Below are 129,810 nucleotides of genomic sequence, written 5' to 3' on the forward strand. Positions count from 1 at the left end.
TTCCCCCATTCATGCTCTGTCTCTCTCTCTCAAAAATGAATAAACATAAAAAAAAATTAAAAAAAAAATGCTTCAAATAATTTCATGTCCGAAAACTCGTTCGTGATGCTCATGTTAAGAACATTTGTTTTCCCACCTCACTCTTCTTTCTCATCTGGGTCCCTAAATGCATATCAGTAGGCAAAACAATACCAACTTTAGGGTGAAGGGGCATGATGATCCTGTTCGCTGGAACTGACTTGAAATCTACACTTTTGTTTAAGGGCTTCTGTAGTACAGTTCTGGGCTGTGTTTTACATGTATATTCATACTATTATGAAACACTTATTATTTGGGGGCAAAGACTAAGATAAAGAAAGTCCTTTTCCTTTTCCACATTTCTGATATGGTTTGCTGAATTTGTGAAATTGGCACTTTCTTCAGCTTAGAAAATTTGGTGGCGTATTGCATAAATAATATTTTCCCAATCTCTCCTGTATACTCTTTGAAACTTTCACATCCTACTTATTTATCAGCTGTTTTAGCTACTAAATTCTGTAACTTCTTTTTTTCATTATACATAGCATACTGATTTCTCTTTTCATCTATAATTTATTATAGAAATTTTTTATGAAGCATTTTTAGTAACAATGCTTTGCAAACCTCTTGGCCACTGGAGACCTGATGATGGAAGACTGTAAATGTTGTGAGGCTGGTGAGCCGTCTGTGATTGTTTACCACTAACTGCATCTCTCGCACACTGTAGGAATTGAATAAATACGTGTTGGAAGAATGAGTGAATTTAAAAGACCATGATAACAAATTATGTACAATATTGCAATTGCCATTGAATAGAAGTTGATTACAATAGTTCTTAGTAAACTTCAGTGTTACTGAATATATCCTTTACCCTTGCAAGGAAGTCAAGCAGATCATGGAAATACCCTCAATGTCTTACACAAATTTTCATCACTCAGCCATAGATTTTATTCTCTCAGAGAAGCCAATGGATTCTTCTTTGGGGGATATTTATTCTCTATAGCACAATTATAACATACTTACAGTCTTCAAGCCAAATCATATTTAAATATATATATTAAAATATATATATATATGGATAGACTGTAATTTGTAGACTTAGAGCAAGAGAAACCATAACTAATGATCAGTCATGAAGGCCTGCAGCACTAAGACTAAGCGGCAAACCTAGGGAATTCATATTGACGAATCTACACGTGCTTGTAAGGTGGTATGCAGATTATATTAGTGATCATCATTATAAAAAACATAAGGTGTTTAAATAAATTATTTATTTTAAATAATTAACACATTAGGGTTTATCAAAATTTTGAACTAGTGTAAATTATTACGCTGGAAGGAGATATGGATTAAATTTAAAAGGATACTTGAGTGAAATTTTGGCATGTAAGTATGCATGCATAAATTTAAATTATGGTACATTTATTATATTAGAGATGGAGGCACAGAGGAATAAAACAATATAGTGAAGAAGGCAGATACCAAAACCAATTACTATGATAGTTGTAACCACTGATATAATCACTATGTGAACATGAGTCCTTTGGGAGAAGAAAACAGAACAACTACTTGCCTGAGGGAATGAGGAAAGGCCATGGATGAGATACATCTCAACTGGCCATGAATTATGAGTGGGAATTTGCCAAGAGGAGGAGGTGGGGTAGGGTATTCAGGGTACAATGTTCTGAAAGCATGTTGTGTGTTCAGAGAACGAGGAGAAAGTCTGTGTGCTTGCCTCAAAACCGTGGAGAAGGGAGGCAAGATGGGTAGAGAAATAACTTGCACCTGGTTTACAAGAGACTTAATGCTCTGTATGAAAGATTTTAAATTTTATACCACAGGTAATGGTAAGTCAAGGTCTTAGGTAGAAAAATGAAATGGTCTGACTTGTTCTGGGTAAAGAATATTAACTGTTGGGAGCAGCATATGGATAATTGCCCCAAATGAGGAGAGATCAGCAGGAGGAAGTTATATAGGAGGAAGAAATAATCCTCCAACTGAAAGATTTTAAGAAACTGAACTAAGGCAATGGAAAACAATGATATTACTGAGACATTGGTGAAAACAAATTAATAGGTAATGGAGATTGATTGAACATATATAGCCAGGAAAAGGGGGTGTGTTTGAGGATTCTTAAAATTTGAGCTTAAGCAAGGGTCGCCTGGGTGGCTTGGTTGGTTAAGTATCCAATTCTTGATTTTGGCTCAGGCCATGATCTCCCAGTTTGTGAACTGACAGTTCAGGGATGCTTGGGATTCTTTCTCTCCCTCTCTCCCTGCCCTTCTCCTGCTCATGAACACACTCTCTCTCAAAGTAATAAACATTTTTAAAAAATGAGCTTAAGCAAAGACAGAACGTGACAATGCTCATTAAATACAGAGTAAAGTAAAATCTTGGATTGGGAGTAACTTGTTCTGTGAGTGTTCCACAAGATGAGCATTTCTAATAAATTAGCAGTGTCATGCAATATGAGCAGTACACGATGCCAAATATCACGTGACCACAACTGAGCCAATGGTCTCTCTCTTACTCCCTCTCTGAGGGATTGTGGGTGATCGTCTTCCATGCTCGGATGCTCAGTATCAGGCCACCATGTTTGGCAGAAATCAGTGATTTTTCAGAATGTTGGAAGGTGTGCACAACTGGAACTAGTGTATATTTTTTGTCACTTCAAAGCACCTATGGACAATCCTTTGCTTTTCAATACAAGACGAAGCTTAGGAATGCTTTGCTTCATTCTAGGTCAGGGTGCCTGTAGATATAGACCCTTTCCTCTACTGTCTTATTGCCAGTTACCTTAAATACAGTATATGACAAGAATTTATAAATACTGTACTATAGTCAACATCTGTGCTAGTGTATACAATGGCCCTCATGCAGAAAAAGGTTGAAAAGAAAGGTGATAAGAAGAAGGAGATGATTACGGTGGAAGTTAAGAAGGAAATAATCAGGAATTACGAATGAGGTATGTGAGTGGCCAAAATTGCAAGATTTTATGTTTACATTTGCATCTCTTCTGTAGAGGAGAAGGAGAAAAAGGCAGAGAAATCCCTCACTTCAAATGAGATTAGTGAGATGTGTAAAATGTGAGAGTGCAAAATTTTGTAGAAAAGCACCACCCCAAAAAGGCTGTAGAAGTACAAGTGATGAATTTGTTTAACGACAATGCAATGTCACATTTGCGTGAAATCCTCAAAAGGAGACAAAAGCAAGCGTCATTGGATAGGTTCCTTGTTAAAGTTGCACAGAAAGAAAAAGATCCCATTGAGCCAATAGACAGCAGTGATTCCATTAGTGATAGTGAAAGTCGTCCTACACAATAACCCTCCTCTCTCGTCTCCCTCTAGCTGCAAAAGTTTTCAAAGGGAAGTGCAGGTTAATGTGTTTATTTTTTTAATATTTTGTGTTTTATTTATTATTTTGTATTACATTACAGTATTGTAATCATTTTTATATGAACATTTTTGGGTTGTGCAACAAGTCATCTGAGTTTCCATTATTTCTTATGGGGAAATTGCCTTTGATATACAAGTGCTTTGGATTGCAAGCATGTTTCCAGCATGAATTATGCTCGCAAACCAAGGTTTTACTGTACTGGGAAAGATCAGGATTAACAGGATGAGTAAGTAATTCTATTTTAGACATGTTGATATGGGATGATTGTGAGTTATATTGATATTTCCAGAACCAGTGTCCCTCCCTCCTTCCCTCTATCCATTCCTCCCTCCCTTCCTTACTTCCCTCCTTTCTTTTTCAACTTCCCCCCTTCTCTTCCCTACTTCTGTTTCTTCAATATAAATGTGACAGTTGAAGCCATAACATTGATCAGGATCACCCAGAGAGAGCGAGTATGATTGGAGAAAGTAAACAAGGGCAACCAGTAAATTACTTGCGTTTAAGAGATGGTTAGAAGAAGATAGTAAAGGTGACAGAGAAAAAAATGATCATAAAAGTAGGTAGGGGAAAAAAAATCAAAGATGTCTTAGAAGATGAAGAGGAGAGTGTAGCAAATTCTGCAGAGACTGAGGAGTAAGAGGATATTGATGCCCCTGATAAGAGCAGTAAAAATTTTAATTCATTCATTCATTCAATAAGCATTTTTCAAAGATCTTCCAGTGTGGTTGTGCTTGGGACACAAATGGTATATATCACAACATACATTGCAGTGAAATAAGGAAACTTTTACACTATCAATAATTTTTCCAAAAAAGTATTCCATTAAGAGTAGACCATTATGGGGGTGCCTGGGTGGCTCAGTCAGTTAAGTGTACGACTTTGGCTCGGGTCGTGGTCTCGCAGTCCGTGAGTTTGAGCCCTGCATAGGGCTCTGTCCTGACAGCTCAGAACCTGGAGCCAGCTTTGGATTCTGTATCTCCCTCTTTCTACCCCTGCCCCACTCACACTCTGACTCTCTCAAAAATAAATAAACATTTAAAAAAAATAGCAGACAATCATGGTTACTCTTTGGCTTTACATTGCAATCTTCTCTCTAGCAATGGTAATTCTATCAAAAAAATATTTCATTATATGGCATCTATCACCAACTGGTTTATAACGTCTTTTTCATGAATCAAAGACATGAGTGAAATGGGGATTTCAATCAAAATGGTTACTATGGTTTCAACTAAATATTGGTTACTTGAAATGAAAATCCAATAGAAAATTCTCCCAATCATCCCCACCAAACACTCATTATCAGTAGCCACCATCATTATCTAAAATTACTGGGTAAAATGGAAATTGTGAAAGTGAACTTTTTAATTTATTATTTAGAAACACAAACCTTCTCCACATTTTTAACTATTAATCTTTAAAATGAATGACACATCCAGTTGTTAACAGCATGAAAGTCTGGATCCAGATATAATCCTTTACTTTCCCACTTATAGCCTCAGAGGTCTTAAGACAAATGTCTTAATTTCTTTTCAATTCCATAGTAAGCAAACCAGGAATTATAATACCTGCCTTACACAGTTAGGAATGAAAAGGAAATGAACTAATATGTAAGAAATAGCCAGGAAGAGTTTGGCAGGTGGAATTTTGATAAATAACAATTATTAATATAACAAAGTATCTAGCAAAACTTGTAATACATAGTAGCTGTTTAACAAACCTAATCCTAAAACTACATTCATTGAAATGTCTTCCATTTCTTAGTAGCCCACTAGGCATTATAAATATCTTAACTACTTTAATTTATACAAAATCCCGAAAATTATTATTTTTGCCTTCTTGCTGAGGAGCAAAAGAAACATAGGAATTTGAGCAACTTGGATAAGGTAGAACATAACAGAACTAACATTTGCACATTGGCCTTTCTAACTCAGAATCCTGTGCAACTAGACATTACATGACCCAGCCTGCTCTCCTTCAAAACTTCTCCTCACCATTTCCTCCATCTTCTGATTTGATTTTTTTTTCATTTCCCATAAATTATTACCAGCCATTCAGAAAAGCAAAGCAACTGATTTTCTGAAACTCCTTAGGTATATACTTGTTCCCAAGTTCAGTAACTTGGGAGCCTCAGTTTACAAGTTCACATAGGGCTACTATAATATAAAATCCCTTTAGGGGTATCAATAATTTTTATTAGATTTATTAAAATTGTATGCATTTATCAGTCCAAAATATTTTCACCAAAACTAAAATTTTCTCCCTTCCTGATAGACACACTGAGTTTTTTCTCTCTTTGTTTTACTTAAAGCCATGACTCTAAACCACTGATGTCATGGACAAGAAAATGGGAAACATGAAATGATAGTTAAAGAAGTAGTTAGTAACGTAAGTTTCAGAGCTATGTCACTTTTTTTTTTTTTTTTTTGCTTTTCACATGATAGAGAACAATATCAAAGTAACCATGTGATTGGCTGTTATCATTTACTACCTAATAAGGGTTCATCCTTCCTTCTACACTTGAAAATATTAGAGATGGTAATGGTTCTAACACTTCCTCAGCTGCTGCTTCTCTGAACTAGAATACATCTTGGAATGTTTTAGAGATCTTGGATACTAATGAAAGCTTTCATTTATTTTGATTAAAAAAAAGAAACTAAGAGATCTTTTTCTTTTCTGTATTTCAATCACTCTCCCTGCCATTTCTTTTGTCAGTAGAAAAAAATAATGTTTAACAGTGGAATGATCCAGGCCTTATCCTCTGAGAAATCTAAGTGCCTTGTTATTTGGAATTCTCAAATTCTAAATGCCTGCAGCCAAATTTGGCAGGACTTATTTAAATTTACTAAGCTTATTTGTTTGCTGATTATCTCACATATTTAGCAGTGTTGCTCCACCATAAGCTCTGACAACTGCCTGTCATCCTGGGCATATTGTTTGAATGTCCACCTTTCCTTTTACCTAACAGACATTAATGCTGGTCCCCCATACTTTTTATCATTTTGGTTCCCTCTGTGCTCAAACATTACCTTTTAAAATGGAAGCTAAGCTTGAATTGAATGGTTGTGTAAGCAAAGAAATTATGTACACTCCCTGGGTCCAGGAGGATGGAATGATGTTAGAATTCTGAGCTGGACATCAATTTCTAGAACATAGCATGCAGAGAATACCACATGCATTGATTCACAGTCACCTTATCATTTTTTTTTTCCTTTCAACTCTTGTCTGTGGATCTATTTCTTCCTTCTGCTAGGAAGGGTTGCTGAATGTATAATAGAATCCATTAACACAAATATAACCCAGGAGCTAATGTTAATTAAAAATCCACAGTCACAAGGAGGAGAGGCTATATGATGAGAGGTTTATCACCATACATATTTTAAATACTTTTGCCTGAGAAGAAATAGACATACTCAAGAGGAAATTAAACTCCGGAGGCAACTATTCTAATTTGGAGCAAGACTAACTGAATTATAAAAGCAAAATCAACCTTCAGAATTTAAATCTATTCTAGATGGAAAGATCCCTTCACTATTTATCATTTCAACAGCAACACAATTGTATTTGAAAATATCCTATCTTGGACAGGTTTCTGAAAAGTGACCTGAGGATGTATAAAAGAAATAGAAGGATTTGTCTATTGTTACAGTGAATCATTCTTCACTTGGGAAGTGAGACTTCACATGCATGGCACACTTAGGGACCCTGAGTTTTGAGGGATGTACACTTGAAAATGTCAAAACTAGACACATTTATTCTGGTTTGGTTTCTTGAATACAGCATCCTGACTGCTTGCAAATTTCTTTCCTTAAGGTAAAAGTGTGTTCATCTTTGATAATGGTGTTGATGTTTTCTTTTGATTTATATCATTATGTGTAGAGACCAACTGTTCAAGACATAAATCTTTATACAATGGATTTGCTGTGCTCTGTTAGCAAAAACAACAACAACAACAAAACCACAAACATTTGAGCATTTCTTTTTAATGGGTATCCATGTCAAGTTCTTCTGAATGATTACTTGCCAACATCCATATGATTTTTTTTAAACTTGTTTTATTTTTTATTTTTTTAAATTTACATCCAAATTAATTAGCATATAGTGCAAGAATGATTCCAGGAGTAGATTCCTTAGTGCCCCTACCCATTTAGCCCATCCCCCCTCCCACAACCCCTCCAGTAACCCTCAGTTTGTTCCCCATATTTATGACTCTCTTCTGTTTTGTCCCCCTCCCTGTTTTTATATTATTTTTGTTTCCCTTCCCTTATGTTCATCTGTTTTGTCTCTTAAAGTCCTCATATGAGTGAAGTCATATGATTTTTGTCTTTCTCTGACTGACTAATTTCACTTAGCATAATACCCTCCAGTTCCATCCAAGTAGTTGCAAATGGCAAGATTTCAGTCTTTTCGATTGCCGAGTAATACTCCATTGTATGTATATGTGTATATGTGTATATATATATATATATATATATATATATATATATATATACCACATCTTCTTTATCCATTCATCCATCGATGGACATTTAGGTTCTTTCCATACTTTGGCTATTGTTGATAGTGCTGCTATAAACATGGGGGTGCATGTGTCCCTTCAAAACAGCACACCTGTATCCCTTGGATAAATGCCTAATAGTGCAATTTCTGGGCTGTAGGGTAGTTCTATTTTTAGTTTTTTGAGGAAATTCCATAGTGTTTTCCAGAGTGGCTGCACCAGCTTGCATTTCCAAACATCCATATGATTTTTAAAAACAACTCTAGGCTTTGATTTTAAGAGCCACCCATTTTTTCTTCCAAGCAATGCTATTGCAGTCACTTACAAAGCGTGGTCCCTGGGCCAGCTGCATCATCATCACCTGGGAACCTGTTCTAAAAGCAAGTTCTCAGGTCCCCCCAGACTGGCTGAATCATTCTCTGGGGATGGGACTCCATAATCAGTGTTTTAACAAGCTCTACAGAGAATTCTGATGCACACTCAACTTTGAGAACCACTGTTCTTCTAAACTATGGCTTTTCACTACTTGTGTATCTTTCACTCCTTTGGCAGTATGGTGAAGCCTGTGGATCTTTTGTCAGAATAATATTTTTAAATATCCAAAATAAAATACACAGTTTACCAAGGAAATAGGTTATATTACAATTCTTTTATCCAAATATTAAAAACAAATTTGTTATACAATTATACATGTACTTCTTTATTAAATGCATTTACCTAATGAGTAAGTCTAATAATGATCACAGTTTTAAAATATTGGTGATCAAAAATGTTATTTCCAGACTTCTGCAACAATCATGATTTGATATAATGATATCCATATCTATGATTTATATTGGTGACGAAGTCATAGTTATGGCTAATACTGTTGTGGTTTTGTCCTATATTCATAAAGGAAGGATATATTGAATTTCAGCCTGAAGTTAATGAAAATACAAGCATGAACTTTCTGTGCATCTAAATTCATGGATCTCCTGAATTCTATCCACAACCCCCTAGGAGAAAAGAAGCCTTATAAGATGGGTGATTTGCAGTGTATCCAAAAAAAATGCTTATTTTGTCATATAATAAATATGATACATTGTAAAACAACATAGGAGACAGGATATGAATCAAATGTGTTCTGGAAGCCATAGAATAAATTGTTCTCCCCCAGGGCACCTCGTGGTCTAACACCTGTGACAGTGAAAGCATAGCTGATCTAATAGTTTACTGGAAATTACCAACAGTGCTACATATTTTCCTGCTTAATCATACAAAACCTTTGTATTCATTATAATTTAAAATTTTTTTCCACACACCCTGCCAATCTTTACCTGTCACTTTATGTATTAATTGACACCTCCCATGATTCCTTAGAACCTCTTAGAAACAGTGAATTTTCAACTCTTTGTGTTTTCACTGCTAGCCCCTTTGAGGAAATGGATATTCAAAGATCACATAAACAAGTCAAGGTCATGGAGCACAGTTCAGGGCCTTAACTTCCACTTAGTTCCACATTTCTGGTTCTGCATTCTGGCCTCGCTGGCATAGCTGCGGAGAGGCAGGGAGCCAATGAGACCTGGCCTGCCCACCATTTGAGATAGCTGAATGGTGGTATCCATTGAATAAAAAGAACAAAAAAGGATCCTTTCTATTTTATCCACTGATGACAGACTACTCAAACAGGAAATAATCAGAGTATAAAAGGATAAATCTACTTTCATCAGGAGACAGAAGAGACAATAGACTGTCAAGAAAGGAACATGCTGTTATTTTGTAGATGGGACATTGTACAATAGGAATTTGTGCCAATCCCTTATTTCAGAAGCCATTATTTCAAAGTCTTGTCTTTGCCTTTTAGCTCCTTTTATTTGACAAATTCTCCCCCTTACCCTGATTATTAAAGGGCAATAAAAGGTCTTCTGATGGGCTTTCCTATAAATTATTTTCTTCTATGTTGTTTCTTATTGGTATGAATAGCTTGGTACTGTTTCTAGTATCAAATATTGACACCTATTTCTAGTCTTAACTTTATAATATGGAAACAGAGACACATTAACATACATTTTCAAATGCTCAGTTTAATTATCTGAGGATTACATTTGCCCTCAAATATAGTTTTTAATAGATGAAGGAAAAGGAATGAATATTTATTGAGTGCCTACCATGTCCCAAGCTCTCAATGTAGAAGAGCCAGTGTAAAACAGGGAAAGGGGGTAACACACCTGGGCAGGTAGAATAGAGGAAAAGAAAGTAGAAGAACATAAACATCTGCAAATGTGACAGCAATTCGGGAAGCCAGAGGCTGGCTGTGAGAAGGCACAAAGCAAACTATCAGGTAGGAAGAATTCAGGAGCATCTTAGTGGGGTAGAAATATCTGCAAAATATCAGTAGCAGCAGGAATTGACCAAAGTATTTTAGTGGTAGACAGTGCTGAGTTTTCTCCTTCAGCTTTTGTGATGGGTAGAGAAATGTCTGTTGGCAGCTGCAGATAGAAAATTTAAGAAAGATGGAAGACAGGGCAAGTCTGTCTACTGTGAAACAGAACTGACTGCATTTTTTATAGGACAAAGGAGGGGGGGACAGTGTTTTCTGTTAGTTTCTATTTATCATACATAACCTTTATATTTGGAGAGTTGAATAAAAGCAAAGAGGAGAAAACCAGATAGAGCTTCTGTGCAGGAGAGAGTGTGAGGATGCTTCAGTGAGGGGTTTCTTCATGAGAACCACTGTCTCCAGAGAAAGAACAACTGCCCCAAAACTCTGATGCATAAGGCCATGTTTGGGAGGACAGTAGATATTTATTATTAGGTTAATTCCAGGAAATAAATAACTTAAATGTTCTTTAGAACAACAGTGAAGCTGGTTTTAAAAATCTATCAGTGAAAAAAGCTGTGACTTCTCTTTTTTTTAATGCTTACTTATTTATCATGAGAGAGAGAGAGAGAGAGAGTGAGAGAGAGAGAGAGGAAGCAGGGGAGGGAAGAGAGAGAGAGAGAGGGAGAGAGAGAAAATCCCAAGCAGGCTCTGCAGTGTCAATGCAGAGCCTTATGCAGAGCTTGATCCCAGGAACCATGAGATCATGACCTGAACCAAAATCAAAAGTCAGATGCTCAACCAACTAAGCCACCCAGGTGCCCCAAAGCTTATGACTTCTGAAGGAATCCTATTGAAATTACACTTAGCAAATAAAAGGTAAAGATTGCTAGTTACTTTCAGGAATGGCCCATGCTTGACAGGACCATGAGGTATAATATTTGATCAATAGAGTTGTTAGAATAACACTAGTAACGCTAGTTGTTTTCATGGTTATTGCCAAGAATTATTGAATTGTGAATTATTGAAAATGGCAGATAATTGTGGGCTTTGGTATACATAATAAAAGCATGAAATAGATCTTTGGGGGAAAAAAAGAAAAAAGTCTTAACCATTTAATAAGTACTTTTCAGTTGGGGTCAGGGAAGGTTTAGAGTAGAAGTGAATTAGGGAACATATAATTCATTATCCAAACCAAGAGATGTTTATCTAGGAAAATGTCTCAGACTCTTCCTTAATATCTGTGGAGCCTGAGACAATTTTACAAATTGGAAGTCCATATATTTGACATATTTCAAGTATACAAAGGAAGCCACAAAAGTACTCAGTAGCTTTCTCTTTCTATTTTTACAAATAAATTTTCAAAACACCCAAGAAGATTAGTTTCAAATTAGATGTCATAATTCTCAGAATCCTTGGAGTTTTGTATGAGGACATGCTGATATTGGGTGAGCTGGCCCCAGGCCTTAGAAGGCTCTTTCTGTCCATCCCCAGCCCCTCCTAACACTGGCAGGGCCTCTCATGCAGATGTAAATTCACCCTTCAGCCTGCATACTGAGTCTATTCACTTCTCAGTATAAACAATGATCCTAGGGCCACTCCTTGAGATGAGAGATGGGCACAGAGGAGGTATGGTCCATCATCAGAAAGGGGAATGCAGCCAAAAGACTTGTATAGTTCCCGGGTATGAGCATAAGCCATTTGGGCTGGAAGCTCTGGGGTCCCAAGATGCCCAGGACATGGTTAGAAGGGGAGAGTTAAGCTCCAGGTAGACATGTTTTCTTGCCTCAGATAACCCCCTTTCACATGGAAATAAGACCAGAGTTGGGGTCTCTAAAGTGCCAGGACAAGAACAGAGCCCCTTTCTCATGAATCTAAGGCCAGTCTTGCAAATGCTAAACTGAAATAGATACCAGGACAACAAGCAACAAACCTAGATGCTTCAGAAAACTGGAATATATGGTTAGCCTAAATTTATGGAGCATATGCCAGAATGTAAATTGCAGTCTGGAAAAGTGTCCTGGGTGTGTAGACCTGGATCAAACAGGTGTTCTGTAGAAAGTGCTCTGTGTGGGGCACCCAGGTGACTCAGTCGGTAAAACATCTGACTTTGTTTTTGTTAATTTTCTAATGTTTATTTATTTTTGAGACAGAGAAAGAGACAGAGCATGAGGGTGGGAGGGGCAGAGAGAGAGGGAGACAAGGAATCTGAAGCAGGCTCCAGGCTCTGAGTTGTCAGCCCAGAGCCTGACATGGGACTCAAATTCATGAACTCTGAGATCATGACCTGTGCAGAAGTCGGACGCTCAACCTTCTGAGCCACCCAGGCGCCCCTAAGCATCTGACTTTTGATTTTGGCTCAGGTCATGATCTCACAGTTCATGAGTTCAGGCCCCACATCGGGCTCTGTATTGACAGTGGGGAGCCTGCTTGGGATTCTCTGTCTCCCTCTCTCTCTGCCCCTCCCCTGATCTCTCTCTTTCTGTCTCAAAATAAATAAATAAACATTAAAAAAAGTAGCTCTTTGTATATTATTGGAGATGAAAAGCATTCTTACCAAAACTTTGTAGGAGTAAATAACACTAAAACTAAAAGACAGACACAGCTGGGCAAGCTTCTTGGACACAAAATCAAAAGGAGAAAAATGACTCTGGCTGCATTTGTGACATGAGCATGAAGAAATAAAAGGCTAAAGTGACCTAAATGAACTTTAAGGAGGAAGAAGTTTGTGAGGAAACTGGATGATATCCTATGAAGAAAGCAGATCAAGAAGACAGCCATCAACAACTTTCTGGAACTAGACTTAGGCAATAAGATAACTTTTACAGAAGTCCTATTTCAGAAAAGGAAGCATTATCTGATTTACAGGCCAAGTGTAAATTTGAGTTTTGTTGTTGTATTTTGTTTCCTTTATTATGAGGTAATGAGTAGTATACAGACCTTGTGATGAAATAAAGGAGTGTTATGCATTGAATGTTTGTGTCCCCCCCCCAGATTAATATTGAAGCTCTAACCCCCAATGGTTGAAGATTGGACCTCCAAAGAAGTAATTAAGGTTAAATGAGGTCATAAAAGTGGGGCCCCGATTTAATATGATTAGTATTCCTATAAGAAGAAAGATATATTGCTCTCTCATTTTCTCTCCACTTGCCCAAAAAAGTCTCATAAGTGCATAGCAAGATGGCAGCTGTCTACAAGCCTCAAGAAGAGGCTTCAGGATGAAACTTTGATCTTGGTACCTTGCTGGCACTATGATCTTGGACTTCTCAACCTGTAGAACTGTGGGAAATAAATTTCTGTTGATTAAGCCACTCTGTCTGTTGTATTTTTTATTATGGAGCCTGAGCAGACTAAGACATGAAATAAACAATAACAGACTGGGGATTAGATATATTAATGTGTTTCCAGAAAATTTTTGACAATAATGGGATAGAATATAATATATAGCCTGAGCTAAGATAAAGAGGTCAAGGAAGGGGTGCCTGGCTGGCTCAGTTGTTAGAGCATACAACTCTTGATCTTGGGGTCATGAGTTCAAGCCTCCACTAGGTGTGGAGCCTACTTTAAAAAATAAATAAAATAAATGTTTTTTAAATTAAAGAGATCAAAGGAAAGTTGAAAAGACATTTTTTTAAAAAAACATTTATTTTCAAGAGACAGACACAGTGCGAGGGGGCAGGTGCAGAGAGAGAGGGAGACAGAATCCGAAGTAGGCTCCAGGCTCTGAGCTGTCCGTGCAGAGCCCGACACGGGACTCAAACCCACCAACAGTGAGATCATGACCTGAGCTGAAGTTGGACGCTCAACTGATTGAGCCACCCAGGCTCCCCAAAAAGGACAAAGTGAAATAGAAAAAATTAAGAAACTTCTTAAAATAAAATTACATGATAAAAATATTTGGGAATTCAGCAAGCCAGAGAAATGCCTTCCAGTTGAGGTCTGAAGGAAAAGAATGTAGATGGAATTTAGAAATGATAGAATATCCATTCAACTTTGTTGTAAGTGTGGGCTAAGGGGTGTTCCTTGGGGTTTTAGTACTCCTAGATTTTCCAGAGGGATGGTTCAACATCCCTGAATCTAATATCAGTGAAATTCTAGGCTTTTACTTGTAGCTTGAAAGAGACAACTGGCATCTTCACTTCTTTCCCAGTCAAAGATTAACAAGGATGGTTTTTTTCTACAGACATCTGTACTTGCCAGGTGATGGTTTCAACACATTTGCCTTTTTATTTTTTTTTAAATTTTTTTTTCAACGTTTATTTATTTTTGGGACAGAGAGAGACAGAGCATGAACGGGGGAGGGGCAGAGAGAGAGGGAGACACAGAATCGGAAACAGGCTCCAGGCTCTGAGCCATCAGCCCAGAGCCCGACATGGGGCTCGAACTCACGGACCGTGAGATCGTGACCTGGCTGAAGTCAGATGCTCAACCGACTGCGCCACCCAGGCGCCCCACATTTGCCTTTTTAAAGACAAGACAGCAACCATACCAGTTATGTAACTTGTTAATAAGCCCATTTCTTACATTTGGTATTCCAGGGATGGCATGTTTGTAAAGAATAGAGAGTAAGACAGAATGAATTCATGATTTTCTGGGTGATAATGTCATTTTACTCCCTGTTTGGATTATCATTTTTGGCTCTGTCTCCAGCAAAATATTAAAAAGAGTGACCTAGACACTTCTTCTCCCCCATTCTCTCTTTTTATCATGTGATATTACCACTGTTTTAACTGTTAGGGTACAAAATATGTCAAGGCTTATCTCCTCTCCCCCCCCCCCCCCCCACACACACACTTGTTTAGAGCTTTCATGACTATTTATGAAATTTAGAATCATCATGTCTGGTCTCAAAATAATTAACTACCATTATTTTTATTTGGATCATATATACTTACAATGTAGTTTTTAGGGGAAAATTGACATATTTATGGTGATCTTCCTCTTCAAGAACATCATGTATTTTTCCGTGAACTGATTGATGTCTTCAATTGTGATTGTTCGTAGTATTGAAATGTATTTCACTCATTTCTTATTTAAGTTGTTCCTATTTATTTTACCTTCTCTTGATGCTGTTACAAATTTGCTCCTTTTTACCCTACTGGGGCGTCTATCTGGTTGTTATATGTGTATATGGGAAATATGTATCTGTGCACATTTACTTTGTGTGTTGTTATATTTCTGAATTCTCCTACTGCTTAGAATAGCATTCAAGGGGTATCCATAGCTATCATCTCCCCCCCGCTTTTTTACTTTAAGTGTATTTATTTGTTTTGAGAGCAAGAGAGAGGGAGAGAAAGAGGCTGTGCACATAAGCTTGGGAGGAACATAGAGAGAAGGAGAGAGTGAGAATCCCAAGCAGGCTCTACACTGTCAGCACAGAGCCTGACGCAGGTCTCAATCCCACAAAACGTGGGATCATGACCTGAGCTGAAATCAAGAGTCAGAGACTTAACCGAATGAGCCACCCAGACACCCTCATCTCTCTTTATATATATGTATATATGTACATACATACAAGTATTTATTGTACTTATTGCATGTGCAACATATTGCTTTCTCATTATATAGGCAAGATATATGTTAGAGTCATTGAAGTGTCTTTTCTAGTACTTTCTCGTACATCCTTTTAGGTTATCTTTACCTTTCATTATTTTGAGCTATTTTACAGATTTGTTAGTTGCATAAAATTGATAATGATGTACATTTATTCTCGATTATAGAAATACATACTAGTTATTCAATAGAACGTAACTGATTATTGCCGTAAGAATAGAGCATCTATTTATAAATTCATTTCAACATATCTTATATTCTTCTATATACGTGATACTTGAATTTTTCCATGAATTGTGATATATTGTTCCGTCAATAATGAAAGAACTAACCAAAATCTGTGACACGTTTTCATTTTATATTTGGGAGTCATGATTATTCCCCCTTTTAAAATTATCCCTAAATAGTTATTTTCCTTCTCTTTCTTTCCTCTGTTCAATACAAAACTACACAATGGAACATAATGGAGAAAGGAGAGAAATTCCTGTACATTTTCCTCTTTCTGGGCATCCTTTCCCTTCTTTCAGCCTAGAAAGGAATTTGAATACTTATTTAGAATTTTATTTCTTTAGAGTTTTCTAGCTTGAAAAACAAATTCACAATTTTTTTCAAATTCATAATATTTAAAAAATTGGTTTATGGGATGTTTTACTGGTTTATTGTAGATTTTAAAGAGGGCAAAAGAGATATAGTCATTGATTTTAGTAGTATTCCACTGACTGCTGTAAACAGTTATGTGTATAAATTATTCAACACTTCAGTACACATGCGTGAAAATCAACTTTAACTCATAACTTTAATATTTTCATACAATCAAAAAATAGAGATGTACATTAAGTGGACATAATATGACTTATTTTAATTGATCAAAATATCTTGTTTGTGACTTACAGATAAAAGAAGTGGTGGTTTCTATTAGCAGGTTAAAACCAAAAGACAATGAAGTTCACACTTAAAAAAATTATTAAGCCAATAAATACAGCACTACACCTACCACTAATACTATGTACACACTGCGTTACATTTGAGCAAACACCAAATTCCAGAATGGATATTTTATGAATGAATTCACTGGAAAATAGCTTTAGAAAATGAAAAAGGACAAACTAGAATTTTTTAATTAAAATCTGACTTACACAAGTACTTACAGAAAAGTAGCAGATCTGTATTCTGAAAGGTAGAAATTCCCCAAATTAGTGTTTAGCTGCCCCAAAAATTTGGCTTTAAAAAGTATTTATTTTATCTTTTCTTTATAAGTAAGATATAAAGGAGATCCTAGTTATCACTTCAGCTTTAGAGAAGTCTAATATTTGAAAATATTACTCATAAGAAAATATGGCTACAAAACTGAGTAATTATTGGATGCCTTCATCTAAAACCTGTGCACTAAACAATTGTGAGCCATAAAAGAAATCTGATCTAAATTTAATATGATAAAAAAACAGAATAAAAGAAACACTGGAAAATGACAGTTAAATTTTACTGTAATGCTCATGGAGAATTTGACAGAATTTTCTACTGTCATTTATGGTTGAGACTTGACAGTTTGTCTGGAAGAATGTGGAAATGTGTGAGCAGTATGAAGCAAAGGATTTGAATCTTTGAAGAATAAGTAGCTAAACAGTGAGTTTATTTAAAGGAATTTTTGTATTATTTAGACAGTGGCAAGTCTAGAACAGCCTGCATTCCTTTCTGTGACAGCTTGCTGTAAAATCCATAAATTTAGAAACAAACGACAAAATCTTTGCATGTGTACAGATGAATTATAAATATATTGACCAAGCCATTTAATCTCTTAGTTCTTACTAATTTAGATAATTTTCCTGGACAATTACAAATGACGTCGGAACTCACAAATCTATCGACAGTTAAGAAAGAATCTATGATTACTCAGTCATTAGTTTAATCCATTTTAAGCAAATTGACACACTAGAAAAGCACATACACATAGTAACTTGTCCTCCTCAAATTGAATTTTACTAATTGAAGGCATTTTTGTTTTTCAGAAATTTCAGTGGAAAATAACATTAGGGGAACAACTGAATCCCATTTAAATGTCACTTTAATTCATTAGCAAGGCTTTCTTCCATCTTAATTTAATTACTCCCTAAATGTTCTGACAATTCTTCTTCACTGATGTATTCAAGTCTTTCACTGATTTCTGGTATCATATTATCATAGTAGCTCTAGTAAAGCATTGTATATCATATATATGTATATATATTCTATTCCTCTAATTTTTTAAAAAGTCTGAACACTCCCAAAGCCATAAATGTTTATGCAGTAAGTGTCAGAAAAGTAATATTTTTAATAGTGTGAAAACCATAAGAATGGCAGATTGGCATTTTTTACTATTGGAATCCATTAACGTTACTGGATTAGAATGCAAGTTCATCGTCAAAATAAAAGGAGAAATATGTCAAACTTACCTATTATTAAGGTATGAAAGCATCACCTAAGCTAATATAATAAAACAATGGCTTGATTTTTTTAAATAAATATTTTATATCTTATCATAGATATTTCTGTTCTCTTGGTTCTCAAACAAACTTCTGATGCTGGCATCTGGTTGTCTTTAAAATATTTACCAAATATAGAATTCCAGACTCTATTTTATTATAAAATCAGCCCAGACACAGTATCAGATATTAACATGCATACATTGTTACATTATGTATTTGTTTTTTTAAAAACTTACCTAGGTTGTACACATTTGATTTCAGACTATAAAATAGAATAACAGAGTATTTACAAGCTTGTTTTTCATAACAAATTTTTTTTACAAACTTCCAAGAAAATAAGAAATCCTTCACTGATTTCCTTCATGTAAAATAATTGCCTGTTTGTCTACACAGTAGAAATGGAAGGGGCAAAGTTTCTATTTACAGATACAGGGAAACTGATTCCCTCCCACTTGTGTAGTAAGATAGGAAAGTAGCTGACAAGGATGCTTTGTAATATCAACCAAGATATCCCCCTGATGATGCCAAAGTAGGATTGTATATCTGACATACTATTCATCAAACGTCAAAAACAGATATGACATTGGATATAACTGTGATGTATCAGCCAATGAGTAGCCAATAGCAATTCTACTCTATTGCTTTTCTTGGGGAGAAGTGGTTAAGCCAACAGAAATAATTACCTCTTTATGTAGTCCATTTGAAAGGGTAAATACAAAAAGGGTTAGAATACCTACTTGGTTAAAAAAAAAATCAACTGCACCAATGAATATGGGATGAAGATTTTTAAAACAAACAAATGAAAAGTTAATTTTCCCTCTAAGTCTATAGGCCTCAGCTAGGCCTGTTTAGCCAACAAGAGTAGAATCACGCCCGATGCGTATATGAACTTTACAGTCTTATTCACATGTGAATTCGTGCAGTGGTGTACTAGAGCTGACACATGCCAGCCTACAAGAGTTGACTGTCCTCATCTTTTCCCAGTTTCACATTCAGTGATGTCAGATTGGTAGACCGAAATTAGCCCTGGTGGGAATACACCATAGAAACTGGAAAAACATTACAAATCAAGGGGTTTTTTCCCCTCCCAAAGGGCTAGTTGTTAAACATTTAACAATATACTACTGAATTGATGTGAGGCGTTTCTTTGTGGTATTCAAGAAATTCATTTTATATTGAAGTCTTCTGGTTGTAAAGTCATGGATCCAAGTCCTTGAGTTAGGAGTGACCCAAAATAGTTAAACAGCATTCCCTCTATTATCAATCATACAACTTTTCTGGTTTTAAGACAACATTTTCAATATCGTGGATGCTTTTTCCATTTAAGTGTTCACTGGGACAGTCATGACTGTATCCTGTACCATCACTGATTGTGGACACTGTGTAAGACGCACTGCGAAGAGCATCTGGATGGGAGAAGCTGTTTCCAAATTGGATTTTATATTGATTCCAGTTTCTTTTCAGAATTGCTTGAACCTATCAATCAAAAAGAAACAAAAAGGACAAGAGCAATCCATTATCTGAAATAAAGATACTGTATTTAAAAGTACATAAAATAATATATGTAAAACTTTAGAAAAACCAAAAGCATTGATGTTAATTAGTGCATAATATTGTTTTTTTTTTTTAAATTAAAACATTAAATTGGAAACATTAGGGAATTTACAGTTAGGAAATTCGTTGCCTTGCTCTTTATTTTAGATTCCCTCGATATTTTTTTCATGCCTTATCTTTGAAGCTTTAATAATGCATATGAATGTATTATGGTCAAACAAGTAGTTAATCCAGACCCCCTTTTGTAAGATTGTGTGTGTAACATTTACTTTTATATCAGTATCTTAAATAATAGAATGAGAAGATAATTAATAAGAGTATAAAAGAAGAGAGGAAGTATAAAAGAAAAAGAAGTTAGGGAAACGGAATATAAATCATCATCATCATCATTAACAGCAGCAGCAACTAGTTTTTACGGAGTGATTAACACATGCCAGGTATTGTGCTACATTCTGGAAAAAAAAGATCAGGGTTTTTGTCCTCCTGAGGCTTACTAGCCGGAGGGAAGAAAGCATTCAACAGGTAATGACAAATGAGATGAGCCTGTGAAAACGTTTAGGAATGTTACCACTCCACTTTTTTTGTTTTTGGATCTCCCTCTGCCTGGATGAATTTGATGTCACCTGGCTTCCTTCTTCTCTAAAGCTAGAGATCAGGACTTGTAGGCCATATATAGTGACCTCGGTTTGAATCGAACATGAGACACAAAGGTGATTTTCTTTATACTGAGTCAGTGAGTGGAAATGAGAATATTCAAATACATCTCCAGTTTGGCAACCTGGCTGTTTCCAGGTGTCTGATGATTGGGCACACTGGTGTGGGACTCTGCTCCTAGGTTACGAGTGTATTAGCCACATCCCTGTGACCTAATCCAGATCTGTCCAAAACATATGTATAGCTTTGAACTGTCTTCCCCACACTATCTACTGCTCTTTGACCCTTTGCTTCCTCACAGGGAATTTGAGCATCACTAAAAGCAACTTTCCAGTCATCCATGTACTAGAAACATACTCATGCAATAATTGTTTAACTTTCTGCTAATATATAAAATTCCCCAACTTTTCATTCACTGTAATCATGTGTAAGAATTAATATTAAACTTTAAAATAGGATGGCTTAGTTAAGTCTCATTGTTTTATATAATAGATCAAGAAAACTTCTCCAAATTATGAACAATCTATTACTAATAGCTATTCCCAGGAGATCTTTTAATGAGAGAACTCAGTGGGATACTTCAAAGTCCTTTGAGTCTCCTGTTCTCTGTCACTTAAAATGGACATAAAGTTTTACTGTCTCACTTTATGTTTTAGCATGTAGAAAAACAGAAGACACAAATAGAAAGTCAAACTGTTTCTTTTTTTTTAGTTTATTTATTTGAGAGAGAAAGAGAGAGATAGAGCATGAGCCGGGGGTGGGGGGTGCAGAGAGAGAGGGAGAGACTGAATCCTAAACAGGCTCAGCAGTGTCAGCACAAAACTTGATGTGAAGCTTGAACTCATGAACCATGAAAATCATGACCTGAGCCAAAAACAAGAATTGGCTGCTTAACTGACTGAGCCACCCAGGGACTCCCTAAAGTCAATGGGTTTCTTTAGTTAGAATTCCAAATGAGTTACTAAAATTTCGGGTAGCTCTATTGTAGAATTTAAAAATTATGTAATTAGAAATGCAATAAACTGGTTTTAAAAATTGTATTTTATGAAATTCACAACCTCGGGACTTTCCAGTTTATTTCTTTATATATATTCTTCAGGACTTTCAAGTTTATTTCTTTATATATATTAACTATGTCGGAAAGGAATAATTTATATTCTTACACAAATAAAGAAATAAAAGCCTTTATGGGACAATGAATATATTTATCTTGCAAAAAAAATCATATTTTGTTTCCCTCATGGTTTAGTAATGTCTTTCTTAATTCTCCAAATAGCATATTTAAATTAAAGCAATTTAAATAGGGGCACCTGCGTGGGTCAGTATCTGTCACCTTTTGGTTAAGCATCCAACTTGTGGGTTCGAGATCTGTGTTGGGCTCTGTGCTAACACCTCAGAGCCTGGAGCCTGCTTATGATTCTTTGTCTCCCTCTCTCTCTGCCCCTCTCCTGCTTGCACTCTGTCTGTCTCTCAAAAATAAATAACACTTAAAAAATAAAGTAATTTTAAATAATATCTGCATACATAATGTCTTCAAGAGCATAAGCAAACAACAGATGAAAATGGTTTTAGAATGTGCCTTTTAAATATTCAAAGATTTACAACAAAAATGACGTTGGGCAGATTATCTAGATATTCCTGATGGGAATTGGTTTTGATCCTTATTTTATGCTAAATTCATTTCTCTTCCCTTTGCTACTAAATGATGGATTGACTGAATACCTTTCCTATATAGTTTCTGTTTGAAAAGAAATGGAATGTAGCTATATACAAAAGATTCTACATAAATGTTGGGAAGAAGTTGACAAGAAGAAATATCATAGCTGTGAATGTATAACTTTTTTAAAAATGAAAGCTTAAATTAAATTCCAACAGCAAAGATGCCTTTTGAAATATCTGTTTGCTCTTGAAATATCTGCTTTGCAACTAAATCATCTTCCTTGCAACTAAATCATCAGAAAAGCCATGAAAGGTCAATTTCCTGAACTGTGGGGACATTTTTACTGAAGTTAAAAAATGAACCTAATTAAAGACCTATGGGCCTTGTAGACATCCTTTTGTTTATATTATTCTCTATAAGGACTTAAGTTTTTCATCTGCTTCCTCTAGTATATATCACATCTATTCAACAGAACATTAAAGTGACCACTCTTAGTACACTTTTAATGAAAAAATTATGATGGGAAGAGATAACAAGGAAAATTGACATTGGAAAGGAAGGTGTTACAGATATGAAAATGTTTTTTATTGCCTTACACATGAGTATTATATAAATAGTAAATCCCACTGTTTAGAATATAACCTTACAACATTATATGCCCATTAGCGCTTCATAAGGAAGCTATAACTCCTTATCCTAAATCAATTAAAAAATATTTAATACAGCTTCATATAAAAATGCTACCTAGTTTTCATTACAGAATGTAGGTTTGATTATTATCAATAAATCTTTTTGTTCACTTTATAAAAATACTCTCAGGTATTGTTTGATTTACTCCTGAGGCAAGGGAAGACCCTTCTAATGACAAGAGCTCTAGTTTGTGCTAACAGTGCACATTTTATCTGAGTGGGCTAGAGATGAGATGAATGTGGCCTGATAATTTGTCAAGCCACCATTATTTAGTGAGAAATGCAAATAGGAATATTTTGGATAAAAAAATACATAAAATTGTTACTTAAAAAAAAAAAGAAAGAAAAGAAAAAGATAAAGACTAAGCTAAAAGGAAGCTATTTGACCTCCCGTGGAAAGCAAGAAGGAGATTTAAGCCGGAGCAAGTGATTTTAAGAAGTACATGACATAGTTGGAACAACACAAAATGAATTTGGCAGCTGTGTCTTCATGTTATGAGAGTGGGAAAAACTAAGAGGCAAAAGGACAAAAAAGGAGGGATTATAGTATTTCCTAAGATGAAAAATGAGTCATCCGCAAATAGAGACTGCATCTTGAGAGATGAAGAAAAGTGGACAGATATTGGAGATGTTGTAAAGAACCAAAGGATTTGGCAACAACTAGGCACAAAGATTTTGTATTATTGTAATTTTGTGCTGCCAAAATTTTCTCAATTTTAGGACATGGCAGAAGATCAAGGTCTCTGTCTCTTTTGCTTACACAGAGAGAGTGCAACAAGATTGTTAGGCATTAGTTTAGATATTCCCTGAGCAACCTTTCCAAATAAAAAGGCCAATTTGAGATTGATTCCAAAATGATTAATGCTCCTACTTGTACATATATTTTTGAAAATAAATGACTTGAAAGATCTAATAAGGAATCTATAATGTACTGATAATCTGTTGAGGGTGGGGCATGGTGATAAAATTTTAGATTCCTAGCCTACACTAATCTTTGTGAGACTTGTGTAAGGAACTTGCTTTTTTTTTTTTTTTTTAACTCCTTTAATAAAGTAGACACCAAGACTCAAGAAGGTTCAGAATATTGCCCAAATTATTACATCCAGGAACAAAGTAGCATCTTGGGGGTTTAAATGCATTGCTGTGTCTGTGCTTTTATTCTACATTGCTTCCTATCACAAAATATTCTACTAGTGATTATGTTTTGTACACTTAAAAATTACCCTTTAGAATAATATGTCATGTCTCTGCAGATGCAGAGGTGTATTGTTCATATTCCATGCATGTTCTTTGGCCTGTTGTCTATTTCTTTCTCATCTACCTTTAATTGTAAAATCCTATATTGGCAGAAAATAGGATTGTCTAATTCAGTTTATGCAGTCATAAATTTATAGAGGTACATAATCAATGCTATTTGAATTATATTATCAAAACAAATGATTTCTCTATTTTTCCTAATTTCATATTCTGTCTATGCTTCTCATCTACTTCAGAAAGAGTCACCATTGTCTACTATATAGCAGAAGCATCATGGAAGCACCACTTAAAGATATGAAATATAGCCTCCCATGTTTGAGAGTTCTACACTCCAATATAAATAATTAAGTGAAATAAAAATTTTTAAAAATCAATTTGATAAAATCAAACATGAAATTTCATTATTTGCTGAGAAAGAAATAAATTCTTATTAAGCAAAGAAAACCAATATTTTATAGATTTTCATGACATGTACATGATTTCCGATGTTGATTTATTTGTAGGAATAGTTCTTATAAAGTTATACCAACTGGTTGACATGTTTCCCATCTGAAGCTTTGTGATAAGCTTCACAGTTACCAAGTATTTGAGTCTCACTCGGTGGCTCTCTAGATTTCTAATTTTGCTGAGTTTTCCAATCCTCTAACAGATTAAAACTTGTCCGGTAGATTAAAAACAGATAAAGAGCTAAATCAATATAGCTCAAACCACTGAGCCATAACACTATTCATATGCATAAGAAACATGGTACCAGTTTGTAAAACACCTGAAACTTTCCACTTAGGGAAGCCTAGGATAAAAATGTTGAAATATCCAAGAGCATGTTGCCATGTTACAAATTAGAGCATTCTCTTTTCCGAAGTTTTCTAACTTACTGCATGTCCTCCCTGTATAACTGAAAGTTTAATTTTTTTTTCAAATCTTTTTGTAACCACAGGAAAACTATTTTCAAAGACCACATTGTGAGCTAGGAAAAACAAAAAAAGAGAGAAAGGGGGGAAATGAAAATGAGTCAATTCTATTTCATATTACAGTGTATGTTTTATGAGGGTGTGGATTGCCTAGCACTGGACCTAGGACAAAGGCCAGACTTAAAAAGGATTCGTTCAAATGGTAGGTGAAAGACTAGATAAATCAAAGTAAATGATAGACTCTTTTAAAGTGAGGCTGATTTTGCCCTACTCTTGAACTCCAGTATGACCCAAGCTTTTGGGTAGAAGAGTTACATCCATGAAAAGAGATCCTGTGGTTCTTTTTCCTGATCAAAATGGAATTTGAAGTAGTTGTTCCTAGGGAATGTGTGATTCTCTCTCTGTCTTTTTAAGGAAAAGATACATTGCAAATATAAAATGATAAAAGGAATAAAAACAATCACCATACCTCTCCATTAAAGAAGCAGAAAATTGTAGAAACCAAAAGACCCTGTAAAAGAAAAATAGAATTTTCTGACTCCAGATGGAAAAGATACATTATTTGTAACCAACTTGCTATGTACGCAGTTAAGACTAAAACCAAAGCCACATGCAATTTAATACCAAATTTCACAAGCTGCCTTCCTGATTCAAGAGCACCATACCTGATAATGCATAAGGATGTGCATGATGTAATCATATATCTCCTCTGCAATCCTTCCTTCAGGTCTCCACGGAAGCAGCACAAATTCAATGCCAAGTAATGGCACCAGGATAAGTGTAGCTCTGACAGCTTTCATGTAGAGATTGGATTCCGCTTGGTGAGTAACTTTTAACTTGGTGATGAGAACACGTACAATGTTTAATAGAAAAAAAAGATTCACCTAAAAAAATAAAATGACATCATGAAAATTATTTCATATTTAATATTAAGAAGCATTTTTGAAGGATCTTTGAATTTATAAATCTTAGATTCTTTTATTTATTTTTTAATGTTTATTTATTTTTATTTATTTTTAAAAAAAAATTTTTTTTTCAACGTTTATTTATTTTTGGGACAGAGAGAGACAGAGCATGAACGGGGGAGGGGCAGAGAGAGAGGGAGACACAGAATCTGAAACAGGCTCCAGGCTCTGAGCCATCAGCCCAGAGCCTGACACGGGGCTCGAACTCACGGACTGCGAGATCGTGACCTGGCTGAAGTCGGACGCTTTACCGACTGCGCCACCCAGGCGCCCCTTAATGTTTATTTTTGAGAGAGAGACAGAGACAGAGTGCAAGCAGGGGAGAGGCAGAGAGAGAGGGAAACACAAAATCTGCAGACGCTAGGCTCTAAGCTGTCAGCACAGAACCTGACGTTGGGCTTGAACTCATAAACCATGAGACCATGACCTGAGACCAAGTCAGATGCTTAACTGACTGAGCCACCCAGGAGCCCCAATCTTAGATTATTTTCAACGTACAAGAATATGTTCTACTACATAGAATATATGTCCAATATATTAACTTGTATTTCTACAATTGTGATTTATTAACTTAACAAGCACATCAACTTTAATGGACCTAGGCTTTAGAAAAATAAAATTACGGCAGAATTAGTGTAGAACACCTTCAGTTAAGAAATATATGAGTGTTTTTATCAATTCATTTTCTTATGTAATTTTTTAAAATTTCACTGTGGTCCAAAAACTAAATCTTTTCAACATTTTTAGCTCAAAGGAAAGAATTGTTTATGACAAATGCTAATTTTTTAAAGTGTCTCCTCTGTATCACTGTCCATACTGGAACTTTCCAAATACATATTCTACCATAAAATAACCATTTTCATCTTTTTGGTTCCTTCTTCCTGTGTTTCTTTTTGTAGCAATAATCCTCATAACTCCCCAGTATAGTATTCTAAGCTTCTTTATCATTCTGAGGAGGCTGGTCACACACTAAATCAGCTGATGTTCAACCCAGATAATCCTAGAGATAAAATAATTTTGGCATCCCACATGGACTTTTGTTAATTTCTTTCTGTAATTACATATTTGCTGTGTGTTAACAACTTTCCCCAAGATAAAACATTCTTTTTGAAAGGGAGACATAAAACATCAAAATATAGCATGGATAACTAAGTTACTCAGGCAATGGACAGAGTTCTACTTTAATATCTCTCTCTCTTTTGCTCTCTCTCTCTCTCTCTCTCTCAGGTTGAATACCACTTTCTTATCTTCATTTAAGTCAAAATCTTTTACACTTGACTATTTTTCTCTGTGCCCATATTTATGCCTTCCATAGGATTAATGGCATTAACTCCAGAAGAGCCCCTCAGGACTCTTATGCTATTATGCTATGTTCTCTTTCCTTTTTCTTCACCCTGACTTCTAGTATCTGTGCTTTAATAATCTAAAACTTTTAAGCTACATACATACATACTTTATGTCTGCATATTTTAATAAATTGGAATAGTAATTATAGCATCTCATTTAATACAGAAAACAGTGAACAAATGCTTTTGCTGATTTAAGGCATGTGTTATGAAAATAACTGGGCATAAAAATATCCTACTACTATTCTTAGAGAATCTAATGGAACATATGCTCCAAAGATATACAGCTCACTACAATCCTGATGGAAACACATCTATGAAAAGTAACATGAGTTATAGACACAGGAATATCTCTGCTGAAGACAAAAGCAGAATAAGCCATTTCAACAGGTGTAAGAAGGAAACCTGACAAATCAACACATCAGCTGTTATTCCACCCTTCTTATTATATTCCCTTCCTAAATACTCATTGCTGTTTAAAAGTGTTGATGAAATGGAAATCACTACCAGTCCTTAGAAGAAAATATAATAATGCCCTTTATCTGCTTATAAATTTAGAATATAAAATATTTTATAATCCTTACAGAGAAAATCATAAATTATAAAATCAGTAGAAATGCTGCAATTTAGGTGTCCATTAAATGAAAATTTCTAACTGCAAACTGCTTCTCCAAAATGGCAAATCTAATTTAAAATGTGAAACGGGAAACTAGAAAGTCACCCTACTTTATTTTCTGCAAATACTCCCATTTATTTTGAATAAGAATAGAACAAGAATTTTACATTTCAGACGAACCAGGTCTAAATCTCATGTATCTTAGCGCAAAACTAGTTAAGGTAAAGAAAATAAACTTGTTTTTACTCCAATATGCATAAAGATCACATAGCTGGTAGGCACAACAGGACATTTTCATATCACAGTACCACCCTGGGAAACAGGGTGCATCAGCACTGTGTAGCTGTTGGAGGATTCCTACAAGCCATTCCGATAGTAGAACAGCCAGCAATCACTTAACTATGTACTGAACGGACTTAAATATCTCTCACTAAACACAAATTAAATGTATCCCCTCTCAGCTTCCCTTTGGCAGGATCTCAAAAGTGCTGTAGCCACTTGAATTCCACCCAGCTCAAGGGGAAATGTGACAGGGGAAGTCTGAGTGGAAAGAAACCGATTGAGGTTGAAATATTTTATTTATAAAAAATGTACTTAAGCATGTGACCATATAAACAATTGCTAAGTCCCCTCCCAAGACCTTGGAATTGGCCAGAACCAGTGAGGAGCCCTTGAAATTAAACAGACAGAACAATTTATCCTGGTAGAAAAATAGGCTCCTGCTGTTTTGTTAAGCCAAGAAAATGGAAAAAGTTTTATGCAAATAATGTGGATTTTCACTTCTTTTCCTACAGAGTAGATGGGTTATATTTCTATGTGATATTCTACCCTAGCTGTACCATCTACTCTTCCCTCCCAAAATTGATGTGGAGAGGCTTTTCTAAGGATTTTGTTAGTTACGATTACATTTTTCATTTGCTAAGGTTCCTTTACTTATTTCCTGAACCTCCCTGATTTAAGCATTTGAATTAATACCCCTTTGCAGAATAGTCAGATCTCTTGTAATAAATTTTGCCTTATGTTCTGTAAGCTCCTGGGTGGCCCCAAAACGTGTCTTATTTCTTCTAACTCTCCTCAGAACAGAATCAGAGTATTATGTAGAAGTTACAAGAAACGTTTTAAAGCATTTTCTTTGGACAGTTTTTTGTTTTGTTTTTTTTGTCTTTTTTTTTTTTTTTTTTTGTATTGTAGGCACTGGGTTAGCAGGATGCATCTCATATAATTCTTACAATAACCTATGAGGTATCCATTCTTATTATTCCCTAATCATGGAAGAGACAACAAATGCACTGAGAGGTTAAATACAAAACAAAACAAAACAAAGCAGAACTTGCCCTGAGATACCCAGCCAGATGTGGTAGAACTAGGTTTCGGTGCAGGCTCTTTCAAAGAATACTAGGCTATCTCAAGGTACAACTTAAACTTTTTTTTTTTTTTCAACGTTTATTTATTTTTGGGACAGAGAGAGACAGAGCATGAATGGGGGAGGGGCAGAGAGAGAGGGAGACACAGAATCGGAAACAGGCTCCAGGCTCTGAGCCACCAGCCCAGAGCCCGACGCGGGGCTCGAACTCACGGACAGCGAGATCGTGACCTGGCTGAAGTCGGATGCTTAACCGACTGCGCCACCCAGGCGCCCCTCAAGGTACAACTTAAACACAGTGTGTCGTGCATGTCACCAGTAGGTGCAGGGCAGAAGGGAAGGAAATGTTTCTGCCTATGAAATTCTCACTAGAGTCTACATTACAGTATATTAAAATTTCCATAAATGATATAATAAATTCCATGTGTTAATTTTTGAACTGGCTGTCTTATGTGGCCAGGCACAAGTCAGAGGTTTGACATTTGTGCTTTATACATGCCAGGCTAAGTACTGTATATGTATTACCTCATTTAGCTCTTTGTTAAAAGGATTTAAAAATCAGTACTATAATATTCTTTATTTTACCAGTGAAGGACTTGAGACACAATGTAATTAGTTTAATTGCCTGGGGTCATACAGCCAGTCAGAGGTGGAAAAGGAGTTCAAGCCCAGGCCTTCAGCCTCCAGAAGTTTCCCTCTTAATTGTGACTTGTTTTCGACAATGGCTTGAACAGTGTTCAAACATAAAAATATACTAACCTACAGCTAGCAAATATAGTAAAATAATAGAAGAATATTTGTCTAAAACAAAGCATTTGAAAACAAGGTTTAGGAAGCTCTGAATTTTGGCTGAGAAACATACCACCGTTATCTTTTTATATATAATTGAGTATCAGTTGTAATTACCATCTCAGAGAGTGTAATTACATTCTGGTCTCTAATGCTATATGAAAAAAAAGTATGTTAATCTGGATTAATGTATTTCCCTATTGAAACAATGTAATAAGAGCATTGAATGTGACTTCTGTTTCATTGTAACCACACTTAAAAATGTCCAATTGATGTATTCATATTAAGTGATGATCATTATAATAATAAAACAATAGTTTAACCAATACTCTCTTTTTCCAAATTAAAGTCTTTTCTCTATGGGACTATTACTGTTACTACCAACATAGGTGCGTGGGTTTTTCCCATTTGCCATTCCTACTCACATCATCTATACCCTCTGCCCTTCTTTTCTGCTCTGTGCCCTAGGAAACTCAGAGGCACCTCTAAAGATTGCATCATCGTTCAAGCTTTCTTGCTCTCTGATATTTGCTGCACTTAGCCAAAGGGAAGAACCAAGAAATCAGGGCATAGGAAAAGAGAAGTTTCAGTATTTCTTCCTCCTTCTTCTTCCCTACCAGGCTGTGGTTTTGGCAGTGGCTGTGTTCTTCCACTCAAATCGAGACCTCGTGTTGGGCCACTCCTCCCAGCACTGGTCTAAATCCAGTAACACTGTTCTGACCCCTCTTGGGGTCTAGCCCCATTAACAGCTTCCCACTGCCAGTCCTGGGTGCCTGGCCATCCCTTAGGAATTAGCTCCTGTTCTGTCCCTGCCTTCACTTCAAATACAACACCTTTATTACACTGTCTTCAATTAAACACTGTGAACATGTCATTATTTCCCTCAGGATCTTGAAAGATATCATAGGCCAAATGATTCAGGAAATAAAGTTGAAATATGAACATCATGAAAAAAGGAAAATTTTAATTACATACCAGTAGAGCAGCACAAATTGGACCATGGATAATATAGAGGAGATGGGTATCAGAACTGATCCAGCAGCTTGGGGAAAAAACAGGAAAATTATGTTGAAGACTTTCATTTTACTTAGTTCCAATAGAAATCAGAAAGAGAGATTATCTTACTTGTCATTGTAATATAAGCTTCTTGCAACAGCATGTATACAAGCAGGGATCAGTGGAAATCCTGTAAATATCAAATGAAAAGAAAATAAACAAGAAACTTTCTCTGTAGATGGAATTTCTAAAATGTGTCATAAAATATGAAACTCCGAGGTACTCTCGGAACAAACATAACTGGTCACTATATGTTTATTGAATAAATATTATGAAGTATTTGTTATTTATATATTCAGGTGTGTGTGTGTGTGGTTTCTTCTAATAGAAGTCATTTTGGATCCGTGGACTTCAGAGCCTAAGTCCATAATTTTACTGCCTAAGCCCCAAGACTTAGAAGAATTCAATAGATTTTCTTTTTCTAAGTTACTTCTTTACTTATTTTGAGAGAAAGAGTGCAAGTGGGGGAAAGGTAGACAGAGAGAATCCCAAGCAGGCTCCTTGAACAGTCAGCTCAGAGCCTGACATGGGACTCTAACCCAAAAACCATGAGATCATGACAGGATCCGAAAACAAGAATCAGATGCTCAACTGACTAAGCCACCAAGGAGCCCCAAGAATTCATATATATTTTCTATGATATGGAATTGGCCAATACTTAGTAGATAGTCAGATGTGGGAAGAAGTTGAGACTGATCAGGTGAAGAAAAAGAGAAAGATGATATATATATATATCAGATATTTGTATGTTTTTACCATTCTAAATCAGATTTTTCCAAAATAAAATGAAAAAATGTTTTATAAAGGTAACCTTACTAAATATACTGAATATACTAAAGAGTGTGTGTGTGTGTGTGTGTGTGTGTGTGTGTGTGTGTACATACCTCCATCTATCAGTGTCTATTTGTTGTCTGGCCGGATAGATAGGCAGATTGATATAGGGAAGTATAATTTCAGTTATGTTTCTGGAAACTAGCCCAATTGAATTCATTTTAAACATTATATATTTTGCATTAGTCTACTTATTTTTAAAAATATGCTAGGGGGCACCTGGGTGGCTCAGTCAGTTAAGTGTCTATCTCTTGTTTTTGGTTCAGGACATGACCTTATGGTTTGTGAGTTCAAGACCTGTGGCAGGATCTGTACTGAAAGCACAGAGCCTGCTTGGGAGTCTCTCTCTCCATCTCTCTCTGCCTCCTCCCTGCTTGCACTCTCTCTCTCTTTCAGGATAAATAAATAAAATAAATGTGATTTTAAAAAAATAAATGAAAATATGCTAGAAGCACAAATCAAGAAACAGGCTCTTAATTACAGAGAACAAACCAATGATTACCAAAGGGGAGGTGGGTTTAAGTAGGTGATGGGGATTAAGGAGTGCACTTTTCATGATGAACACTGGGTGATATATGGAATTGTTGACTCACGATATTGTACACCTGAAACTAATATAACACTGTATGTTAACTAACCGGAATTAAAAAAAAAAACCTAAAAATAAGAAGAAAAAGATAAGAAAATATGCTAAAAGTGTATCATTATTTGCTTTGTGAATGATACCATGTCAGGAGATTGTGTGGAAAAATAGATCTTTTGTGTGCCTTTATTCAATAACTGGTCCCTCTACCCTTACAATAAAATGATATTTTTTAAAAAACAAACTTTTTCAGAGTGGAACTTCAAAGCTGGTTAAGCCCAATGCCCTCATTTTGCACGTAGGAATAAGGAGATTCAGAATAATACAAAGACTAGATCCCTAATTCTTGATTCCAATTCTGTTGTGTTAGCCACTGCTTATTCAGCCAAGATACACATTGGAATACTAAATAGAAAAAAAAACAACAACATTGTATTATTGACCTTTTGACTACTGAAAACAATGAGTCAGTGGTACTTTTAAAATATTTCAACTTACAGCAATAATCAAAGGTTAGTTGCCTGATGTTGTTTAAGAATGATTAATAATAAGGAAAATTGTATTTCAAAGGAACTCTGCATCTTCCAAGAGCTTTCTTAAAAGGTGAGGCAGCACATACCTATAATGGCACTTACCCCAGCCAAGCAAATAATACCACATCAAGTGCTGCTTTTCCGCAAACACAGCCACCACAATGAGTGTGTGTAGGTAAATGCCTTCACAAAGCATCCAAAAGTAGTTACAGCCCATCAGGTAAAGATGAATGAACTGAGATACTTTACAACTAATCTGTGAGAAAAAAAGAAAGAAGAAAGCAATCAGTATTTATGAATTCACATGTAAAGCAATAGTCTAGTTTAACTTAGTTATACAGAAATATGGAATTTTCTCTCCTCTACACAAAATCTTATGCGCTAATGATTAAGACTGTAAAATGCCAGTCTTCATCCTGATCTAATTGTGCCTCAAAAGTTTTTAGCCACGGACTCTAAAGATATATAATGATATACATCCCAAGAAATGTGTAAATTCCAAATTTATTACATTTAGTGGATGTGTATTTTCCAAATGCGCTTTTTCGTGAAAAGTGCCCAACAATTCAAAGTCTTGCATATAACTGCTATCAATGCAACTACTTAGTGAATAATAATCTAGTGAGCCATATTTTATCTTATTCATAAATGAGGTTGAGGATTTCACGTAAGTAAAAAGAAGAAAAAAAATATGATTTCCTTCCTCTTCTCCCGAGATCTCCACTTTCTCTTCTCTATTCTTAGGGATAGGAAGAGGAAGGTTCAAATACAGGGTAAATATGAAGAAGGAAGAGATATATTTTACTCTCTTAGAAAGGAGAATAAATTTAAAGCTCTCCCAGAAATATACGGCCAATCACTCTCATGAGCTCCTAATTATCTGTTCAATAAATATTTAGTGGCAATTATCATTATTTTTGATATAAATATTTTTTTCACTAAAAAGAAAGCTGGAAGTGAAATACATGGAAAATAAATACTTTGTTAACATAGAATAGTAATCATAACATTTGCATATTAGGTAGCTTAAAGTATTTTTTATATATTGTTTTATTTAATCTTTAATGCTGTGTGGCACAATTTATCACTAGGCACATATCTCACGGATAGAAAACTGAGAGAAGTTAAGTGATTTGCTAATATTCATATAATATCAACCCAGGTTACACCTTGAACACAAGTCTTTTTTTTTTTTTTTTCAACATTTATTTATTTTTGTGACAGAGAGAGACAGAGCATGAACGGGGAAGGGGCAGAGAGAGAGGGAGACACAGAATCGGAAACAGGCTCCAGGCTCCGAGCCATCAGCCCAGAGCCCGACGCGGGGCTCGAACTCACGGACCTCGAGATCGTGACCTGGCTGAAGTCGGACGCTTAACCGACTGCGCCACCCAGGCGCCCCTGAACACAAGTCTTATAATTCTAATTTTGTTTTCATGATTATACACAATGCTTTCTACCTGAAGGACATTGATAAAACTTCGTCTCCCATTAAATACATTGGCAGAATGCATAACATTAAATTTTAAATAAAGTATCTTGATGTCAAACACAACATTATATTAACAGAGTCTTCTCAAAGGTAATAATGAGTTATTCAATTATATTCTATAGAAATAATGGACTTCAGCTTCAAATTTTTTACCTGTTACAGTTTTTAGATATGCACATCTAATTGGGCTTCCTACTACTAACTTCCCTTAAAAATAATCTATCAGCCACCATGATAAAAAGACTTAAAACATGCTTCACAAACATATTTTTATGAAGGGCATTGCTGATATAAACAATAAATTTTCCAAGAATACATGAAGAACGACTATATTATAGCTTGCAATTTGCACATTAAATACAATATCCTCATATCTAAATGTAAGATTTATCATCTCTTGCTCTGCAGCTTCTTGACAAAACTCCTAATCTCTTTGCTCTAGAGAAATTCACTCTTAAATGATAGCCCAGTAGCCAGTTTTTTTTTATATTGTTAATTATATCCCAGTGTGTTTCCTCACCCAGTGATGTTAGAGTGAAACATATACGAGATGAAGCAATCCGGATACATATGTGCAAACAATGCAGGGTATCTTAGCATTTTGGAAATTACCCCAATACAGACATAAAACACATAGGAGAGTATTGTTTATTGACCCATTGAGTGAAAATTCCTTCCCTTCCCTGATTTCAGTAACTAGATAACTTAATCTTTAAAAAAACATTTTACATATCCACTCCTCCACAAATCCATATCCAAAACTGTAGTATGGACTCTACAAACATTACAAAAGCAGATGATTTTAAATACTTGAATATATGTTTGTTATTTTTGGAGATACTTTGATTTAAATATAGCTCACATGTACATACAGTTTACATAAAATGTGTGCATTTGTATAAGTAAACTTGCGTTTATGTTTTAAAATATGGCTTTTATATTATGACAGTCTCTGTGCTTATTTTTGTGTATCTTTTGATACTCACCCTAAAAATTGTGTTTCCAGAAACAGACCCTTAAATACAGAGAACAAGCTATTGTTACCAGAGATGGAAAGTAGGAGAGCCGGGAGATGGGCAAAATGGGTGAAGGGAATTGGGAGGCACAGGCTTCCATCCTATGGAATGAATAAGTCATGGGAATAAAAGGTATAGCATAGAAAATATAGTCAATGGTATTGTTATAGTGATGTACAGCGACAGGTGAGAGCTACACTTGTGGTGAGAAAAGCATATAGTGTTGTTGAATCACTATGTTATACACCTAAAACTAATGTAACATTGTGTGGAAACTGTACTTCAATAAAAATTTTTTAAAGAAAAAAATTGTACTTCCAAAGGCGTTATAGAGAAACAATTTATAAATATTTGCCTAGATAATGAAGACTTAGTAGAGTCCTTTAAATATTTAATGTAAAGAAGTTTAATGTATAAGTCATTTTCCTCTAGTTTTATCAACTATTTAAAGTCAGCCTGATCCCAAATGTAGGATAGGAATTTTTCTATTACCATGTCTTGTTTTTTCTAACTACACAATTATTTGCTTTGATTAATTTTTAAAATTCAACTGAGTAGATGTTATGTGGTCATAAATTCTTATGTCCCACTAGCAGCAGGACCCTAAGCATAAAATGAGGTAAATTATATATATATACATATATATATATATATATATATGTATATATATATAGTTTATATATGATATGTATATGTATCATATATAAATAATTTAAGCATAGAAATGTATTCTTCCTTTTGATAGTCACCTTTTATAACCTGGGAAATATTGAGATGTATTTACCTTTGTAGATTGGTTTTATATATATATATATATATATATATATATATATATATATATATATATATTCTCCATATGCCAGACCCTATTTTCTGTGTGTATACACACACACACACATATGTATTTATACACACTTACATTTTTCAGGACACCCCCCCACCCACACACCCACCACCGTTCACATTTCTTTCCCTCTAACCTTTGAACCTAAGGATACAATCTCATTTTACTTACAGGATTTGTGGCCACTAAAGCCTGGTTGTTGGCCACTGCAGTGAGATGAATGATTGTTACAACAGAGTTACAAACAAAGGAGAAAAACAGATTTTTGTGCAAGGTAATCCTTTGGCAACTTAGGCTCCTAAAAGGCAAGAGAAATCACATATTTTATTTTTTTTAATAATAGTTCAAATGAGATACATTCACAGTTCATAGCAGCTGCTCCAAATATGGAAGAATTCTTTTTTCTCCCCAAGATTCACTCAATAAAATCTTAATTAGGGAAAACCTATAATGCTTTAAAACAGAGACAAATGAGTTGCTTCAGTATGGGGAGACACACATAGGAACAGGAAGTTTGCCTATACAGGACCTCTACATAAATTTCTTCTATTAATCTCTTACCATGGTTAATATTTTAATTTATTCTGAAAAATGTAGAAACTGAGATTCAGTGAGGTTAGATAATGGATTAAAAAATCCTACAACTAATTAATTTGAAAACTTTGGGTCTGTCAGATTCTCACACAGATAATGCTCTTTTCGCTATACCACATAGGTTTTCCTGTTTATATAGCCTGTTTATGATTGTGGTTGTCCTGTTTATAGAGCCTCTGTGTGGTGGTAGTGAGTATGCATACCAAGCATGAGAAAGATAACACTGTATTCAGAATAGATAAACTGATAAAAATATAGACTTAGCAATCAATGAGATTGTTCAGCTCTACTGAATTTTTTTCTAATTGGCCCAGTCATATGTGAGATATGAAAATATTACCACCTTTTACTGGAGGTCCTCCTATGTAAAACAAAATTAAATAAATTTTAGGAAAAGTCATTATTAATGACAGGAAATACTATTCCTCAGATTGAATCCACATCTACCTTACCAGATTGTCCACATATGACTGAATTACTTATGCTCAAAGACCAACTCACGTTCTTTCTTCTTCAAGAAGCCTTTATTTGAGGGTTTATTATGGGTAACGTTTTAAACTACTAGAAAGGAATCCTTTTGAAACTGAATAACTATATCAAAACTAAACACAAATGTAGGAAGATATGAGGAAGGATTTCATTACAGGAATTAATATGGTCAATTTAGATAATCTATCCTATAGAATACAAACTAATGACTTCTACTTTGGAAACTTTAAGAAGATTTTAACCTAATTTTATCACTATATCACCTTATCCTAAGTAAACTGTGTGCCCAGGATACTATAGTTAGGGTGGGATGCCAAGGTTTTCTATATTTAAAAATGCAAAGTTTAAGCTATATTGTCTCTGAAATTTCTTCCAGCTATAGATCTGTGACTTTATATATAGCTTTAGTATTTTAAAGGGTCTAGAAGTGAATTCAATCCAAATCCGTATTCACTTACATGCCTTCCACAGAAGTGGGTGCTATGAGGGAGGCAATGAAAAGTCTTCATGAATGAGATGGCTCTTAAGTCAATCATTGAGCATAAGACAGTTATATGCGACAAGTATGTGAAATCCAGCTGGAACCCTTCAGAATAGAAACAGCTGAGACCTGCTAGTGTTCTCATATTCGAGAGTCCTTGATTTGACTTTGCAGTGCGTGAGGTAGGGAGGTGTAGACAGGGACCAAAAAACAGAGCATAGATGATATTCTATAGAAAGAAGAATCTCCAAAAGTTTTTTTTTTTCAACGTTTATTTATTTTTGGGACAGAGAGAGACAGAGCATGAACGGGGGAGGGGCAGAGAGAGAGGGAGACACAGAATCGGAAACAGGCTCCAGGCTCTGAGCCGTCAGCCCAGAGCCTGACGTGGGGCTCGAACTCACGGGCCGTGAGATCGTGACCTGGCTGAAGTCGGACGCTTAACTGACTGCGCCACCCAGGCGCCCCACCAAAAGTTTTTTTTTAACAGAGAAGTGGCATGACTGCTGTTACTATTTAAGTAAAGTCAACATTGATACAAAGATGGCTCTCTTTTGATAAAATACCACAGCAGTGACAAGTGTTTTATGTTCGCTGAGAGTGAAGAAAATTAATGAGTGTGAGAAAAGACCTAGTAAAGAATATTCTTTTCAGGATCATTTATATTATGTATAGTTTATTTATGTATTTATTTTTATTTTTATTTTGTAATTGATCACTCATCTATGATGAGCATTATGAACATGTAAAATATGTCCACATGGTCTTATTTTAAAATGCCTTCCTTGAGTTTATTCTGTGTCTGTGCAGTGCCAATTATTTTTAGAGAAAAACTGCTCACCCATGCAAATATACACTTTTTTTTTTCATAACAGAATTTGAATAACTCAGCTACCATCATGGGAAAAATAAAATAAAATGTTTTCCTTAGCTGGGCTATTTTGCCCCTTTCTGCTGAACGCACTTATATTTGGGTCCATTGGTTAAGACATATATATAAACACAAAATTTCATAGTTTTCAAATTATGGCCTAGGAATACTAGTATTCCTAGTATTTTCTAGGAAGGTTTGCTTAGACAGAAAATAAGAAATGTTTGTGAAGAGTAAGTTGGAATGAAGGAAAACAAACACTAAAGAAGGCTTTTAAAAATGACATTCGTAATAGAAGAGCCAAAAGATAAGCTAAGGGACATAAAATGCACAGCATTTATATTATGACTATTGAGATTCGTAATATTCACATGTGCAAAGATTAAAAATAAATAAAATGGAATGCTAACTAATTAGCTGAAAGTAATTTAAACTTTCTTTGTGTACACTTAAGCTTCCTTTTTTCCTCTATGATAGTATCTCTGTTCCTTTCAGAATTCCCTCCTTTCTGATGACTCTGCTCCTACCTCAATCTCGTTTGAAAGTTAAGGACGTAAAAACGAGCTGCCTGCATCTATTCTCTTCTAAAGATGTAGCTATTTTGAGTCTAGTAGCAAAAACAAACAAAAAGAACAGCTTCTTAGTCTCTTACTCTGTGATAAAGAGAGACACTGCATTTCTTTCTTTAGAACACAAATAAAGCCATATAATGGGTAAAAGTTTGAAATAATAGAATGAACTCCTATTATAAATAAAATATTTAATATAAAAACCAAATACTTAAGAGGATACATGAAATCATTTCAGTACAGAGACATAAAGCTTATTTTGAGTGTTTTACAAAATCGTCTAAATAACATGGGCAACATAGATAATCCACCCTATAGAATTCAAGCCAAATACTTTGTTTTATGAACCCTGATATCCAGTTTAGCTGTCCATATTGTTGTCTTAAACTGAACCAATGCAAAATAAATTCACTTTGTGTTGTGTAAATATGTCCAACTATCTGTAATATTAGCCTATAGCTATTGCTTTAGTGTCTTCCATTTCTTCCTCCAGGTTCTGTGCAACTTAAATGCAGACAGATGCTGTCCCACACATGCTTTCTATCAAGGCCTAGTGGTAAAAATGCTCAAATGTTTCTTGTGCTGCATATTGTTTTTCTCTAAACATAGTCATTAACACATGTAAGTACATCAGTACAAATAAAATCAATTGGTAAATGAAAACCAAAATACATCCTTGATAAACACATTGTTTTCTTTAAATAAAACTCTAAAAATATTCAGGTATTTTTTTTCAAATGCAACCAATTTCACCTACTGTAAATTTTAAAATGTACTTCTTTTACTCAAAATATTAAAACAGTTGTTTCATACACTTGGAGAATGTTTCACAAAACACTCTGCTTTGTTTTAATGTTATAGTATCCCTTTCTATCCTAGCATAGCCACAGAATAGAAAATGTGGTTTGTGGGTTTGGATTGTTTCCATTTCATATTCTTACATATGATTATTTTAGAGTATATTTTTTAATGTTTATTTATTTATTTTGAGAGAGACGGGGAGAGAGAGAGAGAGAGAGAGAGAGAGAGCTCAAGCAGGGGAGAGGCAGAGAGATGGGGGGAGAGAGAGAATCCCATGCAGGCTCTACGGTGTTAGCGATGAGACTGACAAGAGGCTTGATCTCACTAACCATGATTTCATGACCTGAGCCAAAATCGAGTTGGACGCTTAATTGACTGAGCCAGCCAGGCGCCCCAGAATCTATTTCAACGTGCAATTTGACAGAGTGTTAGAGGCAGTTGATGTAAGTGTGTCAACAAATCATCATACCTCATGTGTAATCTAACTAGGCCTCTCAGTTCTCTTTTGGAACAATTAGAAGCAGGTCGCATCAAGTCAGTACACATATTTCAGAGTGGGTTTTGAAACCTGGCCTGAGAATGAATCTGGACTGTATTATCTACTGATATTATGATTTAGGGCAAGTTATTTAAAAACTCTAATCCCTGGTTTCTGCATCTGTAATATAGGGATAACAATACTTCATAAGATTGAGTGAAAAGTGGAGTGAGATAAATCATGTCTAGTGTTTTTGGCATAATATCTCACCCATATTAAGTTAGCTGTTTTTTAACACAGCTGTCATATGGCTGATTTTATTCAAGTTCTCCAAGGTTGGTTTTCTCTCACAAACAATAAAATAGCATCAAGTTTTAGTAACCTAAAACTGCCCATGTTTTAAGTAGTACAATGAAACAAAAATTGCCATCTTTTTGTTACAAAGCAAAAGCATTTAGCATTAGAAAGATAATTTACATGTGATGAAGAGCAGGAGACCAAGCAACCTGAATTATCTCCCTAGGCATTTCATCCTTCCCAGAGTTGCCTCCAAATGATCGCTTTCATTATCATACAGGCCCCAAGTACTATGCTGTCCCATATTCAAAGTTCTGCCACACTATGAACAAAATATGTTGCCTTTGTTTCCCATTTGGTTTTGACCTAAGATAGAAATTTCCAAACTACTTTCACTCAATACTAATCCTGAGCAAAACTAGTAAGGGAAAGAGGAAATATAAACAATATAAGAATAGCCCAGTCTAAAAAGTACTGCTTTCTTATGCTAGTGTATCTAATTTAATTTCTTAATGCTCAGTTCTTTTCCGAAGAAAACATTAACCATGTATCTGAGAGGAAAGCCCAGGCTAATCTGAACATAGCTAAGAAACAGGCAGAAATCAATACATGTATTACAAGGGAAAGTCGGGGCACCTGGGTGACTCTGTTGGTTAAGCGTCCAGCTTTGGCTCAGGTCATGATCTCATGGTTTGTGAGTTCGAGCCCCGCATCGAGCTTTGTGCCCTAACAGTGTGGAGTCTGCTTGGGATTCACTCTCTCTTTCTCTCTCTCTGCCCTCCCCCTACTCTGTCTCTCTCTCAAAATAAATAAATAAACTTTTTTTTTTTTAAAAAAAGGAAAATCAGTGTGGTTATTTTTTATCTACTGAAGGGAACCTTGAGTTATTCACCTGGATAGGTATGACACAAAATACACATAACCTCTATCAATAGATCTCTTTGGAGGCTGCTTCTAATCCATTTAATCAGATTAGGAAGCGTACAAGCATGTTTCAACCAAAGTGCTCAACGAAAGTTCTTCTGGAGGGAAATGGTTGCTCTTCTCTATCATGCTCCCTTCTCCTTTGCCCCTGCCTTTCAAGGTTGCTCAGTTAAGATAACATATGAATATGGGCTGCCTAAGGAACAGATGTGCACATTTTGTGTGGCCAGAAGGCTTTCTCATGTGTGAGCTGCGCCATGCAAGAGTTCCTCCTGCTCTTCTAATGGGCAGGAAACCAAGAGAAGAAACAGGCTTTCTGAATGACTGTGATTCTTAAACTCCCCCAAAAGACCCTTTTAGAGATAAAATTCGCAATAATGGCAGCCACCATTTATTGAGCTTTTAGAATAGACACAGAGGTAAGTACTTCACTCTCATTATATTATGTAATAACCCCTTGAAATATCATTATCCTTTAATAAAATTGAAGTAAGTTGCTCCAGGTCACAATCCTATTAAGTGATCTGTTGAATTTGAATTTTGAATTTTGAAAAAATAATAAAGCTTCTGTCTCTTTCAGTATTCATTTAATCACTTATAACTATTTATTGATGCATAAGTAATATATTGTGTAATATTTCTAGGTATTGAAGAAACAGTTGTGAATAATATGGATGTCACTCAGGTGGAGGGTAAATTCACACATAAGTTACATCACGTGATTCCTGGTAGTGTTATATCCTTTTTAGAAATTAAAATAGGATTAAGAAATAGATAAAGACTGTGGCCAGAGTGAGGGGAGACACAAGATAGAAATGAAACAGGAGAAGAATATGGGAGAAAACCATTCCAAGGAGATTAAGAAGTTACTCTGAGTCAAAGTTCAAAAAAAAAAAATGAGCTTAGAGTTTTTAAGGGGCACAAAGGACAGGGTGAAAAAAGGCATAAGGCAAGACTCCACATTGTTTTTTTTTCTATTCTAAGATGAAGAAAATTAAAGAGTATAATTTACTAAATGATTTTTGATTCTGAAGCTCATACTCTTTTGTGTTACATTTCAATGTTCTATTAGCAAATGTTAGCAGCATACTGTTCAGTCATTTTTGGGTTTTGTTTTCCCTAACTACTAAAAAGATGCTATACTTTAAAGGGTTTACTTTGGCTTTCTTCTAATATATAGTCATATCCATGGGTACAGTCTAGGAAAATAAACTATGCCTGCAAGAATGGGAAACCAAATTGCAAAAAATATTATCAGTTTGGGGTTCTCTATCTCAAATCATTATTTATGTTCTCTATCTCAAATTGTTAACTTTTAACTCGTTCAAATGACTGTATCAAGCAGTGAATCATTCGTTTTCTTAAAATGATTTGTCATTCTATTTCCATGAAAATTTGTGATGCCTAAATAGTGCTTGTTTCAACTTACACAAGCAAAATCGATTAAATATACCTATAAAGAAGTTACATATTTATTAGAAATAATAACAGAAATATGTGATCTTTAACATTCAGTTATAACTCAAGTAATAAGTTTGCTGTTTACAATAAGTCCAAATTATTTAATTCAGTTAATTTACTTTAATTTCTATACCTGGGACTCTTCTCCATAAACCAGTAATAGCAATTATGTCATAGTGGAACTGGTTTTTGTTAGAGTAAATTTATTACTTCTTGTACTACTGTCTCCTTACTCAGCTCTGATACTCTAATGTGGAAATGCAATGCTTTTATTATTTAATTACAATGGGCATACTTAAAAAACTTTCCAACCAAGACTCACATTACTGAGTAGGAATGTTTTCACTTCTCACTGTGTTTAGTTTGAGGGAGATGGATTTCAGCACATTGATTGAAATTCACTAATTTGGAAATAGACTGCATATGACCTAATGAAATGTTACTTGAAATACTGCGGTTAATTAACCATTATTCAATGTTAAGCTGAAGGACACCTGGGAAACATGCAGCAGAATAAAATATGTCTCAGAACCATAGTGCCTAACAAACTTACATTGAATGAAATGTACCAAAAAGTTGAGAGAGCAAGGATGATTCTGGATAGGCACTGAGAAGTATGTTACTCAGGGACCACTTGATGACTGTTTCCGAACTCAGTCATTGTCAAACCTCTGACGGGGCAGGTTTGCCAGATTTTAAACAACTTATGTAAGTGAAAAGTTCTAATTTGCCAAGACAAATACATCAGGCTATGGTTTGTAGAGTAAGACTCTTTCTTCTCTATGTTCCTATGTAGAATTTCTTTAAATAGTTAGCTTTGTTTAAAACTGACTTGAAGATGGAATCATGAACAGTTTTCAGGAGAAAGTTTATAACTTAAAGAAGAAAATGATACTTTATCTAGTTTCAAGAGATAATATGAAGAAACTGGAAGTGAGATAAGTGTTCACAATATTGATTGAATATATTCAGATATGATCTAAGGAAAAAAAGGTGAGATCCGGATCACTTATCCTGAAGAGCATAAATATAAGCATTAAAGGATTATTTTATTAAGAAAGCTTTAGCCTATCGACTGGATAGATTTTTTGCTGCATTTTATTTAGGACCTTATCTCAACTACCTAGAAATGACATCATTGTCTATAGGGTTGCAAATGTGCAACTTGGCTTTGGAATTACTTGGAATCAATGTCTGAAATGTCAGCAAAATTAAGATGTCGAAAAAAAAAAAAAAGAACCACTTTTCCCCCCCTACAAGTCAGTGTTATATATGCTCTTTTATGTGCAAGAAGACAGAGCCCTTTATCTGGGTAAGAGCAAGATTTGCTATGCTCTCAAATTTTAAACATTAATTAAAATATAATTTATAACTAATTCTGGTAAATTTTATTTATTTATTTTATCTAAAGGGTTGTGCTTTGTTTTTCCAAGGATCATTATGAGTAAGAGTCATTGCCTCTCAGGGCTTGGCAAATCCCAAAGCTCTGTCTCTCTCTTCCCCTCCCTTTCGGTTCCCTTTCTTTTTATCTCTCACTCTCTTTCCTTTAATTGGCTCTAATATAAAACTGAAGTATATCTGGTAAATAGTGTTTCGTGTTCTCTGTTTCTAATTTAAAGCATGCCTGAGTGGTAGACTTTTTCTTTTCTTTCTGTAAATAAAAAATAACAAACAGAACCCTAAGTTGACTTTTTATTTGGTTCTTGGTTTTTATTAGGATGGGCCAGTACCTCTGAATTAACAAACAGAAAAAAAAAAAGTCACCTCTACCAAAGACTAGGCAGAAATGACTGTAGCAGGAGGAACTGAGTTAAGAAGCAGAAAAGAGATATTGATAGCTTGTTTTCATAACAATGATATATGTGAAACATCAACTCCTATAGGATGTTTCCAGGTTGGTGGTAAGAAAGCTAAATTTCCAGTGCTCTTGACTATTTGAACATGCTTAATTAACCATTCAATTCAGTATTTTCTGAGGTGTTTTTGACCTTTCTTCAACCTACTTACAAAGTATCCTATATTGTTTTACACAGATTCTTCTACTGATTAGAATTTTAAGGAATTTTAATTTCTTTGTCGATGGAGACAAAGAAGGCCAGACAAACTCAAGGGACTTGTTGAAGGTCACAGATAAGTCATGGGAAAGTCAGTCTTAGAAATAAGTTTCCAAGTCAGTTCATGCCTTTCATTTCTCAAAAATGTATTAAGTGCCTACTATGAGCAAGGTCTTGTGCTAACCCCTGGAATGGGTTTTAAAAAACGCAGAGATGATTTGTGCTCTCACAGAACTAACTTCATGATATTCTTTCCACTACTTGTTGCTCAGTGGATAGTTGTTTTTGACGGATAGTGGCTTTTACTGTTTTGAGGAATATATAGTAGAAGTGTCTTAAAATAAAAGTCTAGACATTCTTTAATATGGTTTCAAGTACTGAGTAAGCTAGATGGTATCTTGTGGGCATAAAGAGTTTACTTATTTTTGACTCACTTAAGTTTTTCTAATATGATTATACTAATATTTTACTTATAAAATTTTTCACTCGTTGTTTACTTATTTTTCTACATGAACATAACAATTTCTTTATAAATGTCATACATACAAAACTAAAAATTGTGTCCTTCGATTTTGTTTTTATTTTTTTTTTATTATTTTTTTTTTTAATTTTTTTTTTCAACGTTTATTTATTTTTGGGACAGAGAGACAGAGCATGAACGGGGGGAGGGGCAGAGAGAGAGGGAGACACAGAATCGGAAACAGGCTCCAGGCTCCGAGCCATCAGCCCAGAGACTGACGCGGGGCTCGAACTCACAGACCGCGAGATCGTGACCTGGCTGAAGTCGGACGCTTAACCGACTGCGCCACCCAGGCGCCCCTGATTTTGTTTTTAAAGTGCCCATATTGTTATAATAGGCCTATCAGGGCAAAAAATTTATATAAAAATCTTTTAATGGACTAATAAGAAAGAGTGATAACTATGCCAATAATAGTGTTTCCAAATTAGACACTCCACTTAGCACTGAACATATACTATGTCAGTCCTTATACCAAACCTGTGATATAGATACCTATAGAGTTTGCATTTTAAAGATATGAAATTGAGGATTACAGAAATGAAAGAACTTGCTACATTGCAGATGAGTGACAAAGGTGGGTTCTGAGACTAAAGGTGCCTGTTTAGAGAACATACTCTTATGCACTGTCGTGTAAGGAAGGATGCCGAGATATATAAAAAAGTATGTAGAATGCTACACCTGGGTCTTACTTGAGGGGGGTTTTCACATTTTATCTAAAGCCTAAGAATGTATAATTAAAAAAGAAAAATTAATTGGTACTTTTACTTCATTTTGTTTAAACTCTCCATTTTTAAAAGGTAATTAAAGTCAAATAAAATTACTAAGCCAAGTGGAAAGAACACAAATTGGGAGGAAGTCTGGATAACTTAATTAACTACTTAAAACCAGCTAATCTCTTCACTGATTGTTTACAGTTTTTACCTGTGGAAATTTCACCCATCATTTAACACTTATTTCAGTATTAAAGTGAGATTATTGCCTCAGGAATCTTCTGATTCTATGAGTCAGAATGAGTCTTTCCTTCCTCTGTCTTCCCATAGCTCTTTGAACCTCCACAGTAGCTTTTTTTTTTTTTTTTTCACTTTGGATTACTATCAGATAGGGATAATGTTATGGGGCACCTGCATAGCTTGGTTAAGTGACCAACTCTTTTTTTTTGTTGTTTAACATTTTTAGAAGTTTGTTTAATTATTTTTGAGGGAGACAGAGAGAGCAGGGGAGAGGCAGAGAGAGGAGAGAGAGAGAAACCCAAGCAGGCTCCATGGTGTCAGCACAGAGCCCAATATGGGGCTAGATCTCATGAGTCATGCGATTATGGCCTGAGCTGAAATCAAGAATTAGATGCTTGGGGCGCCTGGGTGGCGCAGTCGGTTGAGCGTCCGACTTCAGCCAGGTCACGATCTCGCGGTCCGTGGGTTCGAGCCCCGCGTCAGGCTCTGGGCTGATGGCTCAGAGCCTGGAGCCTGTTTCCGATTCTGTGTCTCCCTCTCTCTCTGCCCCTCCCCCGTTCATGCTCTGTCTCTCTCTGTCCCAAAAATAAATAAACGTTGAAAAAAAAAATTAAAAAAAAAAAAAAAAAAAAAAAAAAGAATTAGATGCTTAACCAAGTCACTCAGGTGCCCCAGGCAACCAACTTTTGATTTGGGCTCAGGTCTTGATCTCACGGTTGTGAGGTCAAGCCCTGTGTCAGGCTCCTCGAGGGTGTGGAGCCTGCTTGAGATTCTCTCTCTCCCTCTCTCTCTGCCCCTCCCCCGCTTGCATGTATGCTCTCTCAAAAAAAAATTTTTTTTAATTTGTTGAAAGAATAGAATAGATAAGGGTAATATTAGATGACTATATAGTTCAGTCTCTATGCCTACATGTTGGATACAGTCCAATGACACAGTTAGTACCTCTTTCTTACCATTTATTGAGAGATTGCTATAGGCCAGGTACCATGTAAGGTTTCTTTGCCCAGTATTTTAAACATTATGACTCATTACAAAAACAAACAAACAAACAAACAAACAAACAAACAAAACCCCTGACGCTTACTGAAAAGCAGAACCAGGCTAAATTCATACTATTAGTAAGTGCTGATAGCAAGATTTGAATATATCCCATATTTGTAATTACTGTATTACACTATCCATTAAAACTAACATAAACCTGAAATCAAGTACACATTTCTCATTTTCACACACCATTTAATATCTTTTTTAGTTCATTATAGAGAATGAACAGTTAGTTAATTGCAGTTTTTAAATAAACTTTTAGCATAAGCAATGTAATCGAAAATCTTAATTTTTCTTTAATGTAGAAGCCAACAACCAAATTCTGTATACTGTCAAGACACTCATTGGCTTTGACAAGGTTTTGCCTATGTAGCATGTTATATATCATTTATAAAAGAGTGACATTTTTAGCAAATAAGAGATACATGGATTTATTGCTTACAATACTCTTGATTAAAAAATCTGCTTTCTTTCTAAAAAAAATAAGGCCTATTTACATTGTAATATGAGGACAATATTTGGGGCAACAAAAAATTTCTGGCTTCTCTTTTAAAATGAAGTATGAATCTACAGATTGTATCTTTAAAGCTAAAGTACTTAGCATATATATACATAATTCCAGTTTAAGAAAATGTTTTTCCATACAGAAAATAAACTCTGAAGTTTTAAGTTTTAAGACTTCAAGTAAAAATGAAAATTACTCGTGAGTATTAGTTGAATAGTGTTTGCATTAAAAAACATTTTTTTTAATGTTTATTTATTTTTGAGAGAGAGAGAGAGAGAGAGAGAGAGAATGAGCAGGGGAGGGGCAGAGAGAGAGGGAGACACAGAATCTGAAGCAGGTTCCAGGCTCTGAGCTGTCAGCACAGAGCCCGACGCTGGGCTCAAATGCATGAACCATGAGGTCATGACCTGAGCCGAAGTTGGCCACTTAACGCCTCCAATAGTGTTTGCATTTTTAAATAAAACATACCTAAATATAGGGACGCCTGGGTGGCTCAGTCGGTTACGCATGGGACTTCGGCTCAGGTCATGATCTCACGTCTGGGAGTTGAGCCCCGCGTCGGGCTCTGTGCTAACAGCTCAGAGCCTGGAGCCTGCTTTGGATTCTGTGTCTCCTCCTCTCTCTGCCCCTCCCATGCTCATCCTCTGTCTCTATCTCTCAATAATAAATAAAGGTTAAAGATAATTTTCTTTTGAGAACCTAAATATAGATATAAAAATATTAAACCAGATTTTCTTTCAATTCCTAATCAATAATAAAGTTTTTCTGTATACATTGCTTTTAGTTTGCAAAATACTTTCACAAATGCTAACTTTCCTGACACTGAAATTATGTATTTTGATTTTAAAAGTATTAATTTTTTAATTCTAATCCTCTTTAGTAAGTTACTCCTCATTCATAGACTTGGGTTTGGAAGTAGCATTACAGATCATTAGGTCTAACCAAGTATGGGAATACCCCATTTCAAAATTCTGATTAGACTGACATCTAATTTCTGTCTGAGTGACAGGAAGGTCAATAGGTCAATTGGGGTTCATTATATTTTGTTTAGCTGTTAGAATTTTTTTTATAAATTGAGTCAAAATTTTTTTTGTTATTATATAAACTCTATTCCTAATTACAGTAATTGATATTCTTGAAGTCATCTATTGTGCCCCCAATTTTTGTCTTTTTCTGGCTTACCATTTTTGATATGTTGACTCCCTGATCAGTGAACATTATTTTCTTCAATTGCTTTACTATCCTAATAAGCCAATTCTTATAACACCCTCTTTCCTTTACAAAGTCAGTTCATAATGGACAGAGTAAATGACTGCTCTGATTAGAGATTTGGCATTGGATACTTTTCATTTATTGGGATAATTTGGCTTGTAGCATTGTTTTCACTTGGCAGTCCCACTGCTTCCTCATTAATTCACAGCAAGCATTTGGTCAACTAAATCATAGACTCACAAAAGCTTTGTCAATTTTGCATTTGACTTTATGGAATTAGTGGAGGAGTTTAGTTACATCCTTGCTAAATTCAAACTTGTTTGGGACCATAAGACTTGGTATTCTAGGAGTCCATTGTTCTCTTTTTGACTACAGATATTGGCATGCTATATAATTGTTATTCTTCTTAACTTCATGTCATTCAGATATTTAATGTGCTTGAATATTTTGGCTTATTATAAGCAAAATTAAAAAAAAAAAGATTATTTAATCTGAAGGATCTCTGTTGTATTAGTTTTAAATCTACAGAGATAGGTGGTCTCCTAAATGGTAATTAAAAATTTACTCCACATGCGCTGTATCTAGTCACAGTTTTAGAAATACTACAATAAGGAATTCGGGAAAATTTCACTGAGGAATTGATGTTCAAGTTCAGATCTGAAAGATGAATAAATTTAATTAGGCTGGGGTGGAAGGATAGGCAAGATATTCAACTATAGGATCCATTAATGATTTTGATTTTATATAAATTACAGCAGAAAGTTTAAGCTTTTTAAAGCAAAAGATGACAAAATCATATCTGTATTTGATCTAAGCTTTGAAAATATTCTGGCTTGCATTGTTTAGATTTGAATGAAGGTGGTAAAGGGGAACTTCCTGAGGCTAGTTAAGACAAGGTTGGTGGTGGTGGCAGCAGAGATAAACTAACTGGATCCATTGGAGGGCTGTTAGGAGGTGAAATCCAGAGTATGAGGAAGAATGATTAGGAAGAAAGTTGAGAAGGTGCCACAGATTGCCCCTAAGTCAACTAGATTGCTGGTGGTGGTAATCTTGAAGATGGGTCACTCTGGGAGAAAAACTGCTTTGAGTTAGGAGGAGGTATGTATTATGAATTTTTTTCAAGCATATTGATATTCAGATACTTTTGAGATGATGTATTTGAAGAGCCATAAAAAGATATATACTCTTTGACCAAAAAAATCCCAAGTCTCTGGGAATGTAGCCTAAAAAAATAGTGCCAAATATGGGAAAAGTTATGGCTTAAAATGTCTGTACAGTGTTTTTTATTAATAGGAAAAATTGGAAGTAATGTTACTATTTAAAACATGGGACAATTTAATAAACTTTTGTCAGCTTACACAATGGAATATTATTTAGCCAAGTAAATAACTAAATAATAAACTGAAGAGTTTTAAAAACTCTTTAGGGACATGGAAAGAATTATATAATGCTAAATTATAAAAATAGTTAAAATACTTTGCAATTAAAACTGTAAAAACAAATTAATATGAAATAAAACTACAAAAATCTAAGAAATTGCTCAATAGGATATTAAAATTACAGGTTTATATATTCTTGTCTTTAAGAATTAGTAAAATGCTTAATTTTTTTTATTTTTTAAAAAATGCAAATTTAAGTGCAAATCTTGTTTCTCAAGATTATAGTTTGTTTTAAAAATGCATATTTTGGGGGTCCCTGGGTGGCTCAGTCCCACCACTTCAGCTCAGATCATGATCTCATGGTTCATGAGTTCAAGCCCTGCATGGGGCTCTCTGCTATCAGTGCAAAGTCTTCTTCAGATCCTCTATCCTGCTCTCTCAGCCTGTTCTCCCTCTCTTTCTCAAAATCAGTAAACTTTAATAAAAAATTAAAAATTCATATTTTTAAGTTTATTTATTTATTTTTGAGAGAGAGAAAGAGTGCATGCACTTGTGTGAGGGCCAGAGGGAGAGGGAAAGAGAGAATCCCAAGCAGGCCCCATGCTCAGCACAGAGCCAACATGGGGCTCCAACTCACAAATGGCGAGATCATGACCTGAGCAGAAATCAAGAGTAGGACTCTTCACTGACTGAGCCACCAGAGCACCTCAAGTTTGTTTTTAATTAAGGAATGAATTCTTTTTCCTAAGGTTAAAAATATTTAACAGTCATACCTTTTTTCCCCAAGATTTGTAAAACAGTCTTAAACAGCTCTTATGATTCCTATTTTATGCCTTCAGGATAGAGGCTGACCTCCTTTATATTCAGTCATAGTTGTTAAGTTTTATGTTAAAAAAAAGAAACTTGGCTAATACTACTTTTTAAAAATTTTTTTAAAGTTTATTTATTTTTGAGAGGCAGAGACAGCGTGAGTGGAGGAGAGGCAGAGAGAGATGGAGAGAGAAAATTCCAAGCACACTCCATGAGGTCAGCACAGAGCCTGATGTGGAGCTTGAACTCATGAAACCATGAGGTCATAACCTGAGCTGAAACCAAGAGTCAGAGGCTTAACCAACTGAGCCACCCAGGTGCCCCTAGTTACATTAAAAATTTTTTTAATGCTTATTTATTTTTGAGAGAGAGAGAGAGAGAGAGAGAGAGATTGCAAGTGGGGGAGGGGCAGAGAGAGAGAAGGAGACACAGAATCCGAAGCAGGCTCCAGGCTCTGAGCTGTGAGCACAGAGCCCCATGTGGGCTCAAAATCACGAACTGCGAGATCATGACCTGAGCCGAAGTTGGGCGCTTAAGGGTCCACAGAGCCACCCAGGCGCCCCACCACTAGTTATATTTAAATTAATCCTTTCCATGTGTTGGTATGTTATGGTGTGGTAGATACGTAATTTTCGTGAACTAAAAATCTCTGAGTTCTAGGAGTACTGCATAAACTTGATGGCAATTAGCCGTATCATTTAGTTCCAAGAGCCAAGACAGTCAGATTTTAAAATGTAGTATTTTTAAATTGTAAAGATTTGCCTTTAGAATTAGAAACGATATGAACTATATTTTTGTGAAACTATTTAGTCATTTTATTATACTAAATGAGAATTTGAAATTTTAATTTTATTTTGTGTGTGTGTTTTTTTTTACATTTATTTATTTTTGAGAAACAGAGTGAGACAAAGTGTGCATGGGAGATGGGCAGAGAGAGAAGGAGACACAGAATCTGAAGCAGGCTCTGGGCTCTGAGCAAGTGGTGAGCACAGAGCCTGATGTGGGGCTTGAACCCATGAACTGTGAGATCATGACCTGTGCCAAAGTCGGATGCTCAACAGACTGAGGCACCCAGGCACCCCTATTTTGTGTTTTAAATTCACTAAATATTAACCGAGATTTATTACCATATTTTACCAATAAGTTTGTTAGCATCAGCAACATTGCTTCACTTTGTCAATTAGCATAAATTATATATCACTATGGACCAGAGGACTCTAAACATTATCACTTTGGAAAATGGTTTATTTTCTATTTTTAGAAGAGATATTTTTAATCTATTATACAATCATAACAAAGTTTTTCCTACTCCAAAGATAGTATTCATTTAAAAAATCTTGTGTAAGCTAAGAGTATATATGAGTAAAGACATGAAGTTTTAATAAGCTGTATGTAAGCATCTGATATGACATAACTAATTACAAATGCATTGAGAACTGGCAGTTGGTTTTCTCAAAAACCTTTTGGTAACTTGTTGCAAAATATAGTATAGTAAATATAATTCTTTAAGAAGTGTTTTCCATATTTTAGGATAAAAATTCCTTTCAACTGACTTTTAATTAATGCTTAATTAGCTTTATTCAGAGTGGAGTTTTTTAAAGTCAGTTTCTAATCGTGCCTAGATGATGTTATAAATTAAAAGTGCCATTAAAAAGTTTCCATGTGGATTCCTCAAAGTAACTAATCTTGAAGATTTTTAAAAAGGCGCAGGTTTCCAAAAATACCAGTACAGCTCTGATGCAATCTCTACATCCTGTGATTTTGAACCCATGAGAGACAGTGGTTGGTTGGTTTGTATATTCTTCGATGCACTCTGAATATTTGATGGACTGTGGGCCAAAAGCTGGTGCTCTGGTACATCCAGGGGCTTGATAATTTCCAGATTTGGATTATTGTGGTATGCTACTACTCTAGCTGATTCTGAAGCTGCTAATGCTCCAAGACAATTGTTGGAGGAGAAAGAGGAAGATAATGACAATGGTGATACAGCTACCATGAAATACAGCTACTCACTCTCCATACTGCATTCTATAATTACTTGTGGTGATCAAGTTATGAAAACCATTTTAACGCATAAAATACTGCATGCAAATTTTGATATTTACTTTCCTATCAATTAAAAAAATCATTTGTTGATTGTCTAAATCAAGAAATTGGAGTTGACTCTCCTTCCCCAAAAAAGAAGTAAATTTCAAGTAAAATTCAAACTGCAATCTACCTATATTAATGATGACCCCCCCAAAAAAAACAAGGAAAAATAACCGAACCATAATATATTTAGGTTATTATTATTAGATAATATGTATTATTCCCATTGCCACATTCCCATTGGTTTCTGTAATGTACCATGTATACTGACCCTAACATTGACCAGGAAGTTGAAAATTCAGTTAATAAGTTCTATAATATTTGATAGTTTCCAAAACAAATACAGATACATTTACATATTGATTTTGGCTCTCTTCTTTCCACATGACTTCATACTTAGGCTTCAGATATTTCATCAATCTCTGCTCTATACATTTTATAAAGTCAAGGTAAGATCAATATATTTCAGATTATTCTAAATGTTCAATTTATTTTAAACATTATAAATCATCTATTCCTATATTTTATCAGCACATGACATAAACATGCACAAGGCACTTCATTCACCAAAGACAATTGATAAATTAAAAAATATTTTACATGTACTTACTTGAAATAAAAGAATATGCCAAGTGAGATAAGCAGTGATGCAATAGATAATCCATGTCCAATTATAGTCAGGTAAAACAAATTCAGTGCAGTCTACAATTGGTATGAATAAAAAAACAATTAAGATTCCTATCAATACTATAATCCCACAATAGAACAAATTATATTTCTAAAAATATGTGTTCTACTCGCATTGCCATTTAGCTTACAAACCAATAGATACTTAAATACATCTGGAATAAAGAGTATCTGTGCAAATTTATCAAGTGACATCAACGTTTATAAATTGTATGTCCTCTTAATGTAGAAAATTAGAAATCATATATTAAACCTAGGAAGGAATAATTTTATTGATCTAGGTTTTGTAATACTTGAAAGTAGCATTTTATGTTTTGAAGGACATTGACAGTTTTTACTCTATCACTTTGTGAATGTTAAATGCTATTAATTATTTTTGTTTATTCTAGATAAGTCTTTCTTTCCTACTGGGTTTTTCTTTTTCCTTTAACAAATTTGAAGCCCCAAGACTAATCTCAATATAGCAATTATAGGAGCCTCTAATCTATACAAATATGTTTTTTCACATGGTTTCACTCTTCCTCTTTGTTTTTTTATTTTTCTGTATTCTATTTGTAACTTACCATTTTATTGTATATTTTTATACTTCTCTTTAAAATCTTCTCTGAATAAGCAAAGAACACATGATTTATAAGTATAGTGATAGCTGACATTTATCAAATGCTTACTATATACCCATGAGTTTTCTAAGAATTTTCCTTATATTAAGTCAATCCTTATGAAAACCTTGAGGCTAGGTTTATTGTTATCTTCATTTTATATACAAGGAAACTGAGGCAGAGAGAGGTTATAAGCTTGCCTGAGGTCATATGGCTGGTAAAGAATAGGAACAAGAAATCAGGACTCCGTTCCAATCACTGACAAACTGCCTGTATATTCACACCTGTGCAAATGTATTCAGGCACTTTCTATCAAAGCTTAATTATTGTGACAAACTGTGACTAACCTTGACTTTAATGTATTGTGTTAAAAGTGGGAATGTGAGTGAGTAACCTAGCAGCCAGTCAGGACAGCCTTCTGTTGAGGGACAGATAGAGTTGTGTACACCCTTTTGGACTTACTTTGTTTACTTGAGCACAATTCCTGAACTTAGTTCTAGAAATTCCAATACCAATGAATATGTTCCCTTTTCTTTCCCTTTTAAAATATGTTTTCTTTGGGAAATTTGAAACTCCAATACCAACACATTGACTTGTAAATACACTATTACCTAGCAGGATTGCTTCCTTTGTGTAATGACAGAATGAATAATTATTTCCACAAAGATTTTTCTCCATTGCTTATAAAAAGGCTTTACAACACAATGGAACACTAGCTAAATTTTCTCCAATACCCTATCAGTAACTAACTTTGTGAGTAGATCATGTAAATAACATTTGAGTTCATAATTATTCCATACCTTCACTTTCTCGTGTGTGTTAAGATTACACTGGGTATAATTTGTCCATGTCCTGTTGCTCTCTGGATGTCTAAACCAGTTTCCATCTTGGTCACAGATCTTTGTAACTTTTTCTTTAATTAAAAAGAAAAGAAGAAAACATTAATGCAATTAATTTAGAGTTTATTTAATGTCAAGTGGATCTGTATATAAATCTCTGTTTCTACCTGATGGATCAAAGTCCTGAAAGTAATCAGGGCAGTGCTGCATTGATTCGGTTCCTGCGGCAACATCATTCCAGCATAACCACCCATCCCAGGTTCTGTTACAGTAAATGCCTTAAGAGAAGAATAAAAATCAGTGATTAATAATCCCTTTAGTTATACATGAAGACATAAGTCTTACTGGTGGGCTAATACTGACATGAAATACATACTACCAACTGCAAATGAAGACCATATAAAATCCATAGCTGTTAAGTTTTTCACCAAGTCATTATTGGGTTTATTGCCAAATTAAATTTAGAAATATCCATAAAAGTGTACTGAAGAGTTTAGATTTAATTCCAGTTCTCAAAGGTGGCTATTCATTCAATAAATCAAGTGGTCTTTGATGGCTGTCCTTAACCATAAAGGTGGTAGTTACTTAGTGTCCCTATACTTAAAACTTTGTAAAAGTATGAGAAATTGGAAAATGTTGTGTTCTTAGGGCAAGGTTTTAGTATTTTCTGAGATAAACAAATGAACACCCTAACACTTCCTATTTCACAGTATTGACCCTAACAGATATTCAGGCCCCTCTACCAAATTGTAGCTCTTACTTCCCTTCCTTCACATTTCAAATGGAGTAGAATGTAAACATTCTCATATTTTCCTTTTAGTAAACTGAAGAGAAAGATCCTCTTACATGAGCAAATATAAGTTTTTTTTTTAAAAAGGGATGGAGAAATAAAATGACCAATAGTCCAATGTTATCACAGTCTATAATTAAAGAAAATAATTTTTCACCTAGTTGGGCAAGTACTCATAGATAGAAGCCCAAATGTTTCATGAGATGTTTATTATTTTTTAACAGATTTGTGCCACAATCCCAGACTCAATCTAATCTTCATCGAGGTAGAAAAAAATTCTACTGGCCTGAAAGTGTAAGTAATTCTATTAAATTATTAAGTAAGTAATTCTATTAAATTCTATTAAGAAATAACTCATTTCATCTCTGTTTTTTTCTCCTGTGGTTTTCACTTATTTAAATAGTCTACATTCATATATTACTAAATAAAATGCATTTTGTGACCTAACAGAGAAAAATTCCCTGATAGAAAGCATCTCAAACAGATCCTATCACCTGTCCAAAAGATCCCATCTAATTAATGATAACACTGGCAGTATGATAGATTACACGGGGCAGAATTTTTCACATGTGTTGTATGGCATTTGAGTGAGACACGAGTAGGTATTCCATTAAAAGAGTTTCTGTGGTCAAAAGATTTGGGAAGCATAAAGTTGAAATGAAGACAGTTCTTTCTTGCAAGACTTGCTAGAGTATTTAAAATTACAAAGTGCATTATGAAGCTCCAAGAGGAGGATTTATTACACGGTGATTCTAAAATTATTTTATCACAAAATTATTTTATTATGAAACACTCATAGAGATATTTCTATTGTTCAACAATGAGATTTGAAGACTACTTTTACATATATCTACACGATTTGGAAGGGGTTAATTCAATAATTTGAAACTTGAAACTTGGAGTTTAATGGAATAAAGTGGTAAGTCAGATAAGTTAACAGAATTTGTATGCAGTTTGTGTACTGGATAATTTAACCCCTAGTGACATAATATCAGATAGTTTGTCAGTGTCTGGTATATATCCAAGATATTTTTAACTGAATAAATATCTCGTTAAAAAAATGTTTGGATAGATCTATCTAAATACTTTTCCAAAGATTATCAAATTATATTGTTCCATTAGATTTTTCATTAAGAATTGTTCATTACAATTCTAAAAGTTCTAAAAGTTGACCAATGTGGGAAAATCACTTTTTTCTCTTTCTCACAAGCAAGTTCATTTTGTCAGCTACAAATACTAATAATAACCTACTGTCAACATTTCATTTATATAAGAAACATTATAATACCATCAAATATTTTTCCAAAAATGTAAAGATCTTTGTATCCACTGATAATTTAGAAATATCTAAAGTCTAGGGGCGCCTGGATGGCTCAGTCAGTGCGTCTGACTTCAGCTCAGGTCATGACCTCGCGGTTGAGTTCTAGCCCCAATCAGGGTCTGTGCTGACAGCTGAGAGCCTGGAGCCTGCTTTGGATTCTGCCTCCCTCTCTCTTTGCCCCTCCCCCGCTCATGCTCTGTCTCCCTCTGTCTCAAAAGTAAATATAAACATTAAAAAAATTAAAAAAAAAAGAAATATCTGAAGTCTTTACATTTTGCTATGTTTCATTGTGAGTTTCACATTTTACATTTTGAAGATATACCTGTGCCAGATAAAAATACAGGGCCTGGTTTTGGTCTTGATTTTTTATTTTGTTTTTGCTAAATCTAGCAACTCTAATTGTGCTACTCATCTTTGTATCTTCAGAATCCAGGCAAATATCTGGCACTTAGCAGGACTTCAATAATGTTATAAAAGTATCTAAAGAATATCTTAATAGAAACAGAAGCACTTAGACCAAATGTATTATACAAAGCACGTGTTATGCAAAAAAAATTATAATTTATTATGCAAGCTCCTATCAAGCAGCTTGTGAAAGAGAAATACAAATTACATTAGCTGAAGATCAAGTCACTGATTTAATTAAAGACACACATTTGATATTTTAAATATCTTTGTACCATAAAAAACATTACTAAAAATATTCCTGTTGCACATAGTTTGAATTAGAATTTTTTGAAAAGGAGCAAGATAAATTATGTCATAAATTTCTTCATAAGTAAGAATGCACATGTAACAGGAAAGCTAACTAACCCATTTTTAACAATGGACCTAAGAAACCCGTAAAGATATGATGGAGTAGTTTTCTTTTAAAAGGGTATCAAAGGCATTTAAAAATTAAATAGTCATGTTTACCTTCTGTTTGCTGAATAGGGTCTTGCATAATTTTTTGGTAACATTCATACTGAGCTGTCATGATTTTATTTCTAGTATAGACACCGAACTCAGTTAAGTCATCAATGTTCTCTTCTGATTCTGCTATGTCAAGAATCTAAGGGATTTAAAAAAAAATCAGAATTGTGAGAATGTCTGTCAGAGGCAGTCTGTCACAGTGGAAAAAGAGTAGCTGCAGTGATATGCTACATGGTTAACTGGTTCTGGGGGAAAAATCCCTGATTTGAACTGTTTGCTAATTTTCATGGTTTAAATGTCCCCACCATGTTTAATTTCAAGTGACCTGAAGTAGCTGTAAATGGCAGCTCTGGGAAACAGGCTACAGTCGGTTCTCAGAAGCCTGTAGGATCTGGCTCTAGGACGTGAGCTCTGGAATACAGACAGAGTTGTATTGAAAATCCACCTCTACTTTTTCACCTGCTCTGTGAATATGGGCAAGATATTTAAGTTCCCTAAAGCTCTGCTTTCTTATTGTAAAATGGAATAAAAAAAATTTTAATGGGATAAAATAGTATCAAGATAACAGAGGGGAATGGGGCGCTTGGGTGGCTCAGTCAGTTAAACGCTGACTCTCAATTTGGACTGAGGTCAAGATCTCATGGGTTCATGAGTTTGAGCCCCTCTATGGGCTCTGTACGGACAACATGGAGCCTTCTTGGGATTCTCTCCCTCTCTTTCTCTGCTCTGACACATGCATTCTCTCTTTCTCAAAATAAACTTAAAAAAAAAATAACGGGAAGTATTTGACACATGGTAAATATTCAAAACTGTTGGCCATTTTATTATCAGATTTTGATCATCAAAATATTGAGAAGTTCATTTATGTCATTGGTAAATAGAATTTTTACTGTATGTACATCAATAAACGTTTTGGACAAGGTATATATTTAAGATCTTCCAATTTAGTAGTACTATTTAAGTTTCACTTCCATTTTAATATCTGCATGACTTTTTGTTACTGTTTTGCAATACGAAGCCTGTATAACCTCCCTCAACCTTACTTCTTCTTCACTTTTGCATTATTTCCTTTAATTATCATTCATAAGCATTAATTTTCTACTCTTATTTTGTTCCCTTATACTTGATTCTCTGTTCTCTAGCCAGAATTCATATTTACCAAAGTCTAAGTAGTTACATTCCCTCAGTGTGTGGTACCACTCAAGCCTCACTATCACCTGAGCACCATTTAACATTTATTCTCTCGTTCTTTGATTAGTTTTAATTTCCTAATAAAGATTTGTGCAGCATTTGTGCTGCACAAGCAATAAATGTAAATTTACAGCATTAAGAAAATTAGTGTTTTTCTTCTGTTCTCAGGAAGTTTATAGAATTGCATAAAATCAATATCATTTTTATTCTTAAAAACACAGCTTTGCTCTATCTGAATGAATTCAAGAAAAATGGTCACAATTCCTTAAATTACAGTAATCAGATTGGTAATCTGATACAGAATTACCTGCAGGCAACCAGAGTTGGCCTGTGCAGTTCATTGGCACGCTCAGTGCAGGGAGGGAGCTGAAGAAACAGGAGTCCTGCTTCTTGAATTCTAGGCTATTTACCTAAGATAACATCTAAGAAGTGTAGGATTTGGACTGCTCCTAGACTGGAGAATGTTTTCAAATACAAATGCTGATAGGAATGTAGACTTGTTTTTTTTTTCCCCCCATTTAGGTTTTCTATATTTTTCTTGAGTTTCTTTGTTTAAATCCTCTTTTGGGGTTTGCTTGAAAACACCACAGGAAATTTATGTGCTGGCACAGAATCAGATGAGATTACATCTGTCGGTTTCTAATATATATAGCGAGATAAGAGTACAGTCCCTGTTTTAATGTGGGAGAGAGAAAAATGGGAACAAAATATTTCTGTAAATAAACATCCAATTGTGTGTGTAAGGAATATGGCCCCTCCGGTAGGGCAATAGGTTTGTAGTCATCCTTAGTCTACCCTCCACCTCCAGTCTCACCTTCCCCGCAGCCTTGTGCAAGGGCACACATGAGTGCTCACACTCACATATACAACTGCCCCAAATTTAGCATCAAAGCCCATCAGAAAACAGGCACTTCATACTCATTTGAATGAATGGATAAGGAAATTGATTGAAAACAGTGCATGGTTGGGGTGCCTGGGTGACTCAGTCGGTTAAGCATCTGACCTCAGCTCAGGTCATGATCTCATTGTTGGTGGGTTTGAGCCCATGTTGGGCTCAGAGCCTAGAGCCTGCTTCCTATTCTGTGTCCCCCTCTCACTCTGCCCCTCCCCCACTCATGCGCGCGCGCTCTCTCTCTCTCATTCAAAAATAAAACATTAAAAAATTAAAACATAAAACAGTGCATGGTTTCAGTTAATGTAAATCAATCAGTTGGCAGAATGGGAGAAAAACCAACAGGTTGGAATCTACTTTTAAACAGATCTAACACATACTCAACAGGTCTGGTTGAAAGTATTTTATTTAATATATATGACTGTAGTATAGAGCCATTTCATTTTTCTTTCAAACTCTGACGATTACCTTCCTCTGGTATCTTTTACATTTTTATCATGGACATTCCTCACTTTAACATCCCACTCCCACCTCACTGCCCAACCATCCTATAGTGCCTCCTAGTGAATTAAAGCCTAAAAGGATACACTGAAAGAAAATAAAGTATTGCTCTGTTGATTAAAAATGTACTTAATTTATGCATCAAATAACTGTATGTCATTTTGCTGTTATTAATGTTTATTAATTATAGGTTTATTGGAAGTCAAAATAAATAATCATAAATAGAGAGATATATTAGAGGAATTTATCCTTACCATAAAAAAAGGCAAGATAAACAGAAAATACAGGATACATTTTTTCTCCATCATTGAAGCCAAAATTAAATATGCTGTACAATATAAATCAAACTGCAAATAAAAATGAAAGAAATATAATTAATCAATATTTATAAAATAAATTTATATGGTACTCAGTGGTAATTTTTTAAAACCATATAATAAGTAACTTAAGTAATTAGAAAACATCTTACTTTTTTTGCTTTTACCAAAATTGGAATAAAATAATTAAAGTATCAAGACAAAGAATTTCACAAGAGCATAAAGGCACAAATTTTGATAGCATATTTTACCATAAAGCTCACTTTTATCTCCTATATATATTAACCTCATTTTTAATTTTCTGACTCTTCAATAATTTAAGGGGAAAAACTTTCCTCAGGCCAATTTCTTGAGAATCAACAACCATACATCACAAAAATGGCCTTATAATTTAATAGAAATTATTTTTCCTTTAATTGGGAACTAAAATATTCCTAAATTATGTATATTAAAATAAGGTTACAGGAAATGGACAATACTACATAAAGTATTTCTGTGAAATTTTTCTAATGGTAGATACAATCCTGAGCTAATGAAAATGGACTCTAAAACAACACCCCCTAACATCTTAATTCTTAGAGACAAACATTGCTGGGATTGCTTACTCACTGTAAGGTCCATGAGCAACCTACTTTGACAGTGCTTTTATGAGATAAAAATTATCATGATATAGTCATAATACAATATTTATTTAAGTGAATGTATCTGAAGTATTTATCAACAGAGATTTAAAAAATCCAATCGATAGATATTTGCCAGAAAGCTATGAACTAATACTTAATTTTGTTAAGAACCTTGTCATGATTTTTATTATAGGTCCAATGGTAAAGTAAGAATTATAAAAAGTTTTTCCACATATTAAATTATTATTTTTATTATCACATGCAACAAAAGCACACCAATTTCTAACAACTTGAATCTATGTCATTGCTTGCCCTTACCAATGACTCACGTAGACAGCTTTTCTTTTTAATTGTAGTAATCTTCCAAATAACGTTTCTCTTCTATCAGATATACTGGGTTTTTATTATTAGTTAATCTTCTTAAAAAAATAACTAAAAAATGAGGAGGCATTATATTAATTTTAGATATTTTAAAAAAATGTAACAAGGAAAACAATGAATAAAAGTTTTGTCAATATAGTAATTAATGAGTTGATATTTTAGTTTTTATTAAATTTTACCATGAGAAAATCTAATTTTCCAATACTTACATACACAATTGTCTCCAGACTCAAATCACATTTTCCCCCGGATCATATTTGATGTTGTCTTGAAGAATTTCTTAAATCCAGGGGTCATGACCTGAAATATTGATCGATGTAATAATTTAATATTATTTAATGAGTCTGTATAATTTCCATGAGAAATAGAAATTTTCAAAGAAAATACCTCTATTATAATGATATTTGTATTAAGCTATTCTAATTTTTTAAAATCTCTTTTGCTTACAATATACTTGAGTTTTGTCACAAATATTTGTTGTTTTCCATTATATGGAGAAACTATTAATTTCCAAATTAATTTCCATTCAAGTTAATTTCCATTCATCTAGGATGGTTAAGATACTAAACTTTTAAATTAAACCACAGTTTAATTTTCCTTTGAATAACTTTCTTTATCTAATAACTTCTTGGAATGTGTTATTAGTCTTAGTTACATATATCCATTTCCCTTGCTCGTATGTTTTTTTTTCAAAGCCAGAAACCATATCCGATTGATCCGTGTATCTTTGGTTAATTTATATTTCCTGTAAATGAATGAAAAAAATAAGCCAATAAACTACTTTAGGATTTTAAACTTGCAATCAAGGAAACTAATCATAACTATTAATTAACTGCTATTTCTTCTATTAGAAGGCTTTAGATAGTGTTGGAATCCATACTGACAATGAAAATCAGAAAAAAAAAAATGTTGCTCTATCAGCATTTTTACTTTCTTATGAAGAATGTCCCCAAAACTATTTATCTGTCAAGTTATGTGGTTGTTGAGATACTGAATAAACAGTAATTTACTGCTTTGTAAGTCTTTATAAAGATTAAGCCAAATTTAAAACATTGGTAGCTTACATTTCTCTGTAGTAAATATATATAAAACAGAAATATACAAATAAGAATGTAAAGAAATATTATTCTATTTGTAAATCAGGGTTTTTATGAAATAATGCTTTGATAACTTATACATGAGTTAGGATTAAATGAACTATAAAATGCATATAAGCTGGAAAATGGAAGGGGAAAGAGCTTCAAAAACACATTTGGAATTTTGCCAAACCCTAATATATGTGAAAAAACTTTTACACAACATGAGCAGTTATTTTTGTTGCTTATCTAATAGGCTTCAGAATCAGAGTTCTAAAGAGTATTTGAGTGAAATTCCTTTTAGGGTTCACTAGATAATTCTGGCACCGATAATTAAAGATTTTATTCAATTCATTAAATATTTACCAATGCAAATCATTCCACTTTTATAGTTTCCTTCCTCACCCTATTCTTAAATGATCTGGAACGTGTGCTACTAGTAACCAGGGGGTATTTTGCACTGTGTAAACTTGTAGCACTCCTAATCCAGCGGCCAGTCTGTGGCCTCTGGTTTTATCAAGGATGCAGCAGCAAGGTTGGGTGGCAGTTTTTCAAACAGGTGGACTCCTGTACGCTCCATAAAGTCTAACAATGCCCATTTTGTGTGGTGATCCAATTCATTTCAGTCATCTACCTGACAAAACCTATCAAATTTTCCTGCCAGCGGACACATGTGGGGAGCAGCTGTTATGAAGGAAAGATCACTTTCACCAAAAGTTCTGTAGATCCATAATGGAAGGATCATGACTGGGCATGCAGGTAGCACCCCTACAGATACAGTTGAAGGTCAGTTTAGACTGAGTCTCATGTTGGTAGATGTAATGGCATGATTGTCATCAGAAGTATGTTTAATTGTATTCTTCAGTTTAGCTCAATGGTTCTTTGCATGCTACCTCTACAACGTTCATTCAGCGAGCGGTTCTCTTTTCTATATTTAGCTTACTCCAAATTTACATTTGCTAAAATACATTTGATATTAACTGACCAGACCTTTTAAGCAAATCGTTGTAAATCTCTTTCAAATCTTGTTAAATTATTTACTGACAACTGAGTTGCACGTTGCCTTGTGAGATGTAGTAGCTCCCATTCAATTCTAAGGAGAAATGAAGTATGTAATTAAGGGTGCAGTTAAATGACTAAATCTGCTAGTGGGTTTTTCCAAGTGTCTTTAGGTTTGTGTAGTAGGAAAAGAACTTATTTAAAACTAAGAAAGCTCTAATTTGAACTCTTAAGTGGATTTGTGATCATAATGATCCTGCTAGTAGTTAACTGACATTCTCTTTAACTGCTAGCCTCACGGATCTTATCAGTACTATTTCATTTTCACTTCCCAAAATTAAACAAAGTGGAAGATTTGGTTCTACTACTAGAAACAAAATAATTCTTTAGTGTACACATGCAATAAAAAGATCTTCATTCCTCTTGCCAAAAAATCACCAACATAATGTAAAAATGATTTATTTCATCAGAGAAAAGAACATTAAGAAATGAAGAATGTTGTAAAACTTCAAAGAACTTTTGAAATATAGGTTCCTAGTCACTTAGGGCTTTATGTAATATCATCCTGGTTTCATTTCCTAAAATTACCATTGATCTGTACCACAAGACATTTTTCATGGATCTACATTTCCAAGTGCAAAACTTCTAACCAATCTTTTTTTGTTTACTTCAGTGTGAAATCATGTTTTATTCTACATAAAAAAATTATAAATCAGTGTGACTTAATCAATACTAAGTTATCACAAAAACCTAAATCGTCTAAATGCATAGTAGTGCCTTGCAAATCTACTTTTTATTTTCTCAATTTTTATATTCCTATATGCACATTTCATTAATTTATTTTCTTTATGACGATTTTTATTTTTAGTTGAGTTGCCTAACCCTGATACTAAAAGTATATGTTCACTTCAAGATTAAGAAAAAAACCCACAACTTTTAACTTCCAATCTTCCATTTCCAACGTATTTTGCATTTTTATGGGCCCTATGCCATTTTCTTTTTTTTCCACTTATTTATCCTGTCACTATAAAGTAGGCTAACAGAAGCATTTCCCACACCTATCTCATTTGCCATGAAGCATCCTGAACCTTTGTGTGAACAAAATAAGGCGTTTTCTATTTAGTATGTGTCTTTCCCATATGACATATTCAACAAGTTACATTTCTGAATCAAAATAGGGAATAAGCACTCTCCTTCAACCCCAGTATTCTATACTTGTATGGCAAATGGAAGTTTCTTTCTGTTGTTTTATTCAATGTAGAATAGATTGTGCCACTCGAGAAAAATGTCAGAGTACAAGAATCCTGGTTACCTTTTATTTTCTCCTCACTGTTTATTTCTGGGCAAAACCTAAGTCTTTCTGCTAGAATTATTTTTACAAATTACTCTCTTTACTTACGATCAAATATTTAAGAAAGAAATGACAATATAAGGTTTGAATTTCCTACCCCTATCCTGGCCTGTCCTTAACACTTTCAATAAATGAAGCAGTAAAAAAATTAAAACAGAAGGATTCTTTTTCCTAAACATCTGTTATTGATATAAGGAGGTCAAACTATATGGTTTGTAAAGAAAAATAATTTCACTTGGAGCTTCCATAATTTTTTAGACTATTGAATGAACAGGTAGCAAATCATTGATGTAGCATGAACCATTGTTCCTCCAATTGTGAGTTTATGGATGATTTGCATCAGAATCACTACTGGAACTTCTTGAACATGTCAGAATGTCTAGGCCCCACCATAGACCCAACGAATCAGTATCTTCTGGAGAAGAACTTGGGAATCTGCATTTTGTGTAAGCCTTCAAGGAAATTATTGGTCTATTAAATTTTGAGAAGCACAATGTTAATACATCATCCTCATTAGACCATTCTGAGACCTGAACACACCTACATTCCTCTGTCTCTAGGTCCTGCCAGACTATTTTTTTTAATGTTTTTATTTATTTTTGAGACAGAGGCAGAGCATGAGCAGGGGAGGGGCAGAAAGAGAGGGAGACACAGAATCTGAAGCAGGCTCCAGGCTCTGAGCTGTCAGCACAGAGCCCGATGCGGGGCTTGAACTCACGGACTGTGAGCAGAAGTCAGACGCTTAACCGACTGAGCCACCCAGGCGCCCCCCTGCCAGATTATTTTAAAAATAACTACTAAGAGGGTAACTGGCTGGCTCATTTGGGGGAGCATGCAACTCTTGATCTCAGAGTTGTGAGCTCAAGCCCTATGTTGGGTGTAGAGCTTACCAAACAAACAAACAAACAAAACAAAACAAAACAAAAAAACTTATCAAGTATAAATTAAGCAGAAATATTCTGCCATGTTCCAAGGCACAAGAAATGTCTCAGAACTCCCAGAGCAAATTACTTAAATATCTATTTTAAAATGTACACTGGGGGGGTGCCTGTGCTGCTCAGTCAGTTAAGCATCCCACTTCGGCTCAGGTCATCATCTCACCGCTTGTAAGTTCAAGCCCCACATCAGGCTCTGTGCTGACAGCTCAGAGCCTGGAGCCTGCTTTGGATTCTGTGTCTCCCTCTCTCTCTGCCCCTAACCCACTCACATTCTGTCTCTGTCTCTCTCAAAAATAAGTAAACATTAAAAAAAAATTTTTTTAATCTATACTAGGGGTGCCTCGGTGGCTCAGTCAGTTAAGCATCTGACTCTTGATTTCAGCTCAGGTCTCACAGTTTGTGGGATCAAGCCCTGCATTAGGGTCTGCATTGGCAGTGCGGAGCCTACTTGGGATTCTCTCCCTCTCTCTCTGCTCCTCCCCCGCTCACACTCTCTCTCAAATACATAGTCATTAAAAAATAAATAAATAAAAATAAATAAAATGCATCCTGTTATGTTGTAATTCTTTTGTGTGTGTGTCTGTTTGTGCCACTAGATTGTGTGCACGGTAAGAGTAGGACATGCATTATACATACCTCTATAATTCCCAAACCTAGCCATAAAAAGAATACATAGAAAGTGTGTTTTGGGTGCCTGGGTAGCTCAGTTGGTTACGTGTCCAACTCTTGATTTTGGCTCAGTTCATGATCTTACAGTTTGTGGGATTGAGCCCTCGTCAGGCTCTGCACTGATAGCATGGAACCTGGTTGGGATTCTGTCTCTATTCCTCTCTCTCTGCCCCTCCCTCACTCATCTCTAAATAAATAAATAAACTTAAAAAAATGGAAAAGAAAGTGTATTTTGAATGGATTGCTTACAAAATGAATTTAATTAAGTTGAAGAAACTGGTGTTAGAGAATGTTATTAGTCCTATGAAGCATATTATACTTTTCTGACACCTAAAAAAAAATCACTGTATGGATTCTACTGCAAGAAATTTGGATTCAGTTCACCTTGATTGGAGCCTAGGCATAAGCATTTTTTTCAAGTTTCTAAGGTGATTCCAGTATACAGCTAGAGTCGAGAACCAGTGGTACAGATAAAAGAATCCTGTGGTAGACAGAATAATGACCCCCCAAGTATTCCCATGCCCTAATCCCCAGAATCTGTCATTTTAAGGTTATGGACCTTAAACTAGGAAGATTATCCTAGATTACCATGAATTACTCTGCTACACTAATCATTTGAGCACTTCAAAGTAGAAGAGGAAGGTTGAATAGTCAGAGAGATGCAACAGATAAAAAGGAAGCAGAAGAGATATGACAGAGAGATGATGGCTTTGCCAGGGACCCACATACAAGGACTAGAAAGAGGCCTACAGGCCTGCAAAGAAATGGGGACCCCAGCTGTACAACCTGAATGAATCAGGAGGTAGATTCTCTCTCAGAACTTCCAGAAGAGAATTCCTTGATTTTGGCCTTATAAGACTTGAAATGAGAAACTAGCCAAGCCCACAGGACTCCTGACCTAGGGAGCTGTGAGATAATAAATGTATTTTGTTTTAAGCTACTAAATTTGTGGCAATATGTTACAGCCATAATAGAAAATCAACCGTAAATCCTTACCTGATCAAAACTTACATTTTCCTGTCAAATGTAAGTGGTAACTTTCTGCTTCACAACTGGCCAGTCATTCTTCCTAACTTTAGAATACATTTATCATAGTGCAAGGCAATCACATTAGCTATAGAATATTTCTTTCCAGCTGCTCCTAAATTGTTATGTGATTTTAAGAAAAGTATTTCAATTCTTTTCTGTTTGGTTTACCTAACTAGAAAAATGAGTACTTAATCTTTAGCTCCCTTTTTTTATATTGCATACTTATTTAAAAGATGTGTGCTGGAGTCAGAGAGACACAGCTTCAAACACTTCAAACATAGTTCTTACAACACTTCAACTCACTAACCCTATTTCCTGACAGGAAAAGTAGTATACAAAGAGTGGCTTAATCAATGTTGCCTAGAATTTTTATCATAACTCATCTTGTCAGATTGTTTTAAGTGTTAAATTACATGATACATGTAAAGAACTCATCTCATAATAAACACCCAATAAGAATTAGCTATTGTTATTATCTTTATTACTCTATAATTTTAATTAGTCATGCCAGTGTTAATCTCAACAGAATGAATGAGAGCATTCATATCTTAGTGAGTTGGCCAAAGACACACAGATGCTTAGGGTTGACCCCAGGCTAAGTACTCAGAATCTCCAACTCTAAATCAGGCCCTTTGCCCTGAACTATACTGACTTAGAGAATTGAGCCATTATTGGGATAATTAAGGTTTAAAAAGTGCAGGATACATTTCTGTGTTGCTTATTCAGTTATTTTGCCTAACCACCCAATTTTCATATTTCATTTCTGTTTTGTTTATCAAACACATTTATATTTTTCCTCACACAATTTCCTTCTTTTAATTCTTTTTCTTAGTGAAGTTGGGATATTTTACTTTTTAAAAAACTTACATTAGTAAATAGCTTTACAACTCAGACTTGCCATTTTGGTAAGGTAATTTTAAATTAAGAAATACTTGTAGACATTCAATTAGTCATCTTACCCTAATTAGTGAGCACCTACTCTCACCTAGTTGTGTAGGAAGATGGGAGTAAGTGAAGATTTCTCAATAAAAATATTTATGATGTTGGAGAATAGTAATCATATGCTGATTTTAGTGGTTTAGTTCATTACTTTTAAACACAGTCCACAGGACTCATTCATAAGGTTCTAAAGAGGGGTAATTTCACCAACATTTAAGACAGGAAGTTAGTCGGAAGTGCTCAGTCAATATGTTGTCATTCAATGAGCTTGAACAAGTTACATACCTTCCCAGATATCTCATTTGTAAAATGAAAGAGTAGGATAAAATAATTTGAGCCTTGGATAGGTTTTCAAATTTATGTAAAAGGCAAACATGGTTAGAATAGAGGAATGGTTTTGTTCAAACTAACCCAAATCCAAAATATCCTTGAAACTAAGTCATTCCTAACACTTTTTTTCTGGCTCAAGAAGGCTTTCTCTACGTATCCTCCTACTAAGTTGCCCAAAAGAGTTTGAGTTTGAATCTGAGACAGTGGAAAGTAGACCATTTGGCTACATAATTTTTTTTCTTTTGCTATATGAGAATTCAGGGAAAAAGATCTAAGCCAAAAATAAAAAAAAAAGTACATCTTGATTTCACCTCTACATATACTGCAACATTTTAGAGCTTCTTGCTTTAGAAAGGCCATTTGGGGCAAGTCTAGTTCTCTCTTCTCCACTGCAGAGAATCAAAATAGAAGAGCAAATATACTTCATAAGCCTCCTTGCCACACTTTTCGAAATGGGTTCTGATTAGTTCATCTAAGTCAAGCTACACTTATTGTCATCAACATTTTAATAGACTAAATGTTCCTGGGTTGGAAGCCAACAATTTATGAATTTGGGATACATTGGGTTTTTATCTCTTTTGCCTTTAACAGAAAATGATCTACATAAAAAAAAAAATTAAAGAGGCACGTGGGTGGCTCAGTTGGTTAAGTGTCCAACTTCAGCTTAGGTCATGATCTTACGGTCTGTGGGTTCGAGCCCCGACAGCTCAGAGCCTGGAGCCTGCTTCAGATTCTGTGACTCCCCTTCTCTCTGCCCCTCCCCTGCTCTCACTCTGTCTCTCTCTCTCTCAAAAATAAATAAACATTAAAAACATTTTCTTTTAAATTTAAAATTTACAGCACCAGAAATTACAGGGCATGTTAAGGAAGATTCAACAATGCATAAATTCAACAAGGTAATCAATGAAATAGTAAGAAAAATTATTACATTTAATTCATCAAAGTCTTATGAATGACCCTGTATATAAAAGCACATCCAATAGCCAATTTTAAAAAGTCAATAAAAACCTCCAGAAAGTCATTTATTTTTGAAGAGACTTCTGGGTTTTACTACAACTCTTAAATTCCACATGCTAAGAAAATATATATGATAAATATTGTCTTACTGACTAATGATACAGTTTTCCTTTTTTGAGGGAGATATTAAAAGAAATAAAAACAGCATCCAACTGATATTTAATAATTAGTCTAATGGACAATTGTGATAGGTAGAGGCAGTGGTTGTACTGGTTACAAGTGCTGATTTGAAAACCCAACTCATCGTCACACTTTCAAGTTAAACTTCTATAAGTATTTTTTTCATTTGCAAAAAAAACCCTTAACCAGAAGGCTGTTGTGAAAATAAAATGAGATAATGTACATAGACTTTTTATAACTCAGTAAAGTTAGATATTGTCATTACTATTATTATTATATCACAATAAAATTTGTAAAACATAAACAAGCTTATACATGTTTTAAGTTATTTGCTATAATTTCTATAGCATCATAACTGAAAATTAACCCAATATTTCAAAGGGTGGTCATATGCATCCCAAGTTCTTTTATCTTTTTCAGAAATAATATGTTTGGTTTTATTGTCATTTCAGTCAGTTTTGAAAATAACAAATAAAGTGAATGGTAACAAGTATATTCCCAATATGATGTTCATTTAGTTAACAACATATTTCCTAATATTGAACTTATATAAACTAAAAGTTTAACAAATTGTTTGTATACACTCTAATTAAATAGTCACAACTTAGAATATAACATGCTAATGCAATTAAAAACAAGATATAAAATCTCCCAACTTTGAGTTTAATTTGACTATAATAGCCCTACTGACACTGTATTGGAACCCCCCCCCAAAAAAAATATATAGATAGATAGATAGAGAGAGAGAGAGAGAGAGAGAGAGAGACATTATGCTTAGTTGCTTATCTAATGAACATTCCAGGTTGAATAGTTGAATAGCCATAAAGACAGATAAAATTGTGATTAAATTTGGGACTTAATTTTACACTCTGAAGTACATACTCATGGGAATAATTTTCCCATTGTGGGCATGATTAGCCATTTTCCGGTGATTTTGGTCACCTTCTTTTTATTTGAAAGAGGCAAGTGGCCAAATCTCAGTCCAATTAGTAAAAGGTGGGAGGGCGACTGAAAAAAAAAAGGCTTTGTACTTGGTGGAACACTCTCCCTCCAGGAGATCTAATATGGAAAGAATTGCTTGCTCAAAGAGTATAAAAACAAAACATATCTTTCCAGCTCTTTAGACTAAGAGTTTTATACCTATTTCCCTTTCACAAAGTCAGGAGTCAAATTCTATGTGAAAACATGTTTTCTTCCAAAGGCAATAAAATCAGAAAACGTGGAAATCTCTTGGAAATTTAAGTTAACATAGTAGCGCATCATCAGAGTTGCATTTTTGTCATTTGGGGCTTTCAATTTTTCTTAAAAAATCAAATTTATACAATACCTACTAGCATATCTCAACATTTGGGAAGCATAGGAACTCTGATGATCTGTTGATTCAGCACAACTCTCTTTTACCCCTGATAAAACGAACCCCTCTTTCCAGTAGAGAATCTCTTCCTTCTGGTTCAAGTGAGTCTGTCCTCCTGGTCACAGAGGTAGGAAGTCACTGAAATCTGTTCAGGTTAGCATCATCCTCTGGTTTTGGTGTGTTTAGGCATAGACATGTAGTCAAGCTACATCATCAGTATTCTCTCTGGGACTTTTCTCTTAATGTTATCAGGGAGATTTTCTCTTTTTGGAGGTTGCAAAGCAAGTAGGGCATGATTATTAGGCTATCCTAATGTATTCTTCCCACCATATGGAAAAAACCTTTTTTAAAAAAAAAATGAACCAATCAGCTGAAAGCTACAAATTAGTGGGGAATCTTACGACATTATTAGAGCCTTTGAATCTATCCATATCTGAAATCAGCTGTAATAGTGGACTTCCTCATCAAGGTAACCGGTAAGTTACATTTTATGACTAAACAGAATTGATCTGGAATTTTGTCTCCAAAATATTTGCAACCAAACATTTCTAACTAACATTTTGAGAAATGCTGGTGCAGTGGAAAGATTACTAAGAAGGTTCCATTTTGCATTTTGCCTAGCTTACAAAGCCTGAATATTCCCAGGTTAGTGAGCTTCCTAGGCCTCAGTTTCCTGACTGTAAAATAAGATGACCTAAAACTCTTCTCCATTCTGTAATCTAAATAACTATAGATTATTTTCCTTTTCACAAAACAGGACATTGTCATTCATTCCCAAAGCATAAACCAAGCCCAGCCAACAGGACTTCGGAAACTTTTCTCCCCAATAATATCCATGAAGTGATTTTTTTAAAAATCTGAAATAACTTAGCAGTACATACTCTTGGATAATCCACAACTAGTGTGTGCTTATGGCAAGATATTTATAGCTTGCTCAAAAAGTAAAAACAACTCTTACATTTGATACCATACATATGATACCAAAAGCACAAGAAACAAAAAAATAGATGGGGACTACATCAATATTAAAAACTTTCGTGATACAAATGATACCATCAAGAAAATGAAGCAAATCACAAAATAGGAGAAAATATTTGAAAATCACATATTTGATAAAGGATTTGTATCTGAAATATACAAAGAACTTTTATTTTCAATAATAAAAAGATGAATAACCCAACTAAAAAATGGGCAAAGGTTCTGAACAGATATTTTTCTACATAAGACATACAAATGGCGGTGCCTGGGTCGCTCAGTTGGTTAAGCATTTGACTCTTAATTTCAGCTCAGATCATTATCTCACGGTTTGTGAGGTCAAGCCCCGTATCAGGTGCTGTGCTGGCAGTGTGGAGTTAGCTATGATTCTGTCTCCCTCTCTCTCTGTCCTTCCCCCATTCATGTGCTCTCTCTCTCTCTCTCAAAATAAATAAACTTTAAAAACAAAAACAGAAAGAGACATACAATGACCAACAAACATACGAAAAAAAATACTCAACATCATTAGTTTTACAGAAGTGCAATTCAAAACCACAATGATACCACTTCATAGCCACTAAGATAGCTATAATAAAAAGACAATTACATGTAAAGGAAGGATGTGGAGAAATTGTAACTTTGCAGAAGAGTGTAAAATGATGCAGCCAGGTTGGAAAACAGTTTAACAGTTTCTAAAATGTTAAACATAGAATTACCATATTATCCAAAAATTCCACTCATATATATATCTGACAGAAATGAAAACATATGTCCCAAAATGCACCTGTATATGAATGTTCATAGCAATATCATTTTTGATCGTCAAAAAGTGCAAATAACTCAAATGTCTATCAATTGATGGATAAACAAAATGTTGTATATCCACACAATAGAATATTACCTAGCAACAAAAAGAAGGGAGTAGTAACACATGCTATAACACGGAGAAACCTTGTAAACATTACACTAAGTTAAAGAAGCCAATCACAAAAGACACATATTGTATGATTCCATTTATATGAAGCACAGGCAAATATATGGAGACAGAGATTAGTGGTTGCATGGGGCTAAGGGAGAGTGATGATGGGGACTGATTGCTAATGAGTACAGGGGTCCTTTTTGTGATTTGTCCATGTGATTTGTATGTTAATAAAGCTGTTCTTTAAAAAATTAAATGCAACACAAAACGCATGTGTATATAAGGGAAGATTTGTGCTGAGCGGAACATCTAATTTCCTCTCTCTCGCTCCTTTGTCAAGAGATAATGTTCACACTGTAAAATCAAACACACTGAACAAAAAACCTGCCTGATTTACAGAGCATGCATTAACTCTATTTTATATGTTAAGAACTGTTTTGATTTATAAGGAAGAGTACATTTTCCTTGAAATTTGCTTTCAGAAAGTACTTCTCAACTCATACACAAAAATATATTTCCTTTGAGAAAAAAAATTTAGTTTATAAAAAATAACCATTATACATAATTGAGGCAAAAGCTAAGTGATAAGCTTAGAAAATATTCATTAGGTTTAAATAGTATTTATAATTGTTTATCTCTTTTCTCCTGTCAGTAATTTCTTTTCTTTACATTTCTGCAGTCTTACTTTCTTACAGTCATGGAAATCTGACAGCTTATATACAAAAAGGCAGATAGTTTTATTCCACTTGTGACATATTTAAATTGTGTCATCACAACCAATAATAACAAAGAAACAACAAACAGGAATATTAGCAAGAAAGAGAAGAAAAATTAATGAACTTTAGTCCATTCTTAGAAATTAACCCAAGTTAAAAAGCTTGTATCTCAACTATTTCCCTTCTATGAGTAGGTAAAAGAGAAGTTTAGGAAGGATGGAAAAAAGAAAGGAAGAGAGGAAGGAAGAAAGAGGAAGGAGGGGAAGGGAGACAGAGGAAGGAAAGAGAAAAATCATTGGATGTGTCTCAGGTAAATGCACATTTTATTTAAAATTGATTACATTATCCATTATTTTTGTGAAGAAACAGAGTGTTGATAATACTGAAATCTGTTCCTTTATAAGATCTCTATTTCTTACAACCATGAAACAGTTCCGTGTTAATAATTTTTAATATATTCATTTACTTATTCATTCAAAGATTTATTTAGAACCTAGTATATTCCAAAGGCAATATTAAGTGCTGGGGATCCAGAAATGTTATAGTTTTTGCTCTTAGAGATGGTTAAAACCATACAAGAGAAGAAACTCATGTACAAATATGGATAATAAAGTGTTATAGGTATTCAATAAATATTTTTTAGTGTTTGGACAGATGGAATGACACATCTTACATGGGAGTGGCTAATGTGTGAGTGTGTGTACGCATGCACACACATGTGGAGAAAGTGAGAGAGACATAGAGAATATGACACTTCAGTGGAGTTTTAAAAAAAATCAGTAATTTGAAGCTCCAGGTGCTTGAAAGTGGTACATAAAGAGACGAGACTTTCCAGGGAGACAGGGAAACAGATTAGAGATGGTATTTTCCTGAGTTTTTATCTGATAATGTAGGCTAGAGATGCCTGCTGTGATTTGCTGCCGTGGCAGGCAGGACTACCTTGAGAAGCAGTGATAAGTCTGAGGCTAAACCTGGTGAGAGGCACTGATACATCAGCGATGTCTACCATGGGTACCAACTGAGAAGGAATAACATGTATTCCAAAGATCTGCTACCTCCAGTACAAAAAATAAATAATGATAGTAGGGGTCTTAAGCAATAGAGCACTGTGATAAGATTTTCATTTTAGCAAGCATGGAGCACCTGGGCGGCTCAGTCGGTTAGGCGTCCGACTTCGGCTCAGGTCATGATCTCCTGGTTCGTGGGTTCGAGCCCGGGATTAGGCTCTGTGCTGACAGCTCAGAGCCTGGAGCCTGCTTCAGATTCTGTGTCTTCCTCTCTCTCTGCCCCTCCTCTCCTCACATTCTGTCTCTCTCAAAAATAAATAAACATTAAAAAAAAATTTAGAAAGCAGGAGGATTAATTCAAAGAGGGCAACAAGGGCAGACATAGACAAATTGGAATACTGTGGTGACTTCTAAAGAGGGAAGGAAATAATCATAAAGGCTAGAATTAAGAATAATAATAATGGGGATGTAGAGGAATATTTAATTGTCAGATATATTAAAAATATTTAATCTGTGAGAATATGAGAATTTAGGGAGTGTAAAACACCTAAACAGATTTTCAGAATTCTAACATGAATATCTGAGTAAGTTCCAATCACTGATAATAGGGGATACAGCAGAGGAAAAGGGTTGGTGGGAATCTGAGTACAGATGAGACATTTTGAAGAACAAAGTGCCTGGGCCTTTGTCGAGATGGTTCTCAAAATGAGTAAGGGAGGGCCTTGAAAGAAAGTTCACACCCATAATCATATCATAGAATAGTAAACAATGAAATTTCATCCAGAAGGACTGTCACCATAGGAAGGGAAGAGACAGTGTATTCGAAGAGATGTGTATGCGAACTGAATTAGAGCACATTTCAAAACATCAGTGTTTAAGGAATTCAGCGTAAGAATGTGTGTTGATAGAGGGTAGAGATAGGGTTTCTTGGGACAAGGAACTGGAAAAACAGGGCATAGGTACAGAACAAGCAAGGGTTGTATGAGTGAAGGAAGGTAAAGGTGCAGACCTGTGAGGAAATGGAGGTTCTTTGGGGACTTAATAAGTGGAAATCTGGATATGCCATTTGGACATTTGCTAGGAACACTGTCCCATGATGCACTCTGTAAAGTGCTGTCATTTTGGACATACCCAACAAAGCTTATTTTTAATTATTTACCGGTGTGACTAAGTCTGGGTTGTAATTTAAAAATAGATTTTCCAGTGCAAAAGCAGTTGCACAGGAAGAAACTCCTTGCTGAATTAAGCTTTGCCTAAGTGAGAACTGCTGCTTAAGAATAACGCGTTCCCTGTGAAAAAAGATGGCAAATCCATTTCAGTGAGTCTAACCTTTACGGGGGTGCTATTATCAACTCAATGGTATGTTTTTTCCTGTTTCACAAACATGTTCCCAAAAGACTTTTAAAATAGCTTTCTTTCCTGCTAAATTGTTGTGTCAAGCACTTTTTCTGAATCTCAGCCTTAACTGGACCAGGATGTGTTAAAGAAAAAAATGCCCTGTCACGCTTGACATGGAGTAACAGGCCTTAATGACAATAGTAAAACATTTTCATAACCTGACTGCCCCCTCTCTCCCTGCATCTTAAGACAATGCATTTTCATGTAAATGCAAAATACACTGAAGAAACAAAAGAAGGGTTGATTTCCCAAAAAGTCAAGTATAAAATCTGTCCGCTACAGTAGGACTTTTTCCTAATAAAGAGAAAAAAAAATCACTATAGAAAATTAATAGTTTTTTAGTAAAAGTTAAAATAAAAGGAAAATAGGTTAATCATATGGAATGGTTCCCTAGGAACCTAGTAAGTTGATCTTTTTTTTTTCTTCTTCTTTTGGAGGAAAAGAAAAAATTCGTAACATCCTGAGGTCTGACTTGGTCACTTCAAAACGAATCTCATACATTGTTGAGGCCCATTTCTCAAATTGCAACTTGGATTGTAGTACTATGTGTGTTTGTCTTTCTAGTGAGGCGTATTTCCCCACCGGGAGTCTTTCTTACCAGTGATAACCCTGGCAATCTCAGAGAAAAAAAAAGTGATGATGAAAGTCAATAAAAGTTAAAAACAGTCTACTGGACAGACATCTGGATGGAGGCTATAGCTGGAAAACTCACGTGAGCCCTTCTGGGGCAAGAGTCAATACACCTATCTGAGCAGTAGGCTGCTTTAGGCAGCAGATAACAACATTTTTTTTTCTCTTAAATAACAGTAGGGGAATTGTATTGGGAAAAAAAAGACAGGAAAACAGAAAGGAAAATGCAGGGCATAGAGCACAGGTTTTTGGATCTCTGGTTTTGGATACTAGCTGCAGTATCTACTAATTAAGAATGTAGGCAGATACCTAAACTGCAACCTCTACCTGGGTTTCTGTAGCTTTCAGATGGGCATAATACAACATATCTTAAATACACTGTGGGGGTTACATGTAATAACTCACATAATCACCTATTACAATCTGGGACGTGATAAGTACTTAAGAAGTCATCTCTCTCTCCCCTGCAGCAGAAAGGGAATACCTTGGTTTGCTTTCATTGGTCCCTGTGATAAGATTTGTAATTTTGAGTAAAATTATATATGGATATTTAACAAACAATGCCAATTGTCAGCTTTCTTTACAGAAGGACTTTATCGGTCACCATACACATGGGATTACAATATTCAAGAGAGTGTGACAAAAGGCACCCTTTTGAAAAGCACTTGTCTTATCAGAACTGCCTTTGCTCTGTACATAACACTGCTGACCCTTGCTCTGTTAGTAGATGCCTTTTCTTTTATATATTAGGCCTTTGATCTAAAAATGGTAATAAACACCTGTGATTAAGTCTCTCACATCTTCTCTTTAGATCCCCAGGACAATACTATCAAAGAAGTAAAAGTCTTTCTTGATTTATCACAAACACATACCCTAAAAAGACCTGGTTTTGCATTATCAACTTTTGGTTCTTATTTGCTTCATCAATTCTTTGGTAAAGAAACCAGTGAAACTGAAGGTATCAGAGGCATTGTCTAGAAATAGCAGGAGGGTATTAGTTGGAAATAAAATGGGGCATATATAAACCATAAATGGTTCAAGGGGAAAGAAAGAAAAGTCTGCAGCAGCTCTTAATTAAGTTTATCTTGTTGTCCAAAATAATTAAAACTTAATAATAAATACATACATATATAATAAAAATAATTGAAATAATTAAATTGATAATTTGTTATTAATTAAGTAAAATATACTATTGTGTTTTAAAACATAATGTTGCCTTTTATTTTAATATAAAATAGTGCCAATATGGGGCTGTGATTCATTTGAGCTTTATCACTTCATTCTTATTGGGAAAGCTTGATTCTGGACCACCCACCACCATCCCCAGCAAAAAAACAAAAACAATAAAATGATTTTTAAAATACTTTCTTTTTCTGTAGAATTGCATAATTTTGATTTAGTTCTTATTATTTAATGAAAATTACTTGTAAGAAAATATGTACTTTTAAAAGTTGGGAATAAATTCTTCAGTGGAGATGTACAGAATATTCAATTTACAATGAAACTGAAATTTTCTGCTACATATCTTCATCATGAAGAAAATCTTAGGAGGATTCTGCCCCTGCATAAAAGGGGGTACCAGTTGGTACAAAAAAGGAGGGGAAAAAAAGAGGAAGTATAGGGGAACCTAATATGGTGGTTGGTTGGTTGGTTTCTATGGAGTTTTAACTGACCATTGTTTATAATGGTGTGGTTAGTACTTTTTTTTAATGTTTATTTTGAAAGGGAGAGAGCACATGTGCAAGTGGGGGAGGGGTAGAGATAGAGGGAGAGAGAGAATCCCAAGCAGGCTCCATGCTGTCAGTGCAGAGCTTCATGGGGCTTGATCTCACGAACCGCAAGATCATGACATGACCTGAAATCAAGAGTCGGATGCTTAACTGACTGAGTCATCCAGGCACTCCACTTGATGGTCTTTAAAAAATATATATAGATTATTGTACTACACAGAATTTAATTGAATCAAAATATCTAAAACAGTGATTTCCAAAGAAATATGATGTGAAACCCATAGGTAATTTAAATTTTCTGAAAGCCACTTTGAAAGAGAGAGAGAGAAAGAGAGAGAGAGAATCCCAAGCAGGCTCCAAGCTGTCAGTGCAGAGCCCTACTCCAGGCTCGACCTCACAGACCGTGTGATCAAGAACTGAGCCTAACTGAGTTGGATGCTCAACTGACTGAGCCACCCAGGTGCCCCTGCTATGGTTAATACTTAAAATAGGTAACCAAATAAGTCTTTAAAAAAAATGTGATTTGATCCTCTTCTGTTGTGGGTGTGTGAAAAAGAGAAAGAGAGAAAGAGAGGAAGCCAAAACTAGAAGATAAGACCCATTTTCCTGTTCTATTTCCTACTCAGGGAAGGAGTGATGGGAATCAACATCCTTAAAAACACATATTAACTAATCAACTGGAAAATTTTTTAGTCCATTGTGAGAAGAGTAGACTTTTGGAAAAAATAAACTATTTTACACAACAATACTAATAATTCTTTACGAAGGATCTAATTACTGTCTTTTCAGGGCTTAACTTTAACTGGGCCATCCTTAAGAAACTCTGAACTTACTTCCAGAGTCTCCCCCTCAAGTTATGCCTACACCACAGATAGCTTAATGCTCCTTTTTTACGCATCCTCTAATAGCACATTATCACACTCGACTTGGTGAGGTCTGATTTTTTTATCCTCCCCACTAAATGTGAGTGCTATTTGAGGTCATTGTCTTACTAATCTTTACGTCTCCGGGCATTGTCTGGAATGTCGTAACCTTCACTAAGCTTTTTAATGAATAAATAAATATTATCCATTACCAAATATGTGTGCATAGTTATAATCATTAGCATTGTTTTAATAATTTACAAAAACTGATCATAGTAAAATTCATGTGTCCATAGAAAGAATAAAAGAAAAGTTAAGATGGTTTGTTCCAGCCATTTTGTTTTTTGTTTGTTTGTTTTTAGTTTATTTATTTATTTTTTTTAGTAATCTCCATGCCCAAGAGGGAACTCTAACCCATGACCCAGAGATCAAGAGTTACAGGCTCCCCCAACTGAGCCAGCCAGGTGTCCCTGTCCCATCCGTTTGCAAAATAAAGAAAAGCACTATTAAATTAGTCAAAAAAGTGTTCTCTCATACTTCTGAAAAAAAAGTTTTTTAATTGGTAGGTAAATATATTATGACAATCAAAATGGAAACATTGTGAACATTTTCAAAGGAACTATTTTTTCTAATTCTTAAAAAAATTTTTTTGAACATTTATTTATTTTTGAGAGACAGAAGGAGACAGAGTGCAAGCATTGGAAGGGCAGAGAGGGAGACACAGAATCTGTAGCAGGCTCCAGGTTCCAAGCTGTCAGCACAGGGCGCGATGCAGGGCCGAACCCAAAAACCATGAGATCATGGCCTGAGCAGAAGTCGGACACTTAACCATCATCCAGGTGCCCCTCTTCTAATTCTCAAATGGTGTATATTCAAAAGTTTAGTAGTATGTTTTTGCCTATTAGCCCTGGAATTTTGCGATAGCATAGACTTTTATATGCTAAGAGAAAAAAATCCAAATTTAAAAATAAAAGAATGAGAGGTCTTTGAGTATAAGGGAGGGCTGAGATAGAGTGAGATATAAATATATACTGCTTGATATTAAAGGTTTTTTTTGGCAATAAGCATATATTTAAATAAAATGTTGCTTTAAAAAATTCAAATAGCATCTGGTTGAATGAGAGTAAACCCAGGGTTCTAATTTTTACCAAACCTGGGGATCACAGAGGAAACAGAGTGAGAGCTGGTTCTAGCAACAAACAGGTGTGACCTAAGGCTTCTTGTGTATAGTGCATTAAAGTTCCTAATATTCTCACCTCTATATGTTGTCTTGGTTTCTGCTACTAAACAAGCTCTACATAATTTGACCAAATCCATTTAACTTTGGTGGTGTCAGTTTTGTTTTGTTTGTAAAATAAGGGTATTGGACTAGAGTCTTAAATTCTTTTTTGTTCTTTAATTCTATTATTCTAAGGGGAAAATATTGTTATTATTATTTATGTGTTAATGCAAATACATTAAGTATCAAAGGCCAAACTAAAAAAAAAAAAAAGGAACTTTTCCCCATTGATTTATTTCAGGTATACATGCAACAAAATATTATGGTTGGTAAAATAATGCTATTTTGATATTTATTGATATACTTAGAAAACTTATTTTGAGATTTTGCTTATAGCTATAAGGAGTTTTTTTTCCTCTTTTCTTCTCAATGCCTTAGTTAATAAAGGAGTTATGTCAACAATCTTAAGCATTATTTAGAAAAAGGGAATCTAAAAATATACCCCAAAGATGTCTAATAATATGATGCTCATAAAATTATATTATGTATGGTATATCTTCCTTTCAAAAAGTCAGGATGATACAGAAGCCCAAAGGCCTACTGCAGAAATAAATAAATGAATTCATATACCTTTGAACTGGAGTCCTGCGCTCTGTACAAGTGAAAATTTAAAAACTCCCTTCTGCATCCAGTTTTTATATTTTTGCTCTTGTGCCTTTCCAGAACAACTTTTGGATTTTATTGCAATTCATCTACAAATTCTCTCATCTCAGAAAAGTTACCAAAAAACTTCAGTGAAAGAAATTAAGTATTTTAATCACTGTACAGTGGATGAAGCGATTATACTCCAGTGATAGCTAAAGAATAAGAATAGGTAGACCAAGAAAAAAGATAAGATTAAAAATGTAGTGTTTTCTTTAACATTTTTATTCTGATCTCTCATTCTCCATGCTTTACACAGTTCATAACTAAAACATTTCAGAGAGATACAGAATTTAATGTTTCCTAAATTTTTTCCTAAAAATTAAGTAGCAGTTACATTTTTAAAGAGTGTACAAATAAATTAATTCAGATCATATAAAATGTTTATAATTATTCTTGGTTAAAGATATAAAATCTATACCAAGTCTCTCCAAATCTGTAAAAGTCTCTCCAAGACTCTAACAGTCACTGTGAGCTCTTTGTAAAGGAATGTTTTACATATGAATGCCTTTAATTGACTTGGTTTCCCAAACAGTGAAGGATAATAGTCCTGGAACCCCTGGGAAAATGTTTTAAACATTAAGGTTTTTCCCCCTCTTCCACTGGATCAGCTTTTCAAACTCATTTGTTTTGATTCAGGATTTAATCTTAGTAGAAGGCCAGGATTTTCCTCTGGACCAATAAAGAAGATGTTATTGTGATCTAAGCAACTGTGACAGAGAGGGAGAGGGAAGGAGAAAAAGAGAGAGAGAGACTGAGAGATAGTCCAGAAGGGGGAAGAAATATGAGCCACAAAAAGTAACAAAAGATAGGGAGAAAAGGATGAACATCAAATGGGCATAGTATTTATATATCAGAGTTTCAAATTTCAGAGATTCAAACATTCCATTTTACTTGACATCATATATTATTTTTTATGATTATTGTCAGCTCTTATTTTTAAAATCTTATAAATTAATTGCTCTATTTGATCACTACTCTATAATTGTTATATTTTTACCAGTTAATTAAATCCTATCTGCCCCCTCCTGTAAGAGGAAAGCAAGAGGATTTTATAGGACTATAATATTATTTAACACACTGTCATTCATATACCAAAAGAACAAAAGTAGGTTTGAGGTAGACTGTTTCCAGCAAATGTGGAAATTACTCTTCTCTTCAACAATTCTGAAGTAGAAAAACTATGCAAAGTTGTTGTCATTGGCCTGATCTTGAAATAATCTTTCATTGAAGCTATAACTTGTGTACTGACACACACAAAATAATTTTGATTTATGTTTCAATAGATATAAAGTACCACAGAAGGCAACCCAGAGTTTGCTTTGTTCACATTTACATCTTGGGAGAAGTGAGAAAGATTATTTTTTGGAGTTAGTCATTGATTAAGTCTGTATTTTGTTGAGCTCTGATATAAATTTATACTATTTATTTATGTGACAGGCAAATTCTTTGATCCCTGTAACCTCAATATCTGCATACAATGGAGATAATGATAATACATCCAATTTGGGGTTAATATATTACATGAAAAATTAGTATGTAGTGAGCTAAGAACACTTTCTGGCATATTAGTAAGCACTTAATAAAAGTTCCTATTATGTATTATTATAAGGCAAATTTAATACTGGATATCAATAATTGTCACCCAGTAGGAGGAATGGAAAGCTAAATTGGGACATCAGCATAGTAAATATTTACTTATGCAAAAATTTCATTTTGGAGAGTAACAGTCTGTGTTCTATCCTGTGTTATTAGAGTGTGAGTTTGGGAAAGTTATATAACGGTAGCTGTCCCAGAAAGTCAATTAACATATTTTATCCAAGGAAGTTTTTTCGTTCTCCAATATTAGTTAACAATATTTCATTTATAAATATAAAAGTAACTTTAAATAATAAAGCTATAAATCGATGACAACATTTTAAACTCACTGTTCATATATTAATGTAGATAGCGTGTCATAATGACTCATTTAAAATCCACTTTCATTAAGAAAGGTCATAACTATTAGCTGCCAAATCTGTAGGAGACTGCAAATACAACCTTTCTTTTATCATGATATTATAAATACTACCTAAAATCAAAGTATATGTGAATCTTGGCTACAAATAGCATCTGACTGACAGCCTGTGCACTATATGCCATCTACTATCTTTATGGCAACTACACATTGAATACACAAAAGTTGAAAAAAACAACAACAACATGGAAACACTTTTATTCAACACAGATTTTTCCAGGACTGTAGAGGCATTCCAGTAAACATAGAACTGGATTCAGAAACAACCAGCGCCTACCCAAAAGACAAGAAGTTAACACACACATCAGCACCAAATTCTGAAGCTCATAGAACTGGGAGTTGTACTCATCAGGAAATTAGTAAGTGTGGGTGTTTTTTTTAAGGGAACCAGAGAAATGAGTCTATTCTTTTTGTACACCCCACACACATCTCCCCCCTCCCCATCCTCCACCCCTCCCACTGCCTGCCATTCATTCAGGAATCCCACTTCTCAGAAAATGAAATATATCTGTTTGTTGATGGATTGATTTGGTTAGGTGTAGATATTGGTGCTGTCTCAATAAATTCTTTGGTTAAGAGTGAATCTAACAAATCAAGTCCTATAGGGAAGGAAAGAAGTAACAAAGAGCCACTATAGAGACAACATACTTGTTTCTTCCTGGAGAAGAGGTTTTTATGAATTCTACTTGTCAAAGTGTAAGAGCTCCAGATAACAAGACATGTGATATAGGATATGAGACAATTGCACATTAGAAAAATCTAGATAAATGTTTACATAAATGCTCCCTGAATGTTGGGAATTTGGCTAAAATCAGTGCCTACAGGCTTGGCTTTAAATTCCTGACCTAAAAAGAGGAAAGGGATTTTGGCGAAACCCTAGAGAATAAAGAACAAGCTAAGGTCACCTCTTAAAATGTGTATGTCCACAAGCAGATCTATTTTCATGTAATGATCAGCAAACAAAAAAAAATTTTAAAAAGGGGCATAATTGAAAAACATTGAAGAACCAAGGAAAGAGAAATCTTTTTGAAGAATCTGAGGAAGAGTATAAATCCGAAAAGTAAGCATACTAATATATAGAAAAATTTTCATAAACTGCTGTGGCATTTAATAGTATCTCTGGTAGGAAACTAATAGTGTCTCTGGCATCAATTTGACATTGAGTCATAAAAGGGTTTCCAATTATAAATAGTTAATGAAATATTTGGCTGAAGAATTCGTTTTGAAGGGCTGATGTGTAAGAAGTTCATACATAACAATTTAAATTTGGGAGTCATTGGCGTATAGAAGACATGGATGATTACTTTTTACTTAGAGATTCTAAATTTTTAAAATAATTCTTATCTCTTCCACCTTCTTTGAGATAATTTCTTAGAAATTGTTGGTATAGGGGCGCCTGGGTGGCGCAGTCGGTTAAGCGTCCGACTTCAGCCAGGTCACGATCTCGCGGTCCGTGAGTTCGAGCCCCGCGTCGGGCTCTGGGCTGATGGCTCAGAGCCTGGAGCCTGTTTCCGATTCTGTGTCTCCTTCTCTCTCTGCCCCTCCCCCGTTCATGCTCTGTCTCTCCCCATCTCAAAAATAAATAAAACATTAAAAAAAATTAAAAAAAAAAAAAAAAAAAAAAGAAATTGTTGGTATTATGGACTACATTGTTTTTTTCCAAAAATTTATATGTTGAAGCCCTAATCCAAATGGTGACTATATTTGGAAATACGACCCTCAATTAAGGGGTAATTAAGGTTAAATGAGGTCATAAGTGGGGAACTGGAAGAGACACCAGGGATGCATACACACAGAGAAAAGGCCATGTGAGGACATGGTGAGAAGGTGGACATCTACAAGCCCAAAAGGGAGGCCTAAAGAGAAACCAAACCAGCCAACACCTTAATCTTGAACTTCCAACATCCAGAACTGTGAGAAAATTAATTTGTGAAGCCTCCCAGTCTGTTATTTTTTTATGGCAGCCCTAGAAGACTAATACAGTTAGGTTTTAGTTGGTTCTCAGAGCTTGAATCTAAAGTGAAACCTAGAGAAAAATTTCTAAGAGCTTTATAAATGGTATTATAAAAATTATCTCATTTTAAACACTTTCTGATTGATGAATAGGCCATTTCATTTATTCAAAATTTAGAATAAAGAAATATATTTTAATTTGCAAAAGAACAATTTGTGTTAAGAAAATACTATATGTGAGGTTAAATTAAAATGCATTAAAAAGGCCTTCCTTAGAATGTTTTAACTAGAGGCATAAATTTATCTCAAAAGGATCTGTGACATCTGCCTGAAGGCATTATAAAGATGAATATCATAATATTAAGCATTAAATATAGCAGTTTAGGGGCACCTGGGTTGCTTAGTGAGTTAAGTGTCTGACTCTTGATCTTGGCTCAGGTCATGATCTCATGGTTTATGAGTTCTAGCCCTACATCAGGCTCCATGCTGACAATGCAGAGCCTGCTTGGGATTCTCTCTGTCTCCCTCTCTCTCTCTCTGCCCCTCCCATGCTCGCTCGCTCTCTCTCTCTCTCTCTGTCTCCCTCTCTCTCTGTTTCAAAATAAATAAAATAAACTTAAAAAATTACAAAAAAATAAAAAATATAGTAGTTTGGAAAATGCTGTGATTAATAACTCTTAGTTCTAGAGTCACATGCTCATCTTTTTGGAAGCAGAGATAGGCTCATATGCCAACTCACCTTCTGTTTCCTCTACTGATCATTGAATCTTCAGTTGTGATTCCAAAATCTATAAAATGAAATAGATGCTAACATTTCTGAGACAGCTTTCAAAATAAGAACATTAAAAATCATTTTCATGGAGCAGTTGAGGTTAATCAAATCTGTTATTTCATGTTTTTAAAAGATCATATCTTTCTAGGGTAGTGAATATAAGACAGAAGTTTGTCTTTTGTATCAAGAATCAGTTCGATTAAAATAATCATCTAATGAACTAGTTACAGAAGATATCAAAGTTTTTTCATGAGATTATGACTTAATGTTCATAATGCATATCTTGGAAAAATGTCGTATTTATTGAACAACTATTTTCTCAAAATGTAATGATAACATTATAATGAAATTGGTTGAAAGTAGAGCTCAAATAGGCTAATGATCATAATTATAGTGCTTCTTCTTTTCAAAAACTTTTAAAAGAAAAGAAGTGGACTAGTACTGGAGAAGCAGCTGTCCCTGTGGTAAAGAGCATGATGCCTTTGCCAAGTTTCATGTGTTTGCCTACAAAGAACTACAAAGAGCTCGGCAGGGCAAAAAAATAAAAAATAAATAAATAAATCTATTCAAAGAATACGTTGAAACTAACTATGAATTCTTGTCAAGTACTTCCAGCAGGAAAATAATGAACAATATGAATTTACTTTTCAAGAGTGTATATATTTGAGTGGTATCTTGAGGAAAAGAAAAAAGAATTTTGAAATGTACAGGAGAGGGCTATAAGTGAATAGAAGTATGGGGGAAGGCTAGTGTTCAGATAAGAAATGAAGTAACATTTATAATATGTAATCTTAGATTATTTACACATAAGTATATCAATAATATGTGTTTAGGAGTATAAGTACACTTATACCAAATACGGAATGCTTTGCATGGGTTTTAAGAAACAATTGAGTTAAGGGTTTCAAAGCCATTTGAGTTTTCCTTGAACCACTAAATGCTGACTTGTGACTGTGGACTTACAAAAATTTACATGTTGTGTTCTTAGGTAGAAATATCTAAGCCATGAACAGATTAATCCTTAGGGTTATATAGAGCAGTAGCAAGACCTCCCATGTGGAAGAAGCTATGCTCATTTTTTCCTTTCTGAAAATAACTTTATTAGGAAATATCACACACTTGATTTATTGCCAGATGATTCACATGAAACCACAAGATACTTAAAGTCAAGTAGCTAATCCCATAGTTCACTTATTATTTCCATAAATCCAAACACTTTGAAACCCACTCTTGGTTCCATAGTATTGAAATATCTTAGTTACAAATAAGACTAAATAGAGAGTAAGACTACATAAACTCTTATTCTTGTGACTGAAAACTTGTTGGACCCCAAAAGCCTCTGGATATCAAGTCACGTTATCAATAACTCACAAATTTCTGATTTTGTCTGCACCTTAGAACACTGGACCTCCAGCATCCTGCAAAGTCTCAAGTGTCTCTTGAAATCCCTAAGGGGATGCTTTGCAAGCCAGTCTCTTTCATAGGACCAACCCACACCATTCTTTCCCTAGCACTCTGACTTTCTTTGTCTATTCTCTCTGCCCTTAGAATCATTTTCAGTGACCTTCATCTTGCCATGTCTTACTACTTCAATTTGACAATAATGTCACAAAGACTATAACCTAATCCTCACAAAGTCTTCACTTCTCAAGATGCCATAGTCCTTCTGTGTTCTATATAGAAATGGTAGAAAATGACCTCTAACTTTATCCTCTGCTGCTATTGCCACTTGGGCTCTAAGACAGCACAAGTCCTTTCCAGAGTTTTACTAATTTTCTCATGAAAATGTTGTCTGCATCTTCAGGTCCTTAGAATCTCCAAACCAATTCAAATGTCCAATAAAGTATAGGTGCCATGTGATACTCTGAGTCTTTATGTCTTCCTCATCATAGATTATGTCTCAGAAAACAAAACAAAACAACCTCCTGTTTCTTTCTTTAGCAACATTCAACATTCCTCAGTATATTTTCAAGCATAGGGATAACAGTGGAGGGTAGTAGGAAGTGGGTGAAAGAAGGGTGTTTGGACCAGGCATCTCATCCTGGTTCCTCTAATTAATAAAAGGAAAGCAGAAATTGTCAAGAATTCAATGAGGTAGCATTCAATAATCTATTACCAAAATGTCAAAACTAAATAGTAGAAAATAAATTACTATAAACCAAGGTTTAATCTGATGATATTAATAACTATTGAAATCAGGATTATAAAATAATTTACATAGTAATAGCTACCATTTATTGTTCACTGCATGCTAAACACTGTCTTAGGTACTATAAGCATACTATCATATTCAATTCTGAAGGTTACAAATTATGATATTCTCTGTCTTATTTTTTCCAGATAAGGAAATTAAAGCTCAAAGTAATCTCACTAATGAAGTGAGCAAGGATTCTAACCTGAGACTCTTACTCTTAAACATACACTGTTAACCAGAACTACCTCTGGAACCTGATATATTTCACTCCCCCTAATAGTCACTGGCTATATTGACATTTATTAGTACTATTTTAAAGCTTATATGAAGCACTTCTGCCCCTCCCACCCAACAAAACCATCACTAAAAGATCATGTTTGTGGAGCATTTTCTTACTAGGATAGTAAAATAAACAATCCTTAATATTCTTTTACATTTAACTTGGTTTCTTTGCTTGTATTAAGAGCTTTAGAGTATTCTTCAAGAAAAAAAATGGACCATATTAAATAATACTGTGCAACTTCTGCCTTTGAAATTATTAATTTTATGAGCAATCACATACAATTTGAGATCTTTCTGATACCAGGAAGTGCCTTTTTTTTTTTCAGAATTAGCAGTAAAGTATGTAACATGAGTTGGAAGATGATGTAGTAAGTATTTTTTGGATAAGCCATACATGTGTGACCAGTTGACAGTTTAGGAGAATTAATCATAGAAGATACTTTTAGCTCAGTATTTTATCTTGACGTTAATTATACACCCAGTAAGTACCCATGTTTTTGCACACAATTCTAGTGAAACACAGACTGTTGAAACAATTCAGAACAGAACACTGTCAGCCAAAACACTTAACTCAATGCCATTCACAACAATTAAAGTTAGAAGGACCTAATGGAGGGGCGCCTGGGTGGCGCAGTCGGTTAAGTGTCCGACTTCAGCCAGGTCACGATCTCGCGGTCCGTGGGTTTGAGCCCCGCGTCGGGCTCTGGGCTGATGGCTCAGAGCCTGGAGCCTGTTTCCGATTCTGTGTCTCCCTCTCTCTCTGCCCCTCCCCCGTTCATGCTCTGTCTCTGTCTCAAAAAATAAATAAACGTTAAAAAAAAAAAAATTAAAAAAAAAAAAATTAAAAAAAAAAAAAAAAAAAAAAAGAAGGACCTAATGGTTTCATTAATAATAATAGCCATAATAGTAACAAAAGCTGTTATTTGATGAGAACCAATTATATGCAGTTTTTGTTTATTATTTTGTTTAAATATCATCATTTCACAATATAAACAAGATCAGTTAGGTCCAAAAACCTTTAATTTATAGATGAGGACACTCAGGACCAGGGAAGTGAAATGTCTTGACCACATTAGCACAGCTGCTCAGAGGCAAAGAACAGACTAGAAACATGTCCCCTAACCCAAATTCCTATTTGTTACCCTATGCTGTCTCAGGAAAATCATCCTGGATATGCAAAACCCTGGGAACTGAGCTAACAGCATTTTCAAGATGAAATGTGAGCAACTAATTATATACACAAATGGTCATGTTCTCTTTATTACTGAGATTTCAGTTAAAAATTAGCATTTTTAGAAAATATATATTTCCATATGGGTTTAGGCAGATTTAAAAACCAAATGACTTAAACGAGTTACATTTAATGAACAGAATCTCTGCTTAGTTTTTTGTCCATTCCACCGATGTTTGAAGTCAGCTTGATGCCCTGGTAAGAGTCTGGTTTTACCTTCTGTGAAGAATATATTTTATCACAATCCCTTTTCATTATAAAAACTCACTGCCTAATGAGTTTCTTAAGGCCCTGGTGCTAAATATGTTGCCACATAAAGAGAGAAAAATACAATAAAATGGCCATTGAGAGACCTGGAAAAGACATAGTGGCCACAAAGTCTCTAGGCACATGTGTGTGTTAATTGAGTAGCATTTTCATCATGTCAGGTATGGAGAGCAGTTTCAGAAACTTGACAGGTCAAATTTTTTTCAACAGAGATATCAATCGCGCTACTTATTTGAACAGAGTTTGCATTAAAATTGCATGAGAGATCTTGAGGCAACAACTATCCTCAAGTTTACAGTACAGCAGCACATTATGTGACCCCAGTTAGAAAATAACTTGACAAATTCAATGGCCACTAGAGTGGTTATGAACCCCAAAGTTCAGATTTAACAGAATGTGAATGGAGGCATCGTGAAATGGATTTATCAAATCTAACAATATCCTAGAATAAATATCAGAGAATGCTTAGTGTCATGTTGACAATATAGAGACCATCCAGAAGAAGATGGAGAAAAATTAAGTTTTGTGAAAAATGGAGTGTTGCTTATAGATAACTTCTAAACGGCATGATTAGGTGGTTTGTAGTCATCGTATAGAATAGTCAATATAAGTATATTGAAGAGAAATGGGTCCTTATTTTGGTTGTGACACCAGATTACTATTTTCTTTCTTTTAACCAATCTTTTTATTTGCCTGCTTCTCTGTTTTTCATTTAAAAAATGTAGGGGTTGTATCAAAAAATTGTAAGGATACTTCTGGTCCTATAGAACAATAAAGCTAATATATTAGAGTAGTGAAAATAGGGCATTTTAAAGCTCTATGGCCAGAAATGGCACCAAAGACTTCCAAGTTATAGAAAGAATAGAAATTACAATTCACATTGTGATAGATAGGACTTATCCGAGAAAACATGGATATTCCTTGATTCACTAATAAAATTTTGCAAAGATAAATTTGATCTTCAAAGACAGGAATAGACAATAATAATAAAATGTAATAGAAGAATTTTCTCTGGCTACAGATATATAGACCTTTCCAAACCAGGCATTACAAAATGCAAACCCAAAAGGTAGTCTATGATTTTAATTTAATATATCTTGTGAGGGGTTCCTGGGTGGCTCAGTTGGTTACTTGTATATAATTTTCCACCAGATATTCTAACAAATGTTATGTAGCATCTGAGATGTTATAGAAGAATTCAGTATTATTTCTCCTTTGCAAAGAAAACACAAGACTTAATAGGATAATGTTGAGAAATATTTTTTAAGTGTTTATTTATTTATTTTGAGAGAAAGAAAGAGAAAGAGTGTCCCCTGTTAGTGCGGAGCCTGACATAGGGCTGTATCTCACGACCTGAGCCGAAATCAAGAGTTGGATGTTTAACTGACTGAGCCACCCAGGCGCTTCATGTTGAGGACTATTTTTATGACCTGGCAATAATCATAAATTATAAAGTCTGCTATGATTCAGAAAATTGATGCTTATGATGGGAAAATTAATTCTAAAGTATGTTGTGATTTTATGTGTATATGTGTATTAGTGCTCCCAGTGGTGTGGCAGCCTGTGTCAGGGCACTGTTTTCTGGATCATTTATTGCATGGCCAAAGAGGTTGGGAAAAATGGAGAGTAAATAAGGACTAATAAACTTCTTCTGGAAATAAGTAACTAAGATTAGCACACTCTATAAAGTGGAATCCCCAAATGATTTGAAGTTGGAATTTGTTACCAATTATATAGTAAATGTGAAAAACAACTTTACTCTATTTGTGTGATAATAAAAAAATAATAAATTCAGCACGGCATTTTTTTTTTCTTATCAGGAGGGACTCTCCTGCTGAAAGTCTCATTTAGCAATAGCCAAATTGGTTTTTAAAATGTGGAGCTGACCAATGAGGTAATTTTTTATAATTGGAATTGATAGTTATTGGTTACTTATTTTTCTGTTACTCTTTCAGGTCATGTAGACAAAACATTTGACAGAAATGTTGAATTTTCTTCTGGAGGTTTTGGTGTCATGTAAAACAGTTTAAAACAATAAAAATGGGTCTAAAGGCTGGTTGGAGTTAACTAATTGTCGCCAGGTCTATTTGCCAGGTTTATGAATCACAGCTTTAGTTTCCTTTAAATCCAGAGCCTGTTTCTAACAGTCTGTTTCTCATGGCAGGCAAACTTTAGATTCAGCATATTAAAAGGTACAATGATTTGTGTTGGTTTCCCTTTGTCTTATATCTACAGCAGTTTGAGAGAGCAAAGAACTTTTAGCCACAGCAGGAATTTCCTGTAAAATACAATAAATAACTGTACTTTCCTCATATGCCACATCCTTTTTTAATTCCTAGGTCCTAGGCATTTTCCCACTACTTTAGGTAGAAATTTGCTCACTTTTACAGGAAGCGATACATGTAAATGTTTTTCATTTTTTAAAGATGTATCATTAAATATAACATTAGCAGGACTTATACATTAATGGAACAAGCCACAAAATGTGGAGGACTTGCCCATCTGGCATTTACAAGTATACTGTGACTGATGGAGTAACATAAACAGAAAATGAGATAACCTCGGAAATATATAAATATGGACAGTTTAGGAAGCACTGGCTAAGAGCTAGCTCATTTATAACCTTGATAGGTATAAATGAAGTGGCCTAATCTGATTGATAATTTTACTTTGTCACCTTCAAGCTAGGGTTTGCACATTTCAGGAAGAGGAAAAGATTTTGTCAAAATTGATATATTCCATAAAAAGATAACTAATTTGCTTTGAAAGGAAGTTTAAGAAAGGCCTGGGAGATAGGATGGAAGACAAATGAAACAATAATAAAATAGCTTAGTGAAACAAACAAGGTTTTTGGTTGGCAGGGTATGGAGATGGCTTTCTTTTTTTTAACATGGGGTTTTCCTACATAGGGGAAATCCACACCCCATCCACTATTAGAATTCATCTGAAGTCTGATGGACTCTGGTTGCGATTTGGCCTGAAGGGCCTGATTCTTAATCATAAGTATGGGACTATCCCACTGAACAAGATTCGAATATCATAAAAATTCCTTCAATATGGGACTCTCTGTTCAACTGATTGCTGAGTCAATGCATCTTGGTAAAAGATTATGGAGTTTTCCTGCATCTAATGGCACCCTCTTATGTTTTTTGCAAAAATAATAAAAGTAAGCTATTTGTTAATGATCATAAATTGCAAATATAAATTATTACACAGAGAATTATAAGCCCCAGTTGTAAAGGAACTTTCTTAACCTCCTTATAATTTATTGTCCTTAACAACAAAAGAGAAACCTTTTTGGTATGTTTCAATGCATTGCTTACAGAGCCTTATATTTATTTGCTTACTAACAGCACCAACAGCTCATTTCTGTGTGATCTATAGTATCTAGTCACATTATCCCAGATTCAGTTAATCTTGTTGTAATTAAGCCAGAAAGAGAGAGAGAAAACTGATCATTGAGTGAGCAGGTGACATTTTAAGAACCATGGTGTTTTTCCTTTTCCTTTGACGTGTTTGCATGGCTACTATGCAAACCTCTCCTAATCTTTTCATAGGAACATTTTCAATGAAGTCTTCCCTGCTCAAAATCTTCTATGCAACAAAATATATACCTTTGTGAAATTTCCTGGGGCACCTGGGTGTCTCAGTGTGTTGAAGAACTGACTTGATTTTGGCTCAAGTTCTGATCCCAGGGTCATGAGATCAAGCCCTACATTGGGTGGGGACAGCTGCTTAAGATTCTCTCTCCCTCTCCCTCTGCCCCTCTCCCCCCTCCACACTCTTTCTCTCTAAAATAAAAACTAAAATTCCTGTTCAAATGACTGTCAATGAATGTTTTTAAAAATCCTACTTGATTGCATTACCATTACAATTTTTTTTTTAGAAATAATGACGATGTAGATATTATAGTAACTAACACTTTTTAAAGGTTTACTAAATTCCAAGTACTAAATACCTCTATCTCTACTTGTATCTATAAATTTATATACAGAGAAACCACTAAGTCTGGATACATAAATTATACATAATAAGTTATTTTCTAATTTATAATAGTTAAAAAAGTAATATTTAGGTTTTCAGACTTTATGATCACATTATTAAAAACATGTATAGTAGGTACTATGTTTTTCTTAGGTTTACCTGTGAGGAAACTGAGGTACAAGTAGGTTTATTAATTTTACCAAGTGATTAAAAAGTGGTTGACTCAGGATTTGAACCAGGTAGTTTGGCTCTAGAGTTGATACTCTAGATCAAATCATAGTAAATGTATTATAAATTTTGATACATGATTTTTAAACAAAAAAAGTAAAACTTTATTGTAAATACATCAATTAATGAGATGAAGAGAGGGGGGAGTTCATTTTGAAGGAGGCTTGGCAAAACCAATGTCTGCATTGTGCCTATCCTCATTTGTGGCCTACGGGATTGTTACACTTTGCAGAAATGCTTTGTAGTAAGACTCAGACAGGTGAAAGAATGCATGTGTGTGTAAAGAAGTTAAGACTATAAGAAAGGAGAGGTAAAAATGAAGAACTGGCCTAAAGCTTGGACATTCGGAATTTTGTAATGACAAGAATTAGGATGGGGTTCAAATGAAGGTTAAAGATCTAGAATTGATTTCTGTAAAACAAGCTATTTCTGCCTATCCCTTAGGGGTATCCATACCCCAGTTTGTAGATCACTAGTCTAAAGTGATATGTCTAATATGTAAGACATATTAAATGATGAAATGCAATTCTACCATAAATAAAACTGTATTGTGTTTGAGAACCATTATGCTGGGTACTGTGGTCAGAAAAATGATTAAGACTTAAACTGTAATTTAATGTAGAGCAAACGTGAAAAGGAACAAATGATAAGGAAACAAATTTTTTAAAATTTATAGTATTTATACTGCATATAGCATGATTCCTATACATTTCAACAACTTATTTTTTATCTATTAAATTAAATATTAGTAAGTATGAAAATTATCATAACATATTAAATAATGATTATTCTAGCAATGTCATCAGAAATCCTCTTAGGAAAATAACTGTGTTGTTTTTTTTTAATATATAAAATACATTAAAAATGACACTGGGGTGCCTGGCTGTCTCAGTCAGTGGAGCATGCAACTCTTAATCTCAGGATTGTGAGTTTGAGCCCCATAATGGGTGTAGAGATTCTTTAAAAAATAAATAAAATCTGGGGCGCCTCGGTGGCGCAGTCGGTTAAGCGTCTGACTTCAGCCAGGTCACGATCTCGCGGTCCGTGAGTTCGAGCCCCGCGTCAGGCTCTGGGCTGATGGCTCGGAGCCTGGAGCCTGTTTCCGATTCTGTGTCTCCCTCTCTCTCTGCCCCTCCCCCGTTCATGCTCTGTCTCTCTCTGTCCCAAAAATAAATAAACGTTGAAAAAAAAAATTAAAAAAAAAAATAAATAAATAAAATCTTAATAAATAAATAATAGTAAAAATAACAGTTGGAGTAGAGCAGGCACATGGCTATGAATGTTAGCAGATGCTCAAATAAGAAGAAATCTCCTTTTCACCAATCAGGATTAGAAAATGTAGTATTGATGGGGTGCCTGGGTGGCTCAGTTGGTTGAGCATCCGACTTCGGGTCAGGTCACGATCTCACAGCTCATGAGTTCAAGCCCCGCATCGGGCTGTGTGCTGACAGCTCGGAGCCTGGAGCCTGCCTCAGATTCTGTGTCTCCCTCTCTCTGTACCCCTCCCCCACGCGTGTTCTGTCTCTATCTCTCTCAAAAATAAATAAACATTAAAAAAAAAAAAAAAAAGAAAATGTAGTATTGTACCTCCTGGAAAGGAATCAGGCAAACGAGTGATGAACAGAAGGAATAAAGGCAGAGTGGATCCAAAAAGATGGAGAGAGGCAGGAAGTAGATATGATATTGAGAGGACAAGTGACATTTTAAAAATGGTGATGTCTACCATTTGATTTGAAGTTATTCGAAGTTTTCATTGCTAGCATAGCAACCTCTCCTGAATTTTTCATTATGAAAATCTGCAATGAAGTTTACTACGTTCTAAAGCAATTTATATGAACACAATTTTTTATGGAGATCAAAGGGCTATTTCAGGGACCAATACAAAATAGAACAACTTTAGGCACTAAAAGACAGTCTGGTTAAAAGTGAATTAACAAGGAGTTTTCAGAAAAGCATATTCATAAAGGACACCAAGGCACTTGATCCATAATAACACTGAATTTTGAGATGGGTGTTAGATTCATTCTCAATTTTGCATGTGATAACATAAATGACAAGTATATATATAGCAAAGGTTCCTCATCAGTTGGGCTGAATTCATTTTGTTGAGGGCACCTGAGCTGCTCAGTCATTAAGTGTCTGACTACGGCTCAGGTCACGATCTCACAGTTCATGGGTTCATGCCCCAACTTGGACTCTGCTGACAGCTCAGAGCCTGGAGCCTTTTTCAGATTCTGTGTCTTCCTCTCTCTCTCTCCCTCCCCCACACACACTCTGTCTATGTCTCTCAAAAAAAATAAACATTAAAAAAATTTAATTCATTTTGTTGAATTCGTAATTTTTATTTGAATCATTTTTCTTGGACACATGGCTCCATAATTACATAGCAAGATGAGAACAGGTATTTTGGGGAACATACTGTCTATTAGAAATCACATCTTTTGATTCTTTAAAAAATTACATTTAAAAATATATTTTGTATGTCTTAATACCTATTTTTATAATAGATCCTTAATCATATCTCTTAGAAAAATTATCTATATTTTGTTTATCTATATTTGGCTCTGAGCAACAGGATACTGTGCAATAAAACTTACAAAGGATGGTAAGACAGTCATGGATGGAGTTGATCTATTGAGCATAGTTCCAAAGACTGAAGATATAATTTTTCTGGAGTATTTTAATACAGTTTACAAACATTGAGTTTCAGATTTACCTTAATTTACTTCCTACTGTTCTAATCAAACTGACTCACTACTGATTCTCTGAACTATTTGCTGAAAAATAAGATTTTGTTAATTTTTTTAAATGTTTATTATAATTTTTTCAGTTTTTTTTATTGTTTATTTATTTATTTTTGAGAGAGAGAGAGTGCAAGAGGGGGAGCGGCAGAGAGAGAGGGAGACACAGAATCTGAAGCAGGCTCTGAGCTGTCAGCACAGAGCCCGATGCTGGACTCCAACTCACGGACTGTGAGATCATGACCTGAGCAGGTCAGACACTTAACCGACTGAGCCACCCTGGCACCCTAAACAGACGTTTGTTTTAATAGATGCAAAACTAAAATGTATGAAGATGTTTGTTTCCCAGATAATCTATAAATCAAGGTAATGAATATACAATCAAGGTAATGAATAATTCTGAAGTTTAACTGAACACGTAACAAGACAAATGGACCTTTGAATCCAAAATAATTTTAGTAGAATTTAGTAAATATAACAATGTAGTTAAGTTTCAAATCAGTAATAGAAAAGATTAACTATTTAATACAAAGTGTTGGTACAACTGTCCATCAATTTGGAGGAAAAAATTATATCTGAGATTCAGTGCCAGTTGGTTTAAGATTTCAATGTGAAAGTGGACTATTAAAGTGTTAGAAATTTAAAAGTTAATATTGTTGCTATGTTGGAGGCATAAAGAATTTTTAGGAAGATTATTAAATTTTAATGATAACCGGAAACAGATTCTTCTATTTCCTGAATTCAATCTAGCCAGAGATATTCTCCTTATTTTTTTCTCTTTCCCACCTCTTAACCACCTGTCATATTTCAGAGTATAATCAATGATTATCTAAATAAAGCAGGGCAAAAATATTCAAAGTTAGAAATGAGCTATTACAAATCACTTTATTTGTTATCAATAACTTCAGATAGTATTCTATCTCCAGTTCCTATCTTTAATTCAGAATAATTAGGGTCAGAGGTTCCAGAATCTCAGAGCTGAATGGACCTGAGAAGTTTTATAGTGTAACCTGTTCATTTTACAGATTTGGAAGGTAGGAGTTTAGGAGACTTTTTGCCTCGTATCCCACAGCCATGGTAGATGATCTAAGACCAAGAATTTTCAAAGTCTCACTTCTGTGCTGCTTTCATGAGGTTAAAATTAAATCATATATGAGTCAAACTAATATGATGGCAAACCGCAATTCTGATTCTCTGTTATATTTTTTAATCTCCCCAGAGACCATTATTCAGCCTCTTTCGTGCAGGAATTTAAACACACATTCACCTTGAAGTGTACTTGTTGGAAATAAAATTTTAAAAACTACAAAAGAGGCAATTGCTCACAAAGAATCTTACCAATACTCTGCAAGTCAGAGATCAATCTAATGAACAGAAAACAGTTTATATTTGTACCTTTCATTTTCAAGCCACTTCCAATCTATCTCCTTCACACTATCCAATACATGTTAAAATTTATAAGTTGGAAAGACAGAAAAATATTGTGTAATACTTTTAATTTTCACAAGAAGATGACTAGTACACACAGATGGTAGAGGTCAAGATCAGCTTTTGCCTAGTTAAGTGAATTTTCTTCCATTTTGTGCTCTTTCCTATATATCTTCATAATTGGGGCTTATAAAAATTGATCTGGCTCCACTTCACATAAAAAAGTTCAGGGAGAAAAATCCAGCTGTCAGATATAAGTAGGCATTTTGAGCATTCAAGCCTTGTTTTAAGGAACAGTGAGTCATATAAGATGTAATGTGCAGAGGAAGCTGACACATAAAAGGACAGAAAAACAATGATGAGTTCCCAAAGACATGCTGTGGGAAAAAGAATAATTATAGAGAGTCTATTTTTGGGTCCAGCAGAATTACTTCGGAATTTAAAAATCAGAAGAAGGAGTTATGTCACTTAGCTTTGAATTCAAGATAAAATTATTTAGAAGCCTTTTTCATTAATGTTCTTATAGTTTATCAGGATGAAACATGATTAATTGTTAAATACTTTGCAGTCTAAAAATAAGTTAGGACAGGAAAACCACTTTAATTTTGTCAGGAAGAGGGTTGTGAGGTGCAATAATAATTGCATAATAACAGTTCCATGTTATCTGACATGGAACTATAATGCTAAATATAAATAAGAAGACAAATCCGTCTACACCAGTAATCTTTCTGGAAGCATCAATGCCCCCTGAAACTTGTAATTAATGCCCAGGATTGAAATGGAAACTATTTGACCAGGGAGTTCAAAAAAATAGTCTCTAGAACAACTTAAATTTTTAAAACAGCTTACACCACTCCCCCATTTTCCTGTTCCCTTATTTATAAATGATATCTTCCTATGTTCCAATTACAGGAAAGTTTTACAATCATTTATAGGAATCTAACAGTGACTATGTCAATCACAAAAGAACGAACTTTACAGGCCAAAGTTAGTTCAAATGAGCAACCTAGCTCTATTATTTTATAACGTTAAACATAACTTGTTTTCTATGTACGTATATATAGAAACATATATATATATATATATATATATATATATATAGTTATAATATTAAAAGCTTAGCTGCAGACATTATGTGTGTGTGTATGTGTGTTTTTGTGTGTGATGTTTGTGGCAAATACTACCAGATCATTAATATTACTATATCTGCTGGACCCATTCAAATTAATTTAACATCCCTAGTTCTCTGGTCAAGGAAATAAGAACTTCAGGGCTAAATCCATACCTGATGATCCTGAGGAAATGACTTTATAAGTTTGACAGATGTCCATAAGTCTATCCTTACCAGTATTTTCTTAGACTACCTTTCAAAGTTTTCTTTTATTCAGAAGTTATTTGACATTAAGAATCATTCTGTGAAATATTTCTTACTATTATTAACATGTTCACATTATTCTCAACTCCACTGGAAATCCAACGTGTTACTTTCATTAGGGCCCGAATGTTCTTTGGAGTGTATGCAATACCTGAAGGTAGGGCCATCGAAAGATTTGACAGGTGGCATCACAAGTGGTTGATGTGTCATCGTAGAACCCTGGATGACAAGAGAACATTCCTGTGAATTTGTTAATATTATTAGTGAATAATGGGATTTTAGAGATTTTAACTTAAAGTTACATACTAGTGTGCTTCTTTTGTTAAGATCGTAAACCTTGTATTTCAAATGTTGAATTTTAATGGGAAGTTGGGAGGAGATGTATCAGGCACATTTAGGCTGCCTGGTTGCCACCATGTTAACCAAGAAGTAATCAAGAACTTTGTTCTTGGCACCTTATTTTTTAAGAATGGAGATTCTAAGAGGCACAAACATGGAGGATGGTCCCTGTTGTTCAAGATCGTAGCAGTATGAAGAGGTGGATGCTCTGGAATGTTCAGGAGAAAGGTTGTTCCCAGAAGACAGGATGACTCGATGAATGGTTCTGAGGACGGAATGACATAGCTGTTTCAAAGTATAGAAAGTAGGTCCATGTGATCGAAGTGGAATGAATGAAGGGCAAAGAGTGTCATAGACCTTGTCAAAGAGGGAGGCAGAGGCTAGATCATGACAGTACAACATTTAACTTTCTTTAAACATAGGACATTACCAACAAGTAAGATTCATCCACTGCTAAACAAAGAACGTATATGAATGGAGTTTACATGCATCTTTCCAAACTCAAACTAATGTTGAAGGCAAGATATAGCTATAATCGAGTTTATCCTGCTTTGCATTTGCATGGTATTTAGACTTAATAGAACTTCAAAGATGTCAAATTTGTGTTTGCAAATTATGTACCTCCAATGGTTCATATTGTGATTTGAGGGACTTTGACTGAACTTATGTTTATGGATCATCAATGTGTTGCTACTTTTTAAAATTTTTTTAATTTTTTTTAGTTTAGAGAGAGAGAGAGAGGAAGCACATGAGTGGGGGAGAGGGGCAGAGGCGGGGAGAGGCAGAGAGAGAAAGGGAGAAAGGGAGAGAGAGAAAATCTCAAGCAGGCTCCATGCTCAGCGTGGAGCCCTACATGGGGTTCCAATGCAGGATTCTGGGATCATGACCTGAGCTGAAATCAAGAGTCAGATGCTCAACCAACTGAGCCACCCAGACATCCTTATTTGTTGCTACTTCTAATGATAATCTTTGAATTATTGCCAAGGATTTCTATGAAGTCACAGGGATTTTTACATGAAAAGTCAAAAGTACTAAGAAAGCTATGTTAAAAGCAATCTCTGCAATCAAATCTTTCATGACTCAAAAAACATTTTTGTATTACTTTGTAAATGTTTACATCTTCACATATTTTAATAATGTATTATATATTATTATAAGGTGTGTAGTATATGTTCCAATTAGGATCATGATCTGGTCTGATTAAGGAGATGTGTATTTTTACACTAACAAACATTGCACATTTTTAGAATCTGGATTTTCTACAAGCTATTTTGGAAAAAATAAAAACTCTTGTCAGTCTCAGGCTTTACTGGCATATCTATGGAATTCAGAAGGTTCAAAGTTGAAGTTTACTTTGAGAATTTTCCCAACTTGCTATAAAGTAGCACATGAAATAGAAAGGACTACTGTTTTTTTTTTTTCTGCATGGTTCTAAAAATTTTATTTTTCATTCCAGGTGAAAATGCTATGAAAGAATCTTTTCACCCTTTTGGTGATTTGGGGTGAGTGAAAGAACAAATATGTCAGCAGTCACTTCTGGCTATCAGAAAATTTATTGATGTGGTAATTTTGATTAGTAAATGTGTTGTACTTATTAATAATAAATGTCAGCATAGTCTTACTTCCACTTTCCTCTGCATAATATCCATATCTGTAGTACCAAAGGTTAATTAATATCCAAGAAGAAAAGATACAAAGAGGGCACTTGAGTGGCTCAGTTGGTTGAGTGTCCGACTTCAGCTTAGGTCACGATCTCACAGTTGGGTTCATGGGTTCGAGCCCCACGTCAGGCTCCATGCTGACAGCTCAGAGCCTGGAGCCTGCTTCGGATGTTGTGTCTCCCTCTTTCTGTGCCCCTCCCCAACTCACGCTCTGTCTCTCTCCCTCTATCTCTCGAGAATAAATAAACATAATTTTTTTAAAAAAGGAAGAAAATGAAATCAAAATCAACTAAACCCTGAAAACACAGAAAAGAAATATAGCAAATAAGGCTAATAGATAAACCCTCTTTATATAATGTCATGATGAAACACAACAATTGAGCTAAAAAAATGCAAGCCTAAGTATGTTTAGTAAGAGGAAATTAGAACAGGGGAGAAATACATTGGTTAAATTCAGCTGATGGGCATAAGGGTAATCATCTCCAAAATGAAGGATTACGTGAAAGACAAAAATTCCAATGCCTTCTATAATGTTTTTATGTGTAAAAAATAATTTTACCACAGTAGAAAGAGAGACACTAATTCTTTCAAGATATTGTAGCTCCATAAATTATTTTAACTATTCAAAAGATTATAAAAAGCATACAGCACATGTCATTATACATTTGTCCAAAGTCGTGGAATGTTAAACACCAAGAGTGAACCCTAATGTAAAGTATGGATTTGGGGTGATCATGAAGTGTCGACTGTAGGTTCATCAACTGTAACAAGTATACTATGGTGCAGCATGTTGATAGGGAGGGTGTGCATGAGTGGAGGCAGGGGGTGTGGGTAATCTTTGTTCCTTCCATTAAGTTTTGTTGTGAACCTAAAACTGCTTTTAAAAAAATAAAGTCTACTAAAGAAAAAGTGCACATGCACCTGAATGGAATTACTCATTTTCTTCCTCTATTTTTAAAAGAGATTTTGATATATATTTTGATGGGGGTTTTTGAATAAAGGAAATGGGGAGTTAGATATAATTCTGCACATTATCAGTCTGTGTTCTTGTTCATGGTGAAAAATGTTATTCATATATTCCCAGTTTTAAAAGTTATAAAACACTTTTTCCTTTCCCTGGAGCAGCCAACCCAAAATAGACAGTCCTTCTCTTAAATAATTATAAGCAAAAGTGGCTTAACCATAATTCTGCAACATCAAGTCACTGCTACCCAATTAAAAACAAATGTTTCTGAGAAAAATTTTAATTCTTTTTACATACAAATTTGTTGTGATTCATAATCAGGACAATGCAAATTAAAACCACAATGAGATACTATGTTACTCCCACCAGACTGGCAAACATTTAAAAGCTTGACAGTAATACAAAGTGTTGGAAAGGATGTGGTGCAGTGGAAACTTCGTACACTGTTGATGAGAGTATAAATTGGTACAAGCACTTTGAATTGCTAAATTCCTGAAACCCCACTTGTAAATTATAATCCCTGAAGAAACTCAGACACATGTGTACCAGGAGATTCATAAAAAATACGTTCATTGCTTTATTGTTTACAATAGTAAAATGGTTGGAAGCAATCCAAATGTCTCAGCGGGAGAAAAGGGACATTCACTGTGGTACATTCATACAGTAGAACACTGCAACCGTGAAAAGAAAGAACCACAGCTACATAGATCCATTAATAGGGCTGCATCTCCAAAATGCTGAATGAAAGAAGCAATCTCTGAAGACTATATTCAGAGCAATTCCACTTTCACTTTTCATAAGCATTGCTTAGAAACACATATGTATGTGGTAAAGCCATAAAGTAAAGCAAAGGAATGATTAGTACAAGCTTTGGGTAATGGTTTACTGCTGGGGCTGTAAGTGTGACCTAATGGAGAGGAACATGACGGACAAGCTGGGTTCCAGGTATACAGGAATTTATTGATTTAAACAATATATTTGTGCTATACATAATCAGCTATATGTATAAGATTTTTTTTTAGTTATAAAACATTTTTGTAGAATAGTATGAAGAATATGATTTCTTTCTCTGTAATTATGCATTTTTTGTGGATTTATGTATCAGCATATCAAAATGCAATATATTTGGGATAGGTCAAGGCACTAGCTGGGAGAGCAGCTGTCTCACATAGTACTGATCCAATTTTTAAATTTTTTTAAGTTTATTTTACTTATTTTGTGAGAGAGACAGAGAGAGAGAGAGAGAGAGAGAGAGAGAGAGAGAGAGAATCCCAAGCAGGCTCTACATCATCAGCTCAGTGGCCTATGTAGGGCTCAAACTCACGAATTGTGAGATCATGACCTGAGCCAAATCAAGAGTTGGTCGCTTAAGCTACTGAGCCACCCAGGCACCCCAGTACTAATCCAATTTGAAAGTTTACTTCCTTTTGGCAAGATATTGTTAAGATTAGACCCCCTTGGAATATTTCACAGTTAAATCATAGTCAGTGCACAATTTAAACACATACTTTTACAAATATGATTTAGGCATATGAATTCTATTTGATTTTAGGTTACTTTCCAGATATGGAGGAAAATAAGGAACACCAATGATGAGCATCTCTTGAATTAATGTATATATGTGTGTGCATGTGTATTTATCCCCGAGTCCAATGAAAGAGGAAAGGGTCAGTAAAGTTGTATTTTGGATTATTACCTGGTTCTCAAGACTTTTAAGTTAAGATGGTTCAGACAGGGAAAATATACACCTAAATCACAAAACTAATAATTAGGAAAGCCAAAATTAAAAGAGAAGGTAATATATGTGTCTTGTTATTTATGTGTAATTCATGTGAATTAATGCTTGTTATTTCATTCAGAAAGAGAATTACTTGATTTAAAACATGGGTCATGTTCATGCTTTTATTTTGTTATTATAAATTTGAACTTAATTGTGTTTTTATACCTTAATTCTCATCATATCTGGAGTTCACTAAAGAGAAAACTGTTTTCAGGACACACAGGGATCATGTAAGCATCTCTTCTCTCTATAGGCTGAGCCATCTCAGCCTGATTTGGAAGGTTTAGAATGAGCCAAGGTTATATTTTACCAAACAGTTCTGCTGCTTTAAATGTGGTATGATGGATACAGCCCAACTTCTGGGCTGCCTTTTGAGAAGATGTCCTAGACAGACTAAGACTTGCCAGTAGGTCAGACTCTTATGTACCCTTAAAGTACAGTCATTGTCTTGAGCAGTTGGGTCCAAGCTTTAGAACACAATTATCATCCAGGAGGTGGTGTTTGCTTCTTACAACTTCTCATGAACACTCCTCACCTCTTATCAGAAGGAATAACTTCTAGGATTAACCCTCAATCCAATTTCCCAAACAAAAGGGCAGATAAAGTTTTCTTATCTGAACTGTTAGACCAAGCAGCTGAAAGGCATTTGCATACTAACTTTTTCTCCATGGCCTTGTATCCAAAGTGTCTCCACATCTTAATGTGTGCAGTTCAGTGCTGGATTTTTTATTTCCTAAACTTTCTGGCAAATAAAATGTATCTTAATGGACCAATTTATCTTCTTTTATTGCCTCTCTTTTATCCTCTCTCTTTTCCTACCTTTTTCCCTCCTGGTTTTTAGATCTAATTTATTTTACTTTCAAATCCCATCTCTCACTCCTTTTACTCACTGAGCAATAATTACTAAGTTAATTACATTCTACAGTCATATATATATTTATCCTGTAAATGAAAATTTTTCTGAATCTTCTCTTTTTTTCTGTTCTCCAGATTGGCCCTTCACTTCCTAACTTGTTCTCTTCATTTCTTGTTTCATCAACTTCTGGGTGAATCTCCAAACCCTTCATCTTGCCATTTACCAAAGACATTGTCACCAGACATGTAACAAAATGCAGTGTTCTGGATTTACTCCAAGGTGAGGACAGGTTAGAGGTGAGGTGAGGACAGTTAGAAAGGGGAATTCGTTAAAATAGGACTAATTAGGGAACTGTTAATAACATTTGTTTTGGACAACATCATGAACTACAAAACTGATTTAAGATTCCTTTATGCTTAGGCTCACAATGTATGTCTCTGGTGTTACTATCAATCTCCTGGAATAGAGATACTTAACACAGTCAAGGCGATCTAGCAGATAGAAAAGATTAACAATTACTAAAATATATATGAATATTAAGATATATATTCGAATCCACTATGCAGTGGAGAGCAAATTATGATATTTAGTGAAACTATTTTAAATCGACAGCAACTTTTTACATCAGGCAATTAGTCAAACCTCAAAACAGCCTTTTTCATCTTAAAGGTAGCATTATTAGAAAAGGCTCTCAACAATATGTGGTGTCTGCTGAATCTAGATGAGAAAGAACAAATATTTTGGCCCTGCTTCTTTCTGAATAAGACTACTGGGGGAAAAAAAAGACTACTGGGAATATCTATTTGTCATTGTAAGGACAGATACTAGCTTGAAAATGTATGATGTATGTCTGCTCACGGTAAGAAATTAGTCATTTGCACACTCTGGTTTTTGAAAGTATTTATTTATTTATTAACAATTTATTTTTATTTTGTCTACACCCAACTTGGTCTCAAACTTATAACCCTGAGATCAAGAGCCACATTCTCTACCAACTGGGCCAGCCAGGCTGCCCTGTACTCTAATTTAGTGCAAAGTACTTGAATTTAAAATTCTGTCAGGGCTTTTATTGATATAAAGTTTATTTTTAAGTGCCTTTTCCACCCTTTCATCAAGCTCATCTAGATTAAAAATTGTCACTCTGTTGGTCTGAGCTTTATTTTATTATTATTACTTTGTCTATTTTAAGCTGCATGGGACAAAGAAAATGTGTTGCAGAATATTGGTTTGCTATGCTATCTATAAACATACCAGAAATAAATTGAATGCTGGCTAGTCCTTAAAAAAATACAGTTTCTTTAAGGGCATTGTTATCACTTATATTTTGTAATAAACATTTTATTATAAGTACATTATTTGATAATGACCATATCCAACAGTGTCAGGAAGTTCAAAGAGTTAAAGCATAGGAAAGGATGGTTGAAAGGAGAAGCTATTTGACAATTTACTTTTATGTTTTGAGCAAGACTTCCTTTAAAATGGAGAGTTATTTAATCCAAATAGTCTTGTTGCTTGTGGTTTAAAGTTCAGTCAATGAGTTATTAGATAATATGTTGAAAGACAGTAAGATAACTACAACACATTTTATATACATATTTTCTCTGAATACTATGAGCATAATTTGAGAATCAGTCTTTCTCAAAGGAAAATTATCATTTTGATAGATGATATGAATATCTGGGCTCAGAAGAAAAAACCTAATTATGATATTTCTAGGTGAATGAATGACTAGCCCTCAGTTTTAAAAGAAAATAAAATTTACTATATGAATCTCAACACATGGAGAATCTACATTAGAAAAACAAGTGTTGTTATAATTTGTGAGTCGAGGCAATTCAGAAGATGTATTTTGTGAAAATCCATCATGATGCTCTCAAACAAATCATGTCTTAATTTAATGATAAATATGTATTTCACGTTATAAAATAGTCCTTTGGTTTTACATTTAGAAAATTTCAAAAACTATACAGTGATGAAAGGGCATTGACAGTTGGCATTCTTTTTAGAATTATCTCTAAATATTTGTAAATCAACACTTAAAAGCTTGATAAATTGTGGATTTTCAAGTGCATAACTCATCACTTATCAAACGGGGTATAGTTTTTGTAAATTAAACAGAATTTCTATTTTGCCATATGTATTTTTTTAAAAGATTGATTTGCTTTTCTCTCAATTCCACTGCTGCGTTTTTTTTCTCCTTCTATAGACATTTGAGTGTTATTGTCCAGAAAGGCAATAAGTAATGGAGTAAGACTTTTGTTGGGAGGCAACAGTTGGCAGGTCTGCCAGTTTCAACAAGAAATTCTGCCAAATTCAGCCATTGTTTGGCCATTTGGGGAAATGCTTCAACATTTTGTGCTAAAATACCAAGCAACCTTCTCATTTACCCTAGTTTGAAAGGTCACTCCTTGGAATTCAGTGAAACCTGAACACTAACTACGTTACAGAAAAGCATCTTTACTAATTTATTTCCCTTTACAAAGGCAGTGGAGGAATAAATATTAGGTTGACCTAAGAATAATAAAATGATAATTAGTTTCTGAGTATTTTCTCTTCGGCCATGGGTCATGTTTACAACACCTTCAAAATTTCAGCTCTAGAATCTATTGGATACTGCAGACAAAATCACGTAGAGTCTCTCTCTAGTTTTCTGTGGAGACTGATACAAAGAAACATATTCATTCATTAATCATTTGTTAAGAAATTTTTAAGCACCTACTTTGTATAGGCACTTACCTAGGTGCTTAGGATATAATAGTGGGGGAAAAAAAGCAGGAAGAAGTGCTTGTACCTGTAGAGCTTAGAGATAATGGATAGAAAATGGACAATAACACAGAAAATATGTAAATTGTAGTTGATGATTTGTTGCAATGTGATTGGTGTTCTAGGAAAAAGCTAGGACAAACAAAAATAAATGACAATGAGCAAAAGGGTTATGGTCATGTAGGTGTAGCTGTGTTTAAATAGGTTAGGTTCCAGAAAAAAGTTTGTATCTGAGCAAAGGCTATAGGGAAGTTTGTATCTGGCAAAGGCCAGCAATGGATTTCTGAGAAAAACGCATTCTATGTTCTTTAAAAGAAGCCCACAGATAATTTTTAATCTTGTTTCAGATAATGTGCTTGCATTCCTTTAATTTTATGCCAGTTGATATCAGAATTTACTTCTTTAATAAGAAATAAATTTGCCTGGAGATGAAGAAAGAAGAAATACTAAAGCCTGGAATCCAGGAACTATAGGCCCACCAGTAATAAAGATTAACATTTTCTTATTTATTTATTCATTTTGTTTTTATTCAGGTGCTGTAATGATGAGTATGTGATGAAGAGTAAAGGAGATATAATAAACTTAAAAAGTTACTTAGTTCATTCAAATGAGTACTCTTTCATTAATTGCTATTATAACCTTGTATCAATAATTATGATGCACAACGATCTTTGTTGTTTACTACAAATTTAATTCTAAAGAATTATTCAAGTTGGATTTGATAGGAAAGGCAGAAAATCTCACATATTATATTTACAGGTTGTGTCCCTTCCATGATTATAAAACTATGCAGTTATAACTGGGAGCAAAAACATAGGCCAGAATGGAGAACTATCCTTGAAGTCTACATGATTTTGAGTAATTAGGAGTGGAATGTTGTCTAAATGTAGAAATCTAACTTTTTTTTTTAAAGCAGATGCTATTTCAAGACCTACATTGTGGTTATACTTAATGAAACCCTCTGAGGACACAATGAGCTAGAATCTCCTATTTCTAAGTTCGAAACCCATTAACTAGATTTATTTAGCTTATTCAGGACTGTAGCTTCAGAAGCGCTATGTAACATGAAAAGTTTTGAACATGTAGTCCTTAATGGTAAGGATGATAATAGAAGTGATATAGTTGAGACTTTGTAACCTTAAATATGTAGTCTTTTATGACACTTGAGAATTTAGTGAATAATCAGCTTTCAGAGTTAATCTGAAAAATCACATAATTAGTGGGTTTTTAAAGGGTGTTTGAGTTATACAATGAATCAAACATAAACTCTTTGTTAACTTTGGTGTATTTATTTTGAAGGAAGTAGGCTGGAATCTGGTTCATTAAGTATGGACATGTATTAATTTTATGATCAAAAAGACTCAGTAAGAGTTTTCTAATAATTTCGAACTAATAACATGGAACACAGCACAGGAAATCCTTTTGGAAAATGTATAATTAAGGAAGTTAACTCATGTGAGGAATTCAATTAATAAAAATATTAAACAATATTTAAGAAAATCATTTTATGGACTTTACCCCTGTCAGTTTGTTCTAGACTTTAACGCTTGCTCATATCTCATTTGAAGCCCTTCCTGTTCAAATTAATGAAACCAATCATGCTTCAAAGCTTTATTCTTAAGAATATCTTTCTTTAACCACATACTTTCTCTCTTAAAAGTAAACAATTTCTGATACCCAACCATGATATCTGTAATTGATTTAGATGCAAGGAAATCTTTCTGTTAAAATATGAAAGTTCCAAATTACATTAGAAGCAGTTGAAAATAAGAGATTTCAGAATATCTTAGCCAAAGCACATACAATTGTGAGCTAAGTAGAATCCGTTAGACTGTTTTTTACTTCAGGTTTTTTTTTTTAATGTTTCCTCTGTAATCCAAGGTTTCCCAAATATAATAAATATGTACAGAAAATATCTGATTTATCAAGATTTGTCACTTTACAAAACATTCTAGCTCAGGCATTCAGTCCTGATCTTATGACAAGATGAAAAGTAGAGTGGTGGCCAGCAGTATAGATGAAGAGTTCATAGTTTAATCGGCACTGTTACACAGCACTGAGGTGGAGCTGATGTTGTCCAGAGCAGGGGTCCTGTCTTGCTTACCTTTAACATCTAGCATTGGGCCTGGCACGTTGTGGGTGTTTGCTAAACTGAGGATCATTCTGTTTAACCCTAGCACTCCTTAATAGCAAGAAGTCATATAACTTAAAATACAACTGTTCTCTGACAGTATTAAATTCTGATATGAACGGAAAGTTCCCCAGATAAAATATACTGCAAAGAGAACAGACTTTAATTTTATAAAAGGTTGAGCAATCTTGGAAGGTCTTATGTGAACCATATAGGGGAAAAACATGCTACCGTTGTGGCAGGAGGGGGTGGAATGTAGAAAACTTATATCCTTTTAGTCTCCCTCATTTATAATATAATTGCTTTAAATATTTCTTCTACCTACATTTAGAACCAAATCAAAAAAAAAAAAAAAAAAAAAAAAAAAAAAAAGAACCAAATCAGATTCTACCCCCTTCCAAAAAAACAAACAAACAAAAAGCCCTGAGTAACTGGAGAATTTCTATCTTGCTCATAGTTGGATGACTTAACATTTTTAAGACATTACTAATTTTTGATTCAACTAATAAATTCATTGTAATTCCAACTATCATTCCAGCAGAAAGTTTGAAGAGTTTCCATAATTTGAAAACCTAAATAATTTTTGGGAAAAAAAGAGCAAATATGGATGAATGCCCTTAACTGCTGGCAATGTTTAATTGTATGTGTTAACTTGGCCAGGCTATGGTGGCAGTTGTTGGATCAAAAATTAGCCTTGATGTTTCTGTAAAGTTATTTTGTAGATGTGATTGACATTTACCATCAATTGACTTTAAATAAAGGAGATTATCTAGATAATGTGTATGGGTCACATCCAATTGCTTGAAGGCTAAATAGCAAACATGAGGTTTTCTGAAGAAGAAAGAATTCTTCAAAATCTTTGTTTTTCAAGCAACTCTTGGCTACTGGAGGCTAAAGAGTAACTACTGGGCATTTGGTTTAGAGGAAGGTGAGGGTTAAGCAAGTATAGATGAAGGAACATAGTGGAAGGAAATGCATACAGAATGAAAGATGGGAAATTACCAATTGCAAATTCTACCTACTATGTACAGGCTTATCTCATTTTCTTGTGCTTCATTTTCTTGTGCTTCTCAGATATTGCATTTTTTATAAATTGATGGTTTGTGGTAACATTGCACGTACCAAGCTTATCAGTACCATTTGTCCAACAGCATTTGCTAACTTCCTGTCTCTATGTCACATTTTGGTAATTCAATATTTCAAATGTTTTCATTATTATTATTATATTGTTATGGTGATCTGGGATCAGTGTTCTTTCCTATTACCAATAGTAAGTGTTTTGTGCACCACTGACCATGCCCATACAAAATGATGAACTTAATAAGTGTGTGTATTCTCTCTGCTCCCCCTTCTCTCTCCCTTTCCATGGGCCTTCCTATTCCATGAGATATAACTATATTGAAATTAGGCCAATTAATAATCCTACAGTGGCCTCTAGGTGTTCAAATGAAAGGAAAAGTCACAAGTCTCTCACTTTAAATCAAAGGCTAGAATTGAATAAACTTAGGAAGATATGTTGAAAGCTGAGATAGGTCAAAAGCTAGGTTTCTTGCATCAGTTAGCCAAGTTGTAGATGCAAAGGAAAAGTTCCTGAAAGAAATTAAAAGTGCTACTCCATGGTACACACAAAGAGTGAGAAAGCTAGAGAGTCTTATTGGTGATGTGGAAAAAGTTTTAGTGGTCTGGACAGAAGATCAAACCAGCCACAACATTCCCTTAAGCCAAAGCCTAATCCAGAGCAAGATCCTAACTCTCTTTAATTGTATGATGGCTGCAAGAGGAGAAGAAGCTGAATAAGAAGTTTCAAACTAGTAGAGGTTGGTTCATGTGGTTTAAGGAAAGAAGCCATCTCTGTAATATAAAAGTGCAAGGTGAAGCAGCAACTGCTGATACAGAAACTGCATCAAATTATCTAGAAAATCTAGCTAAGATAATTAATGAAGGTGGTTACATGGAACAACAGATTATAAATGTAGACAAAACAGCCTCCTACAGGTAGATGTCATCTAGGACTTTCATAGCTAGAGAGGAAAAGTCAATGCCTGGCTTCAAAGCTTCAAAGAACAGACTGACTCTCTAGTTAAGGGCTAAGGCAACTGATGACTTTAAGTTGAAGCCAATGCTCGTTTACCATTCCAAAAAGCCTAGAGCCCTTAAGAATTATACTAAATCTACTGTGCCTGTGCTCTATAAAATAGAACAATAAAACTCGGATGATGGCACATCTGTTTACAACATCATTTACTGAATTTTTTAAGCCTACTGTTGAGAACTACTACTCAGAAAAAAATGATTCCTTTCTAAACGTTACTGCTCACTAACGATGCATCTGGTCACCCAAGACCTCTGATGGAGATGTACAATGAGATTAATATTGTTCTCATGCCTGCTAAGACAGCATCTATTCTGCAGCCCATGGATGAAGTAGTATTTTCAAGTCTCATTATTTAAGAAATACATTCCCTAAAGCTATAGCTGCCATGGATAGTGAGATGGATCTAGGCAAAGCAAACCAAAACCTTCTGGAAAGGATTCACCATTATAGATGTCATTAAGAGCATTCATGATTCATGGGAAGAGGTCAAAATATCAACATTCACAGGAGTTTGGGAGAAGTTGATTCCAACCCTCAAGGATGACTTTGAGGGAGTCAAGACTTCAGTGGAGGAGTGACTGCAGATGTAGTAGAAATAGCAAGAGGATTAGAAGTAGAGACTGAGGATGTGATGGAATTGCTCTAATCTTATAAAAATTTAACAGATGAGCTTTTTGTGGATGAGCAAAGAAAGTGGTTTCTTGAAATGGAATCTATTCTTGATGAAGATGCTGTGAAGATGTTGAAATGACAACAAAGGATTTAGAATAGCACATAAACTTAATTGATAAAGCAGCTGCAGGGTTTGAGAGTTGACTCCAATTTTGAAAGAAGTTCTACTATAGTACAATGCTATCAAACAGTATCTCATGCTACAGAGAAATCATTCGTGAGTCAGTGGATGCAGCAAACTTCATTGACTTATTTTAAGAAATTGCCACAGTCACTCAACCTTCAGCAACCACCACCCTGATTAGTCAACAGCCATCATCATCAAAGCAAGACCCTCCAGCAGCAGAAAGAGTATAACTCACTCAAGCCTCCAGATGATGTTTAGTATATTTTAGCAGTAAAGTATTTTTTAATTAAGGTATATGTGTTGTTTTTAAACATAATGCTATTGCACTATACTGTTTCCATAACTTTTACATGTACTGGGAAACCAAAAGAATTTTTTGACTTCCTTTATTAATTGTGATATTCACTTTATTGAGATAAACTAGAACAAAACTCACAATATATCTGCACTTAAAACCTAAGGTTCTAGGAACAGCATCCATTCACACTAGGGGTGACTAGAGACCAGCAACCAATTGGAAAGGGAAGCAGAGTGATTAAGAGTATGAGCTCTGGAGCCTGATTGCCAGGATTCAGTTCCTGGTACCTCCACTTGAATAGTTATGTGATCTTGGGCACATTACTTAAAAGTTCTCTTGTTTTTGATGTTTCTTATCTGCAAATACTAATACTAATACTAATACTAATAATGATAATAGTATTTCTTGGGGCTTTGGGGAAGGCTAAATGAGTTTATATATGAGTAACTAACAATATATATATACATGGCACAGAGCAAGTCCTCAAAGAAATTAACTAAATAATCTCAACAGAGCAAGCCATCCTTTAAAAAGGGGTTCTCTTGTATAAGTGCAATATGGAAAAATTCACCCACTGCTGACATTGGGAGAGAGTACTGCAGCAGCGAAAGCTGACACTCCTATTTGAGGCAAAATAATAATAATAATAACAACAACAATAATAATAAATGATGTTATTTATCCCTCAGGGATATTAAGATATGTGCATTCAATAAAGTATCTTCATCTAATAATGTCAAGGACCAGAGGATTAAGCTGACAATAAATATATACATTTACGAAAATAAACCTGACAAGTTCCAAGATATTGTAGTTAGTTAACTGGGAGTTTAATGAAATTATGTTTAACAGATTTCAAATGTAGCAATGTCCTAACTGTATATGACATGAATACTGTCTGAAGTATACTCCATTCCAGGCAGTTGCTTCAAACAGTGATTATACCTACATTTCTAAAATACAAATGCATAGGTTATATTTTTTGCCTTAGCTAAAAAAGTATATTGGCACATTTTAAGAAAGATTTAAAATAAAAAAAACTTCATTGAAAATAAATTTTCAAAGACATATGTAGACTGATTAATAAAACATTTAAACATGGAAGTCTAATATTAGGTTTCCATTACCTAAGCGAAATCAAGTCTGCTCTTTTGCCTCACATTTGAAAACAACTAGAATTAAAAAAAACAAGAAAATAAAACAGAAAAACACATTTTGTACTGATGACATCTTTTCCCATAGCTTTAATCCTCCTTATTTTCAGTTATAACTTAATTTATTCTTCTCTAGTACTTACCAAAGTTCCCATTTTCCCTTCATATTATCCTTGGAAAGGAAGCAAAATTGAGGTTTATGCACAAAATATCTAAACAACATTTGGTCTCATGTTAATCAATGGATATGGATTCAAATAATATTCATTTGTAGAATTTATGAAATTGATACTTGGATATAAAACATTTATTTTAGTTTTGATTGATAAAACACCTGTGTGCTCCCGAATATGCTAATAAACCTCTATGTGACTAATCTGTGAGGAGAAGCAGCACTCTTATAAACCACATAGTTGCCATTTCACTGTATCACTGTTATTTAATAGACCAAATGACATGTTCAGGAGTCACCATGGTTTTATGGAAACCTGGTTGGGCTCAGATTAACCTAAACCTGAATAGGGAAATAATGACAGATTTATATAAAAGTTTATATCATATTAACATCTTTTAATTAAAAAATATATTCCCATGTTAAGGGGAATATGATGTCTCTGAAAATTGACTCTATCCAACAACCTCAGTAAAGCATTGAGCTATAGTATAGCCTTGATACCATAGAAATAGGTTGGTTATTTATTTATTTATTTATTTATTTATTTATTTACTTATTTATGTCTGTGTTGGGTTGAGTATTTTGCCCTTTTGATACCAAGGTAAAAAATATATATATTTAATTAAAAGCGTGAAGTAATAAAAAGATAAAAGTTTTACATTTTAAAAACGAATACACTCTTTTGACCATTTTGCAAATGATAATATATTGCATAATACTGTCTCTTCTAGGTAAACAAACTAATTTAAAGGTAAAAAAAGGAGGAAACAGGTTCTAGGAAAATATTTGCAATTTATCATCTGATAATTAGTACTAATAATCTAATAAACATAGACTCTAACTCAGTTCACAGTAAGTGATTCTACTTTATTTTTAAATAATAATAAGACTTTTATTGTTTTGTTAAAAATTAAATTCATGTCTTCATTTTTTTGGTAAAATAACTTATTGAAGTAAAAACAATTAGATTTAAGATTACACAAATACTGGAAAATGCAGATTATTTTATTAATCTGATTTAATGAACAATATTATAATACTAATTAGACATGAAAAAATAATAATCTAGATTTATTGAAGACTTTCCTGTTTAAACGAAATGGCAATATAATGTATGAAAATATATTTCCTGTTATTTAAATAGGTTTGTTGACTTAATTATCATATATCTAATTATATGTTCTTCCTAAATCACACTAGCTCAGTATTTACATTTCAAACTGTACAATTAAATGCAGTCCACTTTTTACTTCTTCGATTTTATACTAATTAAGACTATACATCTTCCAAGTTATGAACCAAATTACAGGGAGGTAAATCAAAGTTAAGGCGTGAAAATCATCCAGATACTTTTTATTCTTAAGGTTTTATTTTATTTTATTTTATTTTATTTTATTTTACTTTATTTTATTTTTGAGAGAGAAAGAGTGCAGTAGGGGCAGATAAAAAGGGAGAGAGAAAATCCCAAGCAGGCTCCGTTTTGTCAGCGCAGAGCCCCATGCGATGCTCATTCTAATGACTGAGATCATGACCTGAGCTGAAATCAAGAGTCAGTTGTTTAACTGCCTGACCCCGCCCCCAGGAGTCCCAAGATACTTTGAGGTGTGTAACTGCTATTGATGAAGGAATTTGGATAGGAATGATTGTTTATGTGAATAAATGGGAAAATGATTGAAATATCTTGTTGGTATGTAACCCTGATCTTGTGTTTCTGGTACATTATTTTCCATAACTTCATCAAAACATTTTCTTATATTAAATGAGCAGATTTTTTGAAATAATTTAATAATGCAGCAGGGTAGAAGTACTTTGGTAGAAAAAGAGAGCTTTCCTAAGAAATTAGAAATGTTTATGGTTCACGCATGGGCTTTAAACCCAGATACAGACAAATGTTTTATATAGCTGGGTCCTGGCTTTTCATATTAAGTGTATTCTCTGATAGTTTGATTGAGTCAAGAACACAGAGGTGTTACAAATTTGACTCTGAGTGTCTTTAATTAACACCATTGCAACGATATAACTTATGTTTTGGGGTTAATAGCATCTCTGAATACGAAACAAAGATAAGATAGAGAATAAAGCCAATGACTTCAAATAATGTCCTTTGAATATATTTGTGTTTTGAAAAGTTGGTATCGTAATCATGATATCTCTAAAACAGAATTATTTTTTCAAGCTGTGTTCAAAATCATACATAGAGTATAAAACCAGTTTTGTTTCATGAATGTATATTTTGATCCTTTAATTTTTTTTGTTAATTTTTGTATAAATATCTGTAAGATAATTCTTAAAAATAAAGGTACTATCAAATTTTAACAATGAAGAGAAAAGTTGAAAGCAACATAGTGTTATAGTTGTTACAAAAATGATGTAAGTTAGAAATATATACTAATACTATTAACAGAAGTTTGATTAGTTTTATGAGTTTATCAAATAATTTATCCACATTAGCATAAAGCATATAAAATCATCTTTTTTTGACTTAATATTATTTTGAATTTTGTACTGAAATAAATTTGGTGTATACAAAATAATGGTAAATATATACGATGAATGTGAAGATTCTCATAAATATGCTAGGGTGTTGATTCCATTTAAACGTATCCTAGGCATCACCAGTAGGTAAACTATATACACGGTGGTCATTCATTTAACATCATTTTTAAAACTACAGAATCAATTCTAATTTCTTTTTTATTTTCCTGTTTTCCCAATCTTTTTTTCAAATTGAATGAGTAGTTTTATATATTCTAACATTTTTACGTAGTTTAATAAAACAATATTTTGGAATGTGCTAATATATATTAGGGGGGGAAAGACCTTGTAGTGGTAACCAAAAGCATATCTCTTAAAGATAACTGAATATTGCAGGTAAAACAGACTTTAACTCACATTATTCTTATAATTTCTCAACCCTATGTTTCATTTTCCATATTTATAACTGGCCTTAGACTCTGCATTGCTTTTACGATCCCATAGCATCTAGAAAAATAAGTGAATTCTTTATGGCTTAAAGCATGCATTGATCCTCTGATACTCTCTTATCATTAAAGAAAACAAACTTTAGAATATAATAATATGAGTTCTTATTTCAAATGCTCAATTATTTTCTCAAATAATAAGTCTTTGCCTAATGACCTTCAAAATTCGTTACCTAGTGTTTCTCAACAGTATTTTCTGAAAATAAAAATTATAAACCACACTATTAGTACAGTTAACAAAAATTTAATTGTTACAGAAGAAAATTATGGGTTTTTGGTTAGCAATTAAATAAAAATTAGATATGTGTGGGGAGTGCCTTATTAAAAATATTATATTAATATAATATATCCTTCTAAGAAAATAATATAAATTAAAAATAATGCTATTTTAATTTTTATTACTAACCCATGGCATCGGGTTAGGCATTTAATGTGTTCTTTTCATTTCCTTCCCTAATTACCTAATGGCTATTTACAAAGTCACATTCTAAAAACACTTTTTCTAATTCTATGCATGTGTCAGGGCATTCAAAACAATTAATGGTTGAAAGGCGATAGGAAATCAGCCACAATATTTTTAAGAATCACAAAATAAAAGGCTTAATTGAAGTTTCCATTATTTGGAGAAATTTGTGGAAAAATTGAGTAGAAAATTATGAGGGAGTTACTCAGAATAAGTTTGTTGTACACTGTTAATGTGCCAGATTATGGGTGATTAAGTGCAGGATTTCTCCACTGAAGGACATTCTGCACAGTATAATTACATAGGTAAGAAAGAATATAGACACAGATAAATTATGTCAATCAATATAATTTGAACCCAAATCTGACACTTAATTTTTATATAAGTAAATTATATCAATCAATATAATTTGAACCCAAATCTGACATCTAATTTTTCTTAGTAACAAATTTGTGACATCTCTATACCAACACTTAAGTAGACAATAGTTTCTTAATAGTCCTGGACAGTCTGTACTGGTGAAGGAAGCATTAACAGATGTTTCATCTCAACATTACTGTAAGTTTTGTTCTGGAAATTCTTTTTTAAAAAATACACACTGTAATTTCTCTGTTTAATAATCTGCTATACTTATTTGGAAAAACTTTGTCACTTTTCTTTATTCACAGTTATCTCGATTTCATGCCGTCCCCCCAAAAGCTTGCAGAGAGATACCAGAGAAATTGAAGCAATGCATTGTTAGCTAAAGAGTTGTAAAATTATACTTAATGTGGAAATAACATTTTCTTAATCCTAGCTGGGATTTTTTTTTCTTTTGTAGCCCACCCCCTGATCAGATACAGTGGAAACAATTCAGGGTTAGTAAGAGAGAGATTTAAGCACATCTGGCCACAATGAACAGTGAACATTCTATTAGTTCAATAGCTAGAGATATATGTGCAAATAAAAGGCAAATAGAAGACACATATAATAATAATTCCAAAGTAATTACTTTTCTTTTTAATTCTCCATTTTGTTCAATTTTGCAGAGACTCCAAGACCCCATAAGTAGTTATTCTTCCTCCCCCCCCCCCCCCTTCTCAGAGTACTAACTGTATAAAAAGTTTAAAGACCCTTCCTGGGGGGAAAATGTTTTCCAGCTGTCAAAATTTAAGCTTAGCTAATAGTAGAGCTAATTTTAAAAGGCATTGTTCCCTGATTAAGATATTTGTTTAGAAGTATGCTTTTTAATCCATTTAGATTTTTATTACTTGCTAAATTTATCTTCTAGAATATCACTGTGCATAATAACATCTAGTAGTAATAGATTTTGTATACATTTGGGAGTAATACACTGTAGTTTCTTTAAAATGTGAAATAAATGAGAATATGTTTCAATATTATTTCAATGTCACTAAATTCCACAGTAGGAACATTGCCAAACTAAATGAGAATACTATTCAGGATACATATATTTATTCTGAATAGTGTACTTACCCAGCACAGCTTCTAAGGAAATTCTTGGTGAAATATTCTTAGGATGGAATTTGATTTTCTGAGATTCCGCAGAAGAGATTTACCCCCAGGCAAGGTGGGGAAGAGTGAAAGCTTTGCAATGTAATCCTGCAGGCAGGGTCAGGTCCAGTGAACAGAGCCTGATGATCCTAAATCAGGAGGTGATACTCTCTGCTGGAGAGGGAGGGTTGTTCTGAGTGGATTGGAAGTGTTGTCACATTGTATGTGCTCAGCAGCAGAAGGGAAACATCAGAGCTTCCTGTTACATCACTCTGACCCCGCCTGCAGTTAGTGTTAGGTTACTTTCTTTCTCAAATAGCATACCCCAGGAAAGCAGCACTCCTTTCTTATTCTGAGACAAGAGCAAGAAGCAGCCTGAACAGACAGAGATCATATGCTGTATGAATACATTGTTAGCAGCCAAAGCTGGCTGCATTTCACCTTGACTGAGTTCTGTTAGAACTTGCCACACAGAGCAGCCTGTGATTTGAAGGAAATCTGAATATAATATTCTGTTCCAAAATTAAAGGAGTTAGGGAAGTGTGTGTGTATGTGTGTGTGTGTGTGTGTGTGTGTGTGTACTTTACAAAGCTTTGGGGAACTGTTTAATCTAACATGTCTTCTTCAAAAAGGAACACAAAAATAATACCCACATCCATCATAATTAACTCTGTGATCCAACTTTTATTGAGATCTAATAATCAGAGTTATTAACTGATCAGGTTTTCAAAATTAAATGATGAAACTTTATTCTGTAGGTTTTTAACCTTTTTTTTCTTTGCCCATGACATAACTATGTGCGTGTGTGTCATGAACAAAACCATTGTGTGTATACATGTTGTGTGTGTGTATATACACATATACATAGAATGGTTTTTCATTATATGTAAGTATATGTTTTAGGGAATAAACTTTTGAGAACATATAAATTTAAAATAATTGCACTTATTTTAAAATATTTAACTTGATTATGTTATCATCTATAAAATAAAATAATAATATATTACATTTATCCCTCAAAATAGCCATAACAAAAGTGCAGATAATTTATAAACATAATGGTTATGTAAAATATGTAACATGCTTTAATTTTTTAGAAGTTTTCTATCAAAACATAATTTTATTCCAAATGTGTTTAATAAATCATTGGACATTATCAGGGAAGAAGATTTTAAATTTTTTTTTTTAACGTTTATTTATTTTTGGGACAGAGAGAGACAGAGCATGAACGGGGGAGGGGCAGAGAGAGAGGGAGACACGGAATCAGAAACAGGCTCCAGGCTCTGAGCCATCAGCCCAGAGCCCGATGCGGGGCTCGAACTCACGGACCGCGAGATCGTGACCTGGCTGAAGTCGGACGCTTAACCGACTGCGCCACCCAGGCGCCCCAGGGAAGAAAATTTTAAATTTGAAATGCACTTGTCTTTTGATAATATGGTAAATGTGTGAGATATGACAATAATCATAATCACTGAAATATAAACAACACTGGGCATAGATTTCCTCATCTGTAAAATAGGTGAATCAAATAATATCTAAAATCATTTATATCTCTAAGACTTTGAGTCAACAAATTATGTAACAATTAGAAATAGATAAGACACTACAATAATTATTCAATTCTTGGTAAATTTGAGATCAGAGGCACTGAAAACTTGGTAAATTCCTTCAATACAGGAACAAAATGAGATGCTCATACTTTCTATTGACTAATAAAGGAGGACAAGGCAACATTAATTAAAGGGATACCATGTTTCTGAAGCAGTATGCTCCTGTTGACATTTTTATTACCTGGATCCATGGAAGAAACTTATTCCACAATCTTTGATTTTAAGATCAATAGGATCAAGGTGAAAAAAAAATACATATAAAAATAGGTTACATACTAATCCCTGTTGGTTTCTAGTTAAAAGACCTGCAAGAAACTGAGTTATACCCATTTGGTCATTGAGAAAGAGAAATAACCAGAGAGTTAAATTGCCAGGTTATAGAATATTGTGTTTCCAGTTACAGTTTGGTTAGCTTTGCTTCAGAGGCTGCTGAGATGTACTTCATTTTGAGCTATTTCCTTCAGCCTGTGAGAGGAGAAGTCAATGTTGCAGATTATGACTGGCTCCACTAAGAAGAGTTGTTTAATCAAAATACTGCTGTAGATATTTCCAGATGAAAGCTTTACTGAATTTTGCTATCGAGGCAGCACACTGCTTAGGAAACCACTAAGAAAGAAGTAGAAAACACTGGGATTGGACCCAGACACATGAAATTCCAGTCCTGGTTCTGACGCTCTCTAGTGTGACCCTGACAAAACTTTTTAGGTCTTGGTGTTCTCATCTTAAAATTCAGAAGAGAATAAAAAAATAGATTTTAGTATCTGAACGATCCTTGCCCATGTCTTCTCATCTTCCATGCTTTATATAATATCTGACCCCTGGAGAGAGATTACTATAACTTTTGAACTTAAGCTATGAAAAACTAAAACTTTTTCCAATAAGTGTGCAAAAGCATTAATACTGTTTTCAAAGATTCGTTTGTTTCATTTGTCCAACACTAGTAAAGTCTAGTGCATAAAAAAAAAAACCTATGCTTTGAACTTATGTCTTAAGACTCTTATACCAATGCTCTTTCTCCTCAACATCAAGTGCTATATTAATGGGAAGGCTAATAGAAGTTATAATATTTATATTTAAATGATTGGTCAGGCCATGGTTATAGTCCATGAAGACTCTAGGATAATTTTCATCAGTATTATCTACAAGACTCATTTAGAGGTAATAGGCAAATTGCACCCCACTTAAGAGTTGTCATTTTCTAAACTCCAAATGAAATAAATGGCATTGAGGACTTCCATGGAGGCATGGAGGCACAAGACAAAATATAGGTAATGCCATCTCTCAAGTACACACTGAAATATGATGAAAAATATTTAAGAAAATGCAGCAGAACAAAATGAAAATATTTCAATAATCAATGTAGCGATTCTTAGGCAATATGGTATTAATCAACACATTAATTCCATCTTATGTATTTCATATATATATAATCTTTTCCCATAACAGATTGAAGACACTTGCAAGCTTTTAATAGTGAGCAAGCTTGTTTTTTGAACTAGAATGCTGTACCAGTTATGTTGAGGAGCTAAGATAAAAATGGGATGTGTCCTACTCTCTAGTTGTTTAAATCACGGATGGACTAGCACATAGCAATTCAAGCACCAAATTCTCGGTAGTTAGCAACTAACGCTACAAACACAGAGTCTAGATATAACCACGCAGATACTGTCAATAGTGGTTTCTATGGAACGGGGGAATAATGTATACTTGAAGAATGACATATATAATGATAGTCATAGTTGTCTCTTTCAGAGTCTTACATGCAGGCTTGTGCCTACATTTGTGGTCCCACGTAAGGCTCCCAAGTGCCATGGTCCCACAGTAATGAATACCAATTACCATGTGAAATGCACTTTGACTCATACCAGGGGAAGCTAACTCAAAATCTCTGGAATACTGTTTATATTATTTTACTAAGGTAGCCAAATGAATAAAAAAATGTGGTTTGACAAATTTAGTTCTCTACCGGCTTAACTGACCACTTATTTTGAATTTGTGTAGCTACAGCCTTGGAGCATAGTTCTGCCATAAAAATAAACAGGACAAAACAAAACACTTTTACATAAAACCTATTACGGACAGACTACCTCTAGTGAGAATGCAAGAAAGATCTTTAAAAATGATTTCCATGATTGTGTTGTGAGTTAATAGGTTTCAGGTATTATGTTGTAAGTTAATAATTCCTATATCACAATTGTCTGCAAGCCATCACTTATACTCGGAGATAATTTATGCCATCAACAAAATTATGCATACCATGCTTTATTAAAAATGTACCAACAATATGAGAAGAAACACATAATTTTTATAATCTTTGCATCAAAAAATTCTACTAAGGAAATAAGTTGACCTGACCTTTTATTATTTTACCTTGCAATTGCTTAGCAGATTTAAAGTTATTTCATTGCTAAATGAATTGCATTTAGTAAAAGGAGCGAGATCCAATGACTAGGCCATTAAGAGTGAATATGCTGTTTTTTACTATTAAACCAAACAGCTGATTTTTAGTTCTAATTGTACACATAACTTATCATCTTCAAGGAAATTATAATGTTATTGTTAAAATATCTCCCATGACTACAAATTTAAAAAGAGCAGAAAACTCTGAATTTTAAATAGTTAACATTACATCCATATATACATAAATAAAACTATTTTGTTAATCTATAGATAGTATTTCTTCTAGTATTTTATAATGTGTTTCCCCAAGAGAGTCAAATAACAAATCACAAACAATTGGCTAAAAGTCTGCCTATTCTTTCCATTATTCTTATTCATTATTCTTATTAAGTATTCTTGGATTTGGATCTCTCAAGAAAATCAATATTTTTTATAGATATTCATGATTGTTTGAGCCTCTCCTCTTCCAAAAGGAGGAACCCTTGCTAGAATAAAGAGCTGACACTGGCAAATGAGCTATGACATAGACTAATTCAAAATGAACATTTCAATATAACATAATTATAAATTCTCACTTAAATGAGGGTACAAAATGACCTTTCCAAGAATGAACACCATTAATTATGGTGACATTATGCCTCAGTTTGCTAGGTTAGTCCCAGTTCATATTTCCACACTCAAAACTGTCATGATTTGAATGTAAAAGTATATATATGATCACCTTAGCCATACTTACGCATAGTGCACTGACAAGTGGTAGCATAAATATTGAGAGGAATTCCTTTGCAAACTTGAGTCTCCTTTCCCAGAAGAGTTTAAAATAGTTCTTCCTATTTCTAGGATAGTTTTAGTTGGCATTGAAAAAGATGCCCTTTTCGTCTCTAGATATGTATTTATTGTGAATTTTTGCTGAATTGCTTATTTGCAGAATGTCAATCTTGATTACAAAAATAAACTGTTTATTTAATTTTAAGCTTATGTGTGTTGACATAAGTAGCATAAGATTAAATGACCATGTCTTAAGTTCTAAAGATGCCAAATAGTATGAATGTTCTCCCACTACAGACTTTTTTATTCAGCTATTGTCATACTTATATAACTTGTAAAGTTACTAGTAATTTATATGTTTCTCTTCAATAATTTATTCATGTTTAACATCACTCTGTTGTATACAGTGAAAGTTTTTAAACATAAAGGAAGTGGAATTATATACAGTACATATATTAAAGAGTACTACAACGTATTTGCCTAAAAATTCTCAATACCTTTGAGAAACCAGCAGATATTTTACACTTAGCTTTGAGGAGTGAGGTATCTGCAGTCTCATCCTGCCATCTAGTGTTAAGCAGTCTCACATTGTAAAAAGCTGCTTTAAGTGAATAATGAAATTCTTTTTTTCTCTGACAAAAAATCCCAACAACTAGGAAAGATCACTAAGAAAATATTCTGAAGCACTTAACTAGATTTACAGTGGGCAGGTATTTACTGTAGACTATACAATTAAACTATCAACTTATATATAGTGGAAAAAAGTACATCATAAAATATTTAGATACAAAGACAAAACAATACATATATGTTAAAACATAATATAAGTAAAAAATGCAAATTAAAAAGACATACTATCTTTTGTCTTCCAATGAATGTATATATGAGGTGCATATATAATATATATATTTAAATATTGATTTAAATGTACACAATGCTGAAGCCCATGGCTAGGCTAGAGGGGATTAACTCCTATGTGTCTGACCAGGAATACAAATCAGATCTTCAAAAGCTCACAACAGAGTGACAGTGTCTCTGACATCTGACAAATGAAGCCCTCACCTTCATTTGTGAGGGCTTCAAGCATGAAAGATATACATTCCACCACTGTATGTTAGAAAAAAATCAATTGCTAATTGGCTATAATCCTGCTCTGGCTTAATACAACTGACACTTGAGAGAGACATTATTTGGGGGCATAATTATTACCTCCAAGCTCTATCTCTATAAACATTTGTATCATAAGAAAGCAAGTTTCTGAACAATAACCATCCATAAAACACATATTAATTGATCATCTACCATATGCCAACATTTGGATAGATACCAGAAGTACAAAATTTGGTAATAGAGACATGATCCTTGATCTGAAAGAATTTACTTTCTATCCTCAGGTAGACATTTAGAAAAATATACTTATTTTTGCTTATATTGCTTAAACATTCAGATTCTAAAAAGCACTACGTTCAATGACTAAAACAGGTGAGCACTGAATAGAAGGAAGGGAGGATGGAGGGAGAACATATTTCCTATAGAAAAGCACTTTCTCTGAAGATAATAATTACTCTGGAACCTAGAAGGGGAGAAATATGAAGCATTCTATAGATTAGAAAGAAGTCTGAAGTAGGGCTTCCCAGATGAGAGCTTGAGAGGATTCAGATGCCACAGTAATTGATGGAGCAATGCTCTTTAGACTTTAGGCAAAAGCAGTAAGGGAAGGAAGCAGATTTGGGGAAAAAACAAACAAACATGAGGTGAGCAAACACGTGGTCTCAAGTAAACTCTGGATTTGGCCTAAACTATAGGGATAGGGCTCTGGAATGTAATCTGAATGACAGAGTTGACCTCCCTTGATGCAAGGGAATCCCTCTTTAGCAGGTCCTTGTTAGTCATTGTATGAGCCACTCTGGGAGTGGGAGTGCGAGTAGTGCTTTCAAGGGAAAGAACTACCATCAGCTGAGGACAGTTCGGAGAAGGATGCAGCTGAGGGCTATTAGCAGCCAATTCTCCCAACAACTGGGAGATGAGTTACCGGCTCAGTCAAAGAATGTGGGAGGGGGCACCAAAACAGAGTTTTCTGGAAGACTATTGCAAGTGAACAAAACCTGTCCAGGTGGTGCACCTGGAGTCTGGAGACCAGTGAGCAAGAAGGGAGTCCCACACGAATACATCAGGACATAAGTTGTAGGACCTTGTAGACTGTGGTAAGGAATTTGTATTTTTTCTTTTTGCTGGGTCAGGCAATCCAAATCAAGTTTTATGCTTTGTTCTGGTGCAGTTGGGTATGGCTGGGGGGGTGGGGCTTGGTGAGGAGGCAAGTCCAAAAACTTTTCCTTTGAAACGTTTCCATGTCTTTCTGAAAGGCTATTAATTGAAGTTAATGTCCATAGTGTTAACCATGGTTCCTCGTATGTGGTATTCTTAAAATCCCCTTCTCATAGTATTTGTGGATATTCAGAAAATAAAAATACCACAATTGAAGGGCTCTCTTTTTTGGGGTTAATTGTAAAGCATAAAAACAAATTCAATAGTGAATTGTAGTAATTATTATATTTCCAAGTACTTAACATCTAGTAGTGCTGCTGGGTCTCTGTTCTGTTTTAGGGGAAGTTGAGGAGGAAAAACAATGTTGATAACCTGTCATTTTTGCAAAAATATGCTATATGCTTTAGATATTTTCTGTAACTCTGTGAGGATTTTATATTCACTCATCAGATGAGGGAACAGAATCTTAGTAAGTTTTTACAACTGGAAATTGGTAGAACTGAAACTTGAAACCTAAGTGGTTTAGTTTTTAAACCTGTCCTTCTTTACAACATTATTAGCAAAATATTTAACCTGGCAAACTACTTCAGATAGTTTTGGAAGAAAATTGTATGGAATATAAGTCAAGTGATATTGGTTACTGGGGCTTCAGTTAGATAATTCCACATAGGAAAAAAAAAAATGAGTATTAGCAAGAGAGGAAAGCAAAGCACAGTGTTTAGAAAATTTACCGGAAAGATTCCACACTAGGTTAGCTATTTTTCTGTTTCAATATATTCGTATTCTGGTTTCTATCCAGATCATGCATTTTTCAATATTATTCATATATGAATGCTAGTGTAAGTTTTTGAATATTTGAGAGAATTATACAAGGAATAATGGTGGTCATTTAAAAAAAATAATGCTTGTTTATTTTTAAGAGAGACAGAGGATGAGCAGGGGAGGGGCAGAGAGAGAGGGAGACACAGAATCCTAAGAAGGTTCCTGGCTCTGAGCTGACAGCACAGAGCCCAACGTGGGGTTCAAACTCACGAACCGTGAGATCATGACCTGAGCCAGTCGGACACTCAACCGACTAAGCCACCCAGGTGCTCCAATGGTGGTCATTTTTTAAACTCAAAATCTCGTAGAAACATGAGACATATTTAAAAATTGTAAGATAAGTTTTATGTAGGTTCAGTAGAGAAATAAAAAAAATTCACTGATTTTACCGTTTTACCCGTGTCCTATAGGACTTTCCACATTAAAAAATATTTTAGCAACTCTTAGGCAATTATTTCAAAAACAAATTACTAAACATTTTAAATATTCTCAAATATATAATTTTTATATTTTTCTCAGTTAATCTTAAGAGCACTTATATCAATTCCATTTCTCATATTATAAAATTGTTATTTTA

The 129,810-nt window shown here is 34.4% G+C and overlaps 1 protein-coding gene across 2 annotated transcripts; it reads right to left on the reverse strand.

The window, feature by feature from the left end:
• Positions 1–16,538: 16,538 nt before the first annotated feature.
• On the reverse strand, positions 16,539–121,597 carry CALCRL (calcitonin receptor like receptor). Of its 2 annotated transcripts, XM_045480453.1 has the most exons (16): positions 121,351–121,597; positions 101,567–101,634; positions 63,172–63,262; positions 62,900–63,013; positions 61,896–61,988; positions 59,061–59,196; positions 56,202–56,312; positions 55,996–56,108; positions 54,520–54,611; positions 36,554–36,680; positions 33,133–33,286; positions 31,153–31,213; positions 31,003–31,069; positions 25,614–25,832; positions 25,418–25,459; positions 16,539–19,699 (listed from the first exon to the last, which is right to left on the reverse strand). In XM_045480453.1, exons 5-16 carry the CDS (start codon positions 61,947–61,949, stop codon positions 19,484–19,486), a joined length of 1,392 nt encoding a protein of 463 aa, XP_045336409.1. In that variant the 5' UTR covers positions 61,950–61,988; positions 62,900–63,013; positions 63,172–63,262; positions 101,567–101,634; positions 121,351–121,597; the 3' UTR covers positions 16,539–19,483. The 2 variants fall into 2 exon arrangements, with proteins under 2 accessions (XP_045336409.1, XP_045336410.1); XM_045480454.1 differs by lacking the exon at positions 101,567–101,634.
• Between the last annotated feature and the right edge of the window lie 8,213 nt (positions 121,598–129,810).

Source organism: Leopardus geoffroyi, chromosome C1, assembly GCF_018350155.1.
Source record: "Leopardus geoffroyi isolate Oge1 chromosome C1, O.geoffroyi_Oge1_pat1.0, whole genome shotgun sequence".
Classification (NCBI taxonomy): domain Eukaryota; kingdom Metazoa; phylum Chordata; class Mammalia; order Carnivora; family Felidae; genus Leopardus; species Leopardus geoffroyi.

Excerpts from the sequence above, each read along its gene's own strand:
- CALCRL (XM_045480454.1), bottom strand. The coding sequence starts at position 61,949 with ATGATGGAGAAAAAATGTATCCTGTATTTTCTGTTTATCTTGCCTTTT. Across the intron at positions 54,612-55,995 it reads ACACACACGAGAAAGTGAAG|ACTGCACTGAATTTGTTTTA; the intron begins GTATGGAATAAT and ends TACCAATTGTAG. Across the intron at positions 36,681-54,519 it reads GGCATATTCTTTTATTTCAA|GAGCCTAAGTTGCCAAAGGA; the intron begins GTAAGTACATGT and ends CTTGCCTTTTAG.